The sequence below is a fragment of the Diospyros lotus genome, chromosome 15 (genome assembly GCF_014633365.1).
Source record: "Diospyros lotus cultivar Yz01 chromosome 15, ASM1463336v1, whole genome shotgun sequence".
NCBI lineage: Eukaryota > Viridiplantae > Streptophyta > Magnoliopsida > Ericales > Ebenaceae > Diospyros > Diospyros lotus.
The window spans coordinates 15,728,801-15,872,979 of NC_068352.1; the positions used below are offsets into that span (position 1 = coordinate 15,728,801).

At 38.0% G+C, this 144,179-nt stretch overlaps 5 protein-coding genes across 13 annotated transcripts in view; 2 read left to right on the forward strand and 3 right to left on the reverse strand.

The window, feature by feature from the left end:
- The first annotated feature begins 18,508 nt into the window (after nt 1-18,508).
- LOC127792653 (uncharacterized) lies at nt 18,509-52,747 on the forward strand. Of its 2 annotated transcripts, XM_052323254.1 has the most exons (14): nt 18,509-18,807; nt 18,902-19,073; nt 19,500-19,704; nt 20,074-20,124; nt 35,151-35,281; nt 35,410-35,526; nt 35,654-35,773; nt 36,608-36,666; nt 50,119-50,288; nt 50,910-50,963; nt 51,426-51,535; nt 51,938-52,051; nt 52,150-52,275; nt 52,354-52,747. In XM_052323254.1, the coding sequence occupies exons 3-14, from the start codon at nt 19,528-19,530 to the stop codon at nt 52,379-52,381; spliced, it is 1,257 nt and encodes a 418-aa protein (XP_052179214.1). In that variant the 5' UTR covers nt 18,509-18,807; nt 18,902-19,073; nt 19,500-19,527; the 3' UTR covers nt 52,382-52,747. The 2 variants fall into 2 exon arrangements, with proteins under 2 accessions (XP_052179214.1, XP_052179212.1); XM_052323252.1 differs by lacking the exon at nt 18,902-19,073.
- A 903-nt stretch (nt 52,748-53,650) lies between these two features.
- On the forward strand, nt 53,651-75,538 carry LOC127791857 (uncharacterized). 6 transcript variants are annotated; one of them, XM_052321996.1, is made up of 10 exons: nt 53,651-53,932; nt 59,301-59,474; nt 59,563-62,443; nt 62,528-62,599; nt 67,149-67,301; nt 69,910-70,073; nt 70,319-70,466; nt 70,605-70,727; nt 71,113-71,200; nt 75,004-75,538. In XM_052321996.1, the coding sequence occupies exons 3-10, from the start codon at nt 59,672-59,674 to the stop codon at nt 75,177-75,179; spliced, it is 3,696 nt and encodes a 1,231-aa protein (XP_052177956.1). In that variant the 5' UTR covers nt 53,651-53,932; nt 59,301-59,474; nt 59,563-59,671; the 3' UTR covers nt 75,180-75,538. The 6 variants fall into 6 exon arrangements, with proteins under 6 accessions (XP_052177956.1, XP_052177957.1, XP_052177958.1 ...); XM_052321997.1 differs by lacking the exon at nt 59,301-59,474; XM_052321998.1 differs by lacking the exon at nt 59,301-59,474 and having other exon boundaries at nt 59,648-62,443.
- Nucleotides 75,539-75,877: 339 nt separating this feature from the next.
- On the reverse strand, nt 75,878-77,180 carry LOC127791860 (AT-hook motif nuclear-localized protein 16). The gene has a single exon (XM_052322007.1). The coding sequence runs from the start codon at nt 76,796-76,798 to the stop codon at nt 76,022-76,024; it is 777 nt and encodes a 258-aa protein (XP_052177967.1). The 5' UTR covers nt 76,799-77,180; the 3' UTR covers nt 75,878-76,021.
- A 972-nt stretch (nt 77,181-78,152) lies between these two features.
- On the reverse strand, nt 78,153-79,310 carry LOC127791595 (uncharacterized). The gene is made up of 2 exons (XM_052321580.1): nt 78,916-79,310; nt 78,153-78,861 (listed from the first exon to the last, which is right to left on the reverse strand). The coding sequence occupies exons 1-2, from the start codon at nt 79,308-79,310 to the stop codon at nt 78,213-78,215; spliced, it is 1,044 nt and encodes a 347-aa protein (XP_052177540.1). The 3' UTR covers nt 78,153-78,212.
- A 61,408-nt stretch (nt 79,311-140,718) lies between these two features.
- The window catches only part of LOC127791859 (protein MAIN-LIKE 1-like), a 13,693-nt gene continuing 10,232 nt past the window's right edge, over nt 140,719-144,179 (reverse strand). Inside the window, exons 9-10 of one of the 3 annotated variants that reach the window (XM_052322006.1) lie at nt 141,122-141,174; nt 140,719-140,859 (exon numbers count right to left, since the gene is read on the reverse strand). In XM_052322006.1, coding sequence (XP_052177966.1) covers nt 141,160-141,174 — 15 coding nt within the window. In that variant the 3' untranslated portion in view covers nt 140,719-140,859; nt 141,122-141,159. Of the gene's footprint in view, nt 140,860-141,024; nt 141,175-141,886 lie in introns of those variants that run through there. The other 2 variants (XM_052322005.1, XM_052322004.1) reach the window with 2 other exon arrangements.

Genomic DNA, 144,179 nt, shown 5'->3' on the forward strand with positions numbered 1-144,179 from the left:
TGAATTATTATTCATTTATTTTAATTTAAATTAAATCCAGGACTTCTAGGGTTTTATTTGTTGTGTGCGTATGGGGATTTGTACCGCCCTCATTCCTTTTGGAATGATGTCGAACCCAGCTTGGGGACTAGGTTCCTAGACATGCGGGTTTATTTACGATTTTCTCAGGTTTATTTATGGTTCAATTAGAGCTAACGAGTAGTGGGGTAGCGATCGGCTGTTTGGTGACGTGGAGTAGACTGTTGGACAGCCCTGAGGTGGACCGTCGGGTGGACACTCCTAGTCACTGATCATTGACCGGTGCCGGACACTACTGATTAGCTTTTCCATTATGTTGTTGATTACATGACTCGTTATGTTATATTACTGTTCATGATTTGATATGCAATGGGTACGGGATGCATCTTGGGATATTCATTTATTGAGTATGCTTGGACACAGACATACTAGCTTGGTTAAGTTGCATCTAGCACAGGCATATGCATCGTGTGTGGTTTACTATGTGGGCGGAGCATGGCCTAATGCCTGGATGTATGAGTGCCAGTGTATCACGTTGATGCTCACTATGTCATTGCATTTTTATGTGCATTGCATGGTTACTGGTAGTTATCAAATCTCGGACAGGAGGACCATCCCGAGCAAGCCTATGGCTCGGGTGTCGGGAGTACCGACATGGACACACGGGTGACGGAAGCACCGACCTGGGACAACGCACATAGGTTTGTGGAGATATATGTTGCCTTTAAAGGCAGCGGTAGGTTGGTATGAGACTTGGGTGTCATATGTCTTGTGTGGGCCCCAAGGATCAGTATGTGCTTTCATTATGCTATACTATTGTGTGGTAGCGTTTCATGGCTTGTGTGTACTTGGGGGTTGGTGTTCTGGGGGAAAGCTTATTGGATCTATACAGCCTTCAACCTTTCTTTCTGTATGCTTGCTGAGTCTTTCGACTCACTTTACTTTCTATCATTCCAGGTAATGTCAGCGTGGGCCAGGGGCAAGGGAGTCGGGAGTCAGCTTAGTGACAGAGTCGGTATGGTGTACGGGCAGTCCCGTTAGTCCCTGTCAACTCTGATGTCTAAGTAGGATTTACTTTATTATTTTTACTGTGACAGGTCTTTCCTCTAGTCTCATGTATGTCGGCACAGGAGTCTGTGTTCATTTATTTATTATGTGATCGCTGTATTAGCGGGGTACTTGTAGTGTATGCATGTGTTTAGCTTCGCTTCCGCTGTTCTTATTTTTGTATATGCATGCTAGGGTGGTTTCTATTTTATGTTTCATTCTTCCCCTTCCGTAGGTGCTCCCGTTCGGGTACTCCGGGTGGTTGGGATATCCGAGTGGGGGTGCTTACAATTCACATGATATATACATATATTCATACACACACACACACACTGTTTCCAATACATATATTCTATATACATACACACGCACACACACTGTTTCCAATACATATATTCATTGCAAATATTTCACATCATTACACACGCACACATTGTGGGCTATCTCCTTTTCACTATGTGTATGTACACACACTACAACTTCACTTAAGATCGGTAATGATGTAAAGTTGCAAACGTCTGTTCTGATTACATAACTTCACTAAAAAACCCCATAGCAGAAACCCATATCAGAAAATTGGGCAAAATCGAAAACGAGAAACGATCCAAGAGCAGATGTTTGAGACCATTTCATCATCAAACACCCAATTTCACCAAAGAAAACTCCAACCAACTAAACCCAAAACCTTGTTAAGCATTAAAAACAAAAACCCAGAAGCTCAAGGTGCTATATGCTTGCCATCAGAACTGGAAAAGAAAGCAAAATATATACACGCACAGATACATACACGCACGCACACTTCTGCCCTTATCTTCAACAAATAGATCATGGACACACACAAAATACATACACGCACGCACACACAAAATACATATAAAATTACTACAGCACACACACAAAATGCACACATATACATACACATGCTCGCACACAAAATGCAGAAAATACAGTTACACGCACGCACACACATATACATACACACGCACACATATGGCGATGGAGTTGGAGGCAGCGCGGTAGTGAGGAGGCGACGAAGGAGAGTTTTAGGCAGGCTGACCGCGATGGAGAGCAGCCCGTGGGTGGGTGGGAGGGAGAGAGAGGCAGTGAATGAGAGAGGTGAGTAGGTGGGAGAAAGAGTGAGATGGAAAGAGAAAAACATATAGGAAGTGATTGGGCAGGAGAGAGCCGCAAAGGGAGAGGGAGAGAGAGATAGGGGAAGTGATGGAGGAAAAAAAAAGATTTGACCCATTCATCTGAAAAAAATCAATATTAACCATTGAAATGTATATATTTTTAAAAATTATTATGTTTTATTATATATATATATATATATATATAGCATGCGGATGGCCGTAGCTTCTCCATGCGCTGTGCCTCAATCTGGAATCTTCAATCTCTAATTATGGGCGGGGGCGGGGGCGGGGGCGGGGGCTCTTACTTCGTTTTACTCGAATTTAACCTTCAATTGCTTAATGCCTTGCCTTGCTCCAATTTAATGAGGACCCCACTCCAATTGCACTTTTTTGATTAAAATATTATATTTGGGCCTCCATGTTCCAATTGCAATTTCACTTGCCATTCCACTGCGTGGAGCTTCTTAACCCTTGCTTTGCTTAATATATATTATGATATTATATATATTTATACATAAAGCAAGCATGTCATTAATTTTTTTTAATTTAATAATAAACGAACCACATCCTTTAGCCTTCAAATTCCAATTTACAATAGCAACTTTCAAATTACGCCAATTAATTTTTTGTGACTTTCCTACAACAAAATATTCAATATATAAAATTTATATAAATACATATTTTAAGCAAGAGAATAAAGACAAAGAAAATTAGATAAAAAATATGTGTAACAATACGGACATAAATTATTTATTTATCTATTTATTTTTACTTTTTTAAACATAATTTATTAAACTTTATCACTAATGTCTTATACATAAAAGATCATCACAAATAAACACTTAAGACATAAAATATGCTAAATAGACTAATTGTAAGGAGAAAAAAAATATAAAATTATCAATTTATCAGTCTTCAACCATCCTGAGAGTGAATCTCCAACTCGTCCTAAAAGTGAATCCCCAGCCCATTTTAAGAGTGAATTTCCTATTGGACCCAAAGTTTGGTGTCTTGAGTGACATGAAAAAAGGTTATCTAGAGGTGGTTTCGTGCAGTGAAGGAGGTCATTTTGCGCCCCGAGTGGGTGCCCTAAGGACTGGGTCTCCACTAATTCTTAACTTCGTTGGTTGAGGTGGAAACGTTGTCATCAAATTATTTAAGTCTAAAAGAAAGAAAATAATTATAGGGTGCGAGAAGGTCATACCGCAAACACTCCAATACTTAAGTTAAATATTAAAAATGTTGAAAGTTCAAGAGCAGTATTCACACTAGTATCAAAGTTGTACATTTTCTAGAATGAAAGTATGTTTATTTATAATGGAGTATGGAGTAATCTAAGTTCACCAAGATTATGACTCTTACAAATGACTTTCATCCCTTAAAGATGATGCCTATTTTCTTGGAGGGATTTTCAAATGTCAAACCTATCCTGTGAAAGATGATCCAAGAGATAGGTGAATTGGATGTTTTGACTATTTTTGAGATATTAGAAAATATTTTGCCATAAGACTAATCTGAAATATATTTTTCATGACACAAAATTGTTACAGCAACATAATATGAAATTATATAGACTAAAACATTTTCATGCAAGTTAATTCAAACATACTTCATATATAGTATAACTATGTATGAATAAAAAAAATCATTTTAGGATAAGAATGAGAAAACTAGTAATGTTGTCAACAAAAAGATTTTTTTTTATTAACTTTTAATTCTTATTAAAACATATATATATATATATATATTGTAAATCTTACATGCAAGAAGAAGTATTTGGAATTTTATATGCTTGCAATGAAAACTAAAACTGGAAAGATTTAAAGACATTCATATATGCAATAAAAATTGATGTAAGAATAATGAAGATTGAGAGAAAATAAAAATGCATTGTATAGAATATGAAAAGATGTTTTGTAGAAATTAATTTGAGTAAAGATGAGAAGCAACATTTGAAGATGAGAAAAACTGTTATGCTTAAAAAAATGAAAAGATAAGCTTATTCAAACATCTTAGAAAGAAATACTCAAGTATCAATTTGATTACTCGATTGCTTTAAAGAAATTTATATATGCAATGGAAAGAGCAATGTTGCATGATGGTCATGAAGTAACATTTTATGAAAGGAGAAAAACAATATCGTTGAGGTCGTGAAAATCAAACCCCATGAGTGAATAAATGTATTTGAGAAATAAATATGAAATCAGAAAGAATAGAAGATATTTTATATCAGAAATGAAAACTAAAAGAATTTTTCTTAATGCTATTGAGATGATTTAAATGAAAAACATTTATATGGCAGATAAATAAAAAGCAAGAAACAAACCACATGCACACAACATTTAGAGTGATTTTTCCAATATGCATAGTTCACTACCTTAACTTCGCACAAAAGATTTTGAAAACATTCACTATGGAATTTTAGTTTTTAAGGCTCAACTATAACCCATATATAGTTTTTATAGGTTCAACTATAGCCTCACAAGATGTATTTCTCCACCTCTTCTCTCGTTTCTTTCAGCTTTCATTTCTTTTTCCTTACACTTAAGACATTCAACTACAATATCTGGTGTAAGGGTTTCCCTCCCATATTTAATAGCATTCTTGACCTCCTTATATATGTCAGGAATAGCATTTAAAAGAATAATAGCTTTATATTCTTCGATAATTGTTTCCCCACAATTAGTGATGTCTTGAACAAGTTTATTGAAAATATCAAGATTATCATCTATATCTTTCGATGGGTCAATTTTAAAGTTAAAAAAACTTTCAAGTAAGAAGAGTTTGTTATGAGTGAACTGGGTTAAATAGAGTTTCTCTAGTCTTTTCCAAAGTTCTTGAGTTGTATCATGTTTACCAACTTTGCGTAAAACTGAGTAAGACAAATGCAAGATGACAGAAGTATATGCTAACTCATCCCTTTCCTTCTTCTCTTCTTTAGTGAGAGCTTTATCAAAAGTATTATCAATTTCTTTTGAAACCTTTTATTGAACTAATATTCCTTTCATTTTCTATTGCCAAATTGCAAAATCATCTTTTCCATTAAACACACCTAACTCAAAGTGATGTGCAGCCATGATATGCACAAAGCATACAAGAATGCAACACAAAAACAAGACAAAAAACATATTCGAAGAGACTGTTTTTGGGTCCTTTAAATGTCAATTGAAACAAATTCTAAAGACACAAAAAAGACTATTGTTAGGGTGCAAGATTTTGCATCAACTTAAACAAACAGGAAATCAACAAAAAACCAGCAACTACATAGAGGATTAAATCACAATTAATGAAGGTAAGTAATCACATATATAACCCTAGTTCTAACAACATGTATTGGTTGCCACTGCAGGGTAACCCCCAACCTAATGGCCACCCCCACCCGATGGCCTGCTAGTTGCTGGAAATTTAAATAGGGTTAAGAAAGTTCTCACCGAGTGGACTAATAAATCAGTCCGTAAATAGAAAAGGGAGTCTGAAAGAACTGATCACACAGGAGTGATGTGCTCTTCGATATAGCATGCTGTTAGGAGTGGCATTCGCTGAAGCCGCCGTGCACCGCAACTGCAGTCACAACACACCGCTGTTGCTGGTGCCGTTGAGTGACACGTGTCGCACCCATTAATGCGCCTCAATGTTGAGAAACCCACATAGGGTCTCACGCACTGAGTTTTTAATGGAGTAGTGAGATCTAGCCGGATCTTCAAATCTGGGTTACGGTTTTGAAAAATGTTCCAGATCTAAAATCGACCAAGAAATTGCCAATTTCTTCCACCCACTAAGCCACTAAGGCTCAGATACCACTTTTGTAGAGATTATCCCTCGCAAAACAACCACAAGAACTGATCGTTAGGGCAAAGAAATAGCAAAACAGTAGGTAGAATTAAATGAACAGCAAACTGAAAAATAAAAATAGCAAACTCCCTTTCAACACTTGGCAATGGAGAAAAAGAAGGTGGATTTGCAAGGCTCAGCTTTGATCGGTCTGACACCCACAAAAGGTAACTTAGAATCGGTTCCAAGCACAACCCAAGAATCGCATTCAATCGACACCCAAAACAGCCTCAATCACAAAACCCACAATCGAGAATCTCACACCCACACAAGGACGAAGAAACCCCACCAAGGAGAACCCTCTTCTCACTCTCGGCTCTCTCTCTCTCTCTCTTTCTTCTCGCATTTACACACTACTTCGGCACCTCTTATTTCCTCAATTTAAAGATCCAGATAACTCCGAAGAACTAGATAGATCTCTCCAAGGATGAGGATAACCATCAAGTTATCCGAAAAGATTGAGATAAGATAAGGGAAGAAGGAAAAATAAACCTTCGTTGGAATCGATTGGGGGAACAAACCTGCGTAGGAATCGGTCAAAGAACATAAATGAAGAAGATAGGTCAAACAAGTAAATAAATATGTGGGCTTTTAGATAAGGCAATGGGCTTTAGACAAATGGGCTTGGTCCTTGTGTTGAGCAGCTGGGCCAAGCCCAACTTTCCTCAAACCCAAAGTAAATGTGCTTGGGCTATTTTCTTGTTGGTCCACCTATTTGTGGGATTGGACCTCTCAACAAAACTATCAATCCTAGGCCGAGATCTATGATAGACAACTTACCCGACCAAACACATCATCGCCTTGGACATGTTGGGCCGCCTATTTGTGGAATCTTGGCATATTCTATAAAATCTTGGAATATTCATGTAGGTCCCCGAGAGGGTCTTGGAAAGAGGCTCTTGGGGTTTGGTTCAAGGAACGCACTGAGAAGGTCTATTAGTTATAAGAGAGGCTCTTAGGGGTAAAGGATGGAAACAATCGGGCATCGGATGGGAATTGTTATAATGACCGAATGGTGGCCACTTAGTCATGACCAAGTGGTCTTGGTGAACTAAAGAATGTGAGCTTGGAAGATTAATTTGAATTATATAATGCAACTTGTAACGCCCCATTTTTCGAGCGCGTTATAACTCAGGACAATGCTGGGATAATTTTTTTTTTAAAACTATTGTTAAATCATATCACTCTTTAAATAAATCCCAAAAGCTCCATTTATTTATCTCCAAGGACAATCATCATAAATATCAAATGCGGAAGCTAGAATCGAACCTAACATCATAACATTAATCATAATTCAGTGCTTACATCTCGGGAACATAAATTTCTCAATATGTCTTAATACATAACATAAGTTCTCAACTAACATTAACCTTAAATAGGGTTCTACATCATCATTCCTCAAAATGTTCAGAATTCGAAGTAGCAGAATTTAAATACATGAGTTATATAACATACATTCAACTGATCATACAACTTATCATGCACTTTGCTAAGTGTCATTTCATGCCTCATTCATCCTTGTTTCTACTACAATCTCTATCTGGAACGTTTGAATATTTCAGGGGCAAAGCCCAAGTTAGAGGATGAATCATCTAAGTAAGGGAAACAAAACATTTAATGCTCGTGTATGTATGTAATGCACATAACATCATAACTCTCATGTTTGGGTCGACTACACCTTAAGATTACTCGTCATTTTTCCAGACCGGGGTGTATGGGTGCACTCTTAGCAAAGCAACGGCGCCAGTACCTAATCCCAAACCCATGCAACGTATGACCATGAATCTCATCATGCTCATATGCATATTTCATAAATCAAAACATGTAAAATACAATCTACATGACATACTCATAACAAGGCATGACAACATGATAAAATTATTTACATAAATCAAGTTTTTTGGTGGAACCACTTACAAACCATTTTCATAAACTAAATCCAGTTGAATAGTACCACTTATCTTGTAAAAAGACAATTTTGCCCCTAGCGTAATTTTGCTTCAAAATTCGCGTCGGACTTCCAATTGTACTCAATTATGAACCTTGATGTACCCTGGTATCATAATTACTTAAGAAAATCATATTTCTAATTTTTCTCTAATATTTCTAATTTCTCCAATTTCCTCTTATTATTTCCTCAAGATTATGAAATATTATCATAATATTTTCTCAATTTATCTTCACAATAATTCCTAAAATAATATTCTTAAGCCCCAAAAAATTTCTCATAATTTTTAAAATCCATGTTCTATTTATTTCTTATTTTCTCTTTGATTTTAAAGCATCTATTGCCTCAAAAATCCATAATAAATACTAATCATGCATTTCTCTTCAAATTTCACCATAAAAAATTCTAAAATATCATTCTAATATTTTTGGAATTTTTAAAGAAATTTTTTGAAGATAACTTACCTTTTCGCGGAGTGATTCGATATTCTTCTATATTGCGATGAAATCTCGATTTGCATATCCAACAACGCCTTTTACCATAAATCTTCACACGAACTACTAAACCCAACCTATAGGATTTTTCTAGAAATTTTTGGTATTTTTCTCTATATTCTTTCTTTCTCTTTCTCAAATCTCTCTCTTACTCTCAAATCCTTCTTTCTTAAAATATTTCTCTTTCTAATTCAAGTCCTCAAACCTTTCAAGTTTCCTCTATTTATAAAGGTTGAATTAAGTTTAGTATAATTGTAGTGATCCACTATTTTTTATTATTTTATCATTTTTTTAAAATTATTTTCCACTAAATCTTACTCATAATATTTAATTATTTGTCCATACACTACTTTATCTTCAACATTTCTTTATTAATTCACCCATTATCTTTGATTATTTGGGCACACTCTACATTGTCTCCCACATTTCTCCATTAATTCATCATTTATCTTTGATTATTTGTTCACACCATATTTTGTCTCCCACATTTCTCCATTAATTCACTCATTATCTTTGATTATTTATTCACACCATATTTTGTCTCCCACATTCTCCATTAATTCACCCATTATCTTTGATTATTTGTCCATACTCTATTTTGTCTCCACATTTCTCCATTATTTTACCCACTATCTTTAATTATTTTTTCCTTAATTATTTTTCAACTAAATCTTATTTTGAATGGACTATTCTTTCATTTAGTTCATAAATTTAAGCCCACTTTCCTAGCCTATTAACTCTAAACTCATTTACTTAGCCTTTCATTTCTCAACTTAGCCCACTAATTATAAGCCCATTTACTTAGCCTTTTTTTTTTCAATTTAGCCCACTAATTCTAAGCTCATTTACTTAACATTTCTTTTCTTTTCTTTTTTTAACTTAACCTACTAACTCTAAGCCCATTTACTTAACATTTCATTTTTCAAATTAGCCCACTAACTCTAAGCCTAATGGGCTTAGAGTTAGTAGGTTAAGTTAAAAAAAAAGAAAAAGAAATGTTAAGTAAATGAGCTTAGAATTAGTGGGCTAAATTGAAAAAAAAAGGCTAAGTAAATGGGCTTATAGTTGGTGGGCTAAGTTGAGAAATGAAATGTTAAGTAAATGGGCTTAGAGTTAGTAGGCTAAGAAAGTGGGCTTAAATTTATGAACTAAATGAAAGAATAGTCCATACAAAATAAGATTTAGTTGAAAAATAATTAAAGATAGTGGGTGAAATAAAGGAGAAATGTGGAGACAAAATAGAGTATGGACAAATAATCAAAGATAATGGGTGAATTAATGGAGAATGTGGGAGACAAAATATGGTGTGAATAAATAATCAAAAATAATGGGTAAATTAATGGAGAAATGTGGGAGATAAAATATGGTGTGGACAAATAATCAAAGATAAATGATGAATTAATGGAGAAATGTGGGAGACAATGTAGAGTGTGGCCAAATAATCAAAAATAATGGGTGAATTAATGGAGAAATGTGGAAGATAAAGTAGTGTATGGACAAATAATTAAAAATTATGAGTAAGATTTAGTGGAAAATAATTTTAAAAAAATGATAAAATAATAAAAGATAGTGGATCGCTACAATTATACTAAACTTAATTCAACCTCTATAAATAGAGAAAACTTGAAAGGTTTGAGAATTTGAATTAGAAAGAGAAAGATTGTAAGAAAGAAAGATTTGAGAGTAAGAGAGAGATTTGAGAAAGAGAAAGAAAGAAAGAATATAGAGAAAAATATCAAAAATTTCTAGAAAAATCCTATAGGTTGGGTTTAGTAGTTCGTGTGAAGATTTATGACAAAAGGCGTTGTTAGATATGCAAATCAAGACTTCATGCAACATAGAAGAATATCGAATCACTCCGCGGGAAGGTAAGTTATCTTCAAAAAATTTCTTTAAAAATTTCATAAATATTAGAATGATATTTTAGAATTTTTTATGGTGAAATTTGAAGAGAAATGCATGATTAATATTTATTATGGATTTTTTAGGCAATAGATGTTTGAAAATCAAAGAGAAAATAAGAAATAAATAGAACATGGATTTTAAAAATTATGAAAAAATTTCTAAGGCTTAGAAATATTGTTTTAGGAATTATTGTGAAGAGAAATTGAGAAAATTTTATGATAAAGTATTTATTTTATAATCTTGAGGAAATAATAGGAGGAAATTGGAGAAATTAGAAAAATTAGAGAAAATTAGAAATCTGATTTTCTTAAGTAATTATGATACCAAGGTACATCAAGGTTCATAATTGAGTACAATTGGAAGTTCAATGCGAATTTTGAAGCAAAATTACGCTAGGGGCAAAATTATCTTTTTACAAGATAAGTGGTACTATTCAACTGGATTTAGTTTATGAAAATGGTTTGTAAGTGGTTCCACCAAAAAACTTGATTTATGTAAATAATTTTATCATGTTGTCATACCTTGTTATGAGTATGTCATGTAGATTGTATTTTACATGTTTTGATTTATGAAATATGCATATGAGCATGATGAGATTCACGGTCATACGTTAAATGGGTTTGGGATTAGGTACTGGCGCCGTTGCTTTGCCAAGGGTGCACCCATATACCCCCGGTCTGGCAGAGAGACTGAAAAAATAGCAGGTAATCTTAAGGTGCAGTCGACCCAAACATGAGAATTATGATGTTAAGTGCATTGCATACATACACGAGCATTAAATGTTTTGTTTCCCTTACTTAGATGATTCATCATCTAACTTGGGGTTTGCCCCTGAAATATTCAAACGTTCTAGATGGAGATTGTAGCAGCAACGAGGATGAATGAGGCATGAAATGGCATTTAGCAAAGTGCATGATAAATTGTATGATCAGTTGAATGTATGTTATATAACTCATGTATTTAAATTCTACTACTTCGAATTCTGAACGTTTTGAGGAATGATGATGTAGAACCCTATTTAAGGTTAATGTTAGTTGAGAACTTATGTTATGTATTAAGATATGTTGAGAAATTTATGTTCTCGAGATGTAAGCACTGAATTATGATTAATGTTATGATGTCAGGTTCGATTCTAGCTTCCGCATTTGATATTTATGATGATTGTCCTTGGAGATAAATGAATGGAGCTTTGGGATTTATTTAAAGAGTGATATGATTTAGCAATAGTTTTAAAAAAAAAAATTATCCAGAGCCAAAGGGTCAAAAAGATCATTCTGTTGAGAAACAAGTTAGAATTTATAGAGGTTTGGTGGTAGGTCCCACTATTCTTCTGACTCTTCGCGAAAGATGCATTGGATGAGGCTTAGAAGTATCTTCGAGGTCAGAGTCCCTTAATGAGTATCTTTTGAGTGGATCTGAACACTCTTCGGAGTCATCAGATGAATTAGGCTTGAGAGACTCAGAAGAGTCCTCGAGTCTTGAGGCTAAGCTATCTTGGAGACTCTCCAAAGGTCATCCGGGGAGACACATGCTATGGAAAACTCCTCGAGGTCATTCGGCTCTTTCGACTACTTAGAATAATTCAGGGATTTTTGCTTCAATTTTCCTAGGGCACCCCACAACGATAGGTAAGATACAAAAAAAAGCTTAATCACAAGTAGATAAAATATATTAACATATGAGAACATTAAAGTTTTGGCATAAAGCAATCATCATCAAAACATTCTAACAACAAACTTAATAGAGCTTTCTAATCTTTATAAATATTCGAGTAAATGCAATAAGAAAGATAATGTTAACCATCTTTCAAACCACCACTCCAGTAAACTTGTGTGATAAGTATCAAGTAGAAAATACTTGGGCTTACTTAAATCGAGTATTCAAACAAGCTTGGCAAGGCTTAATTGAGTATCAGCTTGTTAATCTCAAATGACTATAAATTATCCAATAGAATGTTCTAAAAGCTTTTGAGTATTTGAATAAAAAAATCAAGTGAATTATATTCACCCATCAATTGGAGACAAGATGCTAAAATATTAAGCGTTTATGTTTGCATCATCAATCAAGTGAATCACTTTACAAATCGAGTGGAGATAACATGCTAATATAACATGCCTCTATGCTTGTATCTCAAATCGATTTAATAACTTATCCAATCGAGTGATAGATTAGCCACAGGACATCAAGTCTTTGATCAAAGTTAGCAATTGAGTTAGTTAGGTTTTTAGTCAAGTACTTTAAAAAGAACAGAGAGCGGGTTCCTAAATCTATTTATCAAATCAACTATTAAAGATTATATACTCGATTGATAACATGACAAATCAAATACTGAAAAATACTCAATCGAGTGTTATTTCTAAAGCCTATAAAAAATTGATTGTAAGCTATCAAGTGTTCGAATAGTGTTATACATCCAATCAAGTATGTAGCATTAATCAGTCGAGTAAATTAGCATGGACAGAGAGTCGGTCTCTATAGTCTAATAAGTAATCGACCGAGTATTCATCCAACTAAGTGAAGTTTATGCTAAATTGATTGACTATTATATCAACTCGAGTATGTGCAAAATCTAATCCATTATCTCTAATTTTTACTTGAGTATTTGTGTGATGAATTTGAAAAATATAGTCGTTATCTAGCTATTACACAGAGTGATCAGAAATGACAGCTTTGATTGTTTGAGCTTCCTTTCTTTATTTTAATGTGGTCTGATTATGTTCTCATGTGATAAAAACAAAAATATTATAAATGCTTTATCGTTAATATATGCATATTTTTCACTAATTTGACTATTATCAGTCAAATTAAAGAAGTCTTTGAGTGTGTAGATAACAACTGAAGAAATTGAGTCTCAAACCTTCTATTTAAGGCCAAGTGCTACATGAGAACAAGTTGCTGATGCCAACCCAACTCTTCTATTGTTACCTCATCCAAAATTATGCATATGTCCACTTGAGTATTTTTTTCCCACGATTATATATGTCTATCAACTCAAGACAAAACCTAGTTGTGCTTCATGAAGACTTTTTAAAACCAAAACATGTCAAGAAATTGGAGTGCTTTGATTCCTATTTTTCACTTTTCTTGTATTAACCCTCGTGAGCTTTGTTTCTTATCATTCTAAGGGATATCTTGTTGTGAGTTTATTTTGTAAATTCTCATTCCAAAAAGTGGTTGTAAGGGTTATGTCTTATCTAGTAAAAGGTATGTAAGGTTGTTGCTTTGTTCATAAAAGCCGAGATTACTACTTAATATGTTAAAAGTAAAGGTTTCAGTTTAGTTTGGAAAAATTGATATTATTGCTGAGATTTGAAAAATGGAGGTTCTAACTGATCCTGTAAAAGTTGAGATTACTACTTAGTCATAAAAAACGGAAGTTACGCATGATCCTTGAAAATGAAGTGGTTTTGTCTAATCTTTTAAAAAGCAATGTATGGGTTGTAGTTGATCTCTTAAAAGTTATTCATTTAGTGGATATTTTAAATTTCTTAGTGAAGAACTAAGGGAGTCAATGTAGGCATGTTGGTTGAACCACTACAAATACTATATCCCATGGTTACTTCTTGTGTTTTGTTGATTTTGATTTTCACTTACTATGCTTCATTCATTCATAACTCAAACTTGATATTTTGTTTCCAAAAAGTAAGGCCACGTTCTCTTTGCTATTTTCAACCTGTTTTTAGTTTTTAGTTTTTCAAAATATTGAAAATGCATTTTTGAAAACAAGGATTTTTTTGTAAATAAAACATTTTGTTTTTTGGGTGTTTTAAGCCAAAACTAGTTGAAACACCAAAACGCAGAAAACAACCCCTCCACCCCCAGACCCAATCTCGCACACATAACTCATTCTCTCTTTCTCTTTCTCTCTCATTTCTCCTATCTTCCTTTCCTTCTCAAGTTGTTGTTGATCGGGCCAGCAACTGCCATCACCACTGCCAATGACTTTTCTTTTCTCTTTCATCCTCCATCGTCGGCAGCCACATGAAATCAGCAATGATGACTTGATGATGCCAATGGCCAAGCAACATCCAAATGATGGCTACGGCAGAGTAATAAAGACTGACGACCATGGTGATGCATAAGGCCATGGTTGGTCGAACATGGCGCCGGCGCTTGAGAGGTTGCAGTCGGAGATGACGCATCAGAGGAGAAAACCTATGACCAGTAATGGTAGAAGGCAACATTCACGGCTATGGAGCCTTCGGCTGCCAATAACGAGTCATTGATCATGACGATAACCCTGATCCCCTTACCAATAACGTGAAAGAGGCATCTGATCGCCATAAACCACCAACTGCCTGGTCGGTGGCGATTGACAACATTTTTTTTGTTTTGGTCAAAAATTAAAAATCAAATCTATAAAAGTCTAGCCGTTAAATTTGGCCCCCTTTTTTTGTGTATGTTAACCCTCTTGACTTGGCCTTTCTAATGGTAAGCTCTGATTGTGTGAATCTCCGGTCGACGGTGGTCGCCGATAACGAAGAAGATTCAGGCGTTGGAGAAAATGGAAAAAGAAAAAGAAAAAAAAAAGGAAAGAAGGGAAAAATAAAAGAGAAAAATTTATTCTTAAATTTAGAAAATAAAATTATATATATATTTATTTAAAATTTTGAAAATGTAGTATATCTATATTATAATTAAAAATATAGGATAACATATAGTATATTATTAAGTGTATTACACATATTATGTATAATAATATTTAATATGAAATGTTATATTAAAAAGAGTTAAATTTATTATTTAATAATCAAATTTATTGAATAAAATATTATAAAATATTTTTTTTAAAATTTCAAAGTAAACGCGTTTTTTAGTTTCTGTTTTAAGAAATAATTTTTCAGAATGACAAAAAGAATAAGTTTTTAAAAAACTCAAAACAGACACTCAAAACACAAAACTAGAAATAAATTCAAAATTCAAAATTAAAAACTAAAATATGAATAAAACACCACCTAACTATTTTAGTTTTTACATTCTAAATGAAAATGTTTTCTCATGAAATTTGAAAGTTAAAATCATAAACATTGATCTTTGAAAATCTTTATTGCATCTATTTCTATCATTGAAATGAAATAATATCTTTTAAATAGCTTTGGTGCATCATTTTCTAGTATAATAAAAATTTTCAACACACCCAATTCACCCTCTCTTAAGTGGACACTCCTATAAGTTCTTTCAGACATTGGTTGATGTAATGCATTGCATATGCATGGAAATTATTTGACTTACATACGTAACACCGCGTTGCATAAATATTGAATTGAAATGAGTCCATGGACATGTGGGACAGTTTGCTCGTTTTGTTGCCTTGATTACGGGAATCTAAAGTTGTGCTTCTATGAAAAGTTCTTGGTGGCAAATGGATAAAGCTAGTTGTGGTTTGACATAGTAGATTGTCGTCTAATAAAAGAGGTTGGAATTCAATAATCCTTTCCTAGTAAGTATTTCCTAGATTGGTCAAGTCCCATGATTGAATACAAATGATTTGATGACATTATTGCACTCATGTTCCACATCCTCTGTACTCGTGCCCTCTATATACTCATGTTTATTTCAACTCTATCTTTTTGTTCGCTCTTAAATAGTAGATGTAGGAACATCGAAAAGAAAGGAAAAGGTTGCCAACTAACTTGATAGGTTAGTCCACGAGCGTTGTTGAGTTTCTACAATTTGATCGTTAGCATGTATTCACTCGAGCAAATGTTAAACTATGCATATAAGTTTAAGTTGTTATAGTCTAGCCGGAGGCTAGTTGTTATTGTAAATTAAGTTTTAGATATTGTATGTAGGGTCCCAGGCTCAATGGTGTGTATTATCTTATGTGCTTGTTAATGATATAAGTAATGTGGAGAAATGGAGCATGTATTCAAATGTTATGATATGCATTTATGAGGGGGAAATCACAAAATTAATTACAAGTACAAAGTATGAAAAACTCACTTTCGACTAAATGTTGCATACAAAGGGAGTATTCACAAGGGAAGACTTTTACGTTTTCGTTAAAAATTCTTCCTTAGTTGGTGAGTGGAAGAATTAGATCATCGACTTAACCCAATTACCCCTATCTTTTAGTTTCTGTTTAGGTATTCTCTGACTTAACCCAATTACCCCCATCTTTTAGTTTTTGATTAGGTATTCTCCTCATGTGATGAGCTAACACTTCGACGATGGGATATTGCATAATTTTTATATAAAAATAATTAAATATTTAAACTAATGCATTATTGAGAGTTTATTTATTATAATACATTTAAAGCTCAACCTAGAGCATTTAAAACAAATTAAATTATATTAATATAATTTACACTATTAAAGTTATTAAATTATATTATTTATGAAATGATTTTCCCTCATTACATAAAAATTTTACAATATTAAAGAAATTTGTTGGCTTTTATAAATTAAAATTTTTTTAAAGGAATTTTTAAAAATCTAGAAATTTGTTTTAACAGATTTTAATATTTTTCAAATGAGTTTAAAATCACATTAATCTAAATTATTAGTTGCATAAATTACATTAAAATAAATGCTTTTTCTATTTTTCTCATTTTCATGATTCAAATATACTTATCGTGTTAAAATAAACTTAAAAGAATTTGTAAAGTTTTATGAATGTAAATAATTGTATACATTGTATTAATAATTATAATGTTTTAAATAATTTTATTTAAATTAAAAAATTACTATTAATGTTTTAACTAATTTTTTTTTATATGTTAGAATTTGTAATTTTGAAATATTACTCAATGTCTACTACTATTTTAAAAGTTTGACTGTAATACACCCTTTTAATAAGAACCGGTATTAATTAAATTAAATTAAGTTTAATTATTCTTAATCTCTATTTAATTTAGTTAAATTAAGTTAATTTTAAAATAGATAAAAAATAAAATGAACCAATAACCTTTTATAACTTATGGGATAAGTTCTGATGAATGTAAAGCGGAAGGGAGAAAGCAAACCAAAATAAGAATTAGAATACCAACTTTTACCTTCTCGATTGAAATTGAGGGCACGAGTGGTGAGGAATTGCACAAGGGCGGTAATTCTAAGAATACCAGCATTTAGCCCCCACGGGCATGGTGCAATAGTAAAATATAAGAAGGATAGTATAAGCATCAGATGTTAGAATTTTTGTGACATCTTAAAAGGCAAAATTATTGGTGGAAGATAACATTAGTTAGAAGACAACAGTAAAGTTGAAAGATAAGTTACCCAAGTGGAGGTAGGGTTATGTTGTGCCATGTTGCCTTTTTGAGGGTCTTGTCTGCACGACGTAAAGATGGGATCCACAAAGAGGGTAGTCGTTTCTTGAAAATCTACTTTGAGTGTGTATAGACTATGATTGCATTCGAATTTACTCAAAAGACGAACCAGGAGAGAATGTCACTTTTTCTAGAATTAGTCGAACGAAACCCAAATGCCTAAGTGATCATTAAAAAAAAAAAAAAAACCAACTTTTAGCTACGAAATCCAATGAATCACAGTTGATCTTCTTGAATTTTATTTTTTTTTATTAAATTTGATTTAATTTAACTTAATTAAATAGATTAATGATTAAGGATAATTTTAAATTAATTTAATTAATATTATTTCTTCTCTAGATCAATTTAGTAAAAAAATAAAGTCAATAGGTGTTTATAGTAAAGACCCAAAGGTTAAGGATATACGACTAAATTACTTAACATTATTAGTAATATAAAAGGGATTGTGACTATCTCCAAAAAGTTTAGAACTTAATTTGATAAAAGATAATGTTTAGTTGTGCACAATTAATTTACTTTTAATTCTAATATCAAGTGATTTTAAAATTTATACTAAATATATGCTACATTAAGTTTTATTAATAGAATTTACAAAAGAAATTGATTATTTTTAATATAGACTATAATTTTTGTTTTTACAGAATTATGAAATGTTTTAAATGTGCCTAACAGTCAATTGTTCCTATACATTTTATTCAGATGCATTTAAAATATTTCATAATTTGGATTACAAAAAATAATTATTGTCCGAATTGAAAATAATTTTATTCTTAACAAAAATTAAAAAAAAAAATAATTGTAATAATAACATTAAAATATAATAATTAATTTATTATGAAGTACAAACAAAGAAGCCGCGGATGTACATGAGAAGAGTGCATGCAAATGCTCTCGCGGCAAGGGCGAGCAGGAAGGGAAACACACAAGTCTTTGTTGGCTCATTGGAGGCTAACTGTGCTCGGTATGGTGCCAAATCTACAGTCTGGAGATAGATGATGATGATGATGGTGCTGGTGCGCACGGCCAGCCAGATGTCGCCGTTCTGTGATAATCTCCGCCACCAAACTCCCAAAATTTCGCCCAAAATGGAGTCCCAAATCCACCATGTTCCAGACGATCAACCACATTCACAAACTTTCCGAGAAAATTGCTGCACTTTCACGGTTGGTCCTATTCTATATTCTAATTTAATTTTCTTACCATCTCTCTTTCCATTTCCGGTTTCTCATCAGTTCCAGGCGGGGAGGGGCGAAACAGAGGGAGAAGGGGGAACCTAAGGCCATCTGTTTTGCACCCCCCCGGCGGCCTTTTCAATTTGTTGTCTCTTCCTCCCAAGTCAAGCCACAACAATTTTACGAGAAGAGAAGGGAAGGGATCAAAATTGCGTTTCTGCATTTGTTGCATCTCTTACAGTGATTATTACTTCTTTGTGAGATCCCCTGTCTTTCTTTATGCATACCCTTGCATGATGATCTTCTATAATTGATAATACTCGAGATTCGATCCCTGTAATGATTTTATTTTCCATAGGTAGTTAGTTTTGCTTGACAAATTTTGTACTGTTTATTAATATAATTAATTATTCATTCTTGTTTGTGCGCACGAGAATTCTGGATTTTTTATTATGATTATTAACTGAAAATAAGGTCAGACTAATGTTTTCACTAGATTGAGAAATAATGTTGTTGAATTGTAGGTTGTCTGATATAGGCAATTTATTTATTTATCCTCTTGATAAGTGCAAATACTGTATGCTTGCTACCTAAGGCTTGGATGTGATTAGCTAGTGTATTCAGAGACGACCTCTTCTTTCTTCTTTTTTTCCCCTTAAAACTGGCCTTTCTTCTTTTATTAGATGCAATAGGAAATCGCAAATTTACAGGATGGCTGTCAGCTTCAAGTATTGGGATGATTGCATTGAACCCCACGACTTGGAAGCATTGTGGATGGATCCATATGTTGCAACTGAATGGGATAAAGCTGGAGAGACTGTAGGACAGAAGGTCCACCTATCACGGGATCCTGATGGCCAGCCTTATCTTACACAAACTGAGATGAGGGTAAGTGAAATTATGGTCACACTCTTGCTGTGATGTATCTTTGGATAGCATAAAAGACATGAGAAAAAATTTAACTTCTTAGCAGACATTGTTTGGGAGAGCTCAAATAGGTTAAAGGTTCCAAAACACTCAACTTACCTTCACAGTCACCACAAATTCAATGATTCAAAGGCTGTACCTTCTTTCTCCATGACACAGAAAATAAAGAGTTCATGTCTCTGTGATTTTAGTCCTTCACAATTTTTTTATGATTTGAGGTTTTATTCACTTCTAATGAGATACATTTTGATTATCTTATTAAGGATTCTATTCAAGTGATCTATCACTGACTTTGTTTTTATTCAACTTCATGCAATGCTGTCCATACAGGCTGTGGCTGGGATAATTGTGAGCAGGCATTTTGTTTCACAAATAGATTTGGTATGTTATTCCATACTTGGATTATATGTGGTATTGCAACATCTTATAAAAGATTCCATTGCGTTTATCTTCTAATGTTGAAAGCTATTCAGAAATCTTGTGAGATTCCCAAATCTGTGGCAAGTCAAATGCATTATGAAATTTAAATTTTGTCAAATTCCTTTTTTTTAACTACAATTTTTTCCTAGCATGTTCTCTACACATTAGGCTAACTGGTCCATTGCATTGCTTGTTGGAGATGTGGGATAAAATTTCTAAGAAATCAGGAGTTAGGAATCTGTCATGAACCAAGGAGCAATAAAAGGGTAATATGGTAATAGGCTTATGATAGTTGTTAGGAGATATTTTAGCAATTGGTTAGAAGCACATGAGGGTGGTTATGCAGCCATATATGCTTGTATAAAGGGCTACTGTAAACGTATGGAGAGGATGTTTAGAATGATATTGAATCTCTCATTTTTCTCTCTAGAATTCTCCCTCTCGTTCCCTTCTGCAATTCTCCCTCATTTCCCTCTAATTTCTTCCCTCATTTTTGTCCCATTTCCCTCTCCAATCATTTTATTCTCGATTCTATTCAATCGGATCCTTCCGATTGCCAATTCAACCCTAGTCTAAACCCTAGGTACATGACAAATTGGTATCAGAGCATCGTTCCTCGACTATGAATCCATCGATTTTAGTAGTGAATTGAGGCAGATACAACAATTTGGTGAACAAAGCCGATCAGTCTGCAGACCACATTTTACAAGAGATCCGTGCAAACCACATTTTACAAGAGCAGGAAGTTGAAAATTGGGTTGGGAATCAGTTTACAAATCAGATGGGAGATTAGAACTGCTATGATGATGGCTTTCATGCCTCTGATAGTTCGGATAGGGAGATGGTTTCCTCAGATGATCTGGCTATAAATCATATTGGGGATGGAGGCCATGTTTCAGCCATTGAGGAACCTGTGGAACTTGCTCCTCCCTTCCTATGCAATCAATATGACCACACAGGAAGGGAAATTACAGGGAGGGACACTGGGGCACCATTGGAGGAGGAAATTGTGGAGGAAAAATCTTGGGTGTATGGCAGCAAGCAGGAGACAACTGGGAAGGAAGCGCTTTCTGCTATTTTAATTGCTCAAATTCCAATCGGTGAGCTGCAGTGTCAGAGCGACTCTCGGGTGGTAAAGAAATTGGAGTTCCCTACTGTCACTGGAAAGGGTATGATTGGAGATATATTTTCAGTGGAAATGTCTTCTAATGTTGTGAAAGCACGTGGATTTGATAAGGAATTTCGGGAATAGTTGGTACTAAAGTAGTCAAAAGTTTTGTTGAAGGGAACAAAACTCTCATTGTTGTGTTGGTTTTTACTTCCACTGGCAAATCTGAGTTGCTGTCTATTGCATTGGGGAATGAATCAATGGCTGATTATGTTCTTAAAGTGGAGATCAATCTTGATTGGATAGCAATTGTAGGAGGTGATTGTAGTGGGCTTGAAATCAATCAGGTTGCTTTTATTGAAGTTCTAGGCCAAATTATGCCTGGAATTGATTTTGGAAACCTAAGGATGAAGAAGACGTGACCTAGAAGGAGAATGAAAGATAGAAGAATAAATCAGATAGAGAGGATTGGGATTGGATGAAGAGTCTTGGCTACTTGCTGCAAGTTCTTGGGGACAAGAACCCTCTTAAGAAGGTGGGAATTGTCATGACCTAAGGAGCAATAAAAGGGTAATATAGTAATAGGCTTATGATAGTTGTTTGGAGATATTTTAGCAATTGGTTAGAAGCACATGGGGGTGGTTATGCAGCCATATATGCCTATATAAAGGGCTATTGTAAACGGAGGGAAAGGATGTTTAGAATGATATTGAATCTCTCATTTTTCTCTCTAGAATTCTCTCCCATTCTCCCCCTCATTCCCTTCTGCAATTCTCCCTCATTTCCCTCTAATTTCTTCCCCCATTTCTGTTCCATTTCTCTCTCCAATCATTTTGTTCTCAGTTCTATTCAATTGGATCCTTCCGATTGCCAATCCAACCCTAGGCTAAACCCTAGGTACATGACAGAATCCTTGTCTAAACTACTTGAAAAGGATGTTATTGTTGGGATAATTAGGTTTCCTTGATAAGGATGAAGTTACTAAGATAATGGGAACTTAGAATCCTTGTATCTAAATTGATATAATATGTAGTTGTTTTCTTATGTTGATACAAATTGATAGGATTTAGAAACTGTTGAAAGATAAAGATGCAACAACCAATCACCAATCCTAAAGGATTGAGGAGATGATTCGTGGATATGGTTGAAGGAATAAGAGGAGGATAGCTCTTTCGAGTTATCCTCAAGCCTATCTAATATATGTGTATTATTTTATCTTGTTATCTTGTACTAGAATTTAAGAGTTTATCTAGTAGCTAAAGTTTAGGAGATAAGTTTGTATCAAACTAGGAGTCTTGTATATTTAATCCTAGCTGCTAATGGAGAAGAGTACGATAGTTTTCATTGTTCTATCGGATTTCTTCATGGTATGAGAGCTCGGTTTCGAGTTTCTATAGCTACTAGTCATTTAGAGTTCTAATTGTAAGAGAACTCTTTAACTTGCGTCATGGCTGATGATCAAACAGCCAGTACAGGGACTTCTATTCCCCTCCCAACACAGAACGGTCCAGTCTCTGCAACCTTGTCACATTCTTCCTTAGCCTTCGATGGATCTTCCCTCCAGATTACTTTACACAAGCTGAATGGAACCAACTTCCGAGAGTGGTCCCAATCAGTTATGCTTGTGATTAAAGGAAAAGGGAAGGTAGGCTATCTAACTGGAGAAATTGTAAAGCCGAGCCAAGATTCAACAGCATATGGAGTATGGAAGCTGAGAATGCTATTGTCATGGCATGGCTAGTGAACTCAATGGAGCCAAAGGTAGGAAGAACTTACCTCTTCTACAAAACAGCAAGCGAGAATGCAGTTTGAGAGATCTATTCAGATCTCAAAAATACCGCCCAAAGCTTCCAAGTTCGATCCACCATTTGATCAACAAAGCAAGGTAACAACACGGTAACTGAGTACTACAATACCTTGACTGAATTATGGCAAGAGATTTATCTCTTTCATGAGATCACATGGGAATGCTCGGCTGATGGAAGGAAGTATAGCAAGATGGCGGAGAAAGAAAGGATATTTGACTTCTTGCAAGGTCTAAATTCAGATTTGGATGAGGTTAGAGGATGATTGCTTGGAACTAAGCCCTTTCCCTCTATGATAGAAGTATTTGCCAAAGTAAGAAGGGAGGAGAGTAGAAAGAAAGTGATGCTACCTAGTGGTTCAACAAACGAAGGCATGTTATAGAGTTCTGCCTTAAACATATCTCGTGGCTGGCCATCTATTACAGCTAAGGGAGAGATGCAGTGAGATAGGCAATGGTGTGACCATTGTAACAAGCCCTATCATACTAGGGACACTTGCTGGAAGCTTCATGGGAAACCAGCCAATTGGAAACCAAGGAACTAGCGAAAAGGTGTGCAGTCCGCCCATATGGTGGAGTTTGAAAAAGGGAATTCAACACCAAGGCCAATCTCTTTAACCTTAGATCAATTAGAAGCTCTCCAGCAGTTGCTAAATCAACCCAAGGTGCAGAAAACAACCGAAAGTGTGGACAACAACAGTAATCAGGTGGTATCCTTAGCTAAACAAGGTAAGATCAGTCATTCTTTGTTCTCTAAAAGGCTGACCACAGGTGTTTGGATTATAGATACCGGTGCATCAGATCACATGATAGGTGATCTTGAAATTCTATCCAAGTTTAAACCTTGTGATCAGAATATTATTATATTTATGGCTGATGGAACTAATACTTTAGTCCAAGGAAGGGGCACAGCTTATGTAGCAAGGCTAAAATTAGAGTCAGTTCTCTATGTGCCAAATTTGAGATGTAACTTGCTGTCAGTAAGCAAGATTACTTAGGATAAGGACTGTTTAGTGATGTTCTTTTCTTCCCATTGTGTTTTTCAGGACAAATCTTCGGGGAGGACGATTGGCAAAGTTGAAGAGAAGGGAGGTCTTTATCAAATCGTCAATCTTGATTACCAAAAGGAGTGTAGGTCATTTGTTCAATTCTCTTTAGCTGCAGTTTCAGATTCTGATTTAATGTTATGGCATCAAAGATTAGGACATCTTAGCTTCGAGTGTCTTAGAGTCTTGTATCCTTCAATTTCTATCAATAAAATTCAGGATTTCTATTGTGAACATTGCATTCTTGCAAAACAAACGAAGAGCTCTCATTCGAAACACTCCTACAAACCATCTCAGCCATTTCATTTAGTCCACAGTGACATTTGGGGACTAGCCAGACTTTCAAATCTAACAAACACTCGGTGGTTCATCACATTCATTGATGATCACACACGAGTTTGCTGGATCTTCCTCATGAAAGATAAATCTGAAACCTATATGGTTTTCAAACGGTTTCATCTCATGGTTAAGAATATTTTCCAAACTTCCATTCATATTTTAAGAAGTGACATTGGTCCAGAATACTTCTCAAATGACTTTAACCATTATCTAAATGAGCATGGTATTGTTCACTAAAACTCTTGCCCATACAACCCTCAACAAAATGGGATAGATAGCCGAGAGGAAGAACCGGCATTTACTTGAGATAGTTAAGGCTCTTATGTTCACTCAATCAGTTCCCCATTCTTATTGGGGAGAGGCTGTTCTTATCGCATCCTACCTCATCAATCAACTTCCTTCAAAGACCTTAAACTATAAAACCCCCTTAAATGTCTTCCTTGAAGCTTTCCTTCATTATTCCAGGGCCTTAAACAGTCTTGCTCCTAAGGTCTTCGGGTGTACCTCCTTCGTACATCAGAACCAGTTAAATTCATCCAAGCTTGACCCAAAAGCTCTTAAATGTGTGTTTGTTGGATACTCTCCTACCCAACAAGGCTATAAGTGTTATAACCCAACAACTCGCAAGTTCATTATTTCTTGTGATGTCACCTTTCTTGAGAACCAACCATTCTTCCACAATACTACTCAAAATGAAAATCCAATCCACAATTGGAGTACAGTCATCTCTGTGCCTCTTGATCCCCTTACTAGTCTTCCTCCTGCTGAAACTCATCAAGAAGAGGAGAAAGAGGAGACTGAAATCCAGCAGGATGATTAAGACCTGACGAAACCTCTAAAGGTTTATTCCAGAAGACCTAAAGTTGCTAATCTCCAGCCAACCAATCTGTCAAATCTGTAGGTAAGTCCAAACAAGACAGTTGATACTGATATACAACAACAACTTGTTGATAACCTAAGTGTCCCAATTGCATTGAGGAAAGGTAAAAGGATGTGCACCAAGCATCCTATTAATGATTTCATCGGGCACTCAAAATTGTCTCCCTCCTTTAAGGCATTTACTATCAGTTTAGACATTGTAACTATCTCTAGAAACATTTATCAAGCATTGCAGGATGAAAACTAGAAGATGGCAATTATGGAAGAAATAGCAGCCTTGGAGAAAAATGGTACATGGGAAATTATGGATCTTTCGGAGGGAAAGAAGGCAGTTGATAGCAAGTGGGTATTCACTCTAAAGTATAAATCAGATGGAAGTTTGGAAAGGTATAAAGCAAGGCTTGTTGCCCAGGGATTTACTCAAATTCAAGGTTTGGATTATGAAGAAACATTTGCTCCCGTGGCCAAACTCAATTCAATTCGGATTCTACTGTCCTTAGCAGCAAACCTAGACTGGAAACTGCACCAATTGGACATCAAGAACGCCTTCCTAAATGGAGATTTAGAGGAGGAGATTTATATGAGGATACCACCAGGGTTTGAGAAAGACAATACAAGAGATAAGGTATGCAAATTAAAAAAATCTCTATACGGCTTAAAGCAATCACCTAGAGCATGGTTTAAAAGATTTAGTGATACTTTATATAAGCTAGGATATAAGCAGGGACAAGCGGATCACACACTCTTTACAAAGATCAAGGAGGATGGTAGGAGAACAATTCTAATAGTCTATGTGGATGATATCATTATCACTGGAGATGATAACCAAGAAATTGAGAAACTAAAAGAACAGCTAAGGCAGGCCTTTGAAGTAAAAGAGTTGGGGGAACTGCGATATTTTCTTGGTTTGGAAGTTGCAAGAAGTAAGAATGGCATTTTTGTATCCCAAAGAAAGTACACTCTTGACTTGCTAAAAGAGACGGGCAAATTGGGGTGTAAACTAGCAAGCACACCTCTAGAACCTAACTGGAAGAACAGAGAAGGAAAAGAAGAGCTTCTAGTGGACAAAGGCATGTACCAACGATTGGTAGGCAAACTAATTTATTTATCTCACACAAGACCGGATATTACTTATGCTGTGGGTATTGTTAGTCAATTCATGCATTCATCGACTGGGAGACACTTGGAAGCAGCTTATCACATCCTTAAATATCTTAAAGGAACCCCGAGTAAGGGTCTACTATTTACAAAAAGCCGAGACAAAGGGATAATAGGCTATGCTAATTCTGATTGGGCAGGTGCTGTGGAAAATAGCAAATCCACATCAGGCTACTGTACAAAATTATGGGGCAACTTGGTGACTTGGCGGAGTAAGAAACAACAAGTGGTAGCTTGCAGCAGTGCTGAAGTAGAGTATCGCTCAATTGCTCAAGCAATTTGTGAAATGGTATGGGTGGAAAGACTGTTGAATGACTTGTCTATGGCAATATTATCTCCTAAAATTCCTTATAGTGATAGCAAATCAGCTATCAACATTGTCAACAATCCGGTGCAGCATGACTGGATGAAGCATGTCCGAATTGATCGCCATTTTGTCAAACAAGAGCTTGAGGATGGCAACATTAAGTTGATTTATGTTCAAACAGAAGAACAACATGCAAACATTTTGACCAAAGCAATGGGAAAACAAAGTTTTGAATATATAAGAAGCAAGCTGGGAATATTTGATATATATTCCTTAGCTTGAGAGGGGGTGTTGAAAGATAAAAATGCAACAACCAATCACCAATCCTAAAGGATTGGGGAGATGATCCGTGGATAAGATTGAAGGAATAAGAGGAGGATAACTCTTCAAGCCGATCTAATATATGTGTATTATTTGTAAATTAGTTAGAATTATTTTATCTTGTTATCTTGTACTAGAATTTAGGAGTTTATCTAGTAGCTAAAGTTTATGAGATAAGTTTGTATCAAACTAGGAGTCGTGTATATTTAATCCTAGTTGCTAATGGAGAAGAGTACGATAGTTTTCATTGTTCTTTCGAATTTCTTCAGAAACCTTTTTCAACTTTTTCTTATAAGGTTGTTAGTTTGTTAGTCTTATCAGATATCTTATGAGTGTTATCTGATATAGAATGCATCCCTTATATAGGTATTTAGGGTGGCCAATTTTAGATGGATAAATTTTTGCATGTCTCTAAGTATATTTCTTCATTTTCTTTGTTGGACTCCTAACTTATTGAGCAAGGAGTTTGCCTTGTCCAATATAATGGAGGTGAGGGAAGGAATTTCATTGATGTTGCTCATGGGATTAAATATTTGATGAAGGTGGTTGAAGAACACAAGCGTGCAGTTATTAAAATTGGTGATATGCGTGCTATATGTGACTTAGCTTGAACTGAAACTAGAACACTCATGTACAAGGCATTAGAGAAGTAATCCATGGCCAAGATGGTGTTAGACACATGGAAATCTACAAAGTGGCATATCAAGCAGTAATTCATGCAATCCTCATCAAACCTGTGAAGTGGATGATTTTGATATAGGCGATGAAGAAGAATCATATGGCCAATTCCATTTGAGGGAAGATGATATAGAATTTCAAGAATATTGGTAAAGGTTGATATTCCGATGTTTAGTTGATATGTATATTGAAAATTTCTTGGATCAGATCTCTACAGCTAGGAGGTTCTTGAAATGGACAAACATGAGGGAAGAATGATGAAAGTTGTGGCCTTTAGATATGTTGTAGGGTTTGTTGAGAGGATTCCAATGATATAAGATAATTAATTTTGGTTAAGATTCATGGAAGTTGGATTAGTGGCTAATCAAAAGGATTAAGGGTTGTTAAGTGGGATTAATGAACCCCCCTAGCAAACTCTAGCTGATTCTTCTTGATGCTAGGAAATTCTAGGAGGAGGTGAGCTATCCCTTAGCTTGATAAAGCAAGCAGTTGGGTGTCATGGAAAGGGAGTGAACCCAAATTGTTGTTGCCTGACTACAACATATATTTTTAGTATGGGAGACCATCTTGAGGTAGTAATCTTTAGCATGGGAGACCTTCTCATGGAGGTAATCTTTAGTATGGGAGACCCTCTCAAGGCGGTGTACGAGTGACCCCTTAGGTGACGAGTGACCCTCTAATGACGAGTAACCTGGAAAAGAGAAAACCAGTTAGGGGCACGGATGAGGTCACCTACGAACCCTCTGATGCTTAAGTCAGTCCTTTACCTGAAGAAGAATTTTGGTTTAAGAGGCATAGTGGGCATACTTAGGAGTATGACCCTCCTATTTATAGTGAGAGGGAAGACTAACAAGTTTAGTGGGCATCTCAGAGGTATCTTTGACCGGGTCTCAAGAGATTCGTAGCCTCCTGGGAGGGTTTCCTACGAGGCTTGGTGCCCCCACCTGGGGGTCTCTCAACCTTAGCATGGCAAAAGGGGGTTTCTCGGGATTAGCATGGTAGGAGGGTTAGTAGGCATTAGCATGGCAAGGGGGTTAGTCGGCATGGCGCCTTGCGCATGGGGGGCCTCGTGGTTGGGCGTGCGGGGGTCTCTCGGCGCCCGTATGACACCAAGAGAGGGTTTATTGATGCCTGTGCGACCATGCACGTGGCACTGAGAAAGGCTCCTCCTTGGTCGAGTGTTGTGCGTGAAGGAATCTGTGTAGACATACATAGCGGAATTTAAAATTTTATTCATGGATTCCCTTAGAGGATCGACTCCTAGAGAATAGATTATGAAGGAAGGTTAAGATGTTACCTTTTGTAGCGCAAGTCATCGAAGGAGAATGATCGCCTCTAGCTGCACAAACATCCAGCCTCTAACGTGTAATCCATACAAATAGCACTTGGAATCACAACGGGAGCAGCTTCCCTAGGTATTGTGGAGTGCTAGCTCAATGAGAGGGTGGAATTTTGAGGGAAGAGGGCACACCTTGTGTATGGTCGAGAGTCTCACTCTCTTCTAGGGTTTTTTCTCTCTTTCATTCTCTTCTCTAAATTTGACTCTCAACAAGAGAATATATAGACTTTTGATGAAACCCTAGCTTGTGTGGGCTTAAGCCCATATGTGTGGCTCCTCTTCCATTGGGCTTGGCTTTATTTAAACATTTTAAACCAGCCACTTATAACCCATATTAAACTCCTTAATCTAGCCCATTAACCCTAGGTAAGTGGTAAATAAGATCAATTAATAATTTGGGGTAATAAGTCACCAAACCCTAAAGCCCAATAAGGATCCATATCCAAATTGGGGTTTGCATCTTTGCCAAGGACATTAAATGACTTTATTCCCATATTATTAGGATCATTATTTACATTAATTTCCTAAATATTAATCTCATTAATATTTAGGAAATACTAGCTCTTATTCTTAGGTTTACTCACAAAACCTATTGAGCCCACAATTACCTCATTATGTTGTCCTATTGCATGTGACCCATTAAGCTTCTATATATGTTGGCAATGATTCTTTTCCCTAAAAAGAACAATAGACCTTGAGTGGGATCTAGCAATGCATCAAGGTCCTAAATTAGTAGAAGGATCAAAAGCAATCACTAATGTTATCCCTTCATCGGTTTAAAGTATCTCAACCAAATAGAGGATTGGATTAGGTGTCACCTCTTCTAAGTTTGGTCTTACTATCTTCGATATATGAAAATGATAACTTTAAGAGTATTTGATTTAAGATCCAATCTCAAATCAAATTCTCACTATGCATAGATTTAACAGTTATCTTTTCATCAAAGGGGCCTAAGAGACATACTCCCATTAAGGGTCAATGAATCCTCTCTGGATCACTCACAACCTTTATATGCTTCATGACATACCCAATCAACGTCGAGTTCACACCCTTTACTGGGTGTTTTCATAACGGAGTCAAAGTATGCAAATTCACATACAAGATACTATGGTGACCACAAGTCAAAGGATGACTTTACACACTTGTCGCCAGGGTTTCCATGGACACCTGTAAACCTTATGGAATCCCATGTTGGGTCATGTCCAGTGAACTTGTTCTCCAACAAGAACCCATACACTTGCCTTGGATCTCACACCACCAGCATTGTAAAATTGATTGTTGTCTTCCTTAAGACAAAGGCAACAATATGCCAGTCTCACATGCATCATTGATATCCTTTCTCAATGATACCTTGACTAGGGACAATGTTTTAACGTACTAACCTTTTGATGTATGTGTTGAGTGCTCTTACAATTAAAGTCACACTTTAACCACTCTCCACACAGTTTAGTCCTCGAGACTTCATCTTTAGGCATTTATATACAATTAAGTACAAAAGGATGAATTGTGCTTGTGCCTAATTTATTTTATCATTACAACAATCATTATGTATTTGTCACCAAACCACCACACTTGGTTCGTGAAGCCTACATTGACTTAGGTCTTAGTGTATCATTTATGAATTCACCACACTTGGCTCATAGGGCATACACTAACAACGCGGGCCTCTCTGTGCATGCTTGCCTGCGAGCTATCTGCTGCCTTGCACGCTTGCCTGCTACTTGGCCCGCCTTCTGGCCCTTTGAGTGCCAAATGAGCCTTGCACGGCTAACTCTTCCCCTTAGCCTTTTGGCCCAATTTTCCACTCGCTTGGTTTCGCCTCACAATGGGCTTACCCAATGTGCCGTGGGCCCATTTTATTATACTTGAGCTTAACACAAGTAATGCTAGGTGTTAGCCATTTTGCTTGCTCACCATCAACAACTTCAGCTGGTTGGAGTTCCTATAAATGGGACACCTAAACATTGTGTTGAGGAACAAAGTGGTAGAGGGTGAAGCTCCCTACAAGTTAGGGAGAAGGTCACGAGAGAGAAAGAAAAGGAGAAGAAAATGAGGGGGAAAAAAGAGGAAAAAGCTGATGAAGAAAGGGAGGCTGCAGGGATAATGAAAAAAGCTGAGGGAACTGGCTGAGGTAAGGTGCATTATTTAGTTTCTCATGTGTGTCAAGTTGAATGATTTATGTAGGAAATTTTTATGGCAGCAAGCATGATGGCATGATTTCATGTGCATTGCACGTGTATGATGTGCATGAAAGAGGCATGATTATGATGGCTATGGAAATGATGATAATGATTTGAATCAAGTATGCATTGAATGTGTGGTTCAATATATTGTGATGCCCCTTGTGCAAAGGTAATGAACATTAGCCAAGGGTGTGCTTACTGGCCATGAGCGGTGGGATGAAATGATGCTAAGGGAAAAAGGGGCTTGAACCGAGGGTTTGCCTGAGAAAAAAATATGTTGAAAAGAAGCTGGCATCATGTTATGTGTGCTTGTGCATTGATTATGTGTGTGTATGTTGGATATGCCCTTATTGAGTGGTGCAATCATGCCATGTTGTGTATTGCCATTTCAGCCTAGGGAAGAATGATGATGGAGGAAAACTTGAGGAACTGCCATACTGTTTTGAGAAGATTTTCTTTCTGATGAATGTATTAAATCCTATTAGCTAGCTTGAAAACTATCATGTTGTATTATGTTAAGAAGTATATTTAATTTTTCACTTGATGAAAAGCTTGTTGTACCATCTTATGAATGAACGGGTCATCCTATGGATATAGCTTGTGGTTTAGTTTCGTTAAATTGTATGCAAGATCTCTTGAATGCTTCTTATATTAATTGTATCCTTTGGCTGACAAATTAATCTCGACCTGACGATAAACTTATGCTTGCTAAGCATTGACATAGGTCTTGAGGAAGATTTCATGGTCCTCATGTCTCAGCTTGATCTAGTGGACATGGGCGGTCGCAACTATGCTATATTATCCTTTGGATAGGGGTATGTGCCCGGGTTTGGGACGGGGCGCCAGCTGCCACATGAAGTATTTATTTGTTTTATAAGGAAACTTGGGAGAAGTGCCTAAAAAACACAATCTTGTGGATTTTTATGTGCATGAGGGTTACTTATTTAGTGGCAATCATTTATGCATTTCACATACTTGTCTGAGGGAGAAGCTCATTAGAGATTTGCATGTAGGAGGTCTGAATGGTCAATCAAACAGAGATAAGACTATGGCTCTTCTTGAATATAGATAATATTAGCCTGAATATAGTTAATATTATGAAGGGAGGATCTATTTATGGATTTTGTACTAGGTCTCCCTTGTACACAATGAGGTGTAGATTCTCTTTTTCTTGTGGTTGACAGGTTATCAAAGATGTTTCATTTCATGCCTTGTTAGGAGACAGTTGGTACATCCCATATTCCTTCGTTGTTCTTCAGGGGCATTGTGTTACATAGTGTTCCTTGGTTGATTACTTTAGACAGAGACTATTAAGTTTCTTAGTCACTTTAGGACTACATTGTGGAAAATGTTTGATACTTCATTAAAGTTTACCCATTCTATATTGATGGTTAAAAGGTGGTGAATTGCACACTTGTAAATCTAATTTGCAACATATATGATACAAGCTGAGGAAACGGGATTATGCTTTAGCCCAAGTTGAATTTTCAACAACATGATTCATAGCTTCACAGGAAACTTACCTTTCTGGTTGGTTTACTTAGGCACCTTGGCATGCTCTAGATCTTGCATACATTCCAAAATTTCTAGAAATAAGTATTTGATCAAAGAATCTAGCTGGCCAATTTCAAGAAGTACAAGCAAAAGTCAAGCAAAAACTAGAAGAATCTAATTTATGGTACCGGAAGCAATGGATAAGCACCAATCTTAAAGAATTTGAGCAAGGGATCATGGTGCTGATATTTCTCTATTAAGAGAGATTTTAGTTAGGACCTACAATAAACTCAAGCTGAGAAGTATGATCAATACAAATCTTACAAAATATTTTTTTATTTTTTGCAATTAAATCTTAAAGAAGATAACAACAAATATGTCATTCATTTGCCATTGTATATGGGAATTTTAAAGACTTCTAATATAATTGGTTTGTACTAACTCAAGGATAAGTTCCATTTCAAGTAAAAGGGACTAATGCAGGATAAAATTGATAAGCTATTTGGTGTTATGAATTCTTATCAAGTGAACTACATGATAAGGATGGTTGTTCAGATAATTGGGTTTCCTTGATAAGGATGAAGATTCAAATAATTAGATTTCCTTGATAAGGATGAAGTTGTTAAAGATTATTGGAATCTGCAAACTTATTGAGTTAATGCAAATAACTCCCCTTGCCTTCCACTGTGTCAATTCACCGTGGTGGAAGCTATCTTACAATAGAACATCTATACTTTAATACATGGACTCAAAACTATGGGCATCTCAAATATGTTTTACAATGTCACCCATGTGCTTATGTATGATCAAAATTATTCTTTAAGTCTTCTTCTGCCTGGTTTGTATCATTTAAAATTGTGGTAATCAGAGTACAAATTGAGCTTTATCCTCTCAAAGCCTTGGAAATACACTTTTCACTACATTAGGGGTTTCATTAGCATCTGTATCTAATTGTTCAGGATCATATTCTGTCTTGAAATATCACTCAGATGGTCTTGAGGATAATTTTCATCAACGGAAAGCCTCAATTCATGCACTGGTTCCCATTTGAAACTGGACTGAACTGTTATTTTTAAATAGATTTCTGTGTCCCCCACTGTACGTCTTATGTTCCCTTATGTTAAATCTGATTCTCACTCTTAATAATCACCTAAACTAAATGATTTAATTTTCTCAAAGTACCTGCTGTTAGTCCTTGTTTAGCAAGGCCGTCTAGTTGTTTTTGTTTGTTGATATATCTCCAGGGAGCTCATTGCAATGGGGTCTCTTATATCCTGGCTTTGTTGGTGACATTTTTTCAACTTGGGATGTTGAGAGTTTGGGTCCTAGAGGGCTCATGGAAGAATAGAAATATATTGTCTTGTTTACCAGTACTGTGAAAATTATTTACAATGGGTTTGATGCATTGCTGTTGAAGTTTGCCTAGAGTTTGTGCGGTAGAAGATCAGTAAAGTATGGAAGATTATTGGCTGGAAGTTATTAAACAGTTAGGGTTTTTTAAGCCAAAGTGTAATTAATGTAAACTTTGGGGGTCTAACTGTAATTTCTCTATAGTCATTAGTTATATGGGGGTTCTGCCTCCTCTATAAATAAGAGGGCAAGGCGGCAGTCTAACATCTTCCTCTCTCTTGCCAAGTTCTCTTCTTTTATTGTGAGTATTCTTTGTTTTAGAGAAAGTGAGGCATATGTATTGTGTTCTTGAGTTTTCTTGGAGTGAACAAGGGCTGTACTTGAGCGATAGGATTGAGAGAGAGGTTGGGTTTTGTACTGATCAGTTTCATCCTAATAAAAGGCTGCTCTTGGTGGGTGTTTGAAGGCTGGATGTAGGATTGCCAAAGGCATTCCGAACCAGGATAAAATCTGCGCCTAATGCTGTTTGGTTTGATCTTTTTATTCTGTTATTTCCTTTTCTGTTGTCCATATATTCTATTTCTATTCTTTCATTGCATCCGAGAGTGTTTGAGAGAGTTTATGTGAGGGTTTTCTCGTCTAAGGTTGTAACCTAAGAGTCCTAAGGTTAACAATTGCAATTTGCAAAAATGTTCCTTTTGTTGGGAAGTAGATTCAGTACCCTTTGTTATTTCAAGAAAAACAAATATCTAAAAGATGGTGTTGCGCCTTAAATAAGATGACTGCAGTTGCACAAAAGGATGATGTGTAGTATTTTGTCTCAGTTTAAAGAAGTGAATATTTAGGCAATAAATTGCAATAGCACAAAAGACAATAAGGCTTATGTTGTCTTTGGTGATTGGTAACCTGAAAAATCATATCTAAAGGTACAGTTATATCTTATTATAACTTTAAAAATCTGTTATCCTTTTTGTTCTGCAGGATATGATTTGTGCTATAGCAGAACTTGAAAGTGACAGACAGCTTATTGCTAATCGTTACAACAAAAAAACTAAAGAGACTACTGTTGGCCTCATGCAAATTTTACCAAATACAGTAGATTGGCTTGCCAGGTATTGTTGGTTGTTGAGACACAACCTATGGGTTTTGTCTCCTAGTTGAGGACATTATTTCTTTTCTTTTCTTTTTTTTTGTTGCTTTCATGGTGAGAATCAAGTTAAGAACCGTCATTTGTTTGCAGAGAGTTGGGTTACCAAACATATCAAGTAGAAGGGAATCATGACCTTCTGTACAGGCCCTTCATAAATGTGTATTTTGGTGCTGCTTACCTTGAGTGGTTATCAAATTTTGACCAAAAGTAAGTTGCTATGGATGCCTTCTGTCTAATATTTCATGTACAATTGCTTTTGGTGTTTTATCTGTTCTTTCTTTAAATATTAATTCCATTTGTTGCTGAAGCTTTAATATTATGATTACATCTGCAGAAAAAGAAGTGAAGAGTTCATTGTAAGAGCTTATAAAGGTGGCACGGACAAGGCAACTCACAAGTCAACATTGGAATATTGGAGACGGTATCTCTCAGTCAAGGAAAGACTTCCTTCCAGGTGATGGATTTATCTATGATAAATAAGTGTGAATTATTAAATATTGGTACACAGGAAAAATTTTCATACATAAGGTTTCCAGTTTCTTTGCTATAAATTGCATGGCTGTTACCTCTTACCTTTAGTTACCAAGGGCAAACTTATACTTCATTGACTTATGATGGTGTATGCAAGAAACAAACAGCAGAAACAAAAGCTTTAAGTCTCTGCGTCCAAGTAGGTTGAATATGTTAGCAGTTCTCTGTCATAATTCTCACTGTTTGGCTAAGCCTTTGAAAGTGATAATGATAAAATATTCTGTCTGCATACGTTTTGATGCCACATCATCCTTGGGCTCATTTGTCATTACAATTTCCATTCATTTTGAAGGTGCCCTTACTTGGATATAAGACAAGTTATTTCTAATACCACATGCTTCTTGTTGATTCTCTAAAGCTTTGTGCTTCCCAATCAGTCTGTGTATGAAAGTCCTACCAGAAAAGAGAGAAAAAAAAAAAAATAGGGTAAAAGCTTAGCTAGTAATAAGAAAGGCTTATCCAACTCAATGGGCTTACCATATCTGCATTTACTAGCATCTACTGTAAGAGTATCTATGCAGATGTGGCTATTAGCATATGTTATCCAGTTGTAGACTTGGAGTACGCATTATTGTTGTAATATAAACAAGTGTGAATACATGGTATTTGAGTTCCTTCTAGCTGTAAACACTTGTAACAATCTACTGAGCAGCATCTTTTAAAGATGCATTTTATCATTAAGTTGGATAAACTGCTCATAAAAAGGTTTGACAGATAATCTCTGATATTTATACCAACATATATGATTTTTCTGCAGACCGTTGCCGAACAATCCATTTCAACAAACGACAGCTATGCAAGCTGATGCAACTAGTGGTAGGTTCCATTAGACTGACTCAACTTATGTACTCAAATTACATTCCTTTCTAAGAATTATTTTCTTTGTGTTTTCCAGTCAGTTTGTGATAATGATTTTTGCTTTTGTGGCATGTTAAATTTAGGTCAAATGATAGCATAATGTTATGCCCAAGAACACTCCCCCGAGTCTGCATGCAACATTTAACGTAGAAACCAAGCTCCCTTAGTGCTAAGTCAGCCTTCCCCAAGCCTTGCAACCTCAGCAACTAGCTACTTCTATAGAGAGAAACAGAGAGAGGGAGAGAGAGAGAGAGAGAGAGAGAGAGAGAGAAGCTTTGACAGAGACTATTGTAGTGCAGATCTGAAGTAATCACAAATGAAAGACTCAACCCTTTATATAGACTTTACAAGACAAAAATGGAAACTGGAATATCTAGGAACACCCAAGAATGTCCAGGAATATTCTAGACATACAAATTGAAATTAGAACATCCAGGAATATTTAAGAATATTCTAGAACATTATAGAATACAAATATACACACTAGAATAATATAGAACATAAAAGAAAATCTTGGAAGGGCTCTAGAATAGTCTGCAGTCAAAATTGCATGCCATCTGTGTGGAAAAACCCAAAAATTTGTGTGAGATTCTCCCCCACCAAAGGTGCAGAATTCCTCGTTGCATTTTGGTGGCTTGCCACTATCTCCTCCTTGATTTGCCAAAGTGCACATCCTCTGGTTGCCAAGCCAACTTCCCTTATCCTCGTGATAACCTTTCAATACCACAAAGCACTCACAACTTGGAGTGACTCCTCTTTGCTAAATCACATGATCAGCTAGAATCTCTGCAATCTCCTTGTCATAAGATTTGACAATCGCCATGGATGCCCTCATGGACACAGTTTATCTGGGGTCTTCCTAATCGTCATGGTAAGGCTTCAACATGCTCACATGAAGATCAGATGAATCTTCAACTTTGGTGGTAGCTCTCAAGTTGGTAAGACACCCAACCTTGCGTAGGACAAGGAAGGGTCCTCATACATCCATAGCAAACCCTCGTGTAGAGGCTGGAAACTTTTGAATTGTTGTGGCAACAACTTGACCATGACCAAGTCTCCGTCCTTAAATTCTAGTGACCTCCTCTTTTTATCAGCCCACTTCTTCATTTGCTTGGTTGTCTTGTCAAGATAGGAGTGTGCCATGTTGACATGCTCCTTCCCAATCCTTGGCAACTTGGAATGTAAGTGGACTAGGTCTCTTGTAGCTTGGCTCCAAGGGGAGCAGGTATGGGGTGGCATCCAGTAGCCACCTCAAATGGACTCTTCCTAGTGGACTAGCACCTTTAAAGATCATAAGGAAACTGAGCCACATCCATAAGCTTGCAATCCTTCTGATTGGCATTGACAAAATGTCTCAGGTGCACCTCCAACAAAGCATTGACCTGCTGTGTTTGCCCATCCGTCTGAGGTGGAAGCTCACGGTGTAGTGTAGGTCCAAGCCAAGCATGTGAAACAACTCTGCTAAAAACTCTGCTACGAAGTGAGGATCCCTATCTGATATGATAAGGTGTGGCACCCCCCAGTACTTTACTACAAACCAGAAGAAAAGCTGCACTACTTACTTGATGTTTTGTGGATCAACTTGTAGCTTAATTTTTGTTGTATTCATCTTTGCATGTTCAATGAGATTCATTTTGTAGTGGGACGAATCAGGAAGGATCACTCGTGGGACAACATCTATAGCACAGCAAAGATAGTACAAAGGGGAAAGGTTGTATGGGAATTCCTTAAAATAAACTTCCTGAATTACTTGGCAGGCTTCTTCCAACATTGCAATTCATTAGGAACTTCCTTAATTGTTATAACACATTCTCCCTTTACCTTATGCTCAAACTCTTTTGGTCTGATGACCTGCAATTCCTTTTCTATTGTCACTTTATTAGCTTTGTGATCATGATCATCATTTAAATCACTCAGTTATCCATGTTGTGTTCATGAGTTTTGTTCTTCTTGGCGCTCTTCTTCATTTACTCCTTTATTGTCCACCATAATTAGAGTCAATGTGGGGTAAGTAGTAGTAAGTGACAAAGTTTCTCATAGGTAAGGTGCTATGATCATGACTGAACATTTGAGGTTTCACCCCCATTTATTCTTTATCTTATTATCTCTTGAAGGTGGGTTACTAAGCAAAAGAGGAATTAGCATTAAGTTATTGTTCATGAAAGAGATATGGTTCATTACAGAACAGTTATCCTGCTTCTTGTATTGGGTTCTAGAAAACTTATGCTTCACGACAAGTGCCTCAATCCTAGGTTTTAATGTTGCAAGTTGAGCTTGCCCCTCTTGTTTGGAACAACCAACTAGTCTAACTGAGTTTGTATACACTGAACATACTATAGAAGCACATGGGCTAATCCCTAGGAAATAGATTCTAAATGGTGGACTCCATTGCACGTAGGTATACCAGATCTTAATTGACATCTAAGGAAATTTTTTTAATATTTTTTGTAAATTCAAAATGAAAGAAATAATAATTTTTTCATTCAATGAATCAAAAAATGCAATATATAATTTTCTTTCTGGACAACTAGCAAAGCCAAACACTAGATACTATTAACATTTAATTAGGGAAGCTCGCAATCTAAAATGAGGGCGATGCGGGGATGGTATGGGTAATGGTGATATGTGTTTATGTGAATGGAGTATATGTAATGATTGAGTGAATCTAGTTTATGAAATTGGAAACACAAAAGGCAAAAGTTCAAATATGGTTACATGGTGATTGAGTATGGTTTTGCAAATATCATTAATTGGCCGGAATAGGTTTACAAGAATCTTAGCACACAGGAAATATTAACACTAAATTAGTAAGGATAATGATATTAAAATCGAAAAAAGAAGTTGACAGAAGGAGTTGACCATACAAAATGTCATTTTTGCCCTTTTGTTCTTTAGCACTTGCATATCACAACCTCCCCCAAAACGGTCACCACTAGCAACTCCAATAACCTCATCAATCTCCAATTCCTTGTCCCCAACTGAATCCCAAGCCTTCCCTGTAATACCCGAACTTTTGTAGAACCTTGAAAGAATTTTATTTGTGGAAATTAAATTTTTGGAGAATTAATGTTTGAGGAAAGGTCATTAAATTAGGCCCAAAAAGATTTAGTTGATAATTGGGCCGTTAGTGTGAATTATCAAAATTATTTTCCTCAGTGGTAAATTGGAAAAGGATATTCTAAAGAACTATTTTAAGATTGGCGTATTAGTGCAATTCTCAAAAGTTTTGGGAGTTAGGAAACAGTGTAAGTGTGAACTTCCAAAATAGTGGGCCAAAGTGTAATAAATGAAATTTTAAAATTTTGAACAGTGAATAAATGTGATCTGCTAAAATAGGGCAGCCTCTTTGAGGACAAAACTTGATCAAATGGACAGAAATCAATCTAGGCCCATTATCAGGCTTTATACTTGGGATCAAGATGGACCTATTGGGATGAGTTTCGTCAAATTTCATTGAATAGTGTGAAAGATATTTGTTGAGGAAGAATATAAAATCCGAAATAAGAGGAAGAAGATCAGATTGAATAAAGGAAGATAAAGCTACAGTTGTTCCGAAGAATTAGGAGAAGATAAAGCTACAGCTATTCCTAAGAATTAGGAGAAAACTTAGGAGAAAAATTTTCTTCTTATCTGTTGTTGTATTTGTAATTTAAATTTCTAGATTTTAGGTAGTTTTCTGTATTTAAAAGGCAGCATGTAACATAGGTAAAGGTGTGAAACAATCTATTCCGTTCACCCCTTGTTACTTAGTTTGTTTTTCTTAAAATCCTCTAAGTTTGTTTATTTTTGTTCATGGTATTAGAGCCACCAGTTCGGTGACTGCATGCCTGTTTTTCTTCTACACAAATTGCTTCAAGATGGCTAGTTCCTCACCAACCAGTGAAGCCTCAACTACTTGCCCTACAACCTCTCGATTTTTACTTCCAACTGTTGCCCCTATGTCTCTAAATCACCACACCCTTCAAATCACCTAACATAAGCTCAATGGGACCAATTTTCAGGAGTGGTCCCAATCGGTCCTATTGGTTATGAAAGGCAAAGGGAAAGTGGGATATCTAATTGGGGGAATTCTAAAACCAGATCCTGAAGCTACAACCTACGAAGCATGGGATGCTGAAAACTTCATAGTAATGGCTTGGCTTATCAATTCCATGGAGCCAAAGATAAGGAGGACCTATCTATTTTATAAGACAACAAAAGAGGTATGGGAAGCAGTCCAAAGTCTTTAATCAGACATGGAAAATACAACACAATGTTTTGAAGTTCGATCGACCATAAGAACTATTCGCTAAGGTAATCACTCGGTAACTGATTATTATAACATGCTATCAAAATTATGGCAGGAGATGGACTTGTTTTATGACATTAGTTGGGATTGTACAAAGGATGGGGTGAAGTATTCTAAGATGGTAGAGAAAGAAAGGGTGTTTGACTTCCTACATGGGCTGAATTCTAACTTAGATGAAGTCAGAGGAAGGCTGTTAGGAACAAAACCTTTTCCCTCTATCAGGGAGGCTTTTGCTGAAGTTTGAAGGGAAGAAAGCCGAAAGAAGGTCATGCTTAATGTATTACCTGGGATTAGTAACCAGAATGGCTTAGTCCTTGCTGTTTTTAAACCAAGAATAGCACCAACTCGTGGAGAATCTCATAAAGAAAAGCAATGGTGTGATCATTGCCACAAGCCCTACCATACTAGAGAAACATGCTGGAAAATACATGGGAAGCCAGCAAATTGGAAAGGGAAAAGTCAGAAGAAGCAGCAAACAGCCTATGCTGTAGATGCTGAAGAAGGTAAAGCTGCACACTTTACTTTAACTCCAGATCAACTGGAATTTTTGCAATAGGTTTTGAACCAAACAAAGGTTACAAAATCATCAAATTCTGAGGAAATATCTAACCCAACAACCTCTCTTGCTGAACAAGGTAATTTTCCTAAGTGTTATCTCTCTAAATTGTTGAATATGAAAGATTGGATTGTGGATACTGAAGCCTCAGACCATATGACTGGATCCCTACATGAATTGGTTGATTACAAATAGTGTGATAGAGTTATAAAGGTAACAATGGCAGAAGGTACCATCTCTTATGCTAAGGGAGAAGGCTCGGTATACCTAGTTGGTTTGTGTTTGCAATCTGTCCTATTTGTGCCTAAACTGAGATGTAATCTATTGTCAATCAACAAGATTACCAAAGACCTGAATTGTAAAGTAATATTCTCTCCAACTTATTGTGTATTTCAGGACCTAATTTCGGGGAAGAAGATTGGCAATGTTGACGAGAAAGAAGGTCTATATTATGTGAAGGGGGCTGTTGGTACTCCTACCTTGTTTTAGTTACATAAATCTTTTTTTATCTTCTGTTGTCTCAAATTCTAGCATCCAATTATGGCACAAACGATTAGGCCATCCAAGTTTTAATACTTATAACTTTTGTATCCTCGTTTGTTTGTCAATAAAAGGGATGAGTTTTTCAATTGTGAGCAATGCAATCTTGCCAAACAAACAAAAACCTCATATCCTATTCATTCTTATCAGCCAACTAAACCATTTTGTCTAGTACATAGTGATGTATGGGGACCAACAAAAGTACCAAATTTACTAACACTCGCTGATTTGTCACCTTTATAGATGATCATACTAGGGTGTGTTGGGTATTTTTGTTAAAAGAAAAATTTGAAGTCTACAAATTTCCATCAAATGATCCTTAATGTTTTTCAAACCTCAATCCATGTCCTTCGATTGGATAATGGAAGGGAATATTTTTCCACTGAATTTGAAGCCTATTTGAATGAAAATGGTATTATACATCAGAGTACATGTCCCTATAATCCTCAACAAAATGGAGTGACCGAGAGGAAGAATAGGCATTTGCTTGAAACAACTAGAACCTTAATGATTACTAGCTCAGTTCCTACTTCCTATTGGGGAGAAACCATTTTCACTGCTGCCTACCTCATCAATAGTCTCCCCACTAGGGTTCTCAAATTTAAAACTCCATTGAGCACTCTCATTGCTTCCTATCCTCTTCTTACCTGGATGCTTAATTCCTTGTCCCCAAAAGTGTTTGCTTGTGCAACATTTGTTCATCACTATCACTCCAAATTACATCCCAAGTCTTTGAAGTGTGTATTTGTTGGTTACTTTCCCACACAACAAGGCTACAAGTGTTATTGCCCTAGCACTAAGAATTTTTTTGTATCATGTGATGTCTCCTTTATTGAGAATCACTATTACTACTCTACCACATCTCTACAGGGGGAGATTCCTAGTGCAGAGCAAGGTAGAGATAGTAGGGATGTTAGTATTTTTCTTCCTGAGACAGTTACCTCTTCTACTCCTGTTCATGTAACTAATCAAGGGGGAGATCAGCAAATTCTAGCCCAGCAAAATCCTAATCCATAGCCACCACTAAGAAAGACTCTTGAACCAAAGCAAAGCCATTCATTAACCTCGGAAGAAGGTTTGGTACCTAAAGAAGATGAAAGGACAGAAATGGCAATGCTTGAAGTAGTGCCTGTTGAGGAGGAAAACAGAACAGAAAATGCAGAGCATGTAGAGCCTAAATTATATGATTTGGATATTCCAATTGCTTAGAGAAAGGGGGTGAGATCATGCACTAAGTATCCTATTTCTAATCATTTGGAATATTCACGATTGTCTCCAAATTTCAGGGCATTCACTGCTATGGTGGATGAAGTGCAAATCACTAGGAATATTAATGAGGCATTACAAATACCAAGTTGGAAATTGGCTGTGATGGAGGAAATGGAGGCTCTGGAAAAGAATGGCACATGGGAAGTGGTCAGTCTACCTAAAAACAAAAAGGTGGTAGGAAGCAAATGGGTGTTTTCAGTAAAACACACATTCAATGGCAGCATTGAGAGGTATAAGGCCAGGTTAGTGGCCCAAGGCTTCACTTAAACGCAAGGTATAGATTATGAAGAGACTTTTGCACCAATTGCAAAACTCAATTCTATACGTGCATTATTGTCACTTATAGCTAATTTAGATTGGGAATTGCATCGGTTAAATATTAAAAATGCATTTCTCAATTTTGAAGAAAATGGAAAGGTTTGCAGATTAAAGAAGTCATTGTATGGGTTGAAACAATCCCCTAGGGCATGGTTTAAAAGGTTTAGTACAACCTTAAACCAACTAGGGTATCTATAGGGCATTCTGATCACACTTTGTTCACTAAACATGTTGCTAATGGTCTAAAGACTATTTTAATAGTTTATGTGGACGATATTATCATCACAGGTGACAATCAGTAGGAAATAAAGGCACTTAAGGGTTAGTTGCAGCAAGCATTTGAAGTTAAAGATCTTGGACAACTAAGGTATTTTTTTGGGATGGAAGTAGCAAGGAGTAAAGAGGGAATTTTCATCTCTCAAAGAAAGTACATGTTCAATCTCCTAAAGGAGATAGGTAAACTTGGCTATAAGCCAGCCAGCACACCCTTGGAACCAAACTGGAAAATTAAGGAAGATGGGACAAAAAAAGCAGTGGACAAAGGTAGATACTAAAGGTTAGTGGGAAGACTGATTTATTTATCTCTTACATGACCTGATATTACATATGCAGTGAGTGTAGTGAGTTAATATATGCATTCACACACTAGTAAACATCTTAATGCTGCTTACCATATCCTAAGATATCTTAAAGGGACCCTTGGTAAGTGTATCTTATTTAGGAATAATGAAGTCTGAGGAATTCAAGAGTTTGTGGATGCTGATTAGGAAGGTTCATTAGAAGACAGTAAATCAACATTCGGGTATTGTACTAAATTATGGGGTAATCTCGTGACATGGAGGAGCAAGAAACAAAGTGTGGTAGCTACACAAGCGATGCTGAGGTAGAATACTGAGCTATAGCTCAGGCATATGTGAAGTAATATGGCTAAGAAAGTTTATGGAAGACTTGAAGATACCAAACACTAAACCTACAAGGCTATATTGTGACAACAAGTTTGCCATTAGTATAGTAAACAATCCGGTCCAACATGACTAGATGGAGCATGCGAGAATTGATAGGCATTTCATCAAGCAAGAGATTGAAGATGGTGGTATCAATCTGGTGCATATTCCTACAGGTCTACAAGAAGCTGATATTCTCACTAAGGTAATAAACAAACAAGGCTTTGAGTTGATTAGAGGCAAGCTGGGAATGAAAGACATTTATTCACCAGCTTGAGGGAGAGTGTTGAGGAAGAAGTCACGGTGGGAAGAAGATAAAATCCAAAATAAGAGGAAGAAGATCAGATTGAATAAAAGAAGATAAAGCTACAGCTGTTATTAAGAATTAGTAGAAGATAAAGCTATAGGTATTCCTAAGAATTAAGAGAAAACTTAGGAGAAAAATTCTCTTCTTATCTATTGTTGTATTTGTAATTTAAATTCCTAGATTTTAGGTAGTTTTCTATATTTAAAAGGAAGCATGTAAAATAGGTAAAGGTGTGAAACAATCGGTTCCGTTCACCCCTTGTTACTTAGTTTGTTTTTCCTAAAAACCTCTAAGTTTGTTTATTTTGTTCAATATTCATGTTCAAAGTCATGATATTTTCTATCAAACAATCCAAGTGCCCAAATTTGAGCTCGATTATAGTTTGATTGGGTCCAGATTAGATCAAACTGAAGGCTGTTTATCAAAGAGGAGTTCGAGGAGAATCCAACAGTGTGCTGGGATCACACCATCAGCCAACAGATAGGAAGAAATTGGGCCTCAAAGTTGATGAAAAGTAGCCATATAGAGGCCAATATAAACAGTTCTGGTTGGCCAATTTGAATTGGATCAAATTGATCCATGGACTTTGTAGAGGGCATAGAGATGAATCCATTGGTGCTTTTGGTTTGGATTGTAGACCACCAATGTTTAATAAATTGAATGTCAAAGTTGGCAAAAAATCAACACAGAAAACATGAGGAAGAGTCAGTTCTTCACTGATTTTGCTTCAAATCGGACTTTTTGATAGTTTAATTGATGATTTCAGCTTAGTTTTGATGATTTGAGAAGTTGAAGCTCAGTTAGATGAGAAATATTTTGAAAAATTGGACAAAAATATGGCTACACTTTATATTCAGATATACATGAGGTGCATGAGGTAGCAAATCTTCAATATTATTGGCAGTTTTATCCCTGGTTTCTGGAACCAATTTGCAGGCAATAGGCAGGCCCAGTCATGGTAGGAGCATAAAGGAAGGAATGGCTGCTAGATTGACTGATGAAAGTGAAAAGCGATGGACATTTTAATGCAAAAATCTGCTAAAAGCCGATCTTGCTTTGGCTTTCCAATAATAGAGAGAGGGAGAGAGAGAGGGAGAGAGGGAGAGAGCATTTTCATTGGAGAAGAGCTCACCAGCAAGGCCAAAGCTGTTGTCGAGGACAAATGTTAAGTGAGGAAGTTGTGGCAGTGACTGGAGAAGAGGAAGAGAGAGGCAGCACTGGCAAACCAGCTTGACAGAAGTGTCATCATTGACGAAGCAGCAGCCTGAGAAGAAGGGCATGCATGAGAAAAAGAAAATGAAAAAGAAAGAAAGAAAAGAAAAGAAAAGGAAAAAATATAGGAAAAAGAACACCGTGAAAATGGGTTATTTGGGTGAAACCTCAGGCATGTTGAGGTCGTGAGCAAAAAGCTAGGAACCAGCACCATGGAGTGGACTGTCAGATTTTTCTTCTTCAAACATATTACTAGGTGAGTGGTTCATTTGAACCCTCTTTTGATTCATTGCATTATTAAATTGTTGAAAATGTTATCACTTATACATGAAATTATTTTGTACTTGTGGTGCATTATCATGAAATTATTTTGCATTTATCATGCACCGTGGCCATAGAACTAAGTTTTTGACTTGGAATTTGGGGGCAGTATGTTATTTATTATGGATGATTGTCATTTTTCATCTGAATCTGAGTGTATAGGGTCATAAAATGATAAAAATGATAAATAATAGGAGTTTACAACCCCTTTGGTGGCAAGTGTTATTTCAAATTGTGGAGTCTAAAGCATGCATCCATCATGCACGGAAACTGATCTTTGAACATTCACTAAGTTGTTTTATTACTTACATTCGCATATTCGAACGTGCTAGGTCACCAATGAAATTCAAAGGGAAAGGAGAAGGTGGTCGAATGATACCTCAAGTGTTTTATTTTAAGAGATATCACACGTGTAGGATGTCTATTTTTCTTATTTAGTGATATATTGTATTTGAGGTGTTTAAGATTCGGTTTGATTAATTGGAATGTAATGATTTATTTGGAGATATGTTGATATTAGAATCAAAATCTTAATGATTATTTGAAGTCTTAATGAACATATTTTAGGTTTGATCTAGACCACATCATGGTCATAGAATTTTTGAATAATTGCCTTAATCCACAATGGTATCAGGAAGGCATGAAGTGAAATGATTAAGGGGTTAGAAGGAAAATTTGGGAAATATATGTTAAGTAGGTGAATGACAAATTTTATCATTACTTGTTTGATTCCCAGAATTTCCAAGATGAAGAACACATCCAAGGGTGGGGATTACACTCCCTTCCTCTCCACCAATCCCAACCCACCATCAAAAGTCATCTGCAAGCTTCTTGTATCGCTTGCTCTGAACTTACTCAACCTGTGTGCTTCTTCATCATCATCTTTGTCTTCCATTTTCTTAATATATTGCTTTTTTTTTAAATATATACTCCAACCCTAACATAGGCAAAACACACCCTGATCTGTCCATAAGAGTCTGACACCATTGTAATCATTGTTATTATATACTGTTATTGTTTAGGGTAGGCAAGTGGATACATTCCAATTGGGATCGGTGTGACTTATTAGAGTTCATGAAATCTAGAGGTTTACAAATTTATGAGGTGAACTTTGGTTGTAAAAAATTGAGGGGATTGAATAGTGGAATGCAATATCAAGTTAAATCTTCTAGAGTGAATGTTGATTGTGATTGTGGATGTTGATTGTTTTATTTTCTGCTATTATATGCGCAGAGATTTTAGGAGGAAGAACTTTTTTTCTTCATCAAAGTGAATAGTATATATACAAAATACATCCTTACTAGTTTCCTATTATGTACACTAAAAATAGGAAGTTACATCTACACTATTTAGGAAACCTGCAGCTAGCTTTGAGAGATTGATGTATTCTCTCTACTCAAACTAGGAAATAAGCTGACTTTACAAGAGAAAGGGAACTCAGAAAATAGGAAATAAAAAATAGGAAACAGAATAATTAGTCAGCTAATGACTGATATTGCTTAAAATCGCCACACACCCCCTCAAGTTGAGTTGAATATGTTGTTCAAACTAAGATTGTAGCTCAAATCTACAAATATTTTCCTTGGCAAGGCTTTAGTGAGTATGTCTGCGACTTGACTATTGGTAGGTGTATAAATAAGTTGAAATACCCCTTCTTTCAACTTCTCCTTGATAGGGACCTATTTGCAATCTTTATAATCCTGTTCTCATAACAGGGATCAAACCTTATCAATAGTTTGATACCTCCAGTCATATGGTCTGATGTTCCTGAGTCCACAATCCACACTTTTGATAGTTCATGTTTAGCATTGAAAACACTTAATAAATTATCGTTGTGTGCTATGGATCCAGAGGCAACCATTGAAGGTTAAGTGATCTGTGATTGGCTAAACATCTTTTTCTGTAATTCCATTTGTTCCTTGCTAAAAAGGGTTGGTTTTGAAGTTTTAATGGTCTCCTCCATAGAAGCTATATTGCCCCAATTTTTCCTCTCATGAGCAGGTTTTCAATCTACTGGTTTATCCTGTATCTCCCAACAGGTGTCCCTTGTGTTACTTGTTTTATGATAGTGATTACACCAAGGATGCCCATTTTTCTGCTTGGTTGGTTGTTGAATCTCTTGAGTGGGTAGGGCCGAAGTTTCTAGATTAGGAGAGGCAGTCTTCAACATTATTTTCGTCCTACTCTCCTCTCAACGGACTTTTGAAAAAGCCTCCCAAATACTTGGTAGAGGTTTTGTACCTAGAACTCTTCCTCTCACTCCATCTGGGTTTTTGTTTAAACCTATAAGGAACTTGTATAATCTCTTGTTTTCAACAACCTGCTTGTATATGGCTGCATGTTCTGGACAATTCCACTGGATTGTATCATACTTCTCCAGTTGAAGCCTTACCTATTTAGTGAATTAAAGTACTAGATAACACTAGACTCTCCTTATCATAGATCATTGAGTATGCTTTTACTTTCAAACAGCTTTGATACATTTTCAACGTGTGAATAAGCCTCCTTAGCAGCTTCCCAAATATCATGTGTAGTATCATACAACAAAAAATTCTCACCAATCTCATTAGTCATGGAGTTAATAAGCTAGGATATTACCATGTTGTTCTCGGATTTCCACATCCAGAACTTTGGGTCTTCCTCCTTCATTTTTCTTGTGACTCCAGTTAGGTAGTCATCCTTCCTCTTTCTGCAGATGAACATCATGATGAATTGGGACCACTATAGGTAGTTTTGCCTATTCAACTTGTGGCCGGTGATGGCAAACATGTTGTTGTCTGTGGCTCCCGTGTTGTTGGTCGAACAAGGATGACCTCTGAAGGCAGATTGCTTTTTTCAGCCATGTTGTGATTTACGGGTGTGTAAGGTTTTTGATTAGGGTGGCTCTGATATCATGTAGAGATTTTAGGAATAAGAACTTTTTTTTTTAATTCCTCAAAGTGAACAGTACATATTCAAGATACATCCTTGCTAGTTTCCTATTGTGTACACTAAAAATAGGAAGTTACATCTACACTATTTAGGAAGCCTACAACTAGCTTTGAGAGATTGATTTATTCTCTCTACTCAAACTAAGAAATAAGTTGACTTTACAAGAAAAAGGAAAGTCAAAAAATAGGAAACAAAATAATTAGTTGGCTAATGACTGATATTGCTTGAAATCTCCACAATATGCAATCAATTACAAAGTTAAAAGAAGATTAAAATTTGAAGAAAATTTTAATTGACTCAACTCAAACACCCCTCCCCTGCATGTGGGGCCCTTGAGTCAAGCCAGACCAACATCAATGTCCTTCTAGCCAATGACCAATCGGAATGGTCACCAGCTAATGTGTCACTGGTGACAAAGGAAGTACGGTTTTTGTTCTCTCTCTGCTTTGGCCCTAAATTTGCACTGCATACACATTGATCTAGATGATAAAAAAGTACCAACTTTTTTTATGCTAGAGGAAACATCTGAGGTGATTCTTTATTTATCTTGTTTCTGTCAGTGTCTATTATATACATTTAACACTGTTTTGATTCTGTACTCATAAAAAAAGTGCTCGACCTTGGTGAAATCTGTGTACCATGATCTAGAACTTTTTGCTTTTCCCTTTTATCTCGCCATCTATCTGCAACTGAATTTATTTTATTTTTCAATGTGCTGCATCAGGTGCCGTTATCACAACATGGGACTCTAAAACTTCTCCAGAAGATATGGCGGAGATGTGGAACCATCCTAATGTTAGCAAAGAGTGGAGCAAATGTGGAGAGCAGCCAGGGAATGTACGATTTTCTCATGATGCAGAGAATAGACCATATCTTTCAAGGGTGGAGCTCAGGGTAAGGTTAAACAGTATGGACCTGCACGAGATTTGTTTTTCTGTGTTAGTATAGATGGATCAGTAACCCTGCTGGTCTATTTTGATATGTGATTTCCCTGCTTTTCTGTTACCACTTACCTCTTTTCTATTTCATTAATTTCATTGGACCACTTGCCAAAAAAAAAATCATTAAACCAACCAAGGATGCATAATATTGCATTGGCAGTGGACAAACTTTGGCCAGTCTTTGAGTAGTTACATTGAGTACTGAACTAGGGTTGGAGGCTTTAACTTGACTTCAAATCAAACAGGTGATACTAATGTAAGCAGATTTCCAAATCAAGGGGACCATCGATAAAGAATAACTCCCCTGAAAGTATGATAGCAAAAATGATGAATAATAATTTCGTGAAAGTAGTTTTTGATATGTGAAGAACTATCAGAATTTTTATGAAAATCTATTAACCATTTTTCTTTTTACAATTGATTAAGAATCCGTTCTTCCTCTTGACAAATAGATATTTTGATATGCCATGATTGATGATTTTTGCTTCAGCGCTCATTATAAATTCCTTAAGTTGATCTTCATTTAAGTTTCAGCTTTATTGCAGTTTTCTTAACATGTCTTTTTCTCTTGCAGGCTGTTGCAGAAATTATACTTTCAAAACACTTCATTACAAATCAAGTCAAACCAGTAAGTAGAGAGTTTTTGTTAGGGTTACCTTGAGTTTTTTATTCTTCGTGATCGATCCATCAGTGGTTGTTACTTTGGTAAAATGTTCTGGTGATGTTTTCTTTCATGCTTGCATCTTTCATTTCTCAAGACAGAAAATGATATTTACTATAATTATTGAAATATTTGGAGATATCAATATATATATATATATTTAATGAAACTATGATTTTTCCATGCTCTAGCTAAGATATATAAACTGCCAGAGTTCTTATTTTTAATTTTACCATTTTGACATTTATTGTTTAATCCAAGTTGGACTTTATGTTCAAATAGGAGCCATGATTCATAACTTTTCCGGCATTCTAGTGCTGTCTTTAGCAGCTTAATGTTTCCAATCTTCACTTTCATCTTTCTCAACTCATACTAGGTTTTTCTCTTTTTCATTTTTATTTGATTTTTTCATTAAACCTTCATATGCAGACACATTTATGTGCTCTTGCCGAGACTGTGAGCATGCGATTTGTGAATGGAGTTGGACCCCGCCCTGGAATAATGGGAATTGATTACCCAACAGCTTGTTGGATTTACAAGTATGTGAATTCCATCTGGTAAACTGAATATTCTGTTTTGGAACACATTGTACTAAAAATATGACATTGAATATAAAGAGTTCAATGCATTGTGCTCTTACTTTCAGGCGCATTGTTTATTGGCTACTTTGTTTTCTTGGCCCATTGAAGGAATACCAATATTGACATCTCATTAGAAATCTACTAATTTTCTAACTGCAGGATAACGAATTGTTGTGGATAAAAATTATAAAATTTGTTTTGACTTCTTAACATCAATATGCTTATACATAAACTACTACAATAAATAATAGTACTAGTAAATGCAAGGATATTATTCCTCTTCTAGGAAAATTAGAACATAAATATTCTTATTATTCGGACCCTAATATTTCCTTTAAATTTTGCATCTGATATGTTCAGGGACTTGGGCTTCCAGGCATACAAAGTCGAGTCGTCTGATGATCTAACGAAGCCTTTCGTTTCCTTGTACTATGGTGCTGCATACATGGCTTGGTTATCAAAATATGAAGGGAGGTAAGTCTAACCCAAAATACCATGCAACAGTCTGTTATGAAGTTTCCTTGATCGAATATATCCCAACCGATCAATTGATCATCTCTTGGCAAAATTAGGGAAAGGACTCCAGAATTTGTTGTTCAGGCTTATCACGCAGGGCCTACGAACGTAAACCTTCAGGAGACCGGTCCTCTTTGGTTTAAATTTGAGGAAGCCTTGAGTAAATATGGCTACTCGAAGAAGTAGGTACCATAATTCCTAGTTTATGCTAAACCCTATCAGATTTTGTGTTACATTTTCTGATGAAAAAATCTTTACAGGGATCGAGGGAGTTGCAGCATCATGTAAGCTGACAAGTGCATTCTACATTTGTATATGTCCAGTCAATTTGTGTCGGCTCCATTCGTACAAGACACAATCATCATACGATTAAAGCTCGTCGATGACAACAGAGAAACAGAGATAACAAAGTGTTACATAAAAATATATCTATTGTACTAAGAAGATGTGCTTAATTTGGATCTTGGATTTGGGTGAGAGTGGTACGTGAGATTGGATGTTGGTGGTAAGGCAAATGATCAAGTTGGGGGTTGTATATATGGAGGTCCAGTCTATTGAAGAAGCATGTTTTAAGAATATTGAGCTCTATGCATTGGGAGTGTATTAATTGTCATCACCACAAATAATAATAGTTGTTCCAGTTCTTTAATAGAAGAGATATCGGACCAAATCCACCCCCAATTGGATAAGCTTAACTTTGTAGTTATGTTTGGATCACAAGTTTATAGAAGTCAAACCAATCACTAGATCAATCTTCATTTATCCTTTGCTTACCTTAAAAGATAAAATGATAGATAGCTTCTGTGGGTAGGGCTCATGACACACATCTGTTAGCAAGATGATTAAGTTATATGGTTGATGAAATGATGTTTATAATGTTAATTAATTTTTTTTTTAAAAAATATGTTGATAATACAATCTTGAAAAGGAATAATGTTATAAATTTTTATATCAAATATCTTTTTTTTTATTGTAATCTTTTATCGAGATGTCATGTTATTCTTGTAACTAAACTTGTCTTTTATATTATTGTAGATTTGTTAATATATGATTGTGTATGTAAGTATTATATTATTTGATTATTTTATTTTTAAAGTCATATATGCAGCTTGGTCAAGGAGAAAGATTGACCCAACTTAACAAGTGAGTTGTGACACAGAAAATGTGTTAGGTGGGTGACAAAAAGAATGATAAAATAAAATTAAAGGTTAAGGGTTTAAAATATACAAATAATAATACATTTTAAAACAAAAAGTAAACATTTCCTACTTGGATATATTTATTTAATTGTTATAAAATAGAGAACTTATAACTACTATTTTTGATTATGTGTGCTTTGCTTAAAAAATACTTTATATGAAAAATAATTGTAACAATGTCAAACAATTAATCAATTATTCAACCAGAATAGAATTGTGAACGAAGCAAAAGGGGATGGGGTTCGGGGATTAATAAACCGACAATGCCCGTGGCATTTAGGTAAATATGCCAGTTTTTGGGGGTCGAATTCGATTAACGATGCCTATTTATGTTCGACCGAAATGAGCACATGAGGGAGGGAGAGAGAGAGAGAGAGAGAGAGAGCGCTCTCATTCTTTGATTTCTTCGATCTGAAAAGCGAGATATTTGCAGAAAATTCATCAGAGAAAAGGACGAAAAGTAAAGGAGTTTAGAGAGAGAGAATGAGCTTCTTTTATCTCTTCTTTTTTCGCACTGATTGATTATCCATTTTACCATAACAGTGCGCACTCAGTCCAAAATCGTCTACTTTGGATGCTATGTGCTGTCAAAGGAAGAACAAGAAGCGAGTTCGCTCAATAGCATTTCTATATATATAAGGTATATAGATTCAGCGTAAAGCGCATTTTCTTTATTTCTTTGTTTTTGTGTTTTTTAGCCTACTTTGACCTAAGCCGATTCGCTTGGAGAAAGATTTAGGTTCCTATAATTGTAGATCTGCTTTACTAGTCTTGCTGTGATATTTTTTCAATTTTTTGTTAACGCCTGTCTAACTAGAATGCAAAATCTTGCTTCCGAACAACAATTTGCTTCTTGTAGCAAAAAATTAGCCTCCATTGAGCTGAATATGGCGCCCCTTCTTTTCTTCTGTTTCTTTCTTTCTTGCTTTTTTTTTTTTTTTTTTTAGATTTTTGGGTGGGGGCAAAGAGAGCACCAACGCGAACTAATCTTGAACAAATGGAAAACAAGTTATGAGAAATCAAAGGAAGAAATCTTAAGGTTTCCTCGCCAAGAACTCCCCGGCGTCGACAGAGGAAGTAACTCGCCTGCTGTGGCGGGGCGGCTTTGTTCTTTCACAGAGCGAGTTTTGAGCTAGAGCTGTCCAGAATACAACGAGATGTATCTTGAAAGAATAAGAAGGAAAATAAAAATTGAAGGAAAGATAAGAAGATCTGCATGTGACCCTCATTGATATTGAGGCAGATCTGCGTGGAGTCTCAGACCAATAATGGTCGTGTAGAGCCTAATTTTTCTTTAACAACTTGCCATCCACAGGAGGCCTCAGCATTGTGTTGAAAATGTGTTTGGACAAAAATATTATATTTGCGAGGGCCTAATTTGCTCGCGACGTCCCTTTTTCTTTTCCTTTTTATTTTTTATTTTTTGCAAAGTAACTGTTTTCATAACTTGAACCTGTGACCTTCTACTCACAATGGAGCAACCTTATTGTTGCTACCAAGGCTTGTCCTATGAGACAAAAACATTATAATTTTACAAAATTGAAGGATCAAGTACTATGACTGCACTAACACACATGCCTTAATACCCCTAGGTGGGATTGGCTAAATGGATTCTAACATGTCAATTATCTCTATCCATTACTTTTTTTGGTCAAGTTTTCTTTGATTTTCCTCTTTACCTCTTTTCTATAAATTTATCGCATTACATTCGTCCTCTCCACATCTCCATATATTACTTTTCATTTCACATGTTTAAACCATCTTGAATACATCTCATACATCTTTTCTTTAAGGCACCACTTTTGTCCTTGCTAAGAATAATATAATTTCTAATTTCTATTTTCTTGTATGGGTACACATCCAATGTAACATTTTCAACTCAATTACATTTATGTTTTGCACAATTTAGTATTTAACTGCCCAATATTTCCTATAACAGAGGTGGTCTAGTGGTCATCTGGTAAAATTTTTCATTTAGTTTTGAAAGGATTTGAGGTTGGTAATGGTTATAGAGTTCACTTTTGGTTAGATTAGTGGTGCATAGGCTGATATGAGATTTGTTCCTAGGGGGAAGTTTTATAGAGAAGAAGGTGGAACTGTAGCTGATAATACCGTAGCAGACAAGGTAATAGTTTTGTTATTGGTACAATACAATACCAGTACCGAACAATATCAGTATTGTTTTGTATGTATTGCTATAATAAATTAATAATAATTTATTACAAAAATAATACAAACGAAACCATATAATAAATCTAAATCTCTAGAAACTGATTAGTCTAAACTATTTTTTGTTATAATGAGAAATTATTACACCTATGAAAAATCAATATTTATATATTAAGAAAAATAAGTGCTCAGATAAAGAGAATCAGAAAACAACTCAAGCAAAGCTAATAACAAATGAGAATTTTTTTAAGATATTAGCAAAATTCTGGTATTGGCTGGTACCAAAAAGTTCCTTAGCCAGAATGAAACTTACTACTTTTTGTATTGAAATTGCTCCTGTACGGTGCTGACCAGTACGAAACAGGATTAATAACTATAGGTGGAAGTGTGATGTCATGGGATGGAAAAAGAAAAGTAGATGATTTAATACTCAAAGTAGTGGGGCATTTGTGCATACCCATACACCAAAGTTAGGAAATGAAATAGAATCATATGCTACCAAATTAAAGCAAGTCAATAAACAAACTTTTTTTAATTAGCAAAAAAAATCACTAATAAATCTCCTAATTGAATCCTAATCCCAAATCCTTATCTTCCTGCTCTGATCTCCATCAAGTGTTAAATGATTCTTCCATTGTAGCTATTTTACCCATACCAACAATCGCATAACTAGGAACGAGAAATAAAATCTCATCCTACCAAATTCAACTAAAATGAAGGCAAATCAACAGAGAGTGAACACAATTGGTTCCTAAACCAGGAACCTAGGATTTGGATCGAGCGTTGAGATGAAAAATCTCGATACATTAATTCAAGGATAGGAACTCTACTTATACAAGTTTCTATGCTATCTACTCCTACTATTTAGTAGATAATATACAATAGATTTTAGAGTACAAATTAATCAAGATAATTGCTATTTTTTACTCCTATCTTTTCCTATTATTTATCTTGATTTTTAGGAGTTTATCTTCACTGCACTTGATCCTTTATCTTCACCGGATTATTCTCCTTTTGCTGTATATCAGCTACGGCTTCTTCTTTTTCTGATAACTCCTTAGCTGTTAGGACCATAGTTGTTAAATCGAGATTCGAAATCCTTATTTTATGAATCGTGAATCGAGAATCGAATCGTAAGATTTGGTACACACTCTCAATTTCAACTATAAATAATAAATATCCATAGAAAATAAATAATGTGCCCACCATGATCAATTCTTTTAAATATAAATAGATAAATAAACTTCTAAATATATTTGCTAAGTTTTAAATTATACCAAAAGACAAAAGTATATTCATGTTGCCTTTAAATTCAAATTGCACCAAACCAAACCACTTTCAAAATAACAAGCTAGAAAGAAAAAAAAAAAAACTACAACGATAAGGTTACTAATAAACTCCATTGTTCATAATCTTCATTAGTTATCAATCATCTTCAAGTTCAAGAGCATCATCATTGTCATCATCTTCTTTGTTTTCAAAGATAGCTAAATTGAATGAATATTTAATTAAAGTGCACATGTAGACGAAGTCGCACGAATTGGACGAATCATGCTATTCATGCGATTCACGGTTGATTCGTCTGATTCATAGTTAATTCTAAAGGATTTTTTATTCACTTTATAAATTCGACTCGATTTCTATATGAATTGAGTCGAATTGTACGATTCGAATCGTGAATTGTACGATTCTAAGGGATTTTAGATTCATCCTATAAATTCGACTCGATTTCTATATGAATCGAGTCGAATCGTACAATTCGAATCGTGAATCGTAAGATTCTAACAACAGTGGCTAGGGCTCTCCAACAGAGAGTATCTTTGAAAAAATCTTTAATTAAACCCTATCCAATTATCTGATTTCCATAAAAAATTATTAGTATAAATAAAATGGCTAATGATATTTCATACTGAAATTTGTTGCAAACATGTGATTTGTGGATCCTTTATTACTCTTCTGAGAGGCAAAAAGCTTCTGTATTTAAAGCTTGGGGGTTGTAAAATAAACCAACTTACAATCTCAATAGTTCTTATTAGTCTAGCTTCTGTAAAAATCGACCCTTTTTTTTTTTCAAAAGTCTATTAGCATTTTTCTTTTCTAGTTCTGTGAGAACTTAAAAGGTTTTAGGCATCATTCTTATCTCTGGTCAAATTGCTGTTTTTTGAATGTCCATGAGCAATATTCTGCATGTCTGAAAGCTTTGCAGAGAAATTACCACTGGATTAAATGCTGTAAAAGTATATGAACAAAAAGCACAAAACGCGATTATGTTTCAGTTGAACATTTAGGATAATTTGGCCTTTTAGGATTTCATTAGAAGAAAATGGGGCCAAATATATGGAGGCTGCAGCTGCTATTACTTACGTGGCCATCATTAAGCATCGTCGAAGAACAAGCTTCCTAAACATCTAGAAATAGTTAAACCCCTGAAAAAGTTGACCAGGTAAATCATGAGAATCCAATGATAAGGTTCTATAATTGTTAAGATTAACATACATGAAAGAATTTCCTATTCTTGAATGTTCTGGTTCTTAACAATTTAACTTGCTCCATTTGGCCTCATATGCTGGAGTATGATCTTTCTCATGTACCCAAGACAAGGCCACTTTAATTAATTACGATTAATAGGTGGATGGAACATTCTTTATAGAGCTATTCTTTTTTTACATAATGCATTCTGGGATACTAGTCCAGTTTAGGGTTTTCTCCCTATTTTAAGAACTGCTTATATGCCTGTTTTCTTTATGCCCAATGGATGTTATCCTTTTCAATGGGAGCAATTGTCTGTAATTTGATTAAGACACTGAATTTATCTAGACAAGAGATTATTTTTGACTTTTGATGATTGTGCACTCCATCCTACCATAAGAAGCATGGTTGGGAGGCCTCAAGAGAACTTTTCTTCTTGACACAAATTCTTGGACATTCATTTGAAGAAGGCAGCTTAGAAAAGCCGCTCATGATTATTGTTGCTTGGTATGTCTGGAGTTGTGTGGTTCTGTCCAAGGAGCATTATGGTCCTTATCTATTGGTGGCTAGAGCAGAGAAGAGGGAAAACATGTGCAATTTAGTGTTTTTTTGCATGATGTTGACCATTGGTTGTTGCGAAACAGGTTTTTTTGATGGCATGAAATCTCTCAATTTAAAGGAAAAGTAATACATTGTATCTTTGGGGTAGGTCATTCTTGGGTATAACTGATCCATCTTTAAATCAAATTTTAGATTTGCATACTTCTAGTAAGTAGTTACCAACAGAAGAGCGCTGTTATGGGTAATTGGCCATTGGTTTGTTATATTTTATTTATATCATAAGCAGATTATACTATCTGATTGACTTTAACAATTCTTATTACATGGAGTAGAATAATAAATGAAGGAAAGAAAGTCCTTTCTCAACTGTAATACAGAAATTTCTTGCCTAGTAAGTTTATATCATACCTTAAGCCCCTTTTGCCCAGTTTTGGTATATAAATATCATGGTTATCTATATTTGATTAAAGTGGGTTCATTATGTAATCACATTGATATACTATTACTATGCTCGAAGAAATTTAAAGGAGAGAAGCACAATGTTTTCCAGATGTTCCCATATCCCACCCACAATCAGAATTACTCGAATTTCTGTTTTTGGTTTCTTGGGACTACTGAATTTCAATGTGAGATTTATGGTTTCAACCTTCTTTCTCCACCTTTGATTTGGTTGAATGATCATGGGGATTCACTTGTCTTTTTTTTTATTTTTATTTTGTTTTTGTTTTTATGGACTCATAAAAGTGTTTTCCTTGAAATCTAATTTCTTCATTTCAATACTGTTACTAAGTTGTCTGCCTGTTATGCAGTATGATATATATTTGTGCAGTTCTGGATGTTTAGATTGACGTGCTTCCGCGGTTCTTTGGTGTTGGAGAAGACTACAGTTATCACTTTTCATCATCTAGATTGCTGGTCCTATTAGGGTTCTTGGTTATGATAGCCAACCCTTGTTGCTAGTTGCAGACAGTTTTTAACTTTTGGTAGCCATTTTTTTGATCTAAACTTCTTCAGTGTCTTATAGTTGATAACTTTGTCAAGAAGTGACAGTTTTTGTTTTTGAGTATATAGGAATGAGCTATACCTGTATGGTTTTCTTAGAAGTTCCAGTGAGTCCTAAATTTGGCATTTATCCTCGTCAAATTGAGTCCAACAGGAGGGGATACCCAACTATTTTCTGATGGAACAGCTAAAAATCCATGACCATGATGAGTACAATTCAAAAGAACCTGGTACTGAGGAATTTGAGCCTACATCTCAGGGGTTCACGCCGGGCCATACTAGCTACATAAGCTCAAATACAGTACCCCCGGAGCTCAAATATTCAGAAGCTAAGCCTGTACTCAATTATTCAATACAGACAGGTGAGGAGTTTGCTCTTGAATTCATGCTTGACCGGGTGAATCATAAGAAGTCATTTGTTCCAAATAATGCTGGTGATCCCAAGTATGCAACAAGTTACATGGAACTGAAAGGAATTTTAGGCATCAGTTATACAGGGTCTGAAAGCGGATCAGATATTTCAATGGTTGCTGCAGTAGAAAAAGGTCCAAAAGAGTTGGAGCCAGAGAACCCTTCTTTGCATGAAGACTCAAATAACTATGGATCCATGCATCTGGGACCACAAACTTCATGGGAGTACAACAGTTATCGGGGATCCATGAAAGAGTACACCTCTTCTGGAGCATCTGAAGGTTCAGTAACAAAAATTAAGGTTTTATGCAGCTTTGGGGGTAGAATCTTGCCTCGGCCAAGTGATGGAAAACTTAGGTATGTTGGAGGTGAAACCCGAATTATTTGTATTAGCAGGCATGTTACTTGGCAGGAGTTGTGGCAGAAAATAATAACAATCTATAACCAAACTCATACGATTAAGTATCAGCTTCCTGGGGAGGATCTTGATGCCTTAGTTTCTGTGACTTGTGACGAGGACTTGCAGAATATGATGGAGGAATGTAATGTACTACAGGATGGAGAAGGATCAAAAAGGCTTAGAATGTTTTTATTCTCTGCTATTGATTTAGAAGATGCCCATTTTGTTCTGGGAAACAGTGATGGTGATTCAGAGATTCAGTATGTAGTTGCCGTTAATGGCATGGACATAGGATCAAGGAAAAACTCTATCTTGCATGGTCTAGCAGTCTCTTCTGGAAGTAAGTTAGACGAGCTAGATGCACAGAATGTTGAGAGAGATACAGGTGGAGCTGCAGCTGACTTTGCCAAAGTTAGGCCTTCACCCTCAGCTAGTTGCATGGTTTCATCATCAGCTGCTGAATCTTCTCAACCTTTTTTACCAAGTTTCTCCAATACTTACGAAACACATTCACAAATTTATAATGGCCATGAAATACATCATGTAGAAGCTAAGCACCATCCTTTGCCTTATGGTTATGACTCTCATCCTTCTAATTACCCAGCTTTTGGAGAAAGTTATTCTCTGCTGGATCATCATGGGCTTGCAATTCCACAAAAGGCCTTCACTGAAGATCCAGTATCCAGTGTCTTAGTCATACAGGATCCTCAAATGCAAGTAAAGGAATTGCAACTGAAAAGTGATGGTTCAGTTCAGCAAGAGGGCAGAGATGAAACTATACAACCTTCATCAGAGGACCACCATGCTCTCTCACAGCCGCTAGATGGCAATGTTGAGGATAGTTTTCTGGTTGAGAAAGCATCTTCTGTCATTTCCACACTGGAGGGAGAGCTAAAACCCTTGAAAAGTGAGGAAAGGCACCTGGAACCTGCAAAGGTATCTTCCTCCCCCTCTGGAGCAAATACAGTGCTGGTTCCTGAAGCTGACGACAATATCTGCAACACATCTAGTGGTGTTTCTACTCCTGGATATGATATTTCTGAGTCCAATCCAATTGATTTGAGATATCTTGAGCCTCTTGCTGCTCCTCAAAGGGTATTTTATTCTGAACGATATCCCCGAGAACAGGCAGAGTTACTAAGTAGGTTTTCAAAGTCAGATGAATCACTTGGTTCTCAACTTCTTGAAAACCATTCACGTTCTGATGTTGCAAAGCAGGATATTATCACAGAACCTGTATCTTTACAGACTGAGCAGTCCAACTCAGCTGCAAAGCCATTGTATAAGGATCCTCAGAGAATTTTTGATGGAGCACCTCAACATCAGAAAATGAAGCAGGCAGTATCAAACCCTGTGGATGATAAATCTGCTGTCAATGAGGTTAGAACTTTTAAGGATGAAAATCAGACCAACTGTGCCAAAGATAAGGATCGAAATCTACTGGTTGGTGAATCAACTAAAGCTGGATCAGAATTTCCTGCTGCAGGCCAAGTAGGTTCCCAAAATCATCACGAGAATCCTGAATATGGGCTTCCAGATCCTGAATGGAGTGATAGGGCCGATAGCAATTCTATGAGCACTCAGGGTCACAATCAGACTTCTGCTTGGATGGGAACCTATCAGGAAGCACATAATGGGGTTTCCAGAAAGCAGGGAGATATTGTCATTGATATTAATGATAGGTTCTCTCGCGATTTTCTTTCAGATATATTCTCAATAGCAAATTTATCTGAGGATTTGTCTGCCATTAGTCCTCTGCAGAATGATGGGGCGGATCTGAGCTTAAACATAGAAAATCAGGATCCAAAACACTGGTCATTTTTTCAAAAATTGGCAGGAGATCAGTTTCTCAGACAGGATGTTTCTCTTATTGATCAAGATCCTTTGGGTTTTTCATCAGGGCTTGCAAAAGTTGAAGAAGAAGCTCCTATAAGTTATAAGTTTGCACCATTAACAATGGATGACCATGTGGATTCTCGGATGAATTACGGTGTTGATGATCAGAAAGAATTAGAGTCTACAGTTGGAGCTGACCCTACAACTTTTCAGTCTGATAATCATTTGAAAATGAAGGGCAGTGAAGGTATGCAGTTTGACAATTTTGCAGAGGACTCAAGAGCACCAAATTCAGAGTATGAGGTACTTGCTGTAGTCTAAATTAAAACCTATACTCCTCAGTATGCTTTCTGCAACCATATTTCAAAATCACTTCTATCTGTGCAGGATGGAATCATGAATATTGGCATACCTCCTTTTGATCCTTCTCTATGGGATTTTGATATTGGTAGTGTGCAGGTATGATCCATCATTCTTGTATTGCACAATTGATATGCATTGATGATTGGTGCACAAACTGTGTAGTCCCCTCATACTTAGGCAGTGAACTTTCAGTAACTATGATATGGTGTACATAATGTCTTCTCAAAATGAGTGGACGTCCTTCTCTGAAATCATACTTTGCAAGTGCAAGAGTTTAGGCTGATAGTATGGCCTTTTGAAATGAATGTCTCCTTTACTGAGCAAATTCTTACAGGGTTAAATTTTCCTTTTTAAGTCACCCATTTCAATATTTTGTGTTTCAAACAATATAAAAACTCATTTCTTGTTCTAAGCTTTTGCCAAAATCAAGTACTTAGAGATGAGTATCTAGATAGTTGACACCGAAAGAGTCTTTCCATGTTACTGATGCAAGACACATTGAAATTCGTAGATATTTGCTTTTTTGTTGATTTTATGAATAAAAGATCCGAGAAGTGGTTTGTGGCTTCATTAGTTATTTAGCCTGCCCAGCTGATCCAGTAGTTAAGGGATTGAATATGGCATCTTCACCAAGGGGTAATTCTTGGGGGCACCATATTTAATTCTTACAGGGTGCAAACACTTTCTATTTGACATGCATGGGCCATGAGTGATTATGAATATCTAGACTTTATCTGTGAGTTATTTGTCATTTGGAAAAAGAAGAAAAGGTTCAATTGATTTGTTAGGAGTACTAAATATAATAACTCCTGGTTTGGTTTATGATTGATTTTAATGAAGCTTCTTTCTGATTATTTTTGCTCCTTTTCCTTTGAAACTGTTATAGTGTATAAGTTGTCCCTCCTTTTCACAGTCCTTCCCAAGCTCAGATATTGGTGGAAGGTTTCATTGGGTAGGTAACAATATATTGATGCGGTCACCAATCAAGATTTGGCCCAAGACTGACCCGACCCAAAGTGGGCAACCCGGAATAGTATTTTAATACTGCATATGTTTTAGGATGTTAATTCTATTTCATGTTTGTTAGGGTTTTATTTTTAGTAGGATTTTAGTTGGATTTTATTTACAAGTATTAGATGGATTAGCCAAACTCTATAAATATACCTAAAAGGTAGGGGTTATAATCAGTTTTATTATTCAATAAATTCCATCAAACCGGTTCGGTTTTTTCCAACAAGCAGTTTCGGTTCTTATGCCTAGTTGAGAGTCCAATTTTGGTTATTGAAGTTTGTTCTCTAAAGGGTATTTGAAACTTATTGTTTCAAGGATTTCTTTATGTGTTTTCTTTACACATGCGCTACACGCTGCATCATACACGTAAAACTCATCCAATCAGATATTGTGAATTCTAGACAAATGAGGCTGGAGATCTAGAATTCATGTAGTTGAGCTAACCTGACCTAGTGGGATTAAGGCTTGTGGGGTTTGTTATAGTGATTTCATATATGTTTTTTCATGAAAGATATTGCTATATCTAAATGGATTTGTGATGAGAAATTATGATTATTAAACTTTAGGGCAACTTACACTAACCACCCCTGAGGTAAGGCCAAATTCAAGATACCACCCCATAATTTTTAAAAAATTACACTCAACACCCTAAGATTTAAAATGTTGTCACATTTTCCCTTCTGTTGTTAATAAACTATCGTTAAATTTTGGAAAATGCCTGAAATGCCTTCACACATATGCATACATGTATTATATATATACATATATATTATATTATGTATATTCTAATATATGTTATCTATAATATATAATTACATTTTCAATAATTATATATATTTTATCACATAAAGTTCTACTGTTTTGGGTAAATGGGCAAAATGGTCATTTAGCAATTAATGTCTAGCTATACCTCCTATAAGATTATTGTAGCAAACATGGGATAGTATTACTTTAAGGTTATATCTTCTTTAAGCTTGGTATATGAAACATGAGCTGAGATTCATGGGACTATTTAATACCATCACCATTTTATCTCATTCTTGACTTAATCCCACCACTATTTAATCTAGATACGAAACGACCCGTTAGCTTCTTGAGTTTGAGGGTGGTTGTTAGAAACTTAGAATATCTTGGGAATATTGCTAGAATATCTTGAGAGTGTTTTAGAGGTCTTTTATATATCTTTGTAATCTTTCAATAGCTGTTTATTACCTTTTTACGTTAGTCAAAGACCTTTTATATACCCATTGCATACCTTTTACAGTATAATAAAAACATACAACAATCTCTGACTTCAACAGTTTCAGCATGTACACTTTGTTGAAATGCCACAATTGACAAATGGGAGAGCACCAAAGAAGCCTTTAAAGTAGGCAAAACCACCAAAACAAAGAGATACCTAACCCAGCTACTCTTATATTCTGTACATGTTAGTCATTTTCAGCATTCTGAGCCATACAACAAAGTTTCCTTTCAGATTTAAAGGAATTTTATGATTGTGTAAAATGCTAGACACACTTCTGAAGTTTGACATCCTGCCTTGGTAATCTGAGTAATATCGTCTATAATCTTCTCTTCTTTTGATATCGAAATCTCCAAATATCACAATAATATCATCCACATTTATATTTTTACTAAATTCCAAATTCTCGATTTTTGACATAATTTAAAATGTTTGGATTCTAAGGTGCTTCATCGTTATTCAAGTTTATTATCCACTTCATTTATCTATCAAGATAATCTTATTTGCAAATAGCATACACCGTGACACTCTTCTTGGATGTGTTTTGTGAGTTCATCCATGACAAGAGCAAAGAGGTAAGGCCTCAATGCAGATCCTTGATGTCATGTAATTGTAATAAAGTCTTGGTGTCTCTTTCACAAGTCATAACACCTATTTCTGCTATATATGTCCTTAGTATATAAGTAATCCACACACCTTTCTTCTCCAACACCTTTCTCAAGATGGTTCTAGGCATTTTGTAGTAGGCTTTTTTCAAGTCTACAAATACCATCATCATCATCATCATCATCAAATGCACCTTATCCTAAACAAGTTATGGTTAGTGCCACGATATTCATAATGTCAACTGACTTCAAAAAGTCACATTGACAATACAAATCTAAGTAAAAGGACAATGTGGCAAAATTTTATGTCAAATGCCTTTCTTGATGCAATCCTCTAGTGAGAGAATGATGAGATAAAGTTTCATGAGATAGTGGTAAATGAAGATAATTGATACGATCATATTCATCAATACCATATGCAAATCTTTTTGTTTATCTCTGGATATTTCCATTAAGTGACTTAGCAGGTAGATAGTTTCCATTATTGATCTACCAACATAAAACCAAATTAACTCTCACTGACCTTAGTTTCTCTTCTTGACCTTTGCTCAATTGTCATTTCCCTTGTTTGGATAAGGGTTTCATAATGGAAGGGGGAGTCCAAGAGGGAGGGTACATGATACCCTTTGGTCCCTTTTCATAGGGGGAAGGAAATATATTTGTAAATATTGTTATACCTAGGGTCACTGGAACAGTTTTCTTGGACAAAAATTATGCCACACAATCTCACACCCTCATGAGTTTGATCTTAAGAACAAATTCAATGTATTCTACAGAAACAATAAACAGAAATAGAATTAAAACAAACAAGAAACATAAATACAAACCACAAACACCAGATTTTATCCTGGTTCGGATTGCCTTTTTGGACAACCCTACATCCAGTCTTGAATCCCCTTGAGCAGCCTTCTTTATTCAAAGAATGATTAGTTATATAGTTGAATTCTCTTTCTTCTATTCCCGACTACACCAAGCCTTCACCCCAAGATTATAAAGCTATCAAACTCTAGCCTTTCTCTCTAGCGATCAGTACTCTTACAAACAGAAAATTGAAAACTCTCCTTCTCTTGCTACCCCTTGCCCTCTATTTATAATAGTGGGTGGATATCCCAATGAAGATATAAAATATTTACAATTTCACCCCTTAACTTTTATTAATTACAGTTTTGGGTTACAACTTTTATTTAATACTTCATTTGCTTTCAAAAAACACTGCTTTCACTGATCTTCTTATCCTATACTCTAGACGACTTTTAACAAATATAATAATTGTTTTTACTATCTTGCCCTTGTTATTTTTTCAGTTTATTTATTTTGAAAGTGAAGAAGTATAATTGTAACTTTATTTCCTTTTTTTTTTTTTTTTTTACTGTTTTGCCCCATTCCATTCTCCATCCAAAGTAAGTGAAGTTATATTACACTCATTTACGTTTTATTCTTCCCAAACAAGGGAAGGGTAACAAACTTTATGTTATTTCCTTTTACCCGTACTTTACATTCCATTATGTACTATTCCTACCTCTACCCCACCTCTCTCTCAAACATAGGCTTAAGGCTAAGGGCACACATTTTGCCACTCTTTTCCCTATATTTTGCAACAGAGATGCACGGGAAAGCATGCACGTTGCTTGCAGGGTTATTCTTCTGACTTATTGAGATATATTCTTTTCACTTATTGCATTGACCTGTTAGCCTGAGACTGCTCAACCTTTGTTAATGACATCACAGTTTACTGCTTAACAATGATCTGATCTAATTATTATTTTTTCCTGGGTGATTTTATCAGATCATAAAGAATGAAGATCTCGAAGAATTAAGGGAACTTGGTTCTGGTACATTTGGGACCGTCTATCATGGAAAATGGAGAGGAACAGATGTTGCAATTAAGAGAATAAAGAAGAGCTGCTTCACTGGTCGATCATCAGAGCAAGAGAGATTGGTATAAGTTCCTTACTTGTGTGTTGCCATGCATTTTTTTTTCTTCTAATTTTCTAAGGGAGGGAGGATTATTTGCAGGATTATGCTTTTCTTTGCCCATGGATTGTTATTGGTCTTCTGATACCCCATTTTTGCAGGGGTCATTTTCATTTTCAAAAATAGGGTCTATCTTGCAGCTAATGCTGCCCAAATCCATAACTCTTTATAAGTTAAGCATGATTTGCACAATTACAGTCATTTGATTTCTCCACTTTACAATGGCATATATGATTTTTTTTGTTTAAAATCAGCCTAAAACCTTTAAACCCAATTGTGAAGCTTAGGAAGAAAACCCTAGCTTTTAATATGTATATACCACTTAATTAATTCATAGACTATACACCTATATATATATATACAAAATACAATGGGCCATTGGCCATGGGTTCTACCATAAGATTAACCCTAGACTATATAAATATAACCATATAACTCAACACTCCCCTTCAAGCTGGAGTATATATATCATATGCACCAAGGTTGCTACAAATATACTCAATTCGAGGACCCCTGAGAGACTTAGTGAAGACATCTGCTAACTGGTCATTGGAATTGACAAAATTTGTGGTAATACAGCCAGATAAAATCTTCTCTCGGATGAAGTGACAATCTATCTCTATATGTTTGGTCTTCTCATGAAAGACTAGATTGGAAGCAATATGTAATGCAGTTTGATTGTTGCAAATTAATCTCATCTGTGATATCTCCCCAAACTTGAGCTCCTGAAGTAATTGTTTTAACTAGATAAATTCACACGTTGCCAAGGCCATAGCACAATATTCTACTTTTGCACTCGACCTAGCAACAACCTCCTGCTTCTTACTTTTCCAAAATATTAGGTTTCTTCCAATCAAAACACAATATCCTGAAGTAGACCATCTATTAGAGGGAGAACCTGCCCAATCAACATCAGAATATCCAACTACTTGAGTATGATCTCTGTTTTCATACAATAGTCCTCTACTTGGAGCTCCCTTAATATACCTGAGAATTCGGATTACTGCATTCCAGTGGCTATTGCAAGGAGACTGTAAAAACTGACTGACAACACTGTCTGAGAAAGAAATGTTTGGGCGAGTGATAGTGAGATAATTAAGTTTTCCGATTAGCCTACGGTATATCACAAGATCAGCAAGAGGCTCCCCTTGTCCTGGTGAGGGCTTTACATTAGGTTCCATAGGAGAATCTATAGGTTTACAATCAATCATCCCAATTTCTTCTAGAGTGCCTAACACATACTTTCATTGAGAGATAACACTAGAACTGGACTAGACAACTTTTATGCCAAGAAAGTATTTAAGTAACCCCAAGTCCTTAGTCTGAAAATGATGGAAAAGATGTTTCTTCAACTGAATAATATCATCTTGATCATCACATGTAATAACAATATAATCCACATAGACAACCAAGTATATACACCTCTCCTGTGATGTGTGTGTATAAAAAACTGAATGATTAGACTCACTGCGAGTCATACCAAATTCTTGAATGACAGCATTGAAGTGACCAAACCAAGCTCGAGGAGACCGCTTCAACCCATATAGTGAGCGACGGAGTTTAGGGTTCGTATGGTGGCTGCTAGAGTTTGTATTTTGGCTTTGATACCATGTGAAGCTTAGGAAGAAAACTCTAGCTTTTAATATGTATATACCACTTAATTAATTCATAGACTATACACCTATAATATACATACACAAAATACAATGGGCCATGGGCTTTACCATAAGATTAACCCTAGACTATATAAATATAACCATATAACTCAACACCAATGAATTCTATGTGCATCCTAGTGGCACAGCTGCCCCCAGTCTCCCCGCCCCCCAAAAAAAATCCCCAAGGGAAGCTAGGCCTTTTGAGTGTTATTTCCAATCAAATGATGATTATATGTATGCATGCTTCCAAATAAGCTCTCTTTTGTGTAATGGTTGTCGTAAACTACTAAAACATGCTATTCGATATGGCAGGAAGAACTGCCTAGTGTAGTCCGTGGACTGTACAAGGATCATCATATGATACATTACCCATAATCTTTCACCAATTACTAGACATAATTGAAGCGTATTTGTTACATCACCTCTCTTTGCTTTGATGATTACTAATCCTTAATCTTCTTTTTTTTTTTTTTCACTTTTCCTCATTGGTTTGGCTTGTGTTTGAGACTTTTATTGGCAAATTTGGCTTGTTAGTTACTACAAGTGCAACAACAATCCCAAGCCTTAATCCCCACTAGTTGGGGTTAGCTACATGAATTCTAACTTTCCAATTGTCTCTATCCAGTGGCCATTTCTTTTGTAAGGTCATTCTGCATATTAGTTACCAGAAATAAAAGGCTAAAATCTATATTATAAATCAAATTTAAAATAAATAAAAAATAAATCATATTTCTGATCAACATGTCAGGGAAAATGGGGCAGATTAGATACTAATGTTTCATTGGCATACTTGTCCACTAAAACTTTGCTTCTCATCAGTTAAGATAGTGTGTGACTTCCATTGGCATATATATACAATATTTAAAGGTAACATAAAAATGAAGAAGCAGATACTAATATTACTTCTATCCCTAGACCATAGAGTTCTGGAGGGAAGCTGAAATTCTGTCAAAGCTTCATCATCCAAACGTGGTGGCATTTTATGGGGTGGTGCGAGATGGACCAGGGGGAACCCTAGCTACTGTGACTGAGTATATGGTTGATGGTTCTCTAAGGCATGTTTTACTTCGCAAGGATAGGTATGGCTTATAAGTTTGCTTTGGCATAATTGTGGTAATGTTCTTGTAAAACTGCTTAAAAAATTGAAGTTTCAGAGAAATCATCTTCAAGTTTCCAGCAATTCGATTGGAAGAGGGAAAAGAAAAAGTATTTAAGAAATGTGTATAATTTGATTACATATTTCCCCTTGATTCCTTTTTCTTGATTCATCTCAAAGTAGTTTTCCCTCACACACTCTTCTTTCTCCTTGTATAAATTGATATAGGCATCTTGATCGTCGCAAGAGGCTCATTATTGCCATGGATGCGGCCTTTGGAATGGAGTATTTGCATTCAAAGAATATTGTACATTTTGATCTGAAATGTGACAACTTGCTGGTGAACTTGAAAGATCCTTCGCGGCCCATTTGCAAGGTTATGCCAATGCAATCACGGTTCATCTTTTGTACTTCCAGAGTTTTGCTTCTATCATCATTTTATCTGGCTTACCTTATTAAGAAACGGATAGGTTTCAACTTAAACCAGTTTCTGATGTGGTAGATATACTCTCAGGTAGGTGATTTTGGCCTGTCAAAAATCAAGCGGTACACATTGGTTTCTGGTGGAGTTAGGGGAACACTACCATGGATGGCTCCAGAGCTGCTAAATGGCAGCAGCAGTAAGGTTTCTGAAAAGGTAAGATCTCAGTGCATGCATGTCTACATACAAACTAGAGCACTGGTGAAACAAAAGAACTTTCTTTTCTCTCTTCCACATGTCCAGAAATCTACACCAAATGTGATTGCAATATGGATTGGGGAATATGTTTTCCTCTCACTCTGGGGAAATTACTTAAGAATTTCCCTTTTACTTTCAGTTTAAGAGCTATTAAAGCTTGCTTATTGTTAAGCAGGATTTCCACCATCTGTTTTCTATTTCTGGAAGCAAATTAAAAGATACCTGAAGCCTCGATGGAGCATGAATTCTGTATTCTCTTCTTTATCATGCTCAGAATCATGATGTCTACATCTATTGCTAGTAGGTCTACCCACGTTTTTTTTTTTTTAATTTCTATCTGCAGGTTGATGTGTTCTCATTTGGTATTGTCCTGTGGGAGATTCTTACTGGTGAGGAGCCTTATGAAAACATGCATTATGGTGCATTAATAGGTGAGATATGTACTTATTTGTCTTGGTCATCACAGTTGTTTGGTTTTGATGCTACTTAGATCTTGATTAATTTCTAGATTGGCTCAAGACTAATTCATTCAGCATTTAACTAATTATGAATTTATCATACTAAAAAAAATATTTTTATATGGTCCCCAAAATATCCAATGACAACTACGTATACAGTGCATGATACAAAAGGATACTAGCTTTCATTGTGTTTGTGTGTGTAAGTTTTTCAGTACGTGACCTAGAGATTACTGAAAGAAAAGGATAGTCCATTTATTTCAGAAGATGTTTTCCCATATAATTGAATGATTTCACGTCTTTAAAATTCTTTATTTGAGCTTGTCTACTTTTTTCTTGAAATAGCATGAGGTAAATAATGTCTTTCTTCCCTTTCTAAAAATAATTCTTTACCTTTTGCATTGCTAAGGTTGAGCATGAGTGGGTACTCTATAATCTTAGTGATAGGAAGTTATAGAATGTTTTTTTTAGGCTTCGGTAGACAGTAACTTGATTACTTTATTGGGACAATTATTTGGGCAAAAGAATAATAGATAAAAATAAGAATATTAGATTGAAAGCAGTACACAGTGTCATGTGGTGCAGGAATATTGATGCAGGACAGTCAAATTTGCGGAAAGCAGGGAAAGAAAGAGAAGTGGCTATGAAGAAGAAGAAGAAGCTTGAGAAGAAGAATCAGGGAGAAGAGAAGAAACCAAGAAGAAGATAAATTTTTGAAGAGGGGAAAACAATAATATTCTATCGTCAAGTCTCTCTCCCCCCCCCCCCCCCCCAAAAAAAAAGAGAGGTTACATTATGTTGCCTATATATAGGCAATTAAAATATAGCCTATCTAAAAGATAACATCTAATCAAAATCAAATATAACCCTATCTAATCACTAAATCAAATAAAATTCGAATAAAGGTCTATCATCTAAATAAGTATGATAAATCAAAACAAAACATGATAAAACCTAATCTAAATCTTATTTTAAAATCAAAATCAAAATAAAATATCTTCCCCCTAGGTGAGAGAAAAAACTCGTTCTTGAGTTTTGTAGATGCTTAGATTGCTTTCGGGTGATATATCCCTGCCATTAGAGACCAGATGCTGTCATCAACATTCACTTGCCTATAGTACAATAGGCTAAACAGTAGCGATGTCTTGTTAGAAATTCCAATGTAGGCGAAATTTGGAGGACTCATCCAACAAACAACAAAGTTGTGAATCTGTCCATCCCTGGCAAAAATATTCTGTTTACATAAAATAATGTCCAATTTATATTTGTGTTCAAACCAGAAAGGCATGATAATGAGGCTTCAATTGCCTGGGGATGACAGAATTGTGACACAACATCAATTGAATGCTGAGGAATGGGCATAAGGAACAAAAAGGTTTTGAGACTTTCTCAAGGATAACATTAGGAGATTCTTCAATCACCTAATATGCTTCTTTTTTATCATCTGGGGTCACTGCCTCAAGTGCTATAACTATTTCTGTTGGTATCTCATGTTGAGCCTCATCATGGTTACTAATCTCGCTTTCCTTTTCTTCTACTGCCTGTGTGATTTCTTGATCACAATCTTTTTTTATGTCCCCCAATTGATCAATGTTGATTTAGGAGCTTGTTCTTCTGGGTGTTATTCCTCATTGATTCTTTTTTTTTCCAATAGCATGAATGAACAATCTGTTACGACTCTAGGGTTTGGCTAGGGTTTAGGAAGTAAATTGGTAAGAATGAGGGAAAGAAAGAAAAGAAAGGGAGGGGGAGAGAGAGAGAGAGAATGAATGGAGGAAAAGTCTAGAGAGCCCGACAGGCTTACCGAAAGGAGGCAAAAAGACGACTTTGCTCCCGTCCACTTTGCAAATTTGCAAAGTGGGCCACTGCTACTCTCTCCCTACTCACTCGTCTCCCTTCCATGGCCGTTGCCCTCGCCTCGCCGTCGCGCCTTGCCCCCATCGCCTCGCTACCCTCGCCTCGCCTTCGCCATCTGCGAGGCGATGGAGGCGGAGGCGAGGCAAGGGCAGCGAGGCGATGGGGGTGAGGCAGCGAGGCGAGGGCAGCGGCCATGGACAGGAGACGAGCGAGCGGGAGAGAGCAACAGTGGGCGGGGGCAGAAGTGTCTTTTTGCCCCCTTTCTGTAAGAGGCTCGGTAAGCCCGTCGGGCCCTGTAGAACGACTCATGAATGGAAAGGGAAAGTTAGGAGAATTGAGAGAGGGAAATGGAATTCAATTGTCATTCAAATCATGCCATACTCTAACTACTCCAGTCTATTTATAGGCTTACAATTGAATATACTAATAGCTATAACAACAATACAATTAAAATAAGAAACCTATAATTCATGACTATTATATCCTTGGGGATTCCTTAGGGTCATGACAATTCTCTCCCTTTCAAATAATTCTTGTCCCCAAGAATTTACAGCTGCTCGCCCTGTTCTTCAGTCAATTCCAGCCATAATAATCTGGTTTCTTCTTCGTCTTTTCTTGTTCTTATATCTTATTTTTCTTTTCTTTTGCCTTTACGCATCTGTTTTTCCAAAAACAGCAGTACTATGATTTGTTGCAACACCTATTTCAGCCATCCACCCATTCCTTGTTGCTCTCGAAATTAATTTCAGTTGATCTGTCATGCCTTCCACCATATCCTCTCCAACAGTAGAGAGTGATTCAAGTTGCTTTGCAGGCCAAAACCTGATTCGATGCTGCCTCTTTCCAATGGAAATATGAACAAGCAAAGCAGCAAGAGTCTTGTTTCCTTCCACACAAAATTCCTCCACCTTCTTCCCGACATCTTCTCCTTCCTCATCTTTAGTAGAGGTATCCTCAATTGAAGTATGTTTTACTTCCTGATTGTTGGTGTACACCAAAAGCCCACTTTCAACAGATTTTTCCTCCAGTGGAACCTTGATAGTTTCTTCAGCAATTACCATTACTTCCAACTGCTTAGGGGAGGCTGGAAGGTGAAACAGTGGTGCTCTGCGATGGTATGACTAATCTCCTGAAAGTTTCTCTAGGGTTGTGAAGGCATCTAACAGCTTTGGACGTCTGTCAGAAATTTTCAACTCTTGAAAACTCAAGAAAGAGTGTGGAAATCAGAATCGGTTCCACTCTGATACCAAATTTGATGCAGGACAGTAAAATTTGCAGAAAGCAGGGAAAGAAAGAAAGTGATTATGAAAAAGAAGAAGAAGAAGCAGGGAGAAGAGAAGAAACTGAGAAGAAAAATTTTCAGAGGGTAAATCAATAATATTCAATCAAGAAGTCTCCCTAAAAAAAAGGTTACATTATGTTGCCTGATGAAAAGATAACCCATCTAAACAACTATAATAAATTGAATAAAATTCTATCATCTAAACAACTATAATAAATCAAAACAGAACAAAATAAAACCTAATCTAAATCTTATTTTAAAATCAAAATCAAACTAAAATAAAAGAAAATATCCCCATCATATATGGGACTACCAACCATGGTAACTACCTGAAAAAGGTTAAAGAACTATGGATACTTGAATTAGAGTCAATCAAAGTGTTTGTTATGGAGTATAAGAGGAGTTTTGACACAATGTGTCTAATATGCTGATAACTAAGAATCCAATCCTCTTGTTCTAGTACCTCAGGCGCATAAAATAGAGAGCTGTCTTGGGTTGCTGATGTATTGTGTTGACATGGATTAATCAGAGTTTTGCCCATTGTTCACAATTATTCACGCTTTAGTTTTAAGTGGTTTGTGGTTGATCCCTCTTTCTCTCTCTCTCTCTCTCTCTCGCTCTCTTCCCCTGCATGCAGGAGGCATTGTGAACAACACACTGAGGCCTTCCATTCCAAGCTTCTGTGATCCAGAGTGGAAAAGGCTAATGGAGCAGTGCTGGGCCCCAAACCCTGCAGCCCGGCCATCCTTCACAGAAATTGCTAGTCGCTTACGTGTGATGTCTGCCGCTAAAAACCAAAGGACAGGCTTATAAGACTGGCAGAATGATGGTTGTATGATTTCATTTCCTGTTTTCCATACAACATGATGGGTTAATCCAAGTGTACAATGTAGAGGTAGTGCTTATTACATTAGCAAGAGGGGGGGGCTGCTGGTTCAAACCTGTTTTTAAATTTTATTTGAGCCGGACTACAACCATTTATAGAAGAAGAAACCCGAGCAATTTTCTGTATTCCAAATTTTTATTGTCAACATTTACAGAGTTATTAAAGAAATTGCTAAATCATCTATGTCATGAAAATAAAACTTGCATAGCAATGGCAATCGAGATGCATTGCTGTAGCAAGCAGGATTATCCAATATGATTTTGGATGAATGATTGGTTGGCTTGAAGAATGTTGCGACTTTTTAGTAAAGATTTTAATTCTTGCATTATCAACAATGGTTGTTTGGCTTGATTTTGTGTAAATGATTGTTTACAGAGTTGGGATAAATGATTGATGAGAATGGAGTGTGCGGACTGATATTTAGCTTGAATATTGGTGGTCCGACCCTGTGAAATATCTCATACGCCCTTGCATTGAATTTACCAATCCACAATCATTGTGGTTGTCAGTTAAAACTAATGCAAAGGGCATATTAGACCTTTCATCATATAAAACTACCAGTACAAACTAAATATCATTATCTCAGCAGCAATGCCAAGGGAGGGGTAAATATATGATTCTGAAGCAAATTGTTTGTTTGTAATGGCATTAATTGAATAGTCACTGAAGTTACAACTGACACTGATGCTGTTTGCTACCATCATAATAGTATGGCACTAAATTCGAACTAAAAATGGTTTCCGAGAACCTCCCGACAGATCCTCACTAGCTAGTTCTTTGGCAGTCCACGCCCTGCAGGCGCCCAAGAGTACACCTCTGGGGGCAGTGCACCATTTGTGAGCAGCAGGCTCTGTGGCACCCCAAAACCATCCAGCATGTCGACCACATGGTGATGCTGGCGGCTGCCCTGATACTGCTGCTGGTGGTTCTGCGCCACAGCAGCGGCGACAATCGCCTCATCATCATCATCCAGTGGCAACCGATCAAACGTCGCGTTCATGAACGATGCAGCCATGATCACCACAGGCCCAGACGCAATGAGGGAACCAACCACACCCCCTCCAACAACCTGCCCTTGAGCCCCGGCCGCTATGTAAATGGTCAGGCCGGTGACCCCCGGTGGGGCAGGCGGCGGCAGAATTGACCCGAGCAGCGACAGTATCTCAAATCGGCCGTGGAGCGTCACAATGGCCCCGCTCGCGGCTGCAGCAGGCTGGCGCAGCGTGACGTTCATGACGCATCCGGTCGCGCTGAGCACACAGATGCCCCTCTGCTTCCTCCTTGCGAAGTTGGTTAAGCTCTCATTCACATCACAGCCGGAGCTCACCTCCATGGCATGAGCCCGGAAAGCATTGGCACTGTCCCTAGTGATGATGATCGGCGGCTTAGGCTTGTTCTTCGACCCGGCGGGTCGGCCGCGGGGCCTCCGGACGCTCTCTCCTTCGGCTGCAGCCATTGCCATGGACTTTGGCCGGCGGTTTCCCTTGGCTGCAGCTTCTGAGTTGTTCCTGGCGACGATCGGGGGGAGATCGGTTAGGTCAGCCATTCATGCTCAGGGAAACAAGAACATCACTGGATCTGTGTGTGGAAATGAGGGATTCAGTCCATAAATTTATGATGAAATATGGAAAGAATAATTGAGAATTAGGAGATGGGTAAGTGACACCAAACTGGAAGTAACTGATTGTATACTAATTTCTTTCCACTGCCTAACTCTCAACAGATTTTTTCTCTCATGTCAATTGTCTTTCCCAACAAATTTCTTCGATGAATACATACATATTCAACTTGAGGCAAAGGTTGTCACAATCAAATAAAATTGCTTCAACTATAAAACAGTAATCAAAGTGAGTCCAGTCCAGACATGGAAAAAGAATGAAGCCAAAAAGCATCATTGTTTCCCACAAAGATAATAATCTAGCTCATGACTGTTTCTTTCTTTGCAATCCAATATCAGAGGGCAATCTATAGGCTACTCTCCCAATTCCATGCCATTTACAAAACTGAAGAGGATTTGTCTATCAATAGGCCGCCTCGGTCCCTATTGAAAGACAAATGTAATGTTCTACGTGTGCTAAGGAGAGTGTGTTTTATGCCATGTGAGGGTCAAGGTGTCAGGGAGGGTTGAGTTTATTCGATAAAAGTACCCACTATATTAGTGAATTATCTCGTAATTGTGGGATTGTGAAACTTAAGTATTGAGACTAAATTACGTTAAATTTTTATGATTTTTTTTATTTTCTGTATTTTGTAAGATTTAATACTAAACTAGAGCATTACATTGCTAAATATGTTAAGACTTCAATCTTTAACATCATATTTTAAATGATTTTTCTTAGTTCTCTAAAGTTTTATTTTATAGATAATTATATTCAAATTATTTTTTATTTATTAATTAGAAATTTTTGTTTTAAATGACTACCCACCCTCAACTTATTCATTTTGTTATTCGCCCAATTCTAATTCTCTCTAATCCTAATTCCTATTCAAATACAATTCCTCTTTGCTTATAATTTGGTTGGGCCCGTAAAATTCGAGGACTCATTTTCTTATATTAAGCGAGTTGATAGATATTTAATTTTTAATTTAATTTATCTTATTTAAATTTAAAATTATGAATTGTATTTATCTATTTAGAGAGTTAGAATTACTATATTCATCTTTTAATTAATTACTTGAGCCTCAACCTATAAATAGGGCTGGGCCATATCGAGAAAATCAATTTTTTTTTCTGCCAAAGATATCACTTCTTTTTCTCTTGAATTCTCCTTAGTCCCTGTATCTTCTTTTCTTCTATATTATGTTACAAAACTCTATTCTACTATGTACCCACTTTCCTTATAATTGGATCAACTGGACAAAACTCCTTTCTTCAAATTTTTTTTTTTTTTGATCGAGCGATAACTGTATAAAGATCAAAAGAAACTGTACAAGTACACTAGGCATACCTAGGGATACAATCATTGACCCAAAAAGAGGGCCTCAAAATAAATCAAAACATGAGGATACAAAGAAAAAGTGTCTTTGTATACTTGTGTTTTGATCTTACGAATGACAGTGTCAATACAAGGTCTATGGTCTTCAAAAATCTTCCTATTCCTAATGTTCCAAAGATAGTAAACGGTGCAGGCAAGAGCAATCCTCTTGACCTTGGCTTCTCGAGCTTTCTTCTTTAACCACTTTAAAGCACTAGGAATAGTGCTCATGAGCCTCGATATGCCCAGCCATTCACGGATAATGCCCCAAACAGATGAGTTGAAAGGGCATTGGAAGAAAAGATGGCTGTTGGTCTCCACAGCAGTCCCACAAAGAACACAGCTTCTGTTAATATCAAGATAGAGCAACCTGTCCCTCGTAAGCAGCCTTGATTTGGCAGCAAGCCAAAGGGCAAAAGCATGCTTTGGAACAACACTCGGGTGCCACGCATTAGATGCCCAGACCCTCAAAGGGCCTTTGTCACGGAAATAATTATAGGCGGACGAGATGGAAAAGCGACCATTGTTGGTCCAGCAAGATAACCGAGATATGGCAGCATCATTTGACCCAGCTTCCAGTAAAATTTTATCCCTGATCCAGCGGAGTTGCTTGAGAAGAGGGGAGTCATCCCTTCTGCCGGGCCAAGCTCAAACGGACTGCCCCTTAAGATATTCATGGGAGACACACTGGACCCATAGGGACTCCTTTTGATGGATGTCCCATAGAGTTCTAGCAAGAAGAGCAAGGTTCCACATCTTGATATCCTTGAATCCGAGGCCCCCTTCCTTCTTAGGCAAACAAACATCCTTCCAAGGAACAAGTGGGTGCTTGGAGTTCCAAAGGAACACGCGACATAAACGGACAATGCGGACAATAACCGCAGAAGGAATGGACAAGATGGAGAGCCAAAAACATTCGACTCCTTGAAGCACTGCTCGAATTAATTCTGTTCTGCCAGCATAAGACAGAGTAGCGGAGGACCAAGCATTGATGTAGGCAGCCACTTTATCCACAAACGGGACATAATGGGAGATTTTAAGCTTTTGAGCAGCAAGAGGGACTCCAAGATATCTAAAAGGCATGGACCCACTGGGAAAGCCTGTAAGGCTTTGGATAATCTCTAAATCAGGACCCACTCTAAATCAGGACCCACTATGCCGGCAGAGTAAAGGCCAGATTTAAGAGTATTGGCCGTGAGGCCTGAAACAGCCCCAAAGCCATTGAGGCAGTCCATGAGGATTTTAATAGAGATGGGGTCCCCTCTCGCCATGAGCAGCAGGTCATCCGCAAAAGCAAGATGCGTGATCCTTTGATCTCCACATTTGGGATGGAAATTAAATTCGGAATTGCTGGTTGCAACTTTGATAGCCCTGGAAAGATAATCAAGGCAACACACAAATACGAGAGGGGACAAAGGGTCACCTTGACGAAGCCCTTTTCTGCCTTTAAAAAAACCCTGCAAGTTGCCATTTATAACAAGAGAGTAGGAAGAGATGTGACACACTGCATGACCCACACAACAAACTGATGGGGAAATCCCAAGCCAATCAGAGTAGCCTCGAGGAAGTCCCAATTGATGGAATCAAAAGCCTTACGAAGATCAACTTTGATCATGCAACGCGGAGAGATTCGCTTTCTGTTATACTTCCTGAGAAGCTCTTGGGCAAGATGGATATTGTCAACCAAGCTCCTCCCTTCGATAAAGGCTGCCTGAGCACGGTCAATGATGGAATTCATAACGGGGGCCAATCTCGCAGCCAGGATCTTGGAGATGACTTTGTAGGTGACATTACAGCAGGATATGGGTCTGAAATCTCCAACTGAAGGAGAATGGGAGGACTTCGGAATGAGGACAATGGCAGTATGATTGATTTGCTTGAGGAGGGAACTGGAGCTGAAAAATTCCATGACTGCCTCAGAGAAATTATCACCAACTGTGGGCCACGCTTTCTTGAAAAAACAAGAAGAAAAAACATCGGGCCCAGGAGATTTATCATCTCCAATGCCAAACAGAGCCTCCATAATTTCAACAATAGAAATGGGCCTGGCAAGGGCAGCTGCTTGCTCAGAGGAAACACGCGGACCAGAAGCAAAAACACTGCAGTCTAACGGCTGACAATTGCTGGAAACTCCGAGCAGATTTTTGTAGTATATCAGAAACTCATCTACCACCTGTTGCTGAGAAGAGGAGATTTTTATTGATATGATGTTATTTGTTTTGTTAGTTAAATTTAAAGATCTCCCTTCTTTGTTAGTTATCTCTCATTCTTAAAAAGGAGTTTTTCTCACACCAAGTTAGATTCATAGGATAGGATATTCAGTTGGTTTCATTTGTTTTTTGATTTTAAAGATTTGACTTTTTATTTATTTAACTAGTTAAACATAATTTGAATATTTAACATTTAATTACTTGTAGAGATCTTTGTTATCTGTCAGTAACTTATCCCTCTCAACTCCCCGTTCCTTACCTTTCTTGTGGTATGTTTGGAAGGGATTTAAGAAGACGAGAGAAAAGGAATTAAAGGGGACCAATTCCCTCCTTCCATTTGGAGATGAATGAATGAATGAATACTTTTTAATTACAACCTTTCTTGGTTTTTGTTTGTTTTGTGGGTATTGTATTTCTTTTGATCAAAGAATTTCCAGAATCTTTCTTTTCCTTTCTTTTTCTTCCCTTGCCTGGTTATTATTATTCATGCCTCTGTTCTTGCCACTCCTGTTTCCTCATTTTGTTTCCTTGGCGCTGTTGTTATCTTGTTCTTCTTGTTATTTTGTTTCCTTGGCTCAGTTGTTATCTTGTTCTTCTTGTTTCATAGTTTAATAAGTATCGTTGCCACTATTAACTTTAATGAAAAGTGGGGGTGGGTTGGGATTATAGTTTTAATTGAATGAGTACTGATTGCAGTGCTTGTTTATTTATTTGTTCTTAGCAGAACTGAAACTGGTCTAAATTAATCTTTGCAGGAAAAATAACTCGCGTCTTTTTCCTTCTGAGAAGTGGTTTGGCAAACAAATAGCTTGGAGTGATGGCCAAGTAGCTTGCAAATTGGAGGGGTAGCCAAGTCGCTTTGAGGGCTATAAATATAGCATTTTAGAGATTCACAATAGGGAGAAAAAAGAACACGTAAGTGATGGGTGTGAGTGAAAAACATTCAAGGGCTTGGGGAAACGTTTTTTGGTATTTCTTGCTCTCTAGGGATTCTAGAGGGGTGAGTGAATATATCCTTCAATTTATGTTAGTGGGGTATAAACAAGAAACTGCGAGTTGGGGTTGTGATGAATTCCTTGGACGTAGATAATTAATTAATTTTCAAAACACGTAGATCCTGTATGGACTTATATTGTGTAGGATTTTGTATTTGTGGTGTCTTGCTGGTTCTTCCTAACAGAACCAAACTGCAGATGATTGATTTGTATGAGGAAAAGATTCAATGGAGCGCTTTCTCTCTGGTTTTCTCTTCTCCTTCCCCCTTTCCAGTCTCTTGGAGGCATTAGAGTTTTCCTTTCTTTTACTATATACACTATTTCTCTACAAATTCAAAGTTTGCTTAATATCAGACCATATCACTGCTTCAGTTCCTTAGTCCATCAACTTTATTCTTAGTTTGATGGCTGTAAATTCTGCATATACTTTTCAAGAGGTTAAGAGGAAGTGTGAAAAAGGGAAAGAGGTAAGCTCCCTACAGTATCCTGAAATTAAGTATTTGGGCAGTTGTAGACTTGTAGTGTTGTTCTTTCATCTCCTTTTAAGTATTGTGAAGTTTTGAGTACTAGGATATGGTAGCATAATCAGAACTGTTTCAAACCCACCCACCCTCGATTAGATGATGCTTGTATTTCGAGAGAGATTGAATGAATAAGAGGCGGCTTGTATTACTGGAGTGGGGAGAGATAGGGTACAGTTCTGGTGGGAGAAGCTCTCTAGGTTCTTTTAGATACTTAAAGATTTTCAGGAAGTTTTGGCCAAATGAGGCCTCCCCCTTTTATAGGATCTCCACATTATGATGAGCAGTGGAGATTCATTACATCTGAAGGTCTGGATTGAATTCTAGAATACTTGATACAAAATATTCATGATATTTAAAAGGCAACATTCGAGCCTTCCAAAAAAATCTGGGACTCTCCTCGAAGAACTAGAGAATTTTGCAAGTATCCAGTAGCCTCCGATATATTGATCCTTTGATTGTCGCGTGGCGTTAAAATATGCAGGGTGAGACACATAACTGTCCAATAAGGTACCCTTACCCATAATTTCTAGGTGTCCCATACACCTCACATGTAGAATTTTGTCCAATAAGATACATTTTTTCACAAATATTAAGGTTGCGTTTTTTTTGTTTCTCAATTTTTAGTTTTAAGTTTTGAATTCATTTTCAATTTTCTGTTTTTAGAAAATTGAAAATACGTTCTCTTTGTCAATTTGAAAAACTATTTTTCAGAACAGAAAATTAGAAAACCCGTTTTCTTTGAAATCTTAAAAATAATTTCTTAATAATATTTTATTCAATAAATTTGATTATCCAGTAAATTAGAAATATTTAATATTAATATATTATTAAAAAAATCTATACATTTTAAAGTTAATGAATTTTATAATATCTTTTCCCATTACAATAATAAAATATAAATAAATAAAAGTGTTTTGAGTTTAGAGTTTGTTTTGGATGAAAATACTCTGCTACAGTTTGCATGCTGCCTGCTCTTCTGCAATAGTACCATTGCTGCAATCCGTTCCATCAACTAGCAGCAGGGTGGAAGAGTGCCAGTACGCAGTATGATTTCCAACAATTTGGAAGTGGTCTTCCTGTGGGAAGCTTTCCTTGGTATGATAGTTCTCCTCATCGTCCTGAAGATCTTGCTCAGTATCCACTGATTCAACCCGTCAGCCCTAGTCAGATGACCAAGTCGCTTGATGATGTTTGCTCAGCTCCAATGGGAGGATCGACATAATGCTTTTCAGAAGGTAAAAATACTTGCCGTTCTGTAGAATCTCCAATTATTTCAAGGTAAGAAAGGAATAGAATTTGGAAAGTACTTTAACTAACTTATATCTTCTTACTAGTTTACTTACCCTTGGTAGAGTAATTCAAGATATCGAGTTGGCAAACTAAGCAACACCATTCTCCTTGGCGAAACAGCACAGAATGTTCTTAGCTTTCTGAGTACTGATGTTCTTAGCTTGATATGCTTGCATATTATGGGGTTTAAAATCTTGATTCCTGTACTTACCTTTCACGTCATTGTCCTTTCATACAATTTTAATCCCTTTTTCCTTTGTGTTGTATCACCAGAGGGACAATCCTGCTATGCTGCTTGATGGTTATGGTTTAAGATCAAGCCCTACAGTTCCACGCAATGCATACGATATCCTTCAAGCAATGAATCTACTAGGGGCCACATATCGGCAATATCAAGCTTCAGATAACCAAAGAAGGTCAATGGAAAAACCGAAATGAAGAAGCATTTACTCGATCAAGTTCCTTACTGAACTTGAAATTAGGAATCGAAAGGCCTTGTTTAATTCAGTGGAAGAAGTTGAAGCTTGGAGTCTAACCTCGTTGTACCTGAAACAAAAAGGTCATCTTCTCCTTTCATCGTGAGCTTCTACAGGCATCTATTTTTCAGGCACAGAGTTAGTTTCAGTACTAGAATGTCATGATTCTACTAGATTACCCTCTGATATTGTATTCCAAAGACAATCTAGCTAAAGAAAACATTCTGCAAGTAGTGTGTTTCTCTGTGCTAGAAACAATGGTGCTATTTGCATTGATTCTTTTTCTCTGTGGGAAACAATGAATGGTTGCCAGTGCTGACTTTATGACCCTCCAAGGCCGGCTTGAGGTACTGTCACTGCTCGGATCAATCTTGCCTCGGCCTGCCCCACTGGGGACCGCAGGCCGGGCCATATTTACATAGCAGCGCCGGGGAACAAGGGCAGGTTCTTGGGGGTGCTGTTTGGTTTGATCATTCACTTTTGACACCGGGTGCCACTGGACAACGATGAAGCGACTGTTGCCGATGTAGGCAATGTCAAAGCAACCGCCTGCACCGCCATGTGGTTGCCGCCAGTAAGGCCTGATTCTGTCATATGGGGATCTCTACTTTCAGCAGCTTGTTGGAAGCGTGGAAATACCCAGATAGGATAGGTCAAAAAGTGGCCAAGAAATCGATCAAGCTCTATCGAATGCCTATTCAACTTTGGTGGGAGAGGATGCTAATACGACTCAAAATTAGATCTCAAGTCCAGGGGAAGCATTTTTTCCAGTCAAAGACTTTGGCGCATTTTTCTCAAAATCCAAACACAATGTTGCGGTCTTTGAATCCCAGAATCCATCACCTTAAATTGTTGCGCTTAGTTCCAACTTTTCACAATCCTCATACATACATACATATCATTTTATGTTTTACAAAATGAGAAGCAAAAAGAAAACAAAAGAAAAATAATCCAAGTGTGTCAGACATATAACTAGTACAATTGATTGCATAGATGGCAAAAGAAGGCAGGCAAATAGCACCATTGTTCTTACAAGAAAATCTAGCTCCTAATGTTTTCTTCAGCTATACATTGTCTTCGCAACGCAATATCACAGGGTAATCTAATAGTACATGCCATTCCATTCTAATTCTAATATCAACACATGCCCAAAAAAATACATGACTGTACAAGCTCAGGATGAAAGGAGAAAATGAACTTTTCTTTCGGGTACAACGAGGTTAGACTCCAGGATTCAACATCATCAACCTCTTCCACTGAATTAAACAAGGCCTTTCAATTCCTAATTTCAAGTTCAGTAAGGACCTTGATCGAGTAAATGCTTCTTCATTTTGGTTTTTCCATTGACCTTCTTTGGTTATCTGAAGCTTGATATTGCCGATATGCGGCCCGTAGTAGATTCATGGCTTGGAGGATATCATATGCATTGCGTGGACCTGTAGGGCTTGATCTTAGACCATAACCATCAAACAGCATAGTAGGATTGTCCCTCTGGTAAAACAACATAAAGGAAAAAGGGATTAAACTTGTATGAAAAGGACAATAACGTGAAAGGTAAGTACAGGAATCAAGATTTTAAACCGCATAATATGCAAGTATATCAAGTGAAAGACGACTAAGAATTGAAACTATTCCTCCTTTACTATCAGTATTCTGAAATCTAAAAACATTCTGTGTCATTTCACCAAGGAGAGTAGTGTTGCCTAGTTTGCCAACCCGATATCTAGAATTACTCCAACACGGATTGCGTTCCAAGAAAAAAGAAGTGTAATAGTAATACAATATAAGTTAACTAAAAATACTTCTCAAATTCTATTGCCTTCTTTGCTTAAAAATTGGAGATTCCACAGAATGGTAAGTACTTTTATCTGTTGAAGGCAGTATTGTTGAGTTGTAAGATTTTTCTAGATACTTTAAAAGCAAGTTTTACTTTTTGTATTTTTTTTGTGAAATCTACTGTCTTCTGTCAAGATTTGTAAGAAAGGTATGGAGATCCTAGATTTAAGGATCCTTGTATTGGAAAAGTTGTGTAAAAGCTGTCTAGATTTGGTATTGACCAAACAATGCTGTACTTGAAATTTTCTATATATATTATGCAGAAATGAATGGAGAGATTTCCCTCTCTTGTTCTCCAAACATTTTCCTGTTATTTTCCAGTTCTTTTCTCTGAAAAACAACATGGTATCAGAGCCCTATTGTTCTTAAGGGCCTATGTGCAAACGAGAGAAAACCAGTAAGATTTCCCCTCACTAGCCAAAAAGTATGCTGGAAACGAGAACAAGCTCTATGAAAAGATGTGCAGAGGATAGAGAGAACACAAAGGTTGGAATATTTTAATGAGCAGAAAAAGCACATATTTATACATCAAAGATGTAAAACTGAATTGTTGAAAATTAGCCAGAAATCAGTTAACAAACAACCTAAGAAATCCAAAGTGTATCAGGTAGTTGCTAATTTATTAGTTATGGATAAGACTAACTTTAACAGCTATTTTGACTCTTTCAAACCACATCAGCATAAGTCACGTTTTCAACACTTCTCCTTGACTTTGGAGCTGCATAGAGGAGCAAGCTGTTGTACTCAAAGAAGATTCCAACATTGTTTTGTGGCATAAGAGGTTGGGGCATTTTCATCATGGTGCTCTAATGTACATGAAGAAAAATAATCTTGTGGAAGGTTTGCCTGAATTAGAAGAGGAACTTCCTACATGTGCTGCCTGCCAATATGGGACGCAAACAAAGGCTTCCTTTTCCAAAAAATAAAGCTTGGAGAGCTACACAAAAACTGCAGTTGGTACACACGAATGTGGGAGAGGACCTCAAAAAACATCATCTTTGAATGGTAGTAAGTACCATATTGCTTTCATTGATGATGACACAAGAATGTGCTGGATTTATTTTATGAAGTTTAAATTTGAGGTTGTTGACATTTTCTGGAAGTTCCAAGCTTGGGTGGAAACTCAAAGTGGTTGCAAGTTGTAGGTGATTAGATCTGATAATAGAACTGAGTATACCTCAGAAAGATTTAATAAATTCTGTGAAGAAGTAGGCATTGAACACCAGTTGACAGCATCTTACACTCCTCAACAGAATGGGGTTGTGGAGAGAAAAAACAGAACTATCATGGAAATGACAAGGTGTTTGTTGCATGACAAAGGGCTGCCAAAAAAGTTTTGGGCTGAGGCTGCAAATACAATAGTTTTTTTGCTGAACAGATTACCAACAAAAGCTGTCTAGAAAAAGACTCCGTTTAAAGCATGGTATGGATACAAACCAAAGATGTTTAACCTGAAAATATTTGGTTGCTTGTGTTTCTCTTACATTCCACAGGTTAAGAGAGACAAGTTGGACAAGAAAGCAGAAGCTGGGATCTTTGTAGGCTATAGCTTAGTTTCAAAGGCCTACAGGATCTACTTGCCACAAAGCAACAAACTGATCATTAGCAGAGATGTCAAATTTTTTTAGTCAGACAGCTGGAGTTGGAACAATGAGAAGAAGATTGAAGTTCAGGAGGAGAATGATGATATTGATGATTCACCAGTCAGAGGAACCAGATCTCTCTCAGATATTTATCAGAGACGCAATGTTGCTATGATGGAGCCAGTTGGTTATGAAGAAGCCGCAACAGATCAGAAATGGGTGGCCGCAATGAAAGAGGAGCTTAAGATGATTGAAAAGAATCAGACATGGCAGCTGGTGGACAGACCTGAACAGAAGAAAGTTATTGGAGTAAAGTGGGTTTACAAAACCAAGTTCAATCTGAATGGTTCTGTAAACAAGCATATAAGGCTAGACTCATTGTTAAAGGATATGCACAAATGTTTGGAGTGGATTACTTAGAAACATTTGCCTCGGTTGCTAGATTGGACACCATAAAAATGCTGCTGGCCCTTGCTGCTCAAAGAGGCTGGATTATACACCAAATGGATGTCAAGTCAACTTTTCTGAATGGATACTTGGAGGAAAAGATTTTTGTTGAACAACCTGAAGGATTTGTTGTTCAAGGACAGGAGGAGAAGGTTTATTTGCTGAAAAAGGCCCTCTATGGTTTAAAACAGGCACCAAGGGCCTGGTATAGCAGAATTGATGCATACTTGGTGAACTTAGGCTTTGAAAAGTGTCTAAGTGAATTTACTCTATATGTAAGGAAAGTTGATGATGAATTACTTGTGGTGTCTTTATATGTTGAAGATCTTCTTGTTACAAGAAGCAATGAGGAGTTAATTGGCTGGTTTAAAGAAAGTATGAAAGACATGTTCGAGATGACAGACTTTGGGAAGATGTCATTCTTCCTTGGTATGCAAGTGCAGCAAAAACAACACGAAATTTTTGTGCACCAGAAGAAATATGCAAAGGAAATTCTCAAAATGTTCAACATGGAAGAATGCAAGCCAACTACTACTCCAATGAATCAAAAGGAAAAATTATGTAGAGAAGATGGAGCTGAAAAGGTTGATGAAACGCTGTACAGAAGCCTAATAGGCTGCTTGATGTACCTAACAACAACCAGGCCAGATATCATGCAAGCTGTAAGCCTTTTGTCAAGGTACATGCACTGTGCTAGCAAAATTCATTTACAAGCAGCAAAAAGAATTGTTAGATATGTCAAAGGCACAGTTGATTATGGCTTAAAATTCAGTCAAGTCAAGGATTTCAATCTTCATGGTTATTCTGATAGTGATTGGGCTGGATGTGTTGATGATATGAGCACTTTTGGCTATTGTTTTAGTTTTGGTTCTGGTATTTTTTCATGGTGTTCTAAGAAACAGGAAATTATAGCACAGTCCACAGCTGAGGTAGAATATGTAGCAACCATGACCATTTAAGCTCTTTGGATCAAGAAACTTATGGCTGATTTGCGGATGAAGCATGAACAAGGCACAAAGATTTTTGTGGATAACCAAGCTGCAATTTCAATTGCTAATAACCCAGTGTTCCATGGCAAGACAAAGCATTTCAAGCTTAAACTCTATTTTCTAAGAGAAGTGCAAAAAGACAGAGAAGTGCAGCTGGTTTACTGCAAAACTGAAGACAAAAATGCTTATATATTTACAAAAGCACTGCCTAAAGCTCGTTTTGAAACAACACCTTAAAGCCTTTATCAAGCAACTGGCCAACACTAAATAGATTTTGATTAATTTCAGGAACATATAAGATATCTAAAATTAATTTCAAACCTGAGTGCCCTGTGATTGCTACTGTCCCTTTTCCTTTGACTTGAATGTAATCTCCATTTCCAATTCTGACTTTGGAGACAACACTCTTGTCAATTTCTCTGAAAAGCTGTTGATCATAGGCCATGTGATTTGTGCAACTACTATCTATAAGCCAACTTTCAGTTAGGCTACAGGTGGCTAGGCATGAAACTGTCAACAACTGCTCCTCCTGAGGTTGATTCTCAGCTTGCTTGGCTTCTCCCAAGTGTTGTTGAGACTTGCATACCCTCTCCATATGCCTCAACTGACCACACTTGTGGCATCTTGCATCTGGCTTCCACCAACATTTGTTTTGTGGATGATTGGTTTTCTTGCATTAGGGACATGGTGGAAAAGTTTGAGAGCTGCTGTTCATCTTGTTGTTCCCTAAACTTTTGGGCTTGTTATAGTCCTGCTTCTTTTTCTTGTTCTTGCCACCATTGTTGCTTTGTGATTTGACTTGAAAAGCACCTTCAACAAATCCTTCTTGCCTCATAAGCCTCCTTTGTTCTTGTGCCTGTAAAGCATTTAGCAATTCTGCCAAAGTAATACTAGACAGATTTTTAGTGTTTTCGAGGGATGAGATTGTAGCTTCAAACCTTTCTGGAATAGTAACAAGAATTTTTTGCACAATTCTAGAATCATCAAATGTGGTACCAAAAAGCTTTACTTTATTAGCAATATTGGGAAGTCTATCAAAGTAATCCTTGATTGTCTTTGAATCCTTCATCCTTTGTATCAAAAACTCTCGGACCAAATTTAACACCTGCATACCTTTGACCCTTTCATTTCCTTCATATTCTTGCTTCAGGAAATCCCAGATTTCCTTGCTTGTTTTCAGCGTCATAATTTTGGTGAAAATGGATGAGAAGACAACTGCAAATAGGCTTGCTCTTGCGTTTGACTTTCTCTGCTTCTTTTCTTTGTGACTCTTGATTTGTGCCATTGTTGGATTGTCTAACAAAGGAGGAACCTCATATTCATTTTCAGCAGCTTCCCAAAGATCATTTGCTTCAAGATAGGCTTCCATACGAACAGTCCAACTGTGATAATTTATTCCATCAAACACTGGTGGTGCAAGAACAGTGACTGAAGGTTTTGAATCCATTTAAAAAGGTTTGTAGGGTTTTGTGTGCTGTGCAAGATAGGTGATAGTTGTTTTGGGTTGTGTTTGGGCTCACTCAATCTCAGAGGTTCCTCAAGAAAAATGCTTTGATACCAATTTGTTGGGAACGAGAACAAGCTATATGAAAAGATATGCAGAGGATAGAGAGAACACAAAGGCAGGAATATTTTATTGAGCAGAAAAAGCACATATTTTTACATCAAAGATGTAAAACTGAATTGCTGAAAATTAGCTAGAAATCAGTTAACAAACAACCTAAGAAATCTGAAGTGTATCAGGTAGTGCTAATTTATTAGTTATGGATAAGACTAACTTTAACAGCTATTTTGACTCTTTCAAACCATATCAACAGCTTTTAAGTCACATTTTCAACAAAGTAAATACCAAAAATTCCAAGACCTTGCTATGGCTTTGATAGGCCCCTGGTCCATTGGACCTATCAAAGGCGGCACAAGGAGCAGGGGCTAGAAGGTAAAATGGGTGGAGGATAGTAGGGGGAATAGCTGGTTTGTTGTAACAAACCAGCATGTGCTGCCAGAGGCAGTTATGCTGAGTAGGATGGGGTATAAATAAGAGAAAGAGAGTGAGAGAGGGGTGTGAAATTTTGTAGGAGATTGTTGGAGAGTTGGGGCCTCTCGAATGCCCCATTGTTCTTATTTTCCTTGCTGCAAATTATTAGAAAACCATTGATATTGATTGCTGTTGAACTTGCTATCTAGTATCCTATCAATTTGGTATCAGAGCAGTTGCCGATCACCATGGTAAACTTGAGCGAGCGAGTGGGGGACTTGGAGGAGAAGGTCGATACGTTGAGGGGAGAGATTCAAGCCATAGACCGGAATGTCGCGGAGATGCTCGAACAGTTCGCCATCATGCGAATAAGATGGGATGAACAGGAACGGGAGAGGAAAGCGAAGACCCATGGGGGCGAATGGCCAACGGAGTTTACCCCAGATTCTGAAGTGACCCCTGGAGTCGGCATGAACCGAAGAATGGAGGGGGGCACGAGTGCCGGATGGAGGCAAGACGGGAAAGGTCGGCGGCTGGAGATGCCGACCTTCGAGGGAGACAATTCGGATGACTGGATTTTTCGGATTGAGAGGTACTTCACGGTCAACCAACTGTCCGATGATGAGAAGATCGAGTTCGCTGCGTTGTGCTTTGAGGCAGGGGCCCTCGCGTGGTTCTAGTGGGAGTCTAGGCGCAGGGGAATTCGTAGCTGGGAGGGGCTCAAGCAAGGTATCCTCAACCGATTCCGCCCAACCCAAGAGGGGTCACTAGAGGAGAGGTTCTTGGCTCTCCGACAAGAAGGGACTGTCAAGGATTACCGGTTGATGTTCGAGACTTTGGCCATGCCAGTGTCGGAAGTTTCTGAGGCGTTCTTGGAAGGCCATTTCATTAATGGCCTTAAGCCGGAAATACGAGCTGAGATCAGGGTACTGCAACCAAGGGGGTTGGATCGGATCATGTCGACGGCTCAATGTATCGAGGATAAGAATGCAGCCATGCTCAGCTGCAGTAGGACGTTTGGGCCAGCAAGGGGTAGTTTCTCTACCCATTCTATAACCAACGTTCTTCGACCCCCTCTCATACAATCAAGAAGCCCGACTCCTCATTCGAGAGTTGTTAGCCAGGCGAGCAACAAGCTGCCAGTGGCTGGGAGTGGCAGCAATGTTCCTTTTAAACGACTCAGCGAGGCTGAGTGGAAATCTAAAAGAGAGAAGGGTCTATGTTTCCGATGTGATGAGAAATACTCTATTGGCCACCGGTGTAAGAACCGGGAGCTACAAGTTATGATGATTTATGATGAAGAGATGGAAGAGGAAGTAGTCGAGGCTAAAACAAGGGAAAGGAGGGAAGAAGAAGCGGGGCAAGGCAGCGAGGTCATTGAACTCTCAATGAATTCAGTTGTGGGATTGACAACACCACAAACCATGAAGTTGCAAGGTGACATTGAAGGGCAGCCAGTGGTAGTACTCATTGATGGAGGAGCGACGCATAATTTTATAGCAGTTGAGTTGGTGCAGCGGTTGGAGCTGCCAAGAACAGAAACGACCAGGTATGAGGTGATTATGGAGACGGGAATGGCAGTGCAAGGGGCTGGCATTTGCAAGGGGGTGAAGTTGCACCTACAAAACCTACAAATTGTGGAGGATTTTTTGCCTTTAGAGCTGGGTAGCTCGGATGTTATCTTAGGAATGAAGTGGTTAGCCGCAGTTGGGAAAATGGTTGTGGATTGGAAAACTTTAACAATGAAGTTTCGAGTGGGGGGTATGGCAGTAACACTGCAGGGCGATCCAAGCTTAAGTAAAACCATGGTGTCTTTGAAGGCCATGCTGAAAGCTTTTAAGGGAAGTGGGGAGGGGATGTTGCTGGAGTTGGGAGCCATTATCGCAAAATTTGAAGAAAAGCAGAGGGTAATCCCAAGGTTGTTGCAAGAAGTGCTGGGAGAGTTTGAAGGGGTATTTTCCAATCCGGAAGGGCTGCCTCCATGCAGAAAAAGAGACCATGCTATTAACTTGATTCCAGGAACAGCACTCGTGCATGTGAGACCTTACCGTTATCCTTACACGCAAAAAAATGAGATTGAAAAACTGGTGGGCGAGATGTTGGGAGCTGGGATTGTGCAGCCAAGTTGCAGTCCATTTTCTAGCCCGGTGTTGTTGGTTAAGAAGAAAGATGGAGGCTGGCGGTTTTGTGTCGACTACAGGGCTTTGAACAAGGTCTCCATTCCCGACAAATTCCCTATACCTGTGATTGAGGAGTTGCTGGACGAGCTGCATGGGGCTGTGGTTTTCCCCAAGCTGGATCTAAAATCTGGTTACCATCAGATTAGGGTCAAGGAGGGAGATGTTCCAAAAACGGCTTTCCGGACACATGAGGGCCACTACGAGTTCCTACTTATGCTGTTCGGATTGACAAATGCGCCCGCAACCTTTCAATCACTAATGAATGATATCTTCAGGGAGTATTTAAGGCGCTTTGTATTGGTTTTTTTGATGATATATTGGTATATAGTAAGAGTTTAGAGCAACACACAAAGCACTTATGTTGTGTTTTAAAAGTGTTGGCAGAAAATCAGCTACTTGCTAACAGGAAAAAGTGCTTGTTCGGGCAGCCGGAGGTTGAATACTTAGGCCACATCATTTCTCAACATGGTGTATCAGCTGATCACGCTAAGGTGCAAGCGATGGAAGAGTGGCCTACTCCTACAACAATGAAGGAATTGAGAGGATTCTTGGGGCTCACGGGGTATTATCGGCGCTTTGTGAAAGACTATGGCAAGATGGCAAGGCCCTTAACTGAACGGTTGAGGAAGAATAATTTCTATTGGGATGTGGCAGCCGAGCAAGCTTTCCAACAGCTTAAGGCGAAGATGGTTTCCTTGCCCGTGCTCGCTTTTCCAGATTTTGATAAACCTTTTGTGGTAGAGGCGGATGCTTCGGGGGAGGGCATGGGGGCTGTTTTAATGCAGAATCACCGACCTATTGCCTATTTCAGTCAAGCTTTCAATCAACTAGGGAGAACAAAATCAGTTTATGAGCGGGAATTGATGGCCATAGTCTTTGCGGTGCATAAATGGAGACATTATCTTTTGGGAAGGAAATTTGAGGTTTGGACTGACCAAAAGAGCCTCAAATACTTGATGGAACAGCGGTTGGTAAGCCCCGAATATCAGAGATGGATGGTGAAACTAATGGGATTTCAATTTGAGATTCATTATAGGTCGGGTTTGGAGAACAAGGCCGCTGATGGGTTATCACGCATCAACCATACAGCAACCTTCATGGCTTTGACAGTCCCACAAGTAATCCAACTGGATCAATTGGCCCGTGAAGTAGAAGCAGATGTCAGGGTGTAGCAAATTATCAAGGATCTACACACTAATCCTGCTTCCCAACCCAACTTTCAATGGATGGGCAGCCAACTGCTATACAAAGGAGGTTGTACATACCGAAAGGGTCATCTCTCATTCCATTGATTTTACATGAGGGACATGATGGCAGTCTCGGGGGGCATTCAGGGTTCTTGAAGACTTACAAGCGAGTGGCGGCTAGTGTTTATTGGCAAGGGATGAAGAAGGACATTCACAACTATGTGAGTAATTGTGCTACTTGCCAACAGAACAAATTTTTAGCTTTAACACCTAGGGGATTGCTGCAGCCTCTCCCCATCCCTAACCAAGTTTGGGAAGATATAGCTATGGACTTTATTGAGGGGTTACCTAGGTCGGGCAAAATGGATTCAATATTGGTTGTAGTAGATCGACTAAGTAAATATGGGCACTTTATCGGGCTGAAACATCCATTTACTGCAGGGGAAGTGGCTGGAAATTTTGTTAAGGAGATAGTAAGGTTACATGGCCTCCCACGGTCCATTGTATCGGATAGGGACAAAATTTTCATGAGTTGATTTTGGGAGGAATTGTTCCGCCTCCAAGGTACTAAACTACATCGAAGCACCACCTATCACCCACAAACTGATGGGCAAACAGAGGTACTGAATTGGACCTTGAAAACATATTTGCGTTGTTTTGCTTCCTCTCAACCGAAATCTTGGTCCATGTGGCTGCCTTGGGCTGAACTATGGTACAACACATCCTACCACACAGCTGCAAGGACGACCCCTTTTCAGGTGGTGTATGGCAGAGAACCTCCAACCTTGGTGAGGTTTGAAAGAGGTACCACGCCGGTGTCCATGGTGGAGCGGCAATTAGTTGAACAGGATAAGATTTTGGATAACTTGAAGATTCAATTGCTGAGGGCTCAATCAGTAATGAAGCGAGGTGCTGACATGAAGAGAAGAGAGGTAAACTTCAAAGTGGGGGACTTGGTTTATTTGAAATTACGGCCATATCGTAGAAAATCGCTGGCTGGTAGCTCCAACGAGAAATTGGCGCCTCAATTTTATGGTCCATTTGAAGTGGAAAAGGAGGTAGGACCGGTTGCTTACAAATTAACACTGCCCTCCCATTGCAACATCCACCCCGTCTTCCACGTGTCCCAATTACGCGAGGCAAGAGGGGTGTTGAGGGCTAGTGTGCATGTTCCCAGCCAGCTGAGTGCAGATTTGGAGCTGTTGGTGGAACCCGAGGCAGTTCTGGGGGTTCGATCGGGAGCAGGAAGTAATCTACAAGGTAGGGAGGTTTTAATTCAATGGAAGGGGCTGCCCCCTTTAGAAGCAACATGGGAACCAGTTCACCTTCTTCAGCAACAATTTTCAGATTTCCACCTTGAGGACAAGGTGAAAGTGAGGAGGGGGGGGGGGGGTAATGATAGGCCCGTGGTCCATTGGACCTACCAAAGGCGGCACAAGGAGCAGGGGCTAGAAGGTAAAATGGGTGGAGGATAGTAGGGGGAATAGCTGGTTTGTTGTAACAAACCAGCATGTGCTGCTAGAGGCAGTTATGCTGAGTAGGATGGGGTATAAATAAGAAAAAGAGAGTGAGAGAGGGGTGTGGAATTTTGTAGGAGATTGTTGGAGAGTTGGGGCCTCTCGAATGCCCCATTGTTCTTATTTTCCTTGCTGCAAATTATTGGAAAACCATTGATATTGATTGCTGTTGAACTTGCTATCTAGTATCCTATTAGGCTTCTAGTAGTTTTGGTTCAGGCTCACCTCCTGTCTTTGATGGGCAAAATTATCAGATGTGAGCTGTGAAGATGAAGGCTTTTCTGAGAGGTTTGGACCTCTGGGAAGTAGTAGAGACTGGAAGGGATCCTCCACCCCTGAGAAACAACCCAATAGTGACTCAAATGAAGCACCATGCAGAGGAATGTGCTAAAAAATTTAAATCTCTATCTCTTATTCATACATCCATGACAGAGACCATATTCACAAGAATAATGGCTTGTGAAACTAGTAAAGAGGCTTGAGATAGATTGAGGGATGAGTTTCAAGGAAGTGAAAAGATCAAGCAAATGCAAATACTAAATTTGAGAAGAGAGTTTGAACTTCTCAGAATGAAGGAGTCAGAGTCTGTGAAAGATTATTCAAACAGACTTATGAAGATAGTAAACTAGATAAGGTTGCTTGGTGAAGGTCTTCCTGAAAGAAGGGTGGTTGAAAAAGTGTTGGTGAGTTTACCAGAGGATTTGGGTCCAAGATCTCCTTCTTGGAAGACTCAAGAGACTTGTCTTAGCTTTCATTAGCTGAATTAGTCAATTCACTTCAAGCTGTGGAGCAAAGAAAAGCTTACAGACTTGAAGAAACCAGTGAACATGCTCTTCTGGCAACTCATAAAGGCAAGGCACAAAGTGAAGGAGTAAGGAAATCTGGAGGTGAAAAAAGGAATGATGAGAAGAGAGATCAAAATGGAAGAAAGGGAAAAGACAAGAAAGGAATGTTTCCACCTTGTCCTCACTGTAAAAAAAGAAAGTCACATAGAAAATTATTGTTGGTTCAGGCCAAATGTCAAGTGTAGAGTTTGTAATCAACTTGGTTATGTAGAGAAGGTGTGCAAAAACAAGATTAATCAACAGGGACAACAAGCACACGCTGTCGAGGTTCAAGAGCAAGCTGAAGAGAAGTTGTTTGTAGCTACTTCTTATGCTACCAACAGTGACAAAGGCACTTGGTTGATTGATAGTGGCTGTACAACTCACATGACTTATGATGCTGATCTCTTTACAAGCTTGGGAAAGTCTAAAATTAATAAAGTAAAGGTTGCAAATGGAGACTATGTTGAAGTGAAGGGAAAAGGTGATATTGCTGTTGAAACACCCTCAGGTGCAAAGTTCATCTCTGATGTTTTGCTTGTTCCTGAGATTAGGCAGAATTTGTTAAGTGTAGGACAAATGCTTGAGAACCATTATGCTTTGCACTTTAAAGACAAGCCCTGCATTATATATGATCCTCTTGGGAATGAATTAATGACTGTGAAAATGAAAGAAATGAGTTTTTTGGTTGAATGGAATCAAATAGCCATGCATGCTTATCATATGGTTCAAGATGATTCAAGCCTATGTCATAAGAGACTTGGTCATTTCAATTACTCCACAGTAAAATTCATGCATTCTAAAGAATTAGTTCAAGACTTGCCTGCTATTAATGCAAATGACATGGTTTGTGATGTGTGTCAATATGGGAAGCAAAGCAAATTATCATTTATGGATAGTAATTGGAGAGATTCAGAAAAACTTCAACTCATACACTATAATGTTTGTGGTCCCATGAGTATTTTATCTCTGAATGATAGCAGATATTTCTTGTTATTTATTGATGATTTCTCCAGGATGTGTTGGGGTAGAAATAATTTGACGTTCTAATGGAATTTCAAAAATTTAAAGCTATGGTTGAGAAGCAAGATGGCTGCCAATTGAAAATTCTCAGATCTGATAATGGGTTAGAGTATGTCTCAAGAGAGTTCAAGAATTTTTGTGATAAGGAAGGGATACAAAATCAATTGACTGTTCCCTACACTCAACAAAATGAAGTGAGTGAAAGGAAAAACAGATCTGTGACGGAAATGGCAAGATGTCTACTATATAAGGACCTTCCCAGGCAGTTTTGGGCTGAGGCTAAAACACGTCAGTCTATCTATTGAATATGCTGCCAACTAGAGTCTTGAGTGGAAAAACTCCCTTTGAAGAATGGTATGGATTCAAGCCCTCAGTGAATTACCTTAGAGTATTTGGTTGTGTGTGTTATGCTCATGTTCTAGAACAAAAAAGGGATAAGTTAGATAAAAAATTTGAAATGGGCATCTTCTTGGGATATAGTACCACCACCAAAGGTTATAGAATTTTCAATTTGAAAACTGAAAAAATCATTATTAGTAGAAATGTCAAATTTGATGAGCTCTCCAAGTGGAATTGGAATAAAATGAAAGTTGAAACCTCAAAGAAGATTTTGAATTGGGGAAATATATCTCAACAACAAGATGTCACAACAAAAGAAGAGGATTTTGAAATGGTTGATGATGCTCCAAATAGAGGAACTAGAACTCTTGAAGGAATTTATGAAAGATGTCATATGGCTTCACTTGAACCTGCTAGCTATGTTAAAGTTGCAAGTAATGCTGATTGGAGACTTGCAATGCAAGAGGAGATAGGTATGATTGAAAAGAATGAGACACGGAGCTTAGTAGATAGACCTAAAGATCAAAACGTAATAGGTGTTAAGTGGGTTTATAGAACCAAACTCAACCTAGATGGTTCTCTGAACAAACTAAAGGCCAGACTTGTGGTGAAGGGTTATTTTCAACAGTTTGGTACGGATTTCATTGACACTTTTGCTCCAATGGCAAGACATGATACAATAAGGCTTTTGGTGGCACTAGCAGCAAAATTGGATTGGAAAATTTCCCATTTAGATGTCAAATTTGCATTTCTAAATGGAATTCTTGAAGAAAATGTTTATGTTGAACAACCTGAAGGCTTTCAAGTTGCTGGAAATGAAGATAAAGTTTATAAGCTGCACAAAGCCTTATATGGGCTTAAATAGGCTCCTAGAGCCTGGTACCAGCAGAATTGACTCCTATTTACTATAACAAGGGTTCAACAGAAGTGAAAGTGAAGCAACTCTCTATGTGAAAAGGGATGGAAGTGAAGTGGAACTCATTGTTTCTTTATATGTTGATGATCTCTTGATCACGGGTGGTGATTTAAACTCCTTGAATCAATTCAAGTTGAGTATGGAAAAAAAAATTTGAGATGTTTAACCTAGGTGAAATGAAGTATTTTTTGGGAATGAAGATAGATCAAAATGAAGTTGGTATATTCCTTTGTCGAAAAAAAAATGTCTGGGAAATTCTAAATAAGTTCCATATGGAGAGATCAAAGCCTGTGAGTACCCTATTAGGACACTGATTATTGAAAGAACTACAAGATAGAAATTAACAAAATGAAAAGAAAGTGGACTTTCAAGAGGTCCACGCTCTCCCTCTATATTCACCAGAAAATTCCACCCCCCCCCCCCCCCTCTTCTACTCTATTTGCTTCTCTATTTAAAGGAATCTATTGCCCTCACATGCCTCCCCCTCTTTGCTCTTCCCATTCTACCCCTTAACTGAATTTGTTGGCTGCATATGCACCACTTGCCTTCTCCCATTTCAATATCCCTATTCTATCCTTATTTGTTAGGTCTTTGGTAGGGGAATGTTATGGGCTGCCTATCAATACTCCCCCCATGGAACTCACCTTGTCCTCAAGGTGAAAAACAGGGAACTGTTGTAGGGTTCACAGGTGGTCCAGGACCAACTTGGGCTTGGAGTATGTGAATCTTCTCTTCAATTCGTTGGGCTGTCTCCATGATTTGCATTAAACCCGATGGCTGTAACACCCTAACCTCTGCCCTAATTTCTGGCTTCAACCCGTTAAAAAAGAAGCCCTCTAGTATGGCCTTTGAAGCTTCCTCCACCGAAGCTGCCAAAGTCTCAAAGAGAAGGCGGTATTCCTGCATGGATTCATCCTGCCTGAGGGCCAAGAGCCTCTCCTCCAATGATCTCTCCTGCGAAGACCGGAATCGTCTACATAGATGGATCTTCAACTCTTCCCAGCTCCTGACTCCATGTCGCCTTTGTTCCCATTGAAACCAGGCGAGTGCAGGCCCATCGAAACAGAGAGCTGCTGTATCCATCTTCTCAGCCTCCGTTAACCCATTCACCGAGAAGTATTTCTCGACCCTGAAAACCCACCCATCAGGGTCACCCTTTTCGAAGATCGGCATCTCTAGTCGCCGACTTCTACCATCTTGCCTCCCGAAAGCTTCGTGCTCCGTTCTGACCTCACGGTTACGATCACCTTGTGCTGGCGATCCTCCCAGAGCAAAGGATGAGTCTGCCGGTACGTCCTCCTCGCTCCGTTTCCCTTTTCGTCCCCTCTCCTGCTCTCCCCACTTCTCCGCCAGCAGGTTAAATTGCTCCAGCACCGTTGCTAAACTCTTCTCTATTCCTTGCATCCTCTGGAACTCGTTCTTTAACGAGTCCATTCCCGCTTGCAGACCATCCATCCTCCCTTCTATTTGCTGCTGGTAAGTCTCCAACCTCCGCTCTAGCTTGCCCACCCTCTCTGATATAGACCCTCCCATGGATCACGCTCTAATACCAAATGTTAGGACACTGATTATTGAAAGAACTACAAGCTGGAAATTAACAAAATGAAAAGAAAGTGGACTTTCGAGAGGTCCACTCTCTCCCTCTATATTCACCAGAAAATTCCCCCCCCCCCGCCCCTTCTACTCTATTTGCTTCTCTATTTAAAGGAATCCGTTGCCCTCACATGCCTCCCCCTCTTCGCTCTTCCCATTCTACCCCTTAACTAAATTTGTTGGCTAAATTTGTTTGGGAATGGAGATAGATCAAAATGAAGTTGGTATATTCCTTTGTCAAAGAAAATATGTCTGGGAAATTCTAAAGAAGTTCCATATGGAGAGATCAAAGCCTGTGAGTACTCCTTTAGTAGTAAATGAAAAGTTTCCATATGTTTCACTTTGTTTTTCCAATCTCCTTATGATATTCATTTAGACTTTGAATGTTCATTTATCAATTTGAAATTGATTTTTGTTTGAGAGCTATGAACTTGAGTGATAGAGAAAAAACTTACTTGGAATATTTTCATCATCAAAATCTTAATCCCAAGAGTAAAAAATAAAGTGCAACATGGAGAGCTAAGGAGAAATTAGAGTTAGTTCACACTGATCTTTGTGGACCAATGAGCACTGAATCATTAAGTCAAAACAAGTATTTTGTGCTTTTATTGATGATTTCACTAGAATGACCTGGGTAAATTTCTTGAGAAGCAAAGGGGATGTCTTTTTTGTGTTTAAGAAGTTCAAGGCTATGGTTGAGACTCAAAGTGGATGCAAGTTGAAGGCTTTGAGGTCTGATAATGGGAAGGAGTATACTTTTCACGAATTTAAGAGGTTTTGTGTAGATTTGGGTGTTGGTTATCAGCTAACAGTGAGCTACTCACCATAATAGAATGGAGTTTCAGAGAGGAAGATGTGGAAATGGCTAGGGGTGAGCAATCGGTTATAACCGAACAAAACTGGCCAAAAATTGTGAAGCGAACCGAACCGAACCAAAAGCAATAACCGAACCGAACCGACCGACTAACCTCAACAAACCGAACTAACCGAAATCGAATTAACCGAAATCTAAACCGTGCTACCCGAACCGAACCGAATACCTGAACTGAAACACAAAATAACCAAGAAAACAACCTTGCTATTGCTGCCGGCCACCTAGCCGGCCGACTATTCCGATGATCAAAACCGATCATCGGATTCCCCTAACCACGATGACCCACATACCCAAAAATTAAAAGCATCTAATGGTTGGATTTTAGTAGATCTAAGTTTCAAAGTTTCAATGTAAAAGAGAAGCAGTCGGAAAACTTACCGAAAAATCATCGGCGTCGTCTTCGTCTTCGTCTCTGGCCTTCATCTTCTTCTTCGCCATCGGTGATGGCGACGGATGGTGGAGGGAGAGAGAAGAGATGAAGACGAAGAGCCTTCGGCCAGTGCTGATCTATGAAACAACGAAGAGCCTTCATCTTCGTCTTCGCCATCGCAAGATCTATGGGCGGCCAATGCTGATCTACGAAGCATTGAAGAGGCAAGAGCCTTCGTCTTCGCCATCGCCATCGAAGAGCTGCCTCTTCGTCTTTGCCATCGCCAGATCTGTGAAGACTCGAACTCGAAGAGAGTCTTCATCTTCGCCATCGCCAGAACTCGAAGACTCGAACTCGAAGAGAGGTTTCATCTTCGCTAATCGCCATCGCCAGAACTCGAAGAGAAGAGAAGACGCGAGAGAGAGACACAGAGAGAGAAGAACGAAGAGAAGACCAAATGGGGTGTCGCGCCCACGTGCGTGAGAGGGGGGGCGGTCAGTTCGGTCCGCCGGGGGGGGGGGGGGGTTCGGTTCGCCTATTTGCTACATATACGGTTCGGTTCGGTTTTTAAATATTTTTTTATCAAAATAAACGAACCGAACCGAATAACCGATTTTTTTAAAAAAATATAACCGAACCGAACCGCTTTTTATGAAAAACCGAACCGAACCGAACCGACCGAACTTTTCGGTTCGGTTCGGTTAGTTCGGTTTAACCGAACTTTTGCTCACCCCTAGAAATGGCAAGGTGCATGATGGCAGAAAAGAATTTGCCTTTGAGTTTCTGGGTAGATGCGGTTCATACAATAGTGTATTTGCTCAACAGGCTGCCTACCAAGTCAGTGGATGGGAAGACTCCAGTGGAAGTTTGGTTAGGGTTAAAACCAACAGCCAAACACTTGAGGACATTTGGTTCAATTTGCTATGTCCATGTGCCCTCTGCAAAGAGAAGCAAGCTAGATCAAAAGGTTGAAGTGGGAATTTTCTTGGGCCATTCATCCATGTCAAAGGGCTACAGGATTTATAATGTGCAAAGTCAAAAAGTTTGTGTGAGCAGGAATGTGGTGATTGATGAGTCTTTACACAGGAATTGGGACAAAGGTCTTGTTGAAAAGGATAAAGTTTTCTTACAAAAAATTGAAGGGAAATCTGGTTCACCACAACTCTCTGTTATGACTTCTAGAATGAATTCTGACAAGGCTGTTGATTCCCCTCTTGATTCTCCTGTTCTCAAGATAAAATCATTGTCTGAGATATATGAGAAATGCAATTATGCAGCCTTAGAGCCTTCCTCCTTTGCTGAAGCAATAAAGTATGAAGAATGGAGATTGGCAATGTAGGAGGAGATTGATATGATAGAGTAGCTTGTGGACAAACCTGAAGCGAGAAATGCAATAGGGGTGAAATGGATTTTCAGGAAAAAATTGAATCCTGATGGCTCTATTTACAAGCACAAGGATAAGCAAAAAGTTGCAAGGCATGAAACTATAAGGTTGCTATTAGCTTTGGCTGCTCAATTGAAATGAGAAGTGTATCACTTAGATGTAAAGTCAACATTCTTGAATGGTGAGCTGCAGGTGGAGTTGTTTGTTGAGAACAAGGTTTACAAGCTACGAAAGGCTTTGTGTGGCCTAAAACAAGCTCCTAGAGCCTGGTATAGCAAAGTAGACTCGCACCTGCTGCACTGTGGTTTCACAAGAAGTGAAAATGAAGCTACACTCTATGTTAAAAGGTTTGAAGTTGGAGAATTGTTAATCTTATCTATCTATGTTGATGATATGTTAGTAATTGGAAGTAATTCAAGGTTGATTGCTAAATTCAAGAAAGAAATGGAAGTTGTATTCGAAATGTCAGACTTGGGGCTTATGACCTACTTTCTAGGGATGGAGATTAGTCAATCATCAGATGGCATCTTCATTTCCCAAAGAAAGTATGCACTTGATTTGCTGAAGAACTTTAACATGGAAAGGTGTAAATCTGTTGGTACAACTCTAGCTCAAAATGGAAAGCTGTCAAAGGAAGAAAAGGGTGAAGATGTGAATCCTAGCCATTATAGAAATTTGGTGGGAAGCCTCTTGTATTTAACTGCTTCAAGACTAGATATCATGTTTGCAGCAAGTGTGTTGTCCAAGTATATGCAATCTGTTAGTTGACGTGTTTAGGAGTGCATGCTGATGTCGATTTCAAGTGTTTTGTTTCTGTTTTACTTTGCATTTGAATAAGTCAAGTTAGTTCCACTTTTCTAGGAAGTGGTTAGTAGTTTGCTGTGATCATGGGATAATTTCTAGCCATGATCTTAGTGATTTGATTTTCTGTTCTCTATTTATTCTGTAAGGATTTCAGAAGTTAATTGATTTTTATGCATCTTATTCCTCACGTTTGTGCTGCACATCTTTCTCTCTCTATCTGTGTTTTTTCCTTTCAAATTGTAACAATGGTATCGGAGCTTTATCTTTAAGGGACCTGTGCATCCATGGAGTTTGAATCCAACTTGACTACAATTGCTCCATAGGTGTTTGATGGCATCAACTACTAGAAGTGGACAATGCGCATGGAGACCTATTTGGAGGCCCTAGATCTCTGGGAGGCAGTGGAAGAGGACTATGAGGTACTTGCACTTTCTGTTAATCCTACTATGGCACAAATAAAAACACATAAGGAGAAGAAGACTAGGAAATCAAAGGCAAAAGCTTGCCTATTTGCAACAGTGTCACCAACAGTTTTCACTCGAATTATGTCCTTCAAATCAGCAAAAGAGATATGGGACTATCTCAAGAGTGAATATGCAGGTGATGAGAGAATTAAGAGCATGCAAATTCTGAATTTAATTAGAGAATTTGAACTTCAAAGGATGAGAGAGTCTGAGTCCATCAAGGACTATTCTGACAAGTTGCTAGGCATAGCAAACAGAGTTAGATTGTTGGGAGCAGAATTTAAGACTCAAGGATTGTAGAAAAGATTATTGTCTCAGTCCCTGAGAGGTATGAAGCATCAATTACTGCTCTTGAGAATACTAAAGATTTGTCAAAAATTGTTGTTGCAGAATTGCTAAATGCTCTTCAAGCACAAGAGCAGAGAAGGCAAATAAGGGAAGATACTAAAGTTGAAGGATTCTTAACTGTCAAGCATCAAAGCACAACAAAAGGCAAGAAAAAGGATGCTGAAAACAGTGCCACCAATGCTACACCAGCTGATGCTAATGGCAAAAAGGAGACTCAAAAGAAGTCCTATCCTCCATGTCAGCACTGTAACAGGAAAGGCCATCCACCTTTCAAATGCTGGAGAAGGCCAGATGCAAAGTGCTCTAAGTGCAACCAGAAAGGGCATGTAGCAATCATTTGCAGATCCAAGTCTCAGCAACATGAAGAAGAAGCCAAAGTTGCTGATCAAGAGGAGGAAGATCACCTCTTTGTGGCAACCGGCTTCTCCAGCATGAATTCAAGTGAGAATTGTCGATAGACAGTGGTTGCACCAACCACATGACCCACAACAAAGAGCTCTTCATTGAATTGGGTAAGGCAAGCTCATCAAAGGTCAAAGTGGGTGATGGAAAATACATAGCAGTAAGAGGAAAAGGTACTGTAGTCATTCAAGCTTGTCTTGGTACAAAATTAATTTCTGGTGTGCTCTATGTACTAAAATAGATAAGAACTTACTAAGTGTGGGACAATTGATTGAAAATGGAAACAAAGTTTTGTTTGAGAGAAAAACCTGTCTAATTCAAGATGCAGTAGGAAAAACTTCGTTTAGAATAAAGATGAGTGGAAAAAGCTTTGCTCTAAATCCATTGGAGGAGGAGCAAATTGCTTTTTCAGTAAAGGGTAACATCTCTAAGTTGTGGCATAAGAGGTTAGGGCATTTTAATTATAAAGGCCTGTCGCAAATGAAGTCAAAGGAAGTAGCTATAGGACTTCCAAAACTTGTAAATCAAGTCCCATCTTGTAAGGCCTGTCAAATAGGAAAACAGTCCAGAAAACCCTTTCCTAAAGTAGCTTGGAGAACCATTAAGAAGCTGTAGCTAGTTCATACAGACATAGCTGGCCCTCAAAGAACCCCTTCATTGAATGACAACCTTTATTATGCTATTTTCATTGATAATTTAACTAGAATGTGCTGGATCTATTTTTTGAAGCACAAGTCAGAGGTTGCACAAGCATTTTGGAAGTTCAAAGCTAAGGTCGAGAATGAAAGTGGGGTGAAGATTCAGGTTTTGAGGTCTGATAATGGAAGAGAGTACACTTCTGAGGCCTTCAACAATTTCTGTGAAGATGCAGGCATACATCATTAGTTAACAGCCCCATACACTCCACAACAAAATGGAATGAGTGAGAGAAGGAACAGATATATACTGGAAATGACTAGATACTTGCTGCATGAGAAAAATCTGCCTAAAAAACTATGGGCAGAAGCTGCAAATGCAGCTGTGTACCTGCAAAAAAGGCTTCTCTCAAGGGCAGTGGGAGATGTGACACCTTTTGAAGCTTAGTATGGTTACAAACCAAGTTTACCATCTCAAAGTGTTTGGCAACCTGTGTTTCATTCATGTGCCTCATGTCAAGAGGGATAAATTGGATGAAAGAGCCCTACTTGGAGTCTTTATTGGGTACAACTCTACATCCAAAGCCTACAGAATCTTCCAACCACAGAATGAGAAGATAGTCGTAAGCCGAGATATTCAGTTCTTTGAAGAAGAAGAGTGGGATTGGAATGACAAAGCAGAAGAGAGGCAGAATTTAAAGCTAATTGACTTTGTTTCTGCAGATCAGAATTTGGTGAATGATGAAGATGTTGTGGATGACAGACCTATGAGAGGTACCAGGCTACTCACTGATGTTTATCAAAGGTGCAATGTAGCTGTTTGTGAACTTACCAGCTATGATGAGGCCAAACAAAGCAAGGAATGGAGAGCAGCAATGGAGGAGGAGTTGTTCATGATAGAAAAGAACCAGACCTGGAAGCTTGTTGATAAACCTCAAGAGCTTGTTGATAAACCTCAAGACAGAAAGGTTATTGGGGTTAAGTAGGTGTTCAGAACAAAGCTCAATGCAGATGGGACAGTCAACAAGTACAAGGCAAGACTTGTGATGAAAGGGTATGCACAAATACCTGGAGTTGACTATTCTGATACATTTGCTCCAGTTGCAAAGTTGGACATCATCAGACTTCTTCTTGCTATTGCTGCACAGATGGGTTGGCAGGTGTATCAACTTGATGTGAAGTCTGCTTTTTTAAATGGCTATTTGGAGGAAGAGATTTATGTTGATCAGCCTGAGGGTTATGTGAAAAAGGGAGAAGAAGACAAGGTTTATCTCCTAAAGAAAGCCCTTTATGGTCTAAAACGGGCTCCTAGAGCCTAGTATAGCAAGATTGATGAGCACTTGAAGAACTTGAACTTCTATAAAAGCTTGTCAGAGTCAACTTTATATGTAAAGAAGGTTGAATCTGAGATTCTTGTTGTGTCACTATATGTTGATGACCTGTTGGTGACTGGGAGCAATTTGAGCATGATTTAGCAGTTTAAACAGGAAATGAGGGAGCTCTTTGAGATGACAGACTTGGGGTTGATGGCTTTCTTTTTGGGAATGGAAGTCAGGCAAAAAGATCATGAGATCTTCATATGCCAGAAAAAGTATGCTAAGGAGATTCTAAATAAGTTCAACCTTGAAGAATGCAAGGGCATGAATACTCCTATGAATGCTAAGGAAAAGCTAAGCAAGAATGATGGAACAGAAGGAGTAAATTAGGTGCAGTTTAGAAGCATGGTTGGCTGCCTCATGTACCTTACAGCCACCAGACCTAACATCTTGAATGCAGTAAGCATTTTTGTCAAGATTTATGCATTGTCCTACTAAAATGCATCTCAAAGCAGCTAAAAGGATGTTAAGGTATGTCAAAAATACCTGCAATTTTGGAATTAAGTTTGAGAAGTGTGAGGAATTCAAGCTGATAGGGTATTCAAATAGTGATTGGGGAGGTTCTGTAGATGATCTAAAGAGCACTTCAGGATCTTGTTTCTTCCTTGGGTCTAGTGCATTCTCTTGTTGCTCAAAGAAGCAGGACATAGTGGCTCAGTCACCCGCAGAGGCTGAATTCATTGCTACTACAACAGCTGTAAATCAAGCTCTATGATTAAGGAAAATTCTGGTTGATCTAAACCTAGAGCAGAAGGAGAACACTGAGATTCTTGTTGATAATTAGGCTGCCATAGCCATTTCAAGGAATCCAATGTTTCATGAGAAGACAAAGCACTTTAATATCAAGCTTTTCTTCCTAAGAGAAGTATAGCAAATTGGAGAAGTGAAGTTGGTCTATTGCAAGTCTGAATGTCGAGTGGCAAACATGTTCACAAAACCTTTGCCAGCTAGCCGATTTGAAGATTTAAGAGCTAAACTTGGTGTTTGCAGCTCCTAAACAAGGAAGAGTGTTAGCTAGCGTGTTTAGGAGTGCATGATGTGGATTTCAAGTGTTTTGTTTCTGTTTTACTTTGCATTTGAATAAGTCAAGTTAGTTCCACTTTTCTAGGAAGTGGTTAGTTGTTTTCTGTGATCATGGGATAATTTCTAGCCATGATCTTAGTGATTTGATTTTTTGTTCTCTATTTATTCTGTAAGGATTTCAAAAGTTAATTGATTTTTATGCATCTTATTCCTCACGTTTGTGTTGCACATCTTTCTCTCTCTATCTGTGTTCTTTCCTTTCAAATTGTAACACAATCACCTGGTCAAGTTCATTTAGGGGCAGCTAAAAGAGTCCTAAGGTATGTCAAAGGTACTTACGATTTTGGAACTTGGTATACAACAACAAAAAATGGAAAGTTGCAAGGGTTTTCTAATAGGAATTGGGCAGGATGCTTTGATGACATGAAAAACACCACTGGTTATGTATTTTCTATGGGTTCAGGAGTTTTTTCATGGGTTTCAAAGAAGCAAGATGTTATTGCTTAGTCAACTGTAGAAGTAGAGTACATGGATGTTGCTGTTGTTGCTAACCAAGCCATTTGGTTAAGGAAGGTTTTGGCAAATTTGTTTCAAACTCAGCAGGAAGCTATTGTCATTCAAGTTGACAATAAATCAGCCATTTCAATGACTAAAAATCCAGTACATGGGCGTACCAAGCACATAAATGTCAGGTTTCATGCCATTAGGAAAGCTGAAAAAGAAGGTGAAGTGCAGCTGATTCATTACAGCTCAGAAAACCAACTTGCAGACATTATGTGTAACACCTCGTTTTTCCCAAGCGTGCGTTAACCGGGAATTTTGGAGATATATATGTTTTTTTTCAACATACACTCAACCTAAATCATTCCTGACAATCCCGTTCTACCTTCTCAGCATATCAAAGTTAAAATGAATAAGCTAAGACAGGTAATCATTATATATGCGGAAGCAAGATCGAAACCTCAAATAACCGTAAATTCCTCATTTATAACCAAGTAATGTATTGATGTTCAATATGACATCATCAAAATAATACATAACATGTAAATATCACAAAACATGGTCAAAGACCTACTAAAATTCCAAAATGTAAATGACAGCTACATCTCGATGACCTCTTTTCCCTTCGCGCCGCTACTTTCACCTAGAACGTTTGAATATTCCAGCGACATAGTTCAAATTAAATGTTGAATCATCTAAGTGAGGGTTCAAAACATTTTCATGAATATATGCAAGACCATGAATAAACCGACAACTCCCGACATGTCCTAACCCAAGAGAATCCCATACAGCGCTTAACCCATACCTCGGGAAAAGAGCAATTTCTCTAAAGGCAACATAATCATATCGACGCATTGGCATAACACAATCCTACCTTAAGAGGGCAACATTAACGCATATCTCTGACATCTCGAGAACAATCGTTACAACTCCCGACACGGGAAGGTCAACATCAACGCAAGAACCCAACTCACCACAATCACGTCAGAGGTTACGTTTCCACTCAAAAGCATCTCGAACCACTACCCATGTCCAACACATGTGCCAATGCCATAACCACAACATGTAATGATGCATTACCTAAAACGACATTTCAATGCATGTTTTTCAATGCACACGAAAATAAACAATTTGGATAAACCATCCACATGAAATCAACCATTCATATACCAAAACCATTGCATGAAACAAAATCAAGTACAGGGTCGAACCACCCGCAATAAACCAAGTTTTAAATAGAACACTAACCTCAATTGTAATTTAGAATACCTTGATTCTCATGCCAACATCGATTTTTGTGTCAGGCCTCAATAATCATACTATTACTCAACCTCGAACCTCAATGATCCCTGGATATCATATTTATCAAAAGAATAATCAACATCTATTTTTTCATAATTTTCCCTTATTTTCTTCCCATTTTCTCCTTGAAAATTTCAAAATAAATATCTCCTCAAGTATTTTCCCAAATTTTTCTCCACCATAATTCATAAAATAAATTTAGAAAAATATTAAAAAAAATTCCATAATTACCCTTGGCTTCACGTGCTCTCACGCACTAGGCATGTGTGCTGCGCGTGATGACCAGCGCGTGCACCACACGCGCCAGTCATCTTCTCCGGATTCCCTCCTACCTTGATCTACTTATCACATCGATCACATTGGTACCTTTCCTTGCTCGAAAAACCCACTGGAAGGCCCTCGATCGACTGGTTTAATGCTCAACTCTGGCGACAGCCCGATTTTCCGGCCAAGCTTGGATTTCCCTCGTTTTCACTCCAAAACGCACCAAACTCTCCAGAATTCTTCCTCTCGATTTGGGGAACAAAAACCCCTTTATTCATTCCCTCAAAAACTTTCCAAAACATGAGCAATTTGAAGCCCAACTTATGAAAACCCTCAGCCAAACCCTCATTAATTTATAGCATTTTCAGCCGCAATTTCGGCTAATCAACGGCCATAGCTTTGCCCACACGCTTCCTAGGCCCATGCTTGGCCATTCTCTGGCGAGATCAAGCCGTCCCATCACTACACATAGCTCCCTTGTGCGATGGCAGTTCAGCCATGCTGTGTGTACAGCATTTTCGAAAATTTCACTTTGGCCCCCAGCATCTTTCTTTTGCATTTTGGCCCTCTTCCTCAAGCCCTTAAGCATTGATATTTTACCGTGTGAACCCCCAGGTCCCACGCTTCACAACTGACCCAACAAATTTGAAAAAAATATCATTTTCACCCTTTTTTTCAACTAGAATTGAAAATTACACTTAGGCCCTAAATGCGTGTTTCGATCGCAAACCTTTTTGTTTTATCCTAAAACCACTTAAGGGTTGTTCTATTCATAAAATTAAAGCCTCCTCAGGGTTCTGTGGATTTCCCGGAAGTCCCTTACCATCATTCGATTTTTCAGGCTAACTCATAGCTGTACCGAAAACCATCTCTGATTTGATTTCTTTCAGCGTTATAAATCACGTCTTGAGACGCTCATTGATGACATACCTTTTTCCTTAGGTATCTAAGCTCCAGGACACTCCCTACAGCTAATTCAGTCATTTGTTGCCCTTATAAGCCAATTTTTTGGTATTTCAAACTCACTTAAATTACATGGCAACCTCACAAAAATATGGGGTATTACATTATGACTAAGTCACTTGCAGTTGGAAGGTTTGAAGATTTAAGGGTCAAACTGGGAGTCTCTAAGAAAAATCATGAAGAGGAGTGTTTAAGTCAAATTTTTCTAGATACTCCTAAGTTAGATCAAAATATTTTGTAATGATATTTTTCTGTGGAGGGTTAGTAAAAAGGAATGAATGTCCTTGTTTTATGAAAGTTTTTTTTGTAAAAGTCGTTAAGGGTAAGTTGTAATGGGTATGGCCCTTCCTTAAATAATGGGATTATATCTTTTGTATATATATATATCAGCAAGTATCAATGAAAGGTATACAGAAGTGTTTAGTTCAGAAAAACAAAAAAGTGTGCTCTTTCTTTCTATTCTAAGGTTCTAAAACTAACAATTTCACATAATGATATCTTTACAACTCTAGTAGCTCTATATAGCTACTTCTCCTAGGAAATAATCAACTACATTAAACCCCTACTGTAAGCCAATACACCCAAGGTCCTAACATTTAGGTTGTAGCCATTTAATTTGAATGTCAAATGTAGAATATTAATTCTCTAGAGAACAGTTACAACTTGTAACTGAATTGTACCAGCTGATTGATTAGCTATATATAAAGCTAATCAATCTGTTTGGAGGCATTCAATGAAAATACTAAATTTCAGTTTTTTAATTTCTCTCTCCCGATCTTCTCTCTTAGAATCCTCTGCTTCCCTCTTAATTTCATTATTTCTCAAACATTATCTCTCTGTTCTTCTCTCTCAATTCTCCTCTTAAATTCTCCCTATTTTCAGCCTCGACTCTTGCCACTTTCTGCCCTAATTCTCGCCATTGGCTGAGAATTCACACTGTCAGGTCCAAGATCCTGACAGATTGTCAGGATTTTGATTCCAATTTGTCAGGATCCTCAAATTTTAACAAGGAAAATTCTCTGCTGATTGAGAGAACCAAGCAGAATTTAGGCAGAGTTAGGGCAGATTCAGCAATTGGAGAAGGAAAGCAGGAGGAGGCAAGATAGAAAGAGGAAGATTGAGAGAGATAACATAATCAGAAGAGAGAATTGTTAGAAAACAGGTTGGTTTAATTAATCAAATAATTGGCAGATTTACTCAAGTAGTTTTGGAAAGCTGGAAAGTTGTGAATTAAGAAGATTTTGAAAAGAGATTCCATGTATAGATATTGACAGTTTTAGTCAGTAAATTAGGGAGTAAAGTAGGGAGTAAAGTAGGGATTCTCTCCATTATAGGAATTCCCTAATTAAAGGTTTTTGCTTTTGTAGATTTGTCTATATATAGGACTGTAAAGAATGAAGGAAATCAAGCAGTTATTTTTCTCTCAAATTCTGTCATGGTATCTGAGCCTTAGGAATACTTTCCGTGGGCAATATTTTCCTTTCCGGCCTTCATCGCCATTGCTGTTCAGTCGGCCTTCTGTGGGCAATTCTCCTTTCCAGTCTTCATTGCCACTGTGAGTAAAAGTAATAGAAAAAGGAGTCAAAGTAACAGCTAGTTAGGAGGACTTTGACCACTTTATTAGGCTATTCTATGGTCAATTAACTGACGTGATCGAGATGTAGCAGATTTTTCTGCAATTCAGTTTTCATTTTGATGTATAAATAAGTGCTTTTGCAAATAAAAAAAAAAGGAAATATTACCTACAAATTAGTATTAGAGCCATGTCTTCAGGGACCTGTGAGATTGAGTGTGCCCAAATCTAATCTCTAACCTACACAAACACAAAAAGCCTACAAATGATTCAGAATTAATTCAGAAGCTAATCACTGCGATTGCACCTCCAGTGTTTGACGGAATAAATTATCAAGTGTGGGCTGTTAGAATGGAAGCCTATCTTGATGCTAATGATCTGTGGGAAGCTGTTGAACAAGAATATGTAGTTCCTCCCCTGCCAGACAATCCTACCCTTGCACAAATTAGAAATCAAAAGGAGAGGAAGCAAAGAAAATCCGAAGCAAGAGCAAGTCTGTTTGCAGCTGTCTCATCCTCCATCTCCAACAGAATAATGACACTGAAGACACCCAAGGAAATTTGGGACTTCTTGAAGCAAGAGTATGAAGGAAATTAAAGGGTCAAAGAGATGCAAGTGCTAAATTTGATTCAAGAATTTGAGATGCAAAGGATGAAGGAATCGGAAACAATCAAGGACTACTCTGACAGACTCCTTGGCATTGTCAACAAAGTAAGACTTCTTGGTACTAATTTTTCTGATTCTAGAATAGTTCAAAAGGTCTTAGTCACTATTCTTGAAAAGTTTGAGGCTACAATTTCTTCTCTTGAAAACTCATAGGATCTGTCAAGCATCACCTTGGTAGAATTGTTGAATGCACTACAGGCACAAGAACAAAGGAGGCTTATGAGGCAAGAAGGATCTGTGGAGGGTGCTTTTCAAGCCAAAGCACATATCAACAATGGTTGTAAGAACAAGAAAAAGAGGCAGAATAACAACAAGAAGCCCGGAAGTTTGGGCAACAACAACAAAAATAACAACAACAATACTCAGGTATATCCACCTTGACCTTACTGTAAAAAAACCAATCATCTACAACAAAAATGTCGGTGGAGGTGATAGAGCGCATATTTTCATATTATTTAGCCCTCATATTTAGTCTTTTTGCACGTTAGTTGTGTCATTTTATTCATCTTGATTTTGTTTTATTTTATTTTATAGGAATTGGGCTTCACACTATTTTATCTTATTTTGGACAGATTAGGGCTTCCTGGGTCATGAGAAATTTTGATGGCAAGAAGGGAAACAAGGAGATTGGAGACAAAGAAGCAACCAATGTGCTGACAGATTTGACCTTCTATGCTTCTTTCAAGTTTTTGGCCAAGTTACAATCCCAGAACGTGAATGATGTCTTTAGAGATATTGTAGAGGACTTCTTGATATTTCTGGAATGGTATGGTTTGTCCAAATCCAAGTTCGTTTGGGCCTCCAAACATCGCTTCAAAGTCGGGACCAGAAAGTTGGGTCAAATTAGGAAAGCTGCACAGATGCTGAATCTTTAAAAGGCCATAACTTGGGCGTCCGATATCCAAATCAAGTGATTTAAAAGCCCAAATTCATCTACTCTTCCTGATCTACAATTTTGATGCAGGGGCTGAAGCCCAGAATGCACGTTATCCTATTCGAAATCAGCTGTGGAGTTTCGATAACCTAGGGTTTCCTCCCTAAGCTCTATTTAAACACATTAAGAGGCCATTAGGGAAAAATTCTTTTCTCACGTGAACAGTAGCCAATTTTCCTTTTTCTCCATTGTTCTTGTCAAGATGAAAGGCTAAGGATTTTGTAACCGGTTGCATGCCATACTCCTTATCTGGTTTGAATCTTTGGACATTTTTGTATATCTGTTTTCATCTTTAATCTTATGGTTTTGTTTCTTTGCTTCTTCTCAAGTGTGTATGTATTTTATGCGATCGTACGAATGCATGCATGATGCTTGGGCAGATTTGACTAATAGGCTCGATTGGGGTATTGGTTTGCAAGAAACAACATAAACTTAGTGGGCGATTGTTCATGTCGGTTTTAGATCTATGTGCTAAAAGAAATTGAAACTTGTATATTGATCAAGAAGATCTTCTGTGATTTTTATATTTGTTTCGGTTTAGTCTTCGGCGATTGTCAAGCATATTTTGTTAGATCTGAGGATTAAAGATAAATAGGTTCTTTATATGGTGGATGATGATAACCGGGTAGGGAGGAAAGGTTGCAACTGGTTGCATCTCGGTTTACTGTCTTCGTGTTTATTTTGTTTTCTGTTTTTCACCAAACCCCCCCCCCCGTTTAGTCTTGTTTTGACAGATCAGTTTGAGGTTCGTTGGGAGACGACTTTGAGTTGCACCCTTGCTGCAAATCAAAATCATTATTCATCTAATCTATCGGTGTTCGACAGCACCGATCAGGAGGTTAGATGCAAGATGCCACAAGTGTGGTCAGTTCGGGAATATGGAAAGGATATGCAAGTCTCAACAGCAGCAAGGAGAAGCCAAGGCAGCTGTGGATCAATCTCAAGAGGAGCAGCTATTTGCAGTATCATGCTTTGCCACCAGTAACTCCATAGAAAGCTGGCTTATAGACATTGATTGTACAAACCATATGACTTATGATCAAGAGCTCTTCAGAGACCTCGACAAAAATGCAATTTCTAAAGTTAGAATTGGAAATGGAGCATTCATTGCAGTAAAAGGCAGAGGAACAGTGGCAATTGAAGGCCACACATGTTTGAAATTAATTTATGATGTTTTATAAGTTCCTGAAATTAATCAAAACCTTTTAAGTGTTGGTCAGCTGCTAGAAAAAGGCTATAAGGTGTTGTTTGAGGATAGTCATTGCATGATTAAGGATGCAGAAGGCAGGGAGGTGTTTAGAGTTCAAATGAAAGGCAAAAGCTTTGCCTTGAATTTGATGGAAATGGAGCAGGCTGCAGTATACAAAGAAGATAGCAATACAATGCTTTCGCATAGGAGAATGGGGCACTTTCATCATGCTTCCTACCTATGTTGCCTGTCAGTATGGGAAGTAGACAAGGCTTGGAGGGCTACACAGAAGCTGAAGCTGAAATTAGTACACACAGATGTGGGAGGACCTTAGAAAACACCATCATTAAATGGTAGTAAGTATTATCATGCCTTAATTGATGATCACACAAGAATGTGTTGGATTTACTTTACGAAACTTAAATATGAGGTTGCTGACATTTTCTGGAAGTTTAAAGCTTGGGTGGAAACTCAATGTGGATGTAGAATGTAGGTTGTGAAGCTTAGGAAGTAAACCGTAGCTTTTAATATGTATAAAACCACTTAATTAAATTCATAGACTATACACCTATATATATATACAAATACAATGGGCCATGGGCCATGGGCTCTATCATAGGATTAACCCTAGACTATAACCATATAACTCAACACTCCCCCTCAAGCTGGAACATATATATTATATGCGCCAAGCTTGCTACAAATATACTCAATTCGAGGACCCTTGAGAGACTTAGTGAAGACATCTGCTAACTGATCATTGGAATTGACAAAATCTGTGGTAATACAGCCAAATAAAATCTTCTCTCGAATGAAGTGACAATCTATCTCAATATATTTGGTCCTCTCATGAAAGAATGGATTGGAAGCAATATGTAATACAGCTTGATTGTCGCAAATTAATCTCATCTGTGATATCTCCCCAAACTTGAGCTCCTGAAGCAATTGTTTTAACCAGATAAATTCACACGTTGCCAAGGCCAGAGCACGATATTCTGCTTCAGCACTCGACCTAGCAACAACCTCTTACTTCTTACTTTTTCAAGATACTAGGTTTCCTCAAACCAGAACACAATATCCTGAAGTAGACCGTCTATCAGAAGGAGAATCTGCCCAATCAGCATCAGAATATCCGACTACTTGAGTATGACTTTTGTCCTCATACAATAGTCCTCTACCTGGAGCTCCCTTAATATACCTGAGAATCCGGACTACTGCATCCTAGTGGCTATCACAAGGAGACTGTAAAAACTGACTGACAACACTAACTGAGAAAGAAATACCTGGGCGAGTGATAGTGAGATAATTAAGTTTTCCGACTAGCCTGCGGTATCTTCCAGAATCAGCAAGAGGCTCCCCCTGTCCTGGTAAGAGCTTTACATTAGGTTCCATAGGAGAATCTATAGGTTTACAATCAAGCATCCTAGTTTCTTCCAGAATGTCAAACACATACTTCCGTTGAGAGATAACAATACCAGAACTAGACTGAGCAACTTCTATGCCAAGAAAGTATTTAAGTAACCCCAAGTCCTTAGTCTGAAAATGATGGAAAAGATGTTTCTTCAACTGAATAATACCATCCTGATCATCACCGATAATAACAATATCATCCACATAGACAACCAAGTATATACACCTCCCCTGTGATGTGCCTGTGATGTGTGTTTATAAAAAGACCAAATGATCAGACTCACTACGAGTCATACCAAAGTCTTAAATGACAGCACTGAAACGACCAAACCAGGCTCGAGGAGACTGCTTCAACCCATATAGTGAGCAACAGAGTTTACAAACCTGGCCAGACTCCCCCTGAGCAACAAACCCAGGAGGTTGCTCTATATAAATCTCCTCCTAAAGCTCACCATGTAAGAAGGCATTCTTAATGTTTAGTTGATACAACGGCCAGTGGCGCATAGCTGCTATAGAGAGAAACAAACGCACAGAGGACATCTTAGCAATAGGGGAAAAAGTGTCACCATAGTCAAGGCCGTAAACCTGAGTATACCCTTTGGCAACCAAATGAGCCTTGAGGCGATCAACCTGCCCATCAGGACCCACCTTGACAGTATAGATCCACCGACAGCCGACAAGAGATTTCCCTGGGGTAAAGGAACAAATCCCAAGTACCATTGGAATGCAAAGCAGTCATCTCATCCACCATTGCTTGTCACCACCCTGGATCAGAAAGTGCCTCACTAACAGTCTTAGGTACTGAAACAGAGGATAAGGAAGACATAAAAGCACAAAAAGGAGACGAGAGACGGTGATAGCTAAGAAAATTATAAATGGGGTGAGGATTGCGAGAAGAATGGGTACCTTTCCGAAGGGCAATAGGAAGCATATCCTTAGAAGGCAAGACCGCGACAGGTGGAGAGACTGGAGCAGGATGTGAGGCAGCAGGAGTCGCTGAAGTAGTAGGAGATGCGGGAGAAGGCATAGGAACAATATCTCCACCGGGAGGAGACCGAGGCTGATGACGCCAATGATAAACCTGCAATGGGGTAGAAGAAGGAACAGGGAGAATAGGAGCAGTAGGACTCGCGGGAAGAGGGATGGCCTCAGAAATGGATTGACACTAGGAATGAGGCGAAGAGTAGAAAGGAGACGACTCAAAGAAGGTAACATCCGCCGAAAGAAAATACCGGCGAGTGTCAGGAGAATAACACCGATAACCCTTCTGAAGGCGAGAGTAACTAAGAAAAATGCACTTGATGGACCGAGTAGACAATTTATCTTGACTGGGAGACAAATTATAGACAAAACAGGTGCAACCAAAGACACGTGGAGGAAGAATATATAATGGTTGATCAGGAAACAAGAGAGAGTGAGGAATCTGGTGCTAAAGAACCGATGAGGGCATCCTGTTAATGAGATAGCAAGCAGCAAGGATAGCTTCAGCCCAAAAGCGAAAGGGGACATGATGATGTAGAATAAGAGTACGAGCAGTTTCAATCAAATGTCTGTTTTTACGCTCAGCAACTCCATTCCGCTATGGTGTATATGCACAAGACGACTGATGCAAGATCCCCTGAGAAGACATAAAGGTAATAAAGGGAATAGAAAAATATTCAGGGGCATTGTCACTGCGCAATACTTGGACAGAGGTATGAAATTGCGTTTTGATTTCAGCACAAAAGGATTAAAAAATTGAGAATAACTCAGAAAGATTTTTCATTAAATATAACCATGTGCAACGAGAATAATCGTCGATAAACGTTACAAAATATTGAAAACCCAAAACAGACATAACACGACTAGAACCCCAGACATCGGAATAAACTAAAGCAAACGGGGACACAGCCCGATCATTGACACGCTTTGGAAAAGAAGTGCGAGACTGTTTTCCAAGTTGACAAGACTCACAATGAAAAGACGACAAACTAGATAAACTAGGGATCATCTTCTGAAACTTAGCCAAACTAGGATGTCCCAAACGATTGTGGAGAAGAGCAGGAGACTCAATCACCAAGCAAGCAATAGGCGATGCAGGAAGGTTGAGATGATAGAGACCCTGCGACTCACATCCGACGCCAATCATCTGTCCCGTACCGCGATCCTGAATAGTGACAGAATGATCATCAAAGGTGATAGAACAATTTAAGGCACACGTAAGTTTACTAACAGAGACAAGATTAAAGGGACAATGAGGAAGATAAATGACAGAATCTAAAGGCAGAGAAGGTAAGGGTTTGGCAGTGCCAATAGCTTTAGCAACCGCTTTGGACCGATTGGCTAATGTTACAAAAGGTAAAGAAATAGAATTAGTAAAATGAGAGAACAAATGGGGATTACCAGAGATATGGTTAAAAGCACCTGAATCCAGGACCCATGGTCCCAAAGAGGATGATTGAGCGAGACAGGCAGTGGAATCACCAGAGTGGGCGACGGAAGCAACTGTGGATGAGGTTGGTTGGGACGTCTTATACTTGAGATACTCATCATAGTCAGCCCCAGTGAGAAGAACAGATTGCGATGGATGACCATCAAAGAACTCAGATCGAGAACTATCAGCATGAGCAACATTAACACGAGGAGGGCGGCCATGCAACTTATAACACTGTTCCTTAGTATGCCCCCACTTGTGACGATAGTTACACTTGGGGCGTTTTCCCCGATTACCACAATCTCCTCCCTGTTTGCCACTACCCTGAACCTGTGAAGCCATGACTGAATGATCACCTGCAGAAGAGGGAGGCACCATAGGAACAAATGAAACCCGAAGAAGACGAGAATACACTTCATCCATAGTAGGTACAGTAGGACTAGCAAGAATCTGGTCACGAATAGGAGCAAGCTCAGGACCCATGGCAGCAAGAGTACACACCATGAAGAACTTATCCTACTGAGCTAGATCCTCCGCAGCAGTCTTATCAGCAGGTAACAAGGAGTTAAATTCAGCTTTAATAGAGGCCATCCGACCAAGAAAATCAAGAAGAGTCAAACCCTGTTGTCGTAAACTGAGCAGATTAGACACCACTGAATACAGGCGTTGAATGTCATTAGTGTATAACGCCTTGGCCTAAGCCCACAATTCACAGCACGTGGTATAGTTAGTATAGATCGGATGAACAGAGGGATCAATTGACTGCCACAGGAGACTGAACAACAGAGCATCAGCTCTCTGCCACTCAGGTTTGTTTGTGTTGAGAGAGTTTGGATTGAATAGAAAATCTCTCTTAATTATTCCATGGGTTTGAAACCCTATATATACAAGAAGAATGCTAATAAATCTCCAAAAAACTAGGAGAGGATAACAAACTAATAATTAGGAACATAATCACCTATAATTTACAGATTTATACAAAATACTTAAACTTGATTTATCTTCATGCTTCCTTATCTTCTCATCTTTTAACCGCCATTCCTTATCTTCTAAATGATAAGGCTCTTTATCCGTAACACTCCCCCTCAAGATTGAGAATGGATGTCATCCATTCCAAGCTTGCTAGTCAACTTTTGATGCACAACTGTAGGCAACCCTTTAGTGAGAATATCTGCAATTTGTTCACAAGATGATATATATGGAGTACATATTAAACCACTATCCAATTTTTCCTTAATGAAGTGTCTGTCCACCTCAACATGTTTGGTTCTATCATGTTGTACTGGATTGTGAGCAATGTTAATTGCTGATTTGTTGTCACAATATAGCCTCATAGGTTCCACCAAAGTGATCTTCAAATCATCTAACAAGATTTTTAACCAAAGTAACTCGCATACTCCTAGTGCCAAGGATCTGAACTCTGCCTCTGCACTCGACCGGGCCACCACATTTTGTTTTTTGCTTCTCCAAGTTACAAGATTGCCCCCTAGAAAGGTGCAATAACCGAATGTAGATCTTCTGTCCACCACTGATCCTGCATAATCTGCATCAGTATAAGCTTCAAGTATCATATTCTGTCCCCTTTTGAACATAATGCCTTTCCCTGGTGTCCCTTTCAAGTAATGAAGTATTCTAAAAACCGCTTTAAGATGAGTTTCTTTCGGACAATGCATAAATTGACTGACCACCCCCACTGCATATGCAATATCTGGCCGGGTGTGTGCTAGATAAATTAGTTTTCCTACTAGCCTTTGGTAGGATTCTTTGCTCACTTCTTTATCTTCTGGAACCTCCCCCAATTTGTGGTTAAATTCAATTGGAGTAGTAGCAGCCTTACAACCTAGCAGCCCGGTTTCTTTTAGCAAGTCCACAATATACTTTTGTTGAGAAATAAAGATGCCTTTTTTTGAGTGTGCAACTTCTATGCCCAAGAAGTATTTCAGCCTTCCCAAATCTTTAATTTCAAACTCTTTAATTAGGCATTCCTTTAATCTAGTCATACCTTCTTCATCATTTCCGGTCACAACAATATCATCCACATATACCAATAGGACTGTTACTCCCCCTGTGGCCGAGTGATGGATGAAGAGGGTATGGTCTCCTTGACTTTGTTGATACCCTAAGTTAAGCATCACATGGGTAAATCGGCCAAACCAGGCCCTAGGAGACTGTTTTAGACCATACAATGCCTTTTTTAATTTGCACACTATTTGCCCGCAAGTATCTGCACTATAGCCTGGTGGTAAGTCCATGTAAACTTCCTCTTCTAGGTCTCCATGCAAGAAGGCATTTTTTACATCATATTGCATCAATGGCCAGCCTAGGTTAGCAGCTAGAGATAGAAGAACTCTTACTGTATTTAGCTTTGCAACTGGGGCAAAGGTGTCTAGATAGTCAATGCCATATACTTGAGTGTATCCCTTTGCTACTAGCCTTGCCTTATACCGGTCTAGGGTTCCATCGGATTTGTATTTGAGTGTATACACCCATTTGCATCCTACCGGTTTTTTTCCTTTGGGTAAGTGGACGAGTTCCCAAGTGTTGTTTTTGTCAAGGGCTGCCATCTCAATTTCCATGGCAGACCTCCAATTCTCATCCCTTATTGCTTCTGAAAAATGTTGAGGGATTGGAATGGTATGTAGGCTGGTTAGGAAGGTTCTGTGTTGGGTAGACAGTTTAGAATAGGATAGGACCAGGTGTAAATGATGTTGAGTGTAGGTCCGGGTGCCTTTTCGAAGGGCTATAGGCCATTCCAGCTCACTAGGTGAAAAAGTAGGGGCATTTTGAGGTGTGTGATGTTCAGTGATAGATGCAGTGGAGTCAAGAGGATTGTTACCTGCTGGTGTCACAAGAGAGCTGTTGGTGCCAGTGTTGTGAACAGGTTCAGAGGAGGAAGTAGGTGCTGGGATCTGTACTGGGCTAGTAGCCAGCTTCTGCCGCCTTGAGTAGACCTGTAAGGGAGGAGTATGTGGTGAGGTTTCCTCTAGAGTCTTGTCTGGTGTATCTGCTGTAGTAACCGGATCTGTTGAAGAGGGATTTTGAGGTGAGGGATCTAAATCAGGTAGAAATATAACTGGATTTTCTTCGGCAGATTTTGTGTTGTCATGAGAGTGATCAAAATAGGGAGAGTTTTCCACAAAAGTAACATCAGCCGAGACAAAGAACCTTTTGGAGGGAGGGTGGTAACACCTATAGCCCTTTTGGCTGGAGGAATATCCAATAAAAATGCATTTTAGAGCGCGGGGATCTAGTTTGCCTCTATTAGGGTTGTGAACATGAACAAATGAGACACACCCAAATATTTTTGGTGTCCAACAGCTAGACATATGAAAATCAGGAAAATGGCTGCTTAAGAGTTGAAGAGGGCTATAGGAATCAAGAGTTTGAGAGGGCAGTCTATTAATAAGGGTAGTGGCTGTTAGGACAGCCTCTCCCCAATAATTTTTTGGAACATTATGGTGGAAAAGTAGTGCCCTAGTCACAGCTAATAAATGTCCATTTTTCCTCTCAGCCACCCCATTTTGTTGGGGTGTGTATGGACAAGAATTAATGAATTATGCCTTTTTGTTGGAAAAAATGTGCCAGGGATTGATTGAAAAAATCTTTGGCATTATCAGTCCTTAGCCTCTTGATTGGTACTCCAAATTGAGTACTAATCATGTTATAGAAGGTGGGAAAAATAGTGCTTACTTCAAATTTATTTTTCATAAGAAACAACCACATTACCCTAGTGCAATCATCCACAAATATTATGAACCACCTTGCCCCAGAAAGATTGGGAACAGTTGCAGGACCCCAAACATCACTATGGAGAAGAGAAAATGGACTAGAAGTTCTTTTATTGGATGAAGGGTAAGACACCCTCTTATGTTTAGCAAATTCACAAATAGGGCAATGAAAGTCTTGAATATCACAACTCCTAAACAAAGCTGGAAACATAACTCTAAGAGTAGAAAACGAAGGATGACCAAGACGATGGTGATGTAACCAGATCTGGTCTTTATTAGATTGCACCAAACAAGACACAAGATTCACCTTGTCCTTGTTTTCTTCCCCATTGGATCCTTCAAGGTAGTATAGGCCAGCCCTAGCTTTAGCAAGCCCAATCCTCTTCTTCAACCCCTGTTCCTGAATTTCACAGCAAGTAGAAGAAAAATTAACACTGCATTTGTTATCTAAGGTAAGCTTTTGGATGGATATGAGGTTGGTGAAGAGTTTAGGGACATGAAGAACATCTTTGAGGGTTAGATGGTTACTAAGGATAATATTTCCTTGGCCAGCAATAGTGGTCAAAGAACCATCTACAAGTGTTATCTTTTTTGAGCTTGAACAAGGACTATAGGTGGTAAAATAATGGGATAAAGGGGTCATGTGATCTGTTGCCCCGGAATCAAGAATCCAAGAATTAGATTTGGTTGTTTCCGAAGCATGTGAGTTGAGAGAATTGGAGGACATACCTGTAAGTGCGAGGGAACAAATACCTTTTTCTTTATTTTCAAGAGAATCTAGAAAGTTTCTTAGCTTTTCAATTTCTGCCCGGTTGAAGTTCAAGCCATCTGCCTGCTCCTTTTGTTCTCCTTGCTTGTGTTCTGTCTGCAGTTGTTGATTGCTGGCTATATGGGCTTGATTTTGGACCCCGACCTGTCCTCCTTTAGATGGTTTTCCATGTAGCTTCCAGCATCTTTCTATGGTATGCCTTGGTTTCTTGCAAAAAGTACACCATAGTGAGTCTCTATCGCTGGAAGTTTTATCTCCTGCAGACTTCCTTTCCTCCTTAGGGCCCCGATTAGGACCTCTTAATGCTATTAATGCTGACTTTTCTATAGGAGCAGTGTCTAGCATAACTCCTCTTCTCCCTTCTTCAGCCCGGATTAGAGAGATTACCTCATTTAGAGAAGGTATATCTTCTTTGCCAAGTATTTGAACCCTGACTGCATCAAACTCCATATTTAAACCTGCCAAGAAATCATAGGTTCTCTCCTTTTCCACAAATCTTTTATGTAAGGCTGCATCTTCACTACATTTCATCTTTAGACATTGATAATGATCTAATTCTTGCCATAGAGTTTGCAGCATATTAGAGTACTCAGTAACAGATCTTACCCCTTGATTGGTTGCTGCAATCTTAGTTCGGACTTCATATATTTGTGCTGCATCCTTCACTTTAGAACATGTGAGATTAACAGCCTCCCAAATATCCTTAGCGGTTGTTAGAAACATTACCGTATCACTTATCTCGGGCATCATTGAATTCCAAAGCCAAGACATAACTAAAGAGTCCTCCTCATCCCATGCGGCAAACATGGGATCTCCTTCTTTAGGGCCAGTCCCTAAGAGATGGCTTATCTTACCTTTGCCTTTGAGAAAGGTTCGGATAAGCTGGGACCATTTTAGGTAGTTTCTCCCATTCAACCGGTAGGCTGCTTGGAGATTTTGTAGCTCTCCTCCATTACTTGAGTTGCTGGATCCAGTGAATGGAGCTTTTGTCGGGCTGCTTGTTTCAACCGCTTCTGATGGAGGATTGGTTTCGGAGAATGTAGACATCTTAGGGAAACTTCGGATGATGAACCAGACGAATGAAGAAAAACGATGAAAGAATATCGGGTGAAGAAGAAAGTCGTAACCGACTTTGATTGCTTTAAGAAACGAAATAAAGAACAGGCCGGAATGGTATTTAGTCAGGGAAAAAGGGCAATGAAGGACTAAACAGAATTCCCTAAATACCAGGCTCTAATACCATGTTGAGAGAGTTTGGATTGAATAGAAAATCTCTCTTAATTATTCCATGGGTTTGAAACCCTATATATACAAGAAGAATGCTAATAAATCTCCCAAAAACTAGGAGAGGATAACAAACTAATAATTAGGAACATAATCACCTATAATTTACAGATTTATACAAAATACTTAAACTTGATTTATCTTCATGCTTCCTTATCTTCTCATCTTTTAACCGCCATTCCTTATCTTCTAAATGATAAGGCTCTTTATCCGTAATAGTTTGTGGTCACATTCTCGGCCTTGGTAGTTAGATGATCCTGTAAGCCTTGACCCATACACCATAGTTCAACCGCCTTGGACCAAGAGATATAATTGGAACTACCCATCAACTTCTCAGTAGCAATGGCTGGAGAGAGAGACAAAATACTAGAAAAGAAGCCGGTTTTACTAGTACCAGCCATGTTGGATAAAAGGGAGCCCTACAAGATCAACAGATCTGAAACAAAAGGGTTAAATAAGCCAAAAAATAAAGGCTGGACGATCCAGCATAGAGAACAAGTGCGCTGAAGCGACGGCAGATGGCGGATGCCGGTGGCCGGCGGCCGTGGATGGCGACGAAACCACCGGGGCTGGGATGGACTGAAGGAGGCGAGTCCAATGGTGAAGACGACATTGCGATCGGAGCACTGGTGAGAGAGATTAGAGCAAAAATGTCTCCGTGAACAGTGCGAGAGGGGCGGCACATGGCGGCGGCAACGGCAACGATCCTCCGAGGATCAACAGATCGGAGGCCGGCGAACGCAACGGCGGTGGTGGTGTGTGTGATCGGTGGCCGGACAATGAAGACCCGTGGCTAACCAGTAGCGCACGCGTGGTAGAAACGCAGTGGGCGGCGACAGCGGTGGCACGGTAGGCTACGGCGGTCGGTGGCGAGGCGACTGACGGTGTTCGTCGGTGATGTGGGCGGCGGCGACGGCGGCAGCTAGGGTTTGTATGGTGGCTGCTAGGGTTTGTGTTAAAAACTAGGGTTTGTATTTTGGCTCTGATACCATGTGAAGATTAGGAAGTAAACCGTAGCTTTTAATATGTATAAAACCACTTAATTAAATTCATAGACTATACACCTATATATATATATATAAATACAATGGACCATGGGCTCTATCATAGGATTAACCCTAGACTATAACCATATAACTCAACATAGGTGATTAGGTCTGATAATGGAACTGAATATACCTATGAAAGATTTAACAAGTTTTTTGAAGATGCAGGCATTGAACACCAACTGACTGCACCTTACACTCCTTAGTAGAATGGTGTTATGGAGAGGAAAAATAGGACAATTATGGATATGACTAGGTGCTTGCTCCACAAAAAAGGGCTGCTAAAGAAGTTCTGGGTTGAGGCTGCAAATACAACAGTCTTTCTACTAAACAGATTGCCAACAAAAGCGTTGCAGAAAAGAATTCCTTTCGAAGCATGGTATGGCTACAAACCAAATTTGCTCAATATGAGAACATTTGGTTGCTTGTGTTTCTCTTACATTCCTCAGGTCAAGAGAGACAAATGGATAAGAAAGCAGAACCTGGGATTTTTGTAAGCTACAGCTTAGTCTCAAAGGCCTACAGAATATACTTACCACAAAGCAACAAAGCAATTGTCAGTAGGGATGTCCAATTCCTCGAGTTAGACAGATGGAGCTGGGAGAATGACAAGAAGGTTGAATTCTAGGAGGAGAATGAAGATATGGATGAAGAACCTATTTGGGGAACCAAATCACTCTTTAACATTTATCAGAAGTGCAATGTTGCTGTAATGGAGCCTGTAAGGTATGAAGAAGCTGCAACAGATAAAAAATGGATAGTTGCAATGAAGGAGGAGATCAAGATGATTGAAAAGAACTAGACATGGGAGCTAGAAGACAGACCTGAACACAAGAAAGCTATAGGAGTCAAGTGGGTTTACAGGACCAAGCTCAACCCTGATGGTTCTGTGAACAAGTACAAAGCAAGGCTTGTTGTCAAGGGATATGCTCAAATGTTTGGGATAGATTTCTCATAAACTTTTGCCCCAGTTGCCAGATTGGATACCATAAGGATGCTGCTAGCTCTTGTTGCTCAAAAAGACTGGATTATACACTAGATGGATGTCAAGTCAGCCTTTCTAAATGGATATTTGGAAGAAAATTTTTTTGTAGAACAACCTAAAGGATTTGTTGTTCAAGGACAAGAGGAGAAAGTATATCTGCTAACAAAAGGCCTTGTATGGTTTAAAATAGGCACCAAGGGCTTGGTACAGCAGAATTGATGTACACTTACTAAACTTAGGCTTTGAAAAGAGTCTAAGTGAATTTACTTTATATATAAGGAAGATTGATGATGAAATGCTCATGGTATCTCTATATGTTGATGATCTGCTTGTTACAGGAAGTAGTGAGGAGCTGATTGACAAGTTTAAAGAAGAAATGAAAGATGTGCTTGAAATGACAGACCTTGGGAGGATGGCATTTTTCCTTGGTATGCAGGTACAAACAGAAACGATATGAAATATTTGTATGTCAGCATAAATATGCAAAGCAAATTCTCAAGAAGTTCAACATGGAAGAATGCAAGCCAACTGCAACACCGATGTATCAAAAGGAAAAGTTTTGCAGAGAAGATGGAGCTAAAAAGATTGACGAAAGATTGTACAGGAGCCTAATAGGCTACCTGATGTATTTGACTGCAACCATACCAGATATCATGCATGCAGTGAGACTGTGCTAGTCAAATTCATTTACAAGCAGCAAAAAGAATTATCAAATATGTTAAGGGCACAGTCGATTATGGGATAAGGTTCAGTCGAGTTAAAAATTTCAGTCTCCACGGGTATTCTTATAGTGATTGGGCTGGATGTGTTGATGATATGAGGAGCACCTCAGGTTACTGTTTTAGCTTTGGTTCTGGAATTTTTTCATGGTGTTCTAAGAAGCAGGAAGTCATTGCTCAATCTTCAGCAGAAGCAAAATATGTAGCTGTTGCTGGTGCTGTGAATCAGGCCCTTTAGATTAGGAAACTCATGGTTGATTTGCATATAGAGCAAGAAGAAAGCACACAGATATCAGTGGATAACCAAGCTGCAATTTCAATTGCTAATAATCCAGTATTCCATAGAAAAACAAAACACTTCAAGATAAAACTTTATTTTCTGACAGAGGTACAAAAGGAAGGAGTAGTACAACTAATCTACTGCAAAATAGAAAATCAAAGTGCTGACATCCTAACAGGCTCTTCCTAAAGCCAGATTTTAATTTTTGAGGCAAAAGCTTGGAATATGCAGCTCCAGAACCAAGGAGGAGTGTTAAGTGGTATGGCCCATGAAGCTGCTGACGTGGGCTGGAACATGTGCTGAAAAAGGAGGAGTAAAAGAAACAGAAAAGGGAGTCAAAGTAACAGCTAGTTAGGAGGAATTTGACCACTTTACTAGCCTATTCTATAGTCAATTAATTGACGTGATCAAAATGTAGCAGATTTTTCTGCAATTCAGTTTTCATTTTGATGTATAAATAAGTGCTTTTGCAAATCAAAAATAAAGGAAATATTACCTACAATCTAGGCCTTCATTTCCATTGAAATCATTCTTTCCCTAAGTGCCTTCATATTCCTAAGGATATCAACTACCTCTGTGAGAAAACAATTAACAACAACAACAACATATCCAGCCGTTATCCCACTATGTGAGGTTGGCTACATGAATTCTAGACTTCTATGTGATTTACATCTCAACAGATAGTTTGTCTAGAATTCATATTTGGATCCGACTAGGTTTTACGCTGGCTGTTAGCTACCTAACGCAACCCTCTGCCTTTATCCGGGCTTAGGACCGGCAGTGGATAATATCCCCTGGCAGAATAATGATGAAATGAAGTTTCAACACCATCTTCATCTGGAGAAGTTTCATGAGATGGTGGTGAATAAAGATAATTGATATAGTTGTGTTCCATCACTTAGTTGACATGGTGAAACCAGCAAGTTTATCCTGTCTCTTAGTGTATGTTCCCTTCCCAGCCCCTTTATTTTGTTCCCCTTTGTGTATTTGGATATATCTGTTTTACGCATTCCTTTTCACCAGGACAGGATAAACTTGCTGCTAAATCCCTCAAGTGTATTTTCCTCGGTTACTCCCGGTTGCGGAAAGGCTATAAGTGCTACTCTCTTGAATTGAACCGCTATCTTATGTGTGCTGATGTCACATTCTTTGAACAATAGTCCTCCTTCTTGGTTGTTCAGCCTGATTCACAGTGTCTTGACCAGGTACTGCCTATTCCTTCTCTTTCGTTGCCCTTATCAAATCCGTCTATCTCCTCCTTGGTGGACCCTTCACTTCCATCTTCCGGTCGACACTCCCCGACTCCTCCACTTCTTACTTATCACCGTCGTCCTCATCTTGCTCCTGGCACCGTCATTCCTCTTGATTGCGACTCTCTTGACTCACTCTCTCCGTCAATGGCCACTCTTGCCATGGATCCTCAGCCCGACAACCTTCCTATTGCACTCCGCAAAGGTACACGGTTTACTCGCAATCCAAATCCTCTCTATAATTTTTTGTGTTATGACTGTTTGTCACCTGCTTATAGTGCTTTTGTTTCGAGCCTTTTTTCTGTTTCTATTCCTAAAACCACAGGAGAAGCCATGTCCCATTCTGGTTGGTGTCAGGCTATGTTAGATGAGATGGGTGCTTTGCATTCTACTGGCACTTGGGATTTGGTACCTTTGCCACCAGGAAAGACTCCCATTGGTTGTCGATGGGTGTTCACCCTAAAGTGGGCCCCAACGGACAGTTGCTAAATGCTTTACACAGATCTATGGGTTGGATTACAGTGATACCTTCTCTCCAGTTGCTAAAATGACCTCTATTCGCCTATTTCTCTCTATGGCTGCCACGTGTCATTGGCCGCTCTATCAATTGGACATTAAGAATGTCTTTCTTCACGGTGATTTGCAAAAGGAGGTTTATATGGAGCAACCACCTGGTTTTGTTGCTCATGGGGAGTCCAATGTAGTCTGCAAACTCAAGAAGTCTCTCTATGGCCTGAAACAATCTCCATGAGCGCGGTTCGGCAGGTTCAGTACTATGGTTCAAGCCTTTGGTCTCACTCGAAGTGAAGCTGATTATTCAGTTTTCTATCGATATTCTTCTTCTTTATGTATCTACCTCGTTGTTTATGTAGATAACATTGTTATCGAAAGGAACGATCAGGTTGGTATACAAAATCTGAAGGAACATCTCCATTAGCACTTTCAGACTAAAGACCTAGGCAAACTCCAGTGTTTCTTGGGTATTGAAGTTGCTCAATCAAGAGATGAAATCTCAATCTCTCAAAGAAAGTATGCACTTGACATCTTAGAAGAAATTGGTATGGTGAACTGCAAACCGATTGACACCCCAATGGACCACCCAAATGTCAAACTCTTACCAGGACGAGGGGAGTCTTACTCAGATCCTGGAAGGTATAGAAGATTGGTAGGCAAACTGAACTATCTCACAGTCACTCGTCCCGACATTGCTTTTGCTATGAATGTGGTGAGTCAGTTTCTTAATTCTCCATGTGATTCTCACCGGGATGCTATTATCCAAATTCTGAGATATATGAAACAAGCATCGGGCAAAGGGCTACTCTATGAGGATAAGGGGCACACAGATATTTGTTGTTATCCAGATGCAGATTGGGCCTATTCTTCTTCTGATCATCGGTCGACCTCTAGATATTGTGTTATTATGGGAGGAAATCTGATTTCTTGGAAAAATAAGAAACAGAATGTAGTAGCTAGTTCCAATGCAGAGGCAGAGTATCGGGATATGGTTAATGCAACTTGTGAGCTCATCTAACTTAAGCAACTCCTGGAGGAAGTTAAGTTTTGTGAAGTGTCCTCTATGAAGCTTGTTTGTGATAATCAGGCTGCCTTACACATTGCTTTCAATCTAGTGTTCCATGAGCGGACTAAACATATTGAAATCGACTATCACTTTATTAGAGAAAAGCTGCTTAAGGGTGTTATTGTTACAGAGTTTGTTAACTCTAGTGATCAACTTGCCGATGTCTTCACCAAGTCTCTAAACGGTCCTCGGATAGGAGTATTAGAATTATTAGTATAATTAGATATATTGCATATTGTTGTTAGAGTTTTTATTTATTTATTTATTTATTTGTTATATCTATATGTAATTAGGCTAAGTCCATAGACTAAGCCTGTAGGTTATTAGGCCCATTGTGCCTATTATAAATAACACACTAAGAGACTAATCTCTGAGGTTTTTCGCTCATAATTGTTTTCTCACATGGCATCAGAGCCAACCCTTGGCTGGGGGACTACCCTCGGTCATGGTCATGAGCTAGTACCCTGCCCGATCACCTGGGCATGTATCAGTTATTGAAGAAGTTTCGGCGTGGGGGGGAGTGTGAGAATCCCACATCGCTTCAGCAAGGGAGACCTGGGCTATATATAAGGAGAAGGATCCCTCCACTTGTTAAGCTAGCTTTTCAGATTAGAATTTTACCTCTAACTTCTCACAACCTCTACCTCTACTGAAGTCATCTCTCGCAGCACAGATGAAGTGCCAGCAACTTCGACGACTGGCAAACTGCAGCAAATCAGTGTTGCATATAAACTCAATGGGAAGATATTTAAAATGATCCCAATTGATTAAGACCATTTTAAAGGGAAAAGGTAAACTCAATCACATACTCAGAATCGACAGGAGATCCCAATTTCATCTCATGAGACGAGCAAGATTCTATGAGTATGGCGTGGCTCTGGAACTCTTCAGTGACGACATGCATGTTTCTACCAACTGCAAGGCAGTTTTGGGAATCAATTGGATAAACCTATTCCAAAGTCAAGGACGCGGCTCAAATTTACAAGTTGAGGGTAGAAAACCATGTCAACAAAGCAAGGAGATAAAATTGTAGCAGAATATGTGAATTTTCTAAAGGGGTTGTGGCGGGAGATGGACTAATACCGGGTGATAAAAATCAAAGACAGCGAGGATGCAGCCATGTTAAAGGCATTTATTTAGAAGGATAGAACCTCTGATTTTCTGGCAGGACTAAATGCAGAATTTGATCTTGTGAGAATTCAAGTCTTGGGTAAGGAAGATCTGCCTTCTCTTAATGAGGTCGTGTTAATCATTTTGGTCAAGGAGAGTAGAAGAGGAGTGATGTTGGAGACAAAACCATTGGAAGCTTCGGCCATGCCAACAACTGCTGCAAATCGTGGTGCAAAGGAGCTTTGGAAGACTGAACTGAGGTCTACAAATGGGGAAGAGGACTCTCTGTGGTGCACTTACTATCACAAACTAAGACATACTCGGGAGAAGTGCTGGAAACTGCATGGGAAACTGCCTAGTAAAGAGTGGGGAAACAAAGGTGGACAGAATAAGCAGCTAAAAGGGCAAGCACACCAAGTGACAACACAATAGGGAGAAGAGAAAGGCCAGGAAAGAAAGGACTTCAATAAAGAGGAGATTGAGAAACTGCGGAACTTCTTGGCAGCTCTTGAGAAACCTTCAAGTACTTGTTCATTAGCACATTCAAGTAAGTATCCAATCTCCCATGGTTTAAATGTCTCAGAAAGGTCCTTTAGAAACTCATGTACTATTGATGGGATCCACATATCACATGACCCATGCCTCTCAAACCTTTAGCACATATACTCCTTGTCCGAGTAACTGAAAAATATCCATTGCAGATGGCTCACCAACTATAGTAGCTGGAATAGGAGATATAAGAATCAGTCCAAAACTCACCCTTAAAAATATCCTTCATGTTCCAAAACTATCCACAAATTTGGTATCTATCACCAAAATCTCTCGAGATCTAAATTGTAAAGTTATATTTTTTCCAACTCATTGTTTATTTCAAGACCAAGATTCGGGAATGACGATTGGACGTGTTGAGGACTTGATGTGTTTGAGGAACCAAACATTAGCAAGCAGAATCATGCCCTAACTCTCCTATCCAAACACCACCACTCCACCAAAGACTTGATTTGGCTTCACTATTATAGGCTTGGTCATCCCTCTTTTAAAATTCTTGAAATTATGATTCCTTTCTTGTTCAAAGGATTAAAAAATAAACCTTTTATTTGTGAGGTGTGTGAGTTTGCAAAACACAAACTTGCATCCTTTCCCATTACCAATAAAAGGAGTTATATTCCCTTTGATTTGATTCATAGTGACATATGGGGTCTAACCACAATTCCTATTGTTTCTAGGGCCGTTAGTTTGTGTCATTCATTGACAATTGTTCCAAAGTTACTTGGATTTTTCTGCTCAAATCCAAAAGTGAAGTTAGTGATGTACTTCCAAACTTTCTTTCCATGATAAAGACCCAATTTGGTGTCCAAGTTAAAAGGTTTGATCAGACAATGCTAAGAATTACTTGAATCAAACCCCATCTAATTTTTTGCAGAAGGATGGGATCATTTGAGTCATCCTGTATCTATACCCCCCAACAAAATGGGATAGCTGAGAGAAAAAATGGTCATCTCCTTTCCACAACTCGGGAATTACTATTCCAAAAGAATGTTCCAAAACATTATTGGGGGAAGCCATTTTCACAGCCACTCATATTATCAACTGACTTCCTACCCAAGTATTAAATCTCAAAAGTCCCATGGAAGTACTGTCACAGTTTTATCCAAGTCTTAGCATAACCAACCATCTTGTTCCTAGAATATTTGGATGTATCTCATGTGTTCATGTCCATGATCAAAATCGAGGGAAATTGGATCCAAGAGCTCTCAAAACCATCTTTGTGGGATATTCTTCAATTCAAAAGGGGTATAAATGCTATCATCCACCAACCAAAAAATTCCTCATCTCTGTTGATGTAATATTTGATGAAACAGAGCCATACTTCACCAAAACTAATCTTTAGAGGGGGACAACACTAGTGGAAGATAAGGATTTTTTCCTTCTAGACCTACCAACAACTAGGCAACATCAGCAATACCCTGAACCTCAACCTGATCTTGAACCTCTTGAACATCCACTTAAAGCCCCATATGAACTTGAACTAGAGCCTGTATCCTTAGATGGGAGGAATGAGGATGCTTTTGATAACCAATTTTCTTAAGTCTACTCAAGAAGGAAAGATCTAGCTCTTGAATCAGGGCTTGTTTAAGCATTAGACCCGGATCCTAGAAGTGAGGTAATACCTTTTAATCCTTCTCAATCTATTCCTAAAATTGATTTACCTATTGCCATTAGGAAAGGAACTAGAGAATGTACTAGATAACCACGGTATCTAATTTCAGAGCTTGTGTCATTTGTGAGATGCACATCCTGTCATAGATGCTTCCTCACAAATTTAAACACCGTGACAATTCCCAACACCCTTTCTGAGGCTTTATCTTGTGAGAATTGGAAAAGTGCCATGGATGTTGAAATGCAGGCCTTGGAGAAAAACAATACATGGGAAGTTGTAGAACTAGCAAGAGGGAAGAAACCAATAGGGTGCAAGTGGGTATACATTGTGAAATACAAGGCAAATGGGACACTAGAAAGGTATAAAGCAAGGCTAGTAGCAAAAGGATACACACAAACATACGAAATAGACTACCAAGAAACTTTTGCTCCTGTAGCAAAATGAACACGGTGAGAATTCTATTGTCTTTAACTGTAAATTTTGACTGGTCCCTTCAACAGTTTGATGTGAAAAATGCCTTTCTATATGGAGATCTTGAGGAAGAAATATATATGGAGATTCCACCTTGATAAAATATCCGGTGTTATATGATTGATGGGCTGATGGGTTGCTGGGCCATGTGTGCTGAATGTAATGGAGCTGCTTGTTATCTGCTGCCAGTTTATCTTTTTTATTTATCTTCTTGTTGTATTTTATCTTCTTAGTTAGTTTATTTTTTATTAGATTTGTTTATATTTAAGTTTGTTGTAACCTAGTCCTACAAAGTAGGAATATAATCTCTAAAATCTAGGAGAATTCTTAGGATCCATTGTGTATATATTTTAGGATCTCATTCAAGATTGATTAAGTAAAAAATCAACAAGCAAGAGGTTCCTTTCTACATGGTATCAGAGCCATCCTCATGCTAACCCTAAAAGTGCCTTCATTGCACTTTATCTTTCCCGAGGCCTCCAGTGCCGAGTTGTTCCTTCTATCTCGGCTTGTTTTTCTGAGTGATTCTTGAGGGCTATGACTGTGACACAACAGCTTGTTCCCTTCATCATTCTTCCAATGCCGAGTCTTCAAGTGTTGTGTGTTTGTTAGTGTTGCTGCTGGTTTCTATTAGTCCTTACAATGTTGGATATTTTTGAGACTAATCACTCAATGACGAAAAGTCGTACTTCACGTGATATGCCAATGGGGAATACTCCTACCAGTGACCTACCTGGAATATATCAGTCTTACAGGCTTGATGGGGGGAATTATTTGCAGTGGGCACAACTTGTGCAGACATTTTTGAAGGGACATGGGAAGATGGCTCACCTAACCGAGCCATCTCCAGATGCAAAGGATCCAGTTTTTTTAGCATGGGAAATTGAGGATTCGATGATTATGTCATGGCTTTGGAGCACAATGCAACCCGAGGTAAGTAAAAATTGCATGTTCCTATCTAATGCTAAGGAGATTTGGGACACTGCCAAGCATACTTACTCTAAGATGCAAGATGCATCTGTAATTTTTGACATTAGGGTGAAAATTAGTAGTACAAAACAAGGATCTTTGACTATTACTGAGTTCTACAATAATATGAATGGTTTTTGGTTGGAGTTGGATCCTTACCAAGATATAAAAATGAAGTGTAGTGAAGATGCAGCCACTATAAATGCCATAGTTGAAAGGGATAGAGTAGTGGAATTCTAGGCGGGTTTAAATACAGATTTTGATCAAGTAAGGGTGCAAGTTTTAGGTAGAGAAAAACTTCCTTCTCTCAATGAAGTGTTCTCTATTGTGCGGAGTGAGGAGTATAGACGGATAGCTATGCTAAATGAAGTGGTGGCTGAAGGATCTACAATGGTGACTAATAAAAGGGATGGTGCTCGGTCTAGGCAGCAGCAGGGCAGGATGGAGTTCAACCCTAGGGGATAAAACCGAGAGTCTATGGTACACTTTCTGCAAAAAGGCAAGGCATACTAGGGAGACCTTGTTTCAAGCTACATGGAAAAAAAGCAGTTTTAAATAGGGTTGGAGGCATGAGAAACATACAGCCCAGAAATCCTGCTCAAACTCAAGCTTTCCACACAACTAAGGAGGAGGAACCGACTCTAGCAAAGGCAGATTCGAAAATTACAGCAAATCAGCTGAATGCTGAGGAGATTAGCAAGCTCAAAACCTTCTTGAAGACCATCCAAGACAACTCTTGTTCCATTGCTCAATCAGGTATCTGCTTTAACTCTTTGAATTCTAAATCTAAGATTGCCTCACAAACTATTAGGGATAAGTTATGGATCCTAAACTCTGGAGCCACCAATCATATGACCTTTGACATGAATGGCCTTAGCTCTTATACACCAGTAAACAAATCCGAGAAGATAACAGTAGCCAATGGAGAGGCTATCCCTATAGCCGGTCATGGTAATATGAACCTCAACCCTTCATTACCTATTTCCCAAGTTCTTCGTGTGCCCAATCTTTCTAACAATTTGATATATGTCCACCAATTAACCAAGGATCTAAATTGTTGTGTTGTGTTTTCACCTAACAAGTGTGAGTTTCAAGAACTGGATTCGGGGAAGAGGATTGGTGCGGTTGAGGTTTGGAATGGGTTGTACTACCTAAAGACTACACATTCTGCTATTGAGGGGAGCAACCTGCCTCTACTGCCTATTTTTTCCAGCCTATCCAGCCTGCATCTACCACTTCCAGCAATAATTTCCAGCCTGTTCAGTCTACTTCTACAACTTCCATTAATATATTTTGGCTTCAACACTACCGTTTAGGACATCCTTTTAATGTGTAATGCAATCCATGTTTCCAGTTTTGTTTCAAAACCTAGATATATCTAGTCTTCCTTGGGATGTGTGTGAATTTTCTAAACACTATAGAGTCTCTTATCCTGTGAGTAATAAATTATCCTCCATTCCATTCAACTCGATTCATTCAGATGTATGGGGGCTATCTAGAATTCTCAATTGTTCTGGGGCTAGGTGGTTTATTACTTTTATTGATGATTGTACAAGAATGATATGGGTGTATCTCTTAAAGAATAAGGCAGCTATCAGCTCTATCTTGCCTACATTCTATAAGATGATATCCACTCAATTTGGCGTCAAAATTAAAAAATTCCGGACTAATAATGAAGGAACTACTTTAATCATCACTTGCAAACCTTTTTCCAACAAAATGGAATCGTTCATGAGTTGTCACGCGTTGATACCCTACAACAAAATGGAGTAGCAAAAAGGAAAATGAGGCATTTACTCAATGTCACTAAGGCTCTTCTACTTCATCATTTTGTTCCCAAGAATTTTTGGGGAGAAGCAGTGTTAACTACTGCCTACTTGATTAATCGTGTTCCTTCTACTCTCCTTAATCATCAAAGTCCGGCTCAATGTTTGTCCTGTTTTCCTGAAGTGATGTTTCACACAACCAAACACTCTTAGAGGAAGGGGATCCTCAAGCTCTCAAATGTGTGTTCCTAGGTTACTCACCCACTCAAAAAGGCTATAAATGTTATCATCCAGCTACTAAGAAATTATCTGTGTCCAAAGATGTTATATTTATTGAGAACCAATCATTTTTCCCTAAGTCTAATGGTCAAGATAAACACACCCCTCATGGTGATACTAGTCTTGATCTACCAATTTTGGACACACCTCATGAGTGTCAAATTCACGACCCATCTATTTTGTCCATAGATGATCAAAAGCAACAGGTTCATCAAGACCAATAGCCTTCAACAATGTTGCCCTCCTTTCTGGTTCGATTCAAGGGATCTCCTTATGTCTTCAAAAGACGGACACAACAACTCATTTCAGAGTCTCCAGTGGCACCAACACCTTCTCCAAATCAAGGTACTGAGGTCACTTGTCCCTCACCTACTTCATTGCCTCTTACTAATGACTTGGACCTGCCTATTGCCCTTAGAAAAGGAATTCGAAGTTGCACTCAACATCCCTTGACAAACTACCTATCTTACCATCGTTTGTCCTCTAAACATAAGGGATTCCTAACCTCCTTGAATACTATTCCTATCCCTAAGACGATTAGTGAGGCTTTCAAAGATAAAAATTGGATTCAAGCAATGCAGGAGGAGATGTAGGCCTTAGAAAAGAATCACACGTGGGACATTGTTACTAGACCAAAGGGGGTCAAGGTTGTAGGCTGTCGATGGGTCTCTAACCTGAAATATAATGCAGATGGAACCCTAGAGAGATATAAAGCAAGGTTAGTTGCTAAAGGTTATACTCAGACTTATGGCATTGATTATCTTAAAACGTTTGCACCTGTGGTAAAGATGGCAACTGTGCGAATCCTATTGGCTCTAGCAACGCACTATAGCTGGAAGATACATCAATTTGATGTCAAGAATGCTTTCTTGCATGGAGATTTAGAAGATGAGGTATTTATGGAGCCACCACCTGGATTTGATAATGGGTTTTCAGGAAAGGTATGCAAACTAAAGAAAGCTCGAGGGCATGGTTTGATCGTTTTTCTAAAGCTATGAGGAAGATGGGCTATCGTCAGAGTAGGGGTGATCATACACTTTTCTTGAAACACTCGAGTAGTGTAAGGGTGACAGCTCTTTTAGTATATGTTGATAACATCATAGTCACCAGGGATGATCTTGATGAAAAGGCACAACTTAAAGAAAATTTGTCACGGGAATTTGAGATCAAAGACCTTGGGGTTTTAAAGTATTTTTGGGGGATTGAAGTGTCTTAATCAAAGGCTGGGATTTTTTTGTCACAAAGAAAGTATATTCTGGACCTATTACAAGAAACAGGGTTATTGGGTAGCAAAGGAGCATGTACACCAGTGGATTTCAATAGCAAACTGATGGCTAGTTTTGATTGTCCACTAGTGGACAAAGGTAGATATTAGAGATTGGTTGGGGGATTGATTTACTTATCTCATACTAGACTGGATATTGCATTTGCAATTAGTTTGGTTAGTCAATTTATGCATAATCCCACAGAAGAACATATGCAAGCTATGAGACGAATTTTATGTTATCTAAAGGCTACTCCTGGTAAGGGAATTTTGTTTAAATCAGGTGCTGAATTAGATTTTACTGGATATACTGATGCAGACTATGGAGGGTCTATGGTTGATAGCCGTTCCACAATGGGTTATTGTGTGTTTATTGGGGGAAACATAGTGTCATGGAGGATTAAGAAATAGGGAGTCATGGTAGGATCTAGTGTTGAGGCTGAGTTCAGGGCACTAGAACTAGGTCTCTATGAATTGTTGTGGTTGAAGATTATTTTGGAAGACCTACGGATTTCTCATCATGGGCCGATCAAATTATGTTGTGATAATAAGTCATCCATAAGTATAGCACATATCTATGCAACATGATTGAACCAAACATGTGAAGATAGATCGACATTTTATCAAAGAAAAGTTAGAAAATGGGTTAATTTGCATTCCCTATGTACCATCTAAACAATAGCTAGCTGATTTTTTGACAAAGGGGTTGCCTATTAAGAGGTTTGAAGACTTGATATGCAAGCTGGGACTGGCTGATATCCATTTACTAGCTTGAGGGAGAGTGATAAAATATCCGGTGTTATTTGATTGATGGGCTTTTGGGCTGTTGGGCCGTGTGTGCTGAATGTGATGGAGCTACTCGTTATCTGCTGCCAATTTGTCTTTCTGATTTATTTTGATTTATCTTGCTGTTGTATTTTATCTTCTTAGTTAGTTTCTTTTTTATTAGATTTGTTTGTATTTAAGTTTGTTGTAACCTAGTCCTACAAAGTGGGAATATAATCTCTAAAATCTAGGAGAATTCTTATGATCCATTCTATATATATTTTAGGATCTCATTCGAGATTGATTAAGTAAAAAATCAACCAGCAAGAGGTTCCTTTTCTACACACCTGGTTACATTCAACCCTACAAGGCGCATTCTGGCAAAATAACATATTGGTCATTCATCCCACTAGGTGGGGGGTTAGCTACATGAATTCTATCTCTTCAATCATTTCTATCTATGGTCATATCTTCATGAAAAAACTTAGAATCTCCCAAAACCAATCTCTGATGCTATGTTAAAATACCACTAGTTGTATAAGCTTTAACATTGCCAGAAAATGAATATCAAGCTCTAACTTACGCAATTGAAAGTGCATAATAAGACTGAGTAGATAATATAAACTGTTTCCATCTGAAATGGAATAACATGTCTGCACCCTTTGATCAAGTTGTAGCTTAACAAGCCTCTAAGATGTGGAAAGCCCATAATGAATCTTAGGAAAATAAACATATTTATAGGATCATATTAATGTGCCTTATTTTTTTGTTCCTGTTGCCTCAAACAAAATGAAGACAAATGCCATTAAATGATATGCATGTTATGCGAGCAAGGGGAATCTTTTTTATGGGCCTCCTCCAGTTGTGACTGGAAAATGGATGTGTTAGAAGTAGGCTCTCCATCCAGCCACAGGCAATAGCATCAAAGAATCAGCAGGTGCTGGTTTACAGATAGTGTGTCAGCAGGCTGTTAGACTACTAAGTGAATCTTACTTAAGGCAAGAATGCCAGGCAATGAGCACAAAAGTAGAGATGCCCACATTCCACACAAGACAAGACCAAATTGTACCGCTAAACAAAAATGCATTCAGTAGGATATTCAGGGTCATTATGTGATCACTATGTAAAAGTGAAAGCCAGGGTAGGACGGTAAAACATTGTTACCCCTGGGTTGATTCCACTAGAAAATGCTGAAGGCTGAAGCTGCTGCATTGCTTGTTGCCTGTTTCTGAAAACGTAATCAGGTGCAGATGAATAATACACATGACCAGGGATAGCTTCACGATTATTTGGTCGCGGCAACTCTAAGTTAGAAGATGAATGTGAATCATTGTTCCCAGCCCTCAAATCTGCTTGAAGTGCACCAGCTGTGGAGACGTGCTGATCATCATTGTGGTGCTGGGCATTTCTGCAAAGAAAAATTCAAAAGATGCATGAACAAATGTCAAACAATTTCCAGGACTGAGCAGGAAAAAGGGAGAGACATGCCTAGTGTCTAAATGTCCAACTGATGCACCACTGGTTGCAGCAATAGATCCTGCACCATTTAGGGTATCAGAGGCTGGTGCTGCAGAAAATGCAGAACCAGTTTCAAATCTTAACGAGCCGAAGGTCAAATCTGGAAATTCAGTGTTGGAAACTCTCAAATGATCTGGAATCAATACACGAACCACGGCAGAATCCGCTGCTTGCTCCTTGCTCCGTAAACTTAAATTCCAATAATCTGCCATGTTGACATTGTTAGCTATAGGATTGGAAAGATAATTGAGCTTGACAGCCTTCTTCAACATTAAATTGTAGGTAAATGCATAAACAGTGAAGGAACAGTAAGATGACATTTAAAGCAGACAACACCTTAGGCACCATTCACCATGCACAATAATTTTGCTATCACAAATACAATCTGATATCCTGTCAGTTAAGGCTTGGATTAGCAATTACGCATATAGGAACAATTACAATCGAGGGTGCAATCAGTAAACAGTAGCTTCTATGCCCTTGACTGAACAGAATGGCAAAGTAATATTCATATATCCAACCAATTTCCCACTGACCTATATATAAAAAGCATAATAAACAATAGACCAATAGGATGATAACTGAAATGCATAAAAATTATTGCTTACCTATAGTGACATTTTGTAGAAATAGAAAAAGTAAAAGTTATTTAGAAAATTCAGAACACTGAAATCCCTTTATCATCATTTGGGAAAGAAATATGTTCATAGGAAAGGAAAACATCCTTTGTCGACCAAATGGAATCAACTTGTGAAGAATGACCAGATAGATAACATTTATTCTGATTTGGTATTAAAATCCAGATCTGATCCTTAAGCAGCTATACAAACTTACTTGTCAAACATGAGCAAGTCCAATAGAGCATGGGCACACTCAAGGGCACTGACTTGGAACTCCATCACCATGCGTTCTTCAAGAATTACACAAAAAACTGCTAAAACCTACTAATCCTTACCTTACATTCGCGCAAATTCTAAGAGAGATCTGTCATGATCCTAATGGCATTAGTGTAATTGTATCTTGTTTGTATTTTTCTTAGCGTGTTGGGTGTACTTGAGTTGTTAGTTGGGTAATAACTGAATAGATGTAAACAGCCTATAAATAGGCTATAGATTAGAGAATAGGGCCTATCGATGAATTGAATGAAATCAGGCTGTTTCCCTCTCTCTCTCTTCATCCAAACCATTCCCTTTGATTCTCAATTTCTCCCTCTTTTTGTTCTGTTTTCTCCCTCCATTTTGTTCTTTCTTCTTCAAATTCCTCCAAAATTCCATTCTAAATCTTAGGAAAATCTAGGGTCGTGACCATTGGTATCAAAGCCAATTAATTCTTAGCTGTGAATCTTTCAATTTGGGCAGAAATCTTGAGCAGTGAATTGAGGGTTTGATCCGACAAAAAGCAAGCAGTGTCGGAAGTGACCGAGCCGCAAGAAGCAAATGCAGGAAGATCAACGAAGCCAATCGACTCGCAGAAGAGAAAGACTGATGATTCTTGGGGCGTAGGTTCAAGAAACAATCTTGATTGAAATTCAAAGGGATGGTTTTGGGTTTGGTGTGACTCCGAGCAACAGAATAGGCCTGGGTGAGTGTTGAACCTTGTTATTTTTCTCTTGGTTTTTGTTTTGATGATGAAAAACACTAGTTTTATATTTGTGTCTTAAAAACCAAGTTATGAAATGATTTTGGTTTCAAAGGTCTCAAATGAAAATCAATTTCAAACACTTTGCTAAAATGCAAATCATTTCTCTCAATATTTCTTGATGGAGATTGGAAAAACAAAGTCTTATGTCTCAAATGAATCTCCAAAAATATATTTCAAAATTGGTATTAAAATGTTGGAGAAAATGGGGCAAGCTATTTGAAAAAGTAAAGGATAAGTTGTCGACCGATTTTAAGGAACTGTCGACCGACTTCAAAAAGCCTGTCGACCGGTTATTTTTAGGCTCTCGGCCATGAGCGGTCAACAGCCACTGTAAGTAAACCGGTCGACCACTTTTGGTCATATCAACCATTTTTGCTCTTAGTGTCGACCGATTTTCAAATTCTTGAACTAACTTGTCAACCGATTCTTTGAATCTGTTAATTGTTTTTGTTGCAGAAACTTCCAATGGCTAGTTCGTCAGTTCATTAAATGCGCCCCAACTACCACCAACGACCATATTTTTGGAAGCAAGCGTCTTCCTCTATAAATTCAGGCTTGATGGTGCATTTATGGGTTAGAGACATTGATTGCAAGCTTTTAGTGTTCTAACTACTCTCAAGTGCTCAAGTGTTGTAAATTTTTCTCAAAGGCTTTGCTCTTCATTTGTATGTACTCATTCAAGCCTTGCATTTATTTGTTTGAGCGTTCTTGTAACTAAGAGGTTAATATCTTAGACTCTATCTTTTGTAAAATCTTGTGTATTTTCCTAACAAGTGTGCTAGAGAGCTTACATTGATAGTAGGAGGATTGTATTTCTTAGCCTTGGGGACTAGAGGGCCTACTTGTGATCAAGTAGGAGGCTATAGTAAAGCGTTTAAAATTCTTAGTGAAGAGTTAAGGGAGTGGATTAAGCCATTTGTCTGAAGCACTATAAATTGTTTGTGTCCCTCTATTGCTTTTACTCTCCATTTCATTTATTATACTAAGCAAAATCCCCATTTACCCTCATTTGCCTTAAAATTCTCATATTTCATAAAAAAGAATTTCAAGTGCAATTATAGTTTTAAAATAACTCAATTCAACCCCCTCTTGGGTTGTGGTCCCAATTCACCCTACCTCACTCTATTGGCTGGCATAAGCTTGGCCTTTGAATTGTCCTCCTTTAGCTAGCTACAAGGTATCCTTGGTTGTGGTTCTCTTACTAATTCTGAAGTTTTTCTTTCCTCCCTTGCCATTCTCTCCTTACTGAACCCTTTCAATGCCAACAGTGCTGAATTTTCCAAAGAACTTGTTTCCAACATCACTCCTCTTCTGCCTTTTCCTGCTTGTACTATTGAAATTGCTTCATTTAACGAAGGCAATTCAGATTTGCCAAGGATTTGGACTCTAACAGTATCATATTCCATATTGAGGCCTGCAAGAAAGTCGTAGATTCTCTCCTTTTCCACAAACTTCCTTTGGATTACAATATCCTTACTACATTTCATTTGGATACATTAATAGTGATCCAATTCTTACCACAAGGTTCACAAAATATTTGCATACTCAGTTATAGATCTAGTCCCTTGT

Coding starts and splice junctions, on each gene's coding strand:
- LOC127791595 (XM_052321580.1), bottom strand. CDS start 79,310: ATGCCTTTTAGATATCTTGGAGTCCCTCTTGCTGCTCAAAAGCTTAAA. Junction 78,862..78,915: donor AAGGAGTCCCTATGGGTCCA/GTGTGTCTCCCA, acceptor TTGGCCCGGCAG/AAGGGATGACTCCCCTCTTC.
- LOC127791857 (XM_052321996.1), top strand. CDS start 59,672: ATGGAACAGCTAAAAATCCATGACCATGATGAGTACAATTCAAAAGAA. Junction 62,444..62,527: donor CACCAAATTCAGAGTATGAG/GTACTTGCTGTA, acceptor CTATCTGTGCAG/GATGGAATCATGAATATTGG. Junction 71,201..75,003: donor GCATTATGGTGCATTAATAG/GTGAGATATGTA, acceptor CCCTGCATGCAG/GAGGCATTGTGAACAACACA.
- LOC127792653 (XM_052323252.1), top strand. CDS start 18,749: ATGTTCCAGACGATCAACCACATTCACAAACTTTCCGAGAAAATTGCT. Junction 36,667..50,118: donor GCAAGCTGATGCAACTAGTG/GTAGGTTCCATT, acceptor GTGCTGCATCAG/GTGCCGTTATCACAACATGG. Junction 52,276..52,353: donor AAATATGGCTACTCGAAGAA/GTAGGTACCATA, acceptor AAATCTTTACAG/GGATCGAGGGAGTTGCAGCA.
- LOC127791860 (XM_052322007.1), bottom strand. CDS start 76,798: ATGGCTGACCTAACCGATCTCCCCCCGATCGTCGCCAGGAACAACTCA.